This window comes from Triticum aestivum, chromosome 5B (genome assembly GCF_018294505.1).
Source record: "Triticum aestivum cultivar Chinese Spring chromosome 5B, IWGSC CS RefSeq v2.1, whole genome shotgun sequence".
NCBI lineage: Eukaryota > Viridiplantae > Streptophyta > Magnoliopsida > Poales > Poaceae > Triticum > Triticum aestivum.
The window spans coordinates 585495785-585634042 of NC_057807.1; the positions used below are offsets into that span (position 1 = coordinate 585495785).

General features: G+C 46.9%; 1 protein-coding gene, 1 long non-coding RNA gene and 1 pseudogene across 2 annotated transcripts; 1 reads left to right on the plus strand and 2 right to left on the minus strand.

Moving 5' to 3' along the window:
• Positions 1–41481: 41481 nt before the first annotated feature.
• On the minus strand, positions 41482–108607 carry LOC123115061 (uncharacterized; annotated as a pseudogene).
• Positions 87154–88079, plus strand: LOC123113418 (uncharacterized). The gene is made up of 2 exons (XR_006456016.1): positions 87154–87371; positions 87467–88079. It is a non-coding gene; the product is annotated as an uncharacterized lncRNA (long non-coding RNA).
• Positions 91595–101782, minus strand: LOC123113417 (mitogen-activated protein kinase kinase kinase 5). The gene is made up of 11 exons (XM_044534645.1): positions 101173–101782; positions 99660–100307; positions 99499–99586; positions 99129–99191; positions 98885–99048; positions 98486–98561; positions 97972–98031; positions 93194–93313; positions 92412–92621; positions 92253–92332; positions 91595–92137 (listed from the first exon to the last, which is right to left on the minus strand). Exons 1-11 carry the CDS (start codon positions 101700–101702, stop codon positions 91909–91911), a joined length of 2268 nt encoding a protein of 755 aa, XP_044390580.1. The 5' UTR covers positions 101703–101782; the 3' UTR covers positions 91595–91908.
• Positions 108608–138258: the final 29651 nt, after the last annotated feature.

Here is a 138258-nt window from a genome sequence, read left to right on the forward strand (position 1 = left end):
AACCCCGTTCTCGGCAACCGCCTCGGGGCGGCTATATATAGCACCTCGAGCCTGCTCTCGCCCGCGGCACACCTCCTCTACCCCACTAGACCTCGCCCAGCCACTGGGAGAGCCCCGAGGGGCCCTTCTTCCCCGACTCCGGCCACCCCGTTCCGCCTCGGCCTCCACCTCGATTCACTCCGGTGAGGCCGTCTCCGGCGCTCTAACTCCGTCAGCAACCCTCTCGAGCAACTAGGAGACTAACCCCCACTCCTATTTGATCCCCGCAGCTCCCTCTGGCAAGATCCACGACCGGCCGAACCGCCGTCCGCCGGAGCTAGGGCCGCCGTCGACACAGTGCTCACCGGCGACCACCATCACCACCCACAGACACAGAACGGTGCACTGACCACGGAGGTAAACCCTGATCACCTTGCCTCGCCGTGGATCGCCGCCGGCGACCACCGCACCTCTCGGGCGCCGTCGCGCTCTGTTTCTCTGTTTGAACTTTCAAACCCGACAGGTGGGGCCTGCCTGTCAGCCTCACAGTCGTTTCTTTTAAACAAAACATTATCTGTACTTTTCCGCAGGACCCCCTGGAAGTTTTCTGTTTCATTACAGATGAGTCCTTGGGTTAAAACACTTATAACTTTTTAACAGAAGGGAATTTTTGAGTGATTCTTTTTCTGTTCTCTTTAGATTTTTGTCTAGTTTTTTATCATATTTATTTGAAAAATATTTGGAACACCTTTCTGTACACTCACGGTATTTACGTTGCGTACGTATTTTTCTTATACCGTAGATACCGGAGGAGGTGACGGAGCTGCAAACTTCGCACAGTTAGACTCCGACTACTCCGAACCAGGCAAGCATGTTTGAATTCTTGATATGATGAGTGTTGTTGCATGTTTGCATTTTAGTATAGTCATGGCATGTTTATGAACATCACTTTGCATGATATATCTCATGCTCATAATCGGAAAGTAAGTTTCGGAAAGCATTATGTTGTTGGATACATATTTGCAAAGCCATGTGTTGGTATGAGGATGGGTAAGATGGCAGTGTGGTGACATGCCAGTCTTATGCCAGATCATTTGACTTCCGTGTCGTCATGACACAATTCATATTCCCATTCATTCCATCCTATACTGTCACATGTTTTCTGAAAGGAATATGGCATAGTAAGTTGCAAACCGTTTTCCTGGTACACACCAAGTGGAGAGGCCGGGATGAGGGTTCCATGGCCCTGGATTAAAGCCCGTCATCCGGTCAGGGGGCATGGGTGTTTCCGGTTGGGACCAAGAGGGGGCACCCCTTAGAGCGTGCCTATAGAAATTTGATCCCATGCTATTCGAGGTTGTGGCCTCCCCGTCTCAAAGTTTTTCTTGGACGTTGGCCAGGGTGATTCCTGGCAACGTGAGGTGAAATGGGTGTGTACTAGTTAAATGTGTTTCTACTGAAATACGGTAAACGGAACTTGTCTTTCGTGACTACGGAAATCCATTGGCTGTGTTCAGTTCTTCCAAACTCTGCAGAGCCTCAATCTTTCAATTATCTTGTACTTTGTTCAAGTACTATAATTATCTTATCTTGTCAGGTATCAGCCTTAGTGACAAAACTCCGGTGGGATTTATGTATGATAAATCTGGTTTAAAGATTATTCTTGTGGATAGACTAAATTGTTGTTTACATTTATTACAAGCCCTGTTTGCGATGTCGCTCAGACGTCCGACGGTGGCGGACCTGTTATTTACTCTTATTATAAGCCCTGTCTGTGATGTCGCCCAGACGTCCGACTGCGGTATTTCTTTTAAAGCCCTGTCTGTGATGTCGCCCAGACGTCCGACTGCGGTATTTCTTTTAAAGCCCTGTCTGTGATGTTGCCCAGACATCCGACTGCGGTATTTCTTTTAAAGCCATGTCTGTGATGTCGCCTAGACGTCCGACTGTGGTATTTATTTTTAAGCCCTTTATGTGATGTCGCCCAGACATCCGACTGTGGCATTTCTTTTAAAGCCCTTTATGTGATGTCGCCCAGACGTTCGACTGTGGCATTTCTTTTAAAGCCCTGTCTGTGATGTCGCCCAGACGTCCGACTGTGGTATTTCTTTTTAAGCCCTTTATGTGATGTCGCCCAGACGTCCGACTGTGGCATTTCTTTTAAAGCCCTTTATGTGATGTCGCCCAGACATCCGACTGTGGCATTTATTTTAAAGCCCTGTCTGTGATGTCGCCCAGACGTCCGACTGTGGTATTTCTTTTTAAGCCCTTTATGTGATGTCGCCCAGACGTCCGACTGTGGCATTTCTTTTAAAGCCCTTTATGTGATGTCGCCCAGACGTCCGACTGTGGCATTTCTTTTAAAGCCCTTTATGCGATGTCGCCTAGACATCCGACTGTGGCATTTATTTTAAGCCCTTTATGTGGTGTCGCTTAGACGCCCGACTGCGGCATGCATTTTATTTATTTACCTTTCGAGGTGTCGCTCCAGACACCCGATCGGTTTTTCAGCTATTTATTTTATTTATCAAGTTCTGCAAATCTTACCATTGTTATGAGTATCATCCTTTATTCATGACGCATTCAGGCATTCATTGATTATATCTTTTGTCCGAACTGTCTTGCGAGTACTCTCAAGTACTCACCTAGCTTGTTGATTTGGCCAGATGCTGATGAAGGCGATCTCTTGGATGAAGAGTTTGATAGCGAGTCCGACGCCTAGAGGAGTCCCAGTCAGTCCCGTGCGATCTTTCTTGATCATTGTATTATCCGCTTCCGCAACCCCGAATAAATTCATCGAGCCTCACCTCGACGCTCGATGTACTGCCAGTAGAAGTCAAGTTATCCACCACCACTTTTCCCTCGAGCTAGTAGCATGCCACCCCACCCCTGTGTCATATCCGCCCATATGTAAAATATTGGCGAGTCTGTAATAAATTGTTGAGCAACCTCAGCTCAACCCTGTAATATATTTGATGCTACTGGTTCTCTGTTTATCAAGCTTTTGTCTACCAGAAAGGATGACTTTTCCTATACTGGGATTTAAAGATTGGTTTTCTCAATAAATATTTTTATTGAAAAACCGGTCGTGACAGACTTGGTATCAGAGCCAGGCTGACTGTAGGAAGCCACTAGGTGCGATCGCTAATTGGTTATTAGCAGGATAGAGTTATTCATGTTTTTACAAATGTAGTCATTTTCTGACAGTCAGCATAAAATTTATGATCTGACCACTCAGAATTTTTGCCTACTTTTGTAGATGGCCGGCAACGACTGCGAGTCTCAGATGTTCGCCAACGTGCCTGAGGGGTTCGTCAAACTCCTCTCCTTCATCGTTCAGGTCGCGATGGGGCCATCCGTGCGCCCAGTCTTCACGCTTTATCCACACAAGATCAACGACAGTCTGATTATGCACCAGGCCGCGGTGCAATTCAGGGGAGGCCATGCTGAAGTACGCCGCCTCCGATTCGTGGGGAGAGCCATGCCTACAGAAAGGCATGCTATGCAGATGGCTGCCCGCGAGACGATAGCCCGTCTTCGGGATGTTCTTCCGGCAATGAAGACCCGTCGCTACCGCTACCTTCCATGCCATGTGCCTTACACCTGTCACTACTCCTTCTCTTGCCCCAGAGGAGAGCGAGACGAAGCCTTTGAGATGCTTGTCGAGTACCTCCGAGCCTTGAAGGCAGCATTCGACTGCATGCTGGATGACCTCGTAGCTGCACGCATGGACTCAGTTCATGGCTGTGCTGCTAACAGGAGGGAACTCCTGCACACCGCTCCACCACTGACTTTTGTGTCATCCACAGCCTCTCACTCACCTACCATACTCGCCACTGCTCGTCGTCTGCCTACCACAGAGGAATTTAACCAGGCTATTGCACCCACTCCCGTCCGCTCTGCACCACTTGTTGCACCCACTCCCATACGTGCTACCCCACCTATTCCACCCACTCGTATTCGTGTTATTCCGCCTAAGGCACCTGCTCCATCAGCTCAGCACAACATTTCTCGTCTGGAACCTATTAGCGAGGAGGAGGTTGATTCCCCAGCGTCTCTACGTCTCACCCTCGGCAGGCCAAGGGAGATCCTCACCGTCTCCGACTAAGTACGCATAGACGCCATGCGATGTATCACTTGTGTAATATGTTTTTATGTACATAGGTTGTGAGAAGTAGCCTGTTTGCGCATCATGTAGGATCTGGAGGAGTGCACTAGTTTAAATAACATGTCAGGATTATGTACGCATATCCTGAGTGATGTAATGTATAATTATGCTCGCGTGTAAGATATGCACTAGTCCTTCTCCGCGCGCAATCGTGTGTTTCCAAAAAAACTACCCTGGAGTTTAAAAATGTTCTTTGTGTGTGATTTTTTTGACTTTTGCGACTCTCTTTCTTGTCTTACGAGTTCACAAAATATATCCCCAGAGTGAAAGATGTCTCGTCCTTGGACGCGCTCCATGCCAACTCAGCCAGAAGAAAATTATGGCACACCGCAGAACCAGAATTTCACTCAGGGTCAGACAAGTCAACAGGACAGTGAAACAGCTTTTACACAAGTTTTTCGTTTGTATGAACAAAGTCAGCAGCAACACCAGGAAATGATGAACCAATTTATCAATATGGGAAGTAAGCATGGTCAGTATCAACCGCAATCCAAATTATCTGAGTTACAAAAGACGCGTCCTCCAACATTTTCTCATACTGACAAGCCTCTTGAGGCCGAAGACTGGCTTCGAGACATGGAGAGAAAATTAATTATCGCACAGTGTTCCGACCGTGAAAAAGTACTGTATGCACCACATTATCTCACAGGTGCAGCTGCATCGTGGTGGGAAAACTTTCTGCACATGCACCCCAACGAAAATGAAATCACCTGGGAAAATTTCAAAGAAGGTTTTCGTGGGGCACATATTCCTAAGAGCGTCATGAAAATCAAGAAGAAGGAATTTGATGAACTCAAGCAAAGAGCCATGACAGTGTCAGAATACAACAGCCAATTCACACTGCTGTCTCGCTACGCCAATGAAGAACGCATGACCGAGAGCAAGAAGATGGAAAAATTCTTGGAAGGCCTGGCACCCGCCCTTAAGTGCCAGCTAGTTGTGCACACCTTTCCAGATTTTAAAACACTGGTGGATAAGGCCATTACCCTGGAAAATGAGCGACGTAGCCTGGAAGATATCCGCAAACGGAAAAGGGACCAGACTAATTTTTCTCGCAATCACAGAAGTAAGAAGGAATTTCAGAAGGGGGATTCACACAAAACCCCGGTGAATAATTCACGTCCAACCAAGAATTTCCATGCAAGAGACAAAGAGTTCACCTATCGCCCAGGCGTTACCTGTTATGCTTGTGGAGAAGAAGGGCACTATGCCAAGCAGTGTCCCAAGCCAAGGAACTCAAACCCGAAGCTCAATAATGGTGGAAATAATTCAGCACCAAAGCGAAGCAATTTCAACCCCAACAACAACCACCGGAAAGGTCACTTGAACCACGTGACCCGAGAGGAAGCACAGAACGCCCCAGATATCGTACTCGGTACGTACCCCGTCAACACAATACCTGCCATGGTTTTGTTTGATTCTGGAGCTTCTCACTCATTCGTTTCGAAAAGTTTTGCTTTGCAAAATAATTTTTCGATGCTTCCCTTGGAAAAATCAATGATCGTCAAGTCCCCTGGGATTAAGCAAGTGACCCAGAATTACTGTCAAGGTGTGGTTATTGAATTTGAAGGATTGAAATTTTACGCCAACCTTATTGTACTGGAAAGCAAAGGACTGGATGTCATCCTAGGAATGGATTGGTTGACCACCAACAAAGGTTTTATTGACTGCTTCAACCGTACCGTGATTCTCACCCACCATCAAGGGAAGAAAATAAAAGTTTCAGCCAAAGAGAGACAAATACCTCGGCAACCTAGATTAAACAAGGTGGACGTTTCTGAGCTGAACAAGGTTCCAGTGGTATGTGAATTTCCAGATGTATTTCCAGAAGAACTACCAGGCATGCCACCAGACCGAGAGATAGAATTCAGCATTGAGCTAGCACCCGGGACCACTCCTATTTACAAGAAACCTTACAGAATGGCACCATCCGAATTGGTAGAGTTGAAGAAGCAAATAAAAGAATTATTGGAGAAAGGATACATACGAGCCAGCTCCTCACCTTGGGGTTCTCCAATTTTATTTGCCAAGAAGAAGGATGGAACAATGAGGTTGTGTATTGATTATCGAGCTCTCAACATGGTCACAATCAAGAACAAATACCCAATGCCCCGAATAAATGATTTATTCGATCAGCTCGCACAGGCCAAAGTCTTCTCAAAAATTGATTTGAGATCAGGATACCACCAGTTAAAAGTACGAACAGAAGATATTCCCAAGACCGCATTTACCTCCAGATATGGGCTGTATGAGTTCACCGTAATGCCATTTGGGCTAACCAACGCCCCCGCATATTTTGTTCACCTCATGAACAAAGTGTTTATGAAGTATATGGACAAGTTTGTTGTGGTGTTCATCGATGATATTCTGATATATTCCAAAACACCAGAAGAGCACGCCGAACATCTCAGGATTGTACTCGGAGAACTCAGGAAACATCAACTGTACGCCAAGTTCAGCAAATGTGAATTTTGGCTAAGGCAGGTGGGTTTTCTGGGCCACGTGCTAACCCAAGAAGGTATTGCAGTAGATCCGGAAAAAGTCAAGGCCGTACTTGGCTGGAAACCGCCAGCTAACGTAACGGACATACGGAGTTTCTTGGGAATGGCAGGCTATTATCGGAGATTTATTGAAGGATTCTCCACTATAGCAAAGCCCATGACACAATTGCTCAAGAAAGGCAAGAAATTTGAATGGACAGAAGCATGTGAGAAAAGCTTCCAAGAGCTAAAAAGAAAATTAACAACGGCACCAGTACTAATTGTGCCAGATATACACAAGAACTTTGAGGTATATTGTGACGCATCCCGGAAAGGCCTCGGATGCGTATTGATGCAAGAAGGCAAGGTAGTTGCGTATGTCTCCAGACAACTACGCAAGCATGAGGAAAATTATCCCACTCATGACTTGGAATTGGCAGCAGTCATCCATGCACTCAAGGAATGGAGACACTTCCTACTTGGGAATCGTTGCGAGATATACACAGACCATAAGAGTCTTAAGTATATTTTCACACAGCCAGAGTTAAATTTACGGCAACGACGCTGGTTAGAGTTGGTGAAGGATTATGATGTTGGAATCCACTATCATCCCGGAAAAGCAAATGTTGTGGCAGATGCACTTAGTCGAAATCCCAGCACAGACAATGACAATATCCCAAAGTTGAGGCCAGAATTTCAACAAGAATTTGCCCGACTCAATCTAATAATGGTTACCGAAGGCAGTGTGTCGAATATAGAACTACAGCCTACACTAATGGAAAGTATCAAGGAAGCCCAGCACGGACACCCCAGCATTGAGGGCATAAAAAGAAAAGTGAGTTTGGGAAGAGCCTCAGAATTCAACATAGATGAGCAAGGAATATTGTGGTACGGAGAAAGGCTATGCGTACCAAATGTCAAGGACCTCAAACAGCAGATATTAACTGAAAGTCACACAGCTCCGTATTCAATCCATCCTGGAGGGACAAAAATGTACAAAGACCTTCAGGAAAATTTTGGTGGCACGGTATGAAGAGAGATATAGCCACGTTCATTGCATGCTGTGACTCTTGTCAACGTATCAAGGCCGAGCACCAGAAACCAGCCGGACTGTTACAGCCAAATAAGATACCCGAGTGGAAATGGGACGAGATTGGAATGGACTTTATCGTTGGACTGCCTCAGTCACAACACGGAAACAATGCCATATGGGTCATAGCCGACAGATTAACCAAGGTGGCACATTTTATTCCGGTAAAAACAACTTACACCACTCAGAGACTAGCCAGACTTTATCTTGCCCGTATCGTCTGCCTACATGGAGTCCCTAAGACTATTATCTCCGATAGAGGCACACAGTTCGTCTCTGCATTCTGGGATCACCTACAACAGGCACTGGGAACCCAACTAGCCTTCAGTACCGCATACCATCCCTAGACTGATGGACAAACGGAACGTGTAAACCAAATCTTAGAAGACATGCTAAGAGCCTGTGTCCTCACCTACGGGAACAGTTGGGAAGAAAGTTTGCCATATGCAGAATTCGCATACAACAACAGCTATCAAGCCAGCTTGCAAATGGCACCCTTTGAAGCTCTATATGGGAGAAGATGTCGTACCCCGCTAAATTGGTCAGAGACAGGAGACAGCCATATCTTTGGCCCAGATATGCTCAAGGAGGCCGAGGAGAAAGTTAAGACAATTAGAGAACGACTCAAAACAGCTCAAAGTCGGCAAAAGAGTTATTACGACCGAAAGCATCGGGAAATCAGTTTTGAACCCGGAGAATTGGTATACCTGAGAGTTTCTCCTATGAAGGGTCTGCAATGATTCAAGATTAAGGGGAAACTAGCACCAAGATTCATCGGACCATTTCATATAGTGGCCTGACAAGGCAAGGTAGCCTACCAGCTGGACCTGCCCGGAGACTTATCCGGTATCCACAACGTGTTTCACATCTCGCAGTTGAGAAAATACATAAGCAACCCAGAGAAGCAAGTTTCACATGAGTATATTGACGTGCAACCAGACCTCACTTACCGAGAGCACCCGATAAAAATATTGGAAGAATCTGAGAGGAGGACCCAACAGAAAACCATTAAGTTTTTCAGAGTTCAATGGAGCAATCACACCAAGAATGAAGCAACTTGGCAGAGCGAGGATTTTCTTCGGACAGAGCACCCACACCTGTTTAAGGATCAGCTGAAATCTCGGGGACGAGATTTTTCCTAAGGGGATAGGTGCTGTGACACTCCAAAATTTTTGTGATTTTGTTTTCAGAAAGAACCCTTGCTTGGTTTGAAAGAAGGTCATTTAAACCCTTCCTAAAAACCATCTTCTAAGTTTTCCCTCTCAAAAATCCTTTTCTTGGATTTGGTTTCTTTTAAAATGAAAAACCCTTCTAGTTTTGGGCTTTTATTTGGTTTTGATCCCTTCAAAAAAATTCACCATGCTTCCTATGGTGAAATTTTCCCAAAACATTTCCTCCCACTATAGTTCAACCCTAACATTCTGTCCAAACTAATAAAATCCATTTTTGGATTTTATTCCAACTATTTCTCCTCCCAAAATAATTCTGTCTTTTCTTTTGAACCTAGGTGGATTACAAAGCAAGTGCCCTAATGCTTTTGATTTTTGACCTCAACTCAACACCCCTGGATAGTCCTTTGAACCCACAACCCAGAACCATCTTGATCCACTCTTCTCCTGTTCAAATATTTCAAATTGCACTCACTGCAAGTTTGGACCAGATTTGCCAAATTTGGTGAAATTCATATCTATACCTCTCCAAAAATTCCACAAATATTCAGGCAGCCTCTAGATGCAATGAGAGGCCCCTCCACCAAAAACCAGCTCAAGGAAAAATCCCTACATGCCTGGATCATTCTGTCGAACACCTTGCATGCACTGTTCTAGTCATATTCAGTTAAATTCAAACATTCAGTGTCGATCTTCGTCAGTGACTTCAGTCACGAGCTCACAGTGCGCTTGGCACGTAGCTCACGGCCAGGCTTGCTTGTCCGGAGCCTCACACGCGCGCTTGGTGCCTTCCTGGCGCCGGTGGCGCCCTGGCCCGCCTGCGCCGGTGTGTCTTGCAGCGGCCGTAGCACCATAGCGGTCGACAGGAAGCAGAACAGCAGCACAACGCCGTTCGGCGCCGCCCAAGCGTCCTAGTGGCTCCGCGTGGCCACCTCCTTGCCAGCGCACGCATGCAGCACCGTCACCGTGGCGCGGCACGCGCAGAGCACGCTCCCTGCCGCCGACGGGCCCGCGCCGCCCCGTTCCGTCGAGCTCCCCCGAAACCCCCAAATCCCGATGCGGTTAGCACCAAAATGGAACCATAGAGCACCCACGACGATGTTCAGCCTCTGAAACCTCCCGTACAAGCGCAGCGCCGCCGTAATCACCTCGCCGGAGAACCCCGTTCTCGGGAACCGCCTCGGGGCGGCTATATATAGCACCCCGAGCCTGCTCTCGCCCGCGGCACACCTCCTCTACCCCACTAGACCTCGCCCAGCCACTGGGAGAGCCCCGAGGGGCCCTTCTTCCCCGACTCCGGCCACCCTGTTCCGCCTCGGCCTCCACCTCGATTCGCTCTGGTGAGGCCGTCTCCGACGCTCTAACTCCGTCAGCAACCCTCTCGAGCAACTAGGAGACTAACCACCACTCCTATTTGATCCCCGCAGCTCCCTCCGGCGAGATCCACGACTGGCTGAACCGCCATCCGCCGGAGCTAGGGCCGCCGTCGACACAGTGCTCGCCGGCGACCACCACCACCACCCACAGACGCGGAATGGTGCACTGATCACGGAGGTAAACCCCGATCACCTTGCCTCGCCGTGGATCGCCGTCGGCGACCACCGCACCTCTCGGGCGCCGTCGCGCTCTGTTTCTCTGTTTGAACTTTCAAACCCGACAGGTGGGGCCCGCCTGTCAGCCTCACAGCTATTTCTTTTAAACGAAACGTTATCTGTACTTTTCCGCAGGACCCCTGGAAGTTTTCTGTTTCGTTACAGATGAGTCCTTGGGTTAAAACACTTATAACTTTTTAACAGAAGGGAATTTTTGAGTGATTCTTTTTCTGTTCTCTTTAGATTTTTGTCTAGTTTTTTATCGTATTTATTTGAAAAATATTTGGAACACTTTTCTATACACTCACGGTATTTACGTTGCGTACGTATTTTTCTTATACCGTAGATACCGGAGGAGGTGACGGAGCTGCAGACTTCGCACAGTTAGACTCCGACTACTCCGAACTAGGCAAGCATGTTTGAACTCTTGATATGATGAGTGTTGTTGCATGTTTGCATTTTAGTATAGTCATGGCATGTTTATGAACATCACTTTGCATGATATATCTCATGCTCATAATCGGAAAGTAAGTTTCGGAAAGCATTATGTTGTTGGATACATATTTGCAAAGCCATGTGTTGGTATGAGGACGGGTAAGATGGCAGTGTGGTGACATGCCAGTCTTATGCCAGATCATTTGACTTCCATGTCGTCATGACACAATTCATATTCCCATTCATTCCATCCTATACTGTCACATGTTTTCCGAAAGGAATATGGCATAGTAAGTTGCAAACCGTTTTCCTGGTACACACCAAGTGTAGAGGCCGGGATGAGGGTTCCATGGCCCTGGATTAAAGCCGGTCATCTGGTCAGGGGGTATGGGTGTTTCCGATTGGGACCGAGAGGGGGGCACCCCTTAGAGCGCGCGTATAGAAATTTGATCCCATGCTATTCGAGGTTGTGGCCTTCCCGTCTCAAAGTTTTTCTTGGACGTTGGCCAGGGTGATTCCTGGCAACGTGAGGTGAAATGGGTGTGTACTAGTTAAATGTGTTTCTACTGAAATACCGTAAACGGAACTAGTCTTTCGTGACTACGGAAATCCGTTGGCTATGTTCAATTCTTCCAAACTCTGCAGAGCCTCAATCTTTCAATTATCATTATCTTATCTTGTCAGGTATCAGCCTTAGTGACAAAACTCCGGTGGGATTTATGTATGATAAATCCGGTTTAAAGATTATTCTTGTGGATAGACTAAATTGTTGTTTACATTTATTACAAGCCCTGTCTGCGATGTCGCTCAGACGTCCGACGGTGGCGGACCTGTTATTTACTCTTATTATAAGCCCTGTCTGTGATGTCGCCCAGACGTCCGACTGTGGTATTTCTTTTAAAGCCCTGTCTGTGATGTCGCCCAGACGTCCGACTGCGGTATTTCTTTTAAAGCCCTGTCTGTGATGTCGCCCAGACATCCGACTGCGGTATTTCTTTTAAAGCCCTGTCTGTGATGTCGCCCAGACGTCCGACTGTGGTATTTATTTTTAAGCCCTTTATGTGATGTCGCCCAGACGTCCGACTGTGGCATTTCTTTTAAAGCCCTTTATGTGATGTCGCCCAGACGTTCGACTGTGGCATTTTTTTTAAAGCCCTGTCTGTGATGTCGCCCAGACGTCCGACTGTGGTATTTCTTTTTAAGCCCTTTATGTGATGTCGCCCAGATGTCCGACTGTGGCATTTCTTTTAAAGCCCTTTATGTGATGTCGCCCAGACGTCCGACTGTGGCATTTCTTTTAAAGCCCTGTCTGTGATGTCGCCCAGATGTCCGACTGTGGTATTTCTTTTTAAGCCCTTTATGTGATGTCGCCCAGACGTCCGACTATGGCATTTCTTTTAAAGCCCTTTATGTGATGTCGCCTAGACGTCCGACTGTGGCATTTCTATTAAAGCCCTTTATGCGATGTCGCCCAGACGTCCGACTGTGGCATTTATTTTAAGCCCTTTATGTGGTGTCGCTTAGACGCCCAACTGCGGCATGCATTTTATTTATTTACCTTTCGAGGCGTCGCTCCGGACACCCGATCGGTTTTTCAGCTATTTATTTTATTTATCAAGTTCTGCAAATCTTACCATTGTTATGAGTATCATCCTTTATTCATGACGCATTCAGGCATTCATTGATTATATCTTTTGTCCGAACTGTCTTGCGAGTACTCTCAAGTACTCACCTAGCTTGTTGATTTGGCCAGATGCTGATGAAGGCGATCTCTTGGATGAAGAGTTTGATAGCGAGTCCGACGCCTAGAGGAGTCCCAGTCAGTCCCGTGCGATCCTGTCTTGATCATTGTATTATCCGCTTCCGCAACACCGAATAAATTCATCGAGCCTCACCTCGACGCTCGATGTACTGCCAGTAGAAGTCAAGTTATCCACCACCACTTTTCCCTCAAGCTAGTAGCATGCCACCCAACCCCTGTGTCATATCCGCCCATATGTACAATATTGGCGAGTCTGTAATAATATTGTTGAGCAACCTCAGCTCAACCCTGTAATATATTTGATGCTACTGGTTCTCGGTTTATCAAGCTTTGTCTACCAGAAAGGATAACCTTTCCTATACTGGGATTTAAAGATTGGTTTTCTCAATAAATATTTTTATTGAAAGACCGGTCGTGACAAAAACGGAGGAAATGGACCTCTTACAGTTGAAACAAGGGTCCTGTTGATCGAGAGGGGCGTGGCATACTGCAAAACGGATGAAACGGACTTATGTTCGAACGCTATGATCGAAACGGGGGTCCTGTTCATCGGGAGGGGTGTGGCGTACCACAAAACGGGACTGCACGGGATACTGTTCATCTCCACCGTCGACCTCCTCCAGCCTCCATGAGCTACTGTTCATCCACCGTTTACCTCCTCCAGCCTCCACGTGCGACTGTTCATCCACGGGCTCCTGTTCATCCAGCCTCCATCGCGCGTTACTCCACCGGCTACTGTTCAACCACCCCTCTCCACGGGCTCCTGTTCAACCACCCCTCAACGGGCTACTGTTCATCCACCCCTCCACTGTCTACTGTTCATCCAGCCCTCCATGGAGTCGTCATGTTCATCCAGCCCTCCACGGGGTCCTATTCATCCAGCCCCAACCGGCTCGATCGATCGGGTCCTGTTCATCCAGAGGCAACGCCACGGGGTCCTGTTCATCCACCCCCACCGCTCACTGTTCATCCACCCCCCCCCCCCCCCCGCAACACTCACTGTTCATCCAAACCCCCCTGCAACACTCATTGTTCATCTAGAGGCAGCATCGATCGGCTTCGGTTAGCAGCAGTAGCGAAGGAATCGCTCGATCGCTCGGGTTCAGTAACGCGTAGCCTATAGCGCAATTGCTCGAGTTCAGTTAGAGCCCAACGCCTCGCTCGGGTTCAGTTAGAGCCAACGCCTCGCACACACGCACGTACGTGTTCGAGAGAAACGTGCATCGCTTGGCCCCCGACCACCCATAGTAACCGGGAACTCGCCGAAATTTTCCTCGCCCTCGCTTCTACCATGGTTTTTTTTGTCATGGACGGCCCAAAGAATGTCATGCAGCTGCATCTCTGGCCCGCCCAGGATGAAAAGCCCATTTTCTGTCATGATTTTTTGTCATATAAGTAGGATCTCACCACATCTATGATGATATCGGGTATTGTCACAATTATCGTCCTAGAAGTGTCATAAGTATGACGGGAAAAAAATCGTTCGGCCCAAAATGTCACGGATGTGTCTTTTTTTTGTAGTGCTAGCTTTTGGTCTCTTGTCTCTTGCCCTGAACCGCCACCGGGTCATCCCTTTATATACACAGTTTGATGCCCAGCGGCTCACAGAGTCCCAGCCGGCTCATAAACAACGTGTCCGGCTCGGTGACTAACTATACTTGCCTTACAATATAAGTCATATATACATGGCAGTTTACCCCTATGGGCCTTCAGTCGCCTTTGGGCCTTGGGCCCTTGCTTCATGAACCGCCATCTTCAATATCCTCATGAGCTTCACATCATGAATCGCCATAGGTAGGACCCAGCCTCTCCTGGGCAGGTCATAACTAAAAGTTATATCCCCAACATTAGGCCCCAGATTGATTTGAATTCATTCATGTCAATCTTCAACACTTAGAAAAAATCCTTCCTTCTTCATTTGTGCGAGATCTCATAACCCGCCATGACGTCATCTTCCACGATCATGATAACCCGCCATGACGTCACCTGTCAATAATTTTACACAATATCCAACATATCTTAACGGATCTTTGTCTTCAATGACCTTTCCGAAAATCGAAGTGTCCGAACCGCTGGATAATCATGTTTTCGCCTCCTCATTTTTCGCGCCTACCTGTTCACCCTTCTCCTTATAAATAGGGTCAGACAACCACTTTTCATTCTCCCCCCTTTCCTTCTTGTCTTCCTCCTCCTCTCGCGACTCGTCTGCCGCTTCAAGCTCCACCGCCGCCGCGAGCTCACCGTCTTCCTCGTCCTTGGCCACTGCATCGACCTGAACAGGACCAGAGAAACTGCAGTGCCTCCTCATTGCTCCTCGGATCCAGTAAGACCCTTATCCTCTCCATCGTAGATCTCCATTAGGGTTTCTGTAGTTCTTCGAGTTCTTCGTTGTTCTTCACTGTACTTCTAGTTAGCTCTTATTTTAGATCCAAATATATCCCTTAGGACGCGCGGAACCTATTTCCACCCCTTCTGTTATCTCAAAACTTGCTTTGCAGATGCAAACATCTCGCCCTTGTGCTAGTTCTCCTGCTGCTGTGATATTTAGGTTTAGAATTTACTGCATTTCCTGAACTGCCACAGATCCAAAATTATAGCTTCAGTCTGCGAAATCTGTTTGTCCCTCACTTAGCGAAATTTTTCCTTCTTAAGAGATCTTAACTACCAATATTGTCATGGCGGCTTCCCTCACTAGTTATAACTAGTCATATGTCATTAGGCCCCTTTTAAGCCGCCATGCCGAATATGTACTATAGTGTTTTACCTCCGGCTTAATGAATCAACTTAAACCGGCAAAATTATTCTTTCTTTTAGGCTTCTTTCTTCACAATGCTGCCGAAGACATCCACTTCATGTAACTGGGTTCCCTCCATTGTCACTGAGGACACACTTAAGGACTTTATTAAAACCGGGTATTTACCAGAAAAGACTGTCATGCATTATCGTGCCCCTGATCCAGAAGAAGAAAAACCTCAGCCAAAGGATGGTGAAGTCATTGTTTTTACTGATCACATGAACCGGGGCTTCTCACCGCCCGGTTCTAAATTTTTCCAAGATGTTCTGCACTTCTTTGAACTTCATCCTCAAGACGTCGGACCCAATTCCATGTCAAATATCTGCAATTTCCAAGTTTTCTATGAAGTATACCTTCAAGAAGAGCCCAGTGTTGGATTGTATAGGGAATATTTTTATTTGAACCACCAAAATGAGTTTACGAATGGACCCAGCTTGGAACTTGGTGGGATCTCAATTCAACGGAGAAGAGATGCCATCTTTCCTTATGCTTGTTTGACAAGTCACCCTAAAGATTGGAACCAGACATGGTTTTATTGCCAAGATACTTCTCCGGCTGACGAGAATCCACATTCAGGTTACCGTGCCCAGCGTCTTGACTAAAAACATAATCTTCCTAAGAAGCTTATGGCTGCTGAACGTAAAAAGCTCGCCCCCACCATTGCTAAGGTCAAGGCTCTGCTGGGAAACGTTTTAACTGGCATTGACTTGGTTTGATGCTGGGTTGCATGGCGGATCATACAATTGAGTCGCTGATCTGGCTTAATGTGTACTTACACGGGTGGTAAGAAGGATACACTCTGCCACAGCTCCGTGCGCTTAACTGATGCTGCCATCAATGAAATGACAAAGAGTCTTCTGAATGAAGACCTAGAAGACTGCAGCAAAGTGGGTCGGAACCCTTTCTGCACACTTAACCCGGCACCAAAGGTGAGTCTTTAAATTACTTACTTTACCTTCATCATTCAAATCTTCTATTAACTCAACTTTGATGACTTTCACAGACTAACAATGATTTTTGGAAAAAGAAGTATGACCATGAAGCTGATAAAGGGCCAGGGCTGCCAAGAAAGCCGCCAAGAAAATTGCCAAGAAGAATAGGAAGAATACCAGTACTTCTGAGCTATTTGAGCTGAACGACAGCTCTGAGTCAGAGGTAGCCCTTGATTTCCTTGGCTCATTTTTCAACCATCTTATTGACATTGATTATCATTAGGATGACATGGGGGGCAGTCAAGCTGACGATGAAGAGGTAACTATCATTTCCTCCGACTCCGAGCCTTTGCCAAGACAAAAAATTCGAAGAGTAACCCGAAAAGTAAGGTTTTCACACCGTTTAGCTCATCTTGATCCTCACTTTCTTTTGAAGCAACAGCAGCACGAGAGCCGGCGACAGACCTGGACCAGTGGTGGTGAAGAATTATCTTCCGGCTTACCGAACACTCCCCGGAATCATCGAACCGAAGTCATCCCTGATTTAAACTCTTCTTATCCTCTGGCGGATTTCATTCGCCAACCACTTAATTCTTCATATGCAAATTATCAGGAGACCTCTCGCTCCTCTTCCGGCAACTCATCACAGTCTCATCTATCAGCTTTTAAAACTACTCCTGGGTAATAACCATTACTTATTATTTGCTCCTTATGCTCCTTTATATTTATATTGACTTCTCATGACCCATTTAGTGGAAAGGCCAAGCCTAGAAATAAGGCAAGGGTGACCAAGCCGGCTGAAGATCCCAAAGTCAATGAACCAGAGCAACAAATTCCAGTGCCTGAGACCTTTGTTCCTCAACCATCAGAACCGGTTCTTGACGTCGCACCAGTGACTCCTGGCCCTTCTATTGATCAGACAAACAACGATCCTTTGAACATTGAAGCATCAAGCCCGGTTAAAATGGCTGAGCCACATGATGATGATGTGGTGATTACCAGCACCGGCTTTACAGAGCCGGGAAGACCTACTGTCTTGGCCAAGCATCTGCCAAGGAAGAACACATTAAACGGTGAAAAGTGAGATTTGATGTTGCCAACTACTCTCAATTGAGCATTGGTGAAGTATATTCTGGCTATCTCAATCAAGTGCACACCAGCCGCGATCTTGAAGTTGACATGGTGAAGAAGATGATTCAAAATTTTGAGGTATGAACTCCTTCTTTAATGAGTTATGCATATCCTCTCAGACCCCAAGTCTATTGTTTATGATGGAATTCAATATGCTATAGACTTAGAATAACAAGGAGCATAAATAATACCCTCTGATAGAACCCTTCAAAATCCGGCTTACACCATCTGAGTTAAAACAGATCTTTAATGATTAATACTGTATCCGCAGCCCCCAAGAGCCGGTTTAATTAGCATGAATGAGCCGGTCCTTTGTACCCTTGTATATAAATCAAATTTTACTTGTGTAGCCCCCATGAGCCGGTTGTGGCCGTTTGCGGCACAAACAGGTCATCATAAAGTAGTAAAAAGATAAGCGATATGCATTAGCCCCCAAGTGTCAAGTACTCTTGCTTGTAAAGTGCTTGGGACTTAATCACATGAACCGTTGTATGAATAATTTTTTGGCAGGCATTTGCCCCCAAATGCCAAGTGTTGTTGCTTGCAAAGTGCTTGGGACTTCCTTTCCATGACTCAAATATGAACATAATGTTGAACCGGTGTATGTACAGGACACCACTGCTCAACTTCAATCTTAATTAACTGACGTGAAAGCCCAACTGGAGGTGCAAGAATCCAAGACCCAGAAGGCGGACTCAAAATTCCAATTTAGCGTGGCTGAAATGGAAAAACTGAAGACCAGTTTTGAGGTTGAAAGGACCGCCTGGGCTAAAGAAAAAATTGCCTTGATACAGTGGGTTGAAAAGGCTGAGGCGGCTCTTCAGGAGGTGACCACTGAGCTTACCGGCTTAAAACGCCATGTGTCTCAGATGGTTTCTGCTATCTTTGGTAAGTCGCCTTGCTAGTATCAATTTTGAATCTCTTCCTTAATGATATAAACCGCCTCTAACCAATCCATGATTATTATTCACGTCCCAGGAGCACCAATCTTAGCCAAGAGATGTTGGTGAAGCTGAAGGTTGTTTATACACTTGTTGAGCAGCTCTATACTAGGAATGAGCATGCACTAGCCACAATTTCTCCAGCTAATCAAACACCTACTCTCTTGATTGATGTCTTGAAGAAGCTTTTTGTTCTTCTTGAGAGGTTTAATGAGATGAAGCGATCATCTGCAAGAGCTGGTGCTGTGATAGCCTTGAGCCGGGCCAAAGCATGGCTACCAGAGCTAGACCCAGCCGATATATCAATCGGGTATCCAAGCTTGAAAGAAGATGGCACTCCTTTTGATAAGAAAGACTTTGCCGCCTGCGTGAAGGATATACGTCCCTTTGCCAGCCTGATTGCCAATGAAACAGATCTTTCAGGATATCAACCGGCTTATGACATGGAAAACCAGAAGCTGCCTATGCCGGCTTATAAAGTGATCGATCTAATTCCCCCAATCCGTAAGCACACTTTTGCTCCTGAAGTTGACCCGTCTGAGCTTATTGATGATGAAGCTGAATTCCAAGCCTTGAATGGCATTGACTGGTCACCCCCAAACTTCCAGGCAGCAAAGGAGGATGAAGAAGCGGAGAAGGATGATCTAGAAGCTTCTAGCCGTCAGAGCCAAGAATATTGATCTGTTGGGCGGTTCATATATTTGATCTTCTGAAAAACACTTAATCATTTTGGCTCCTTGAGTCATGTAATAGACTAGCAAAAACTTTGCTTGTCGTGCCATCATGCACGTTTATGTTTTGCCCAACGATGTTTGAGCCGCCACTTGATAATTATCCTTTTACACTTATCATGACGTTTATTTGTGCAGATGAAACTTAGGATTATCCTGCACACAAGTAAATCACAAGAGCCCTGGCGGTTTAGCGCAGGGCAGGTCATAACATCCCATATATAACCACTGAACAGTTTACAGATGGGGCCGGTTTAGTCATAATTATATATAACCATAACAAAAATATCATACCTGTGATATTGAATCGTACTGTCGGTTTATGATACATGTGCAGTAAGGGTGATAACCCATACTTAGAAGCCAATGCTTCCAAGTATTTAATATCATCATATACTGGCAACTTATCGTCCAAAGCCAGGCCGGGTTAATAGAAACCACGGGTATGCTTCAAATATGAGCTGTGAGAATTGAGGCTACATAGCCCGAATCACTTTAAACCATATGTCAAGATGGTATCAAGATGAACCAAAAAATATTCAAAAAACCAAGCAAAACGAGAAAACGAGGCTATGCTTCGAATACGAGCAGGAAGCCGGACCAAAAGGGTTCTTTCATAGTTATGCTTCGAATACGAGCAGGAAGCACCCAAGTGGTTTGTGGCCTTGAGCCGATCAAGAGGGTATTTATAGCTATGATTCGAATACAATCAGGAAGCCCCCAAGTGACCATAAGGTTTGGCAATGCGTCGATCAAGAGGGTATTTATAGCTATGATTCGAATACAATCAGGAAGGCCCCAAGTGACCATAAGGTTTGGCATTGCGTTGATCAAGAGGATATTTTATAGCTATGATTCGAATACGATCAGGAAGCCCCCAAGTGACCATAAGGTTTGGCATTGCGCTGATCAAGAGGGTATTTATAGCTATGATTCAAATACGATCAGGAAGCCCCCAAGTGACCTTTAAAATTATGATGAAAAAGACTCATTATTCTTGGAAATGAAACGATAGAGGCCCTGCTTTATTAGGGATGCCGACTTTATTATATTCATCATAATATATACATTATCAAAAATATGTACACCATAAGAGCCGGTGGCTCAAGTGTAGTAAGGTCGAAGATGAGAAATATTCCATGGCCGGCGGGTCTCCTCCTTCGACTAACGTGAGTCCTTGTGGTCTCGAATATCGATAAGGTAGTATGACCCATTGTTCAGATTCTTGCTGACCACAAAGGGTCCTTCCCAAGGTGGTGATAGCTTGTGCATATCAGTTTGATCATGGATGAGCCGGAGCACCAAGTCACCTTCTTGAAAGGTTCTGGTCTTAACCCGACGGCTGTGCTAATGGCATAGATCTTGTTGATAAATCACCGAGCGAGCCGCCGCAAGGTCATGCTCCTAATCTAATAGGTCGAGTGCATCCTGACGTGCTCTTTCATTCTCAGCTTCAACATAAGCTGCCACGCGGGGCGAGTCGTGACGGATGTCACTAGGACAACCGCCTCTGCTCCGTAAACCATGAAAAAAGGCGTGTAACTCATAGATTTGTTGGCGGTAGTATTGATACTCCATAGCTCTTGAAGGTAACTCCTCCACCCAACAACCCGTCATCCTCTGCAAAGGAACCATAAGTCGGGGCTTGATGCCTCTCAAAATTTCTTGATTGGTTCTTTCCGCTTGACCATTGGATTGGGGGTGAGATACTGACGACACATCAAGCTGAATATGCTCACATTAACAAAACTCTTTCATAGCACCCTTGGACAGATTAGTGCCATTATCAGTTATAATCTTGTGGGGAAAACCAAAGTGAAAAATCACCTTTTTGATGAATTGAACTGCCATTCCCGCGTCACACTTACTGACCGGCTCTGCCTCGACCCACTTTGTGAATTTGTCAACCGCCACCAAAAGGTGGGTCTTTTTATCCTTGGACTTTTTAAAAGGGCCAACCATATCAAGCCCCCAGACTGCAAATGACAAAGTAATTGGAATCATCCTCAATTCTTGAGCCGACACGTGAGCTCGCCGTGAATTTTTTGACAACTGTTACATTTACTGACCAAATCCTCTACATCAGCATGAGCTGTGAGCTAATAAAATCCATGATGAAAGGCATTAGCCACGAGAGATTTAGAGCCGGCATAATGACCACAATCTCCTTCATGAATCTCACGAATAATTTCACGACCCTCTTTAGGAGACACACAATGTTGAAACGCCTAAGTGACACTGCGACGGTGTAACTCTCCGTTAGCAATTGTCATTGACTTAGACCGTCGGGTTACCTATCTGGCCAAAGTTTCATCCTCGGGTAATTCTCCCCAGGTCATATAAGCCAAATATGGAACTTTCCAATCAGGGATAGCATGAAGAGCAGCCACCAATTGTGCTTCCGGGTCAGGAATAGCCAGATCTTCCTCTGTAGGAAAATTGACAGAAGGGTTATGCAAAATATCCAAGAAATTGTTAGGTGGCACCGGCTTATGCTGGGACCCTAACCGGCTTAAGGCATCAACCGCCTCATTTTTCCTGCGGTCAATGTGGTCCACTTGATAACTCTTGAAGTGCCCAGCAATAGCGTCAACTTCACGAGGATAAGCCGCCATGAGTGGATCCTTAGAATCCCATTTGCCCAAAACTTGCTAAGCCACCAAGTCTGAGTCGCCGAAACATCTCACTCGGCTTAAGTTCATCTCCTTATCCATCCGAAGACCATGGAGAAAGGCTTCATACTCAGCTGCATTGTTAGTACAGGGAAACATCAACCTTAAAACATAAAAAAAACTTGTCACCTCGAGGGGAAGCTAAGACAACTCCAGCCCCGAGCCCTCCAATTGCCTGGACCCATCAAAGTGAATAGTCCAATATGTGTTATCTGGCTTCTCTTTAGGCATCTGCAGTTCTGTCCAGTCATTGATGAAGTCTGCAAGTGCTTGAGATTTGATGGTCGTGCGAGGCATATACTTTAAACCATGGGGTCCAAGCTCAATGGCCCAGTTGGCTACTCGACCTGTAGCTTCTCTGTTTTGGATAATATCCCCTAAGGCAGCAGAACTGACCATAGTGATGGGATGACCCAAAAAATATTGCTTAAGCTTCCGACTGGCCATGAACACCCCATATACAAGCTTATGCCAATGCGGATACCTCTGCTTTGACTCAATGACTACTTCACTGATAATAGTAAACCAGTCATTGAACCGGATATTCCTTGTCTGCTTCCTTCCGCTCCACCACAACAGCTACAATGACAGCCGGACGTTAGCAGCCACGTATAATAACAACGGCTCCTTATCAATAGGAGCAGTAAGGACTGGCGGCTCAGCTAGCTGTTTCTTCAAAGCTTCAAACGCGTCATTAGCAGCATCACTCCAGACAAAGTTATCTGTTTTCTTCATCATCTGGTACAGTGGTAAGGCCTTCTCACCCAACCGGATTATGAACCGACTTAAGGCAGCAATACGACCCGCCACACATTGAACATCATTGATACACGCCGGCTTCGCCAGGGAGGTAATGGCCTTGATCTTCTTTGGGTTAGCCTCAATGCCTTTGTTAGAAACCAGAAAACCCAAAAGCTTGCATGCTGGCACACCAAAAGTGCACTTGGCCGGGTTAAGCATCATCTTGTAGACCCGGAGATTGTTGAAGGTCTCCTTCAAATCATCTATCAAAGTTTCCTTCTCTCTGGATTTCACCACAATATCATCCACATAAGCATGAACATTGCACCCAATCTAACTGTGAAGACAATTCTGCACACATCGCTGGTAAGTCGCCTGGGCACTTTTGAGCCCAAAAGGCATAGACACATAGCAGAAGGCTCCAAAGGGAGTGATAAAAGTTGTCTTCTCCTGGTCTTAAACTGCCATCTTGATCTGATGATAACCAGAATAAGCATCCAAAAAACTCAAACGCTCACAACCCGTCGTAGCATCAATGATTTGATCAATACGAGGGAGAGCAAAAGGATCAGCCAGACAAGCCTTGTTTAAGTCCGTGTAGTCCACACACATACGCCAAGTGCCATTCTTCTTAAGCACCAGTACCGGATTGGCCAACCACTCAGGATGAAAGACTTCAATAATAAACGCAGACGCCAAGAGCCGGGCCACTTCTTCACCAATGGCCTTACGCCTCTCCTCATGGAAGCAATGAAGGAATTGCTTGACCGTCTTAAACTTCGAATCAATATTAAGAGTGTGCTCAGCAAGTTCCCTCGGTACACCTGGCATGTCAGAAGGTTTCCATGCAAATATGTCCTGGTTCTCACAGATGAACTCGTTGAGCGTGTTTTCGTATTTAGGATTCAGGTTAGCACTGGTACTAAACTTCTTGGATGAATCGCCAGGAACAAATTCAACTAGCTTAGTGTCATCGGCCGACTTAAACTTCAACACTGGATCATGCTCTGTGGTTGTCTTTTTCAAAGATGTCATATCTGCCAGATCAACATTGTATTTGTAAAACTTCAATTCCTTTGTTGCACAGATAGACTCAGCATAAGCAGCATCACCTTCTTCACACTCCAAAGCTATTTTCCGACTTCCATGCACTGTGATGGTCCCCTTGTAACCCGGCATCTTAAGCTGCAGATAAACATAACAAGGCCATGCCATGAACTTGGCATAAGCCGGCCGTCCAAACAGAGCGTGGTACGGGCTTCTAATCTTGAACACCTCAAATATTAACTTCTCAGCCCTGGAATCATGCTCATCCCCAAAGGCTACTTCGAGATCAATCTTGCCCACCGGATACGCCGACTTACCAGACACCACTCCGTGGAAAACAGTATTGGACGGCTTGAGATTTTTATCAGTCAACCCCATGCGACGGAAAGTATCATAATAAAGGATATTAATGCTGCTACCCCCATCCATGAGTACCTTAGTGAATTTGTATCCACCAACTTGAGGTGCCACCACCAAAGCCAAGTGACCCGGATTATTAACCCGGGGCGGGTGATCCTCTCGACTCCACATAATAGGTTGCTCAGACCATCGCAAGCAATGGGGAATCACCGGCTCAACGGTGTTCACAGATCTCTTGTGGACCTTCTGGTCCCGCTTGCACAGACTTGTGGTGAAGACGTGATACTGCCCACTATTCAGCTGCTTCGGATGACTTTGATATCCAGACTACTGTTGCTGCTGACTCCCCTGACCGGATTGTTGATTGTAACCACCCTGATTACCTTGATGGTTTTGGTGACCCTGGAAGCCAGAACAAGAACCGCCACCACCGTAACCTAGGCCATGAGAACCGCCACCACCTGAGCCGCCACCCGGCCCATGATTGTTCTGGAAGAAGTCAGAATTTTTGAATTCCCTCATAATTTGACAATCTTTCCAAAGGTGAGTCGACGGCCTTTCCTTCGTGCCATGCTTTGGGCAGGGCTGATTCAGCAACTGCTCGAGATTGATACCTGGTCCACCTATCCAAGGAGGTGGCCTCCACTTACGACACTGACCATTGTTTTGCGTATTGGTATTAGTCACAAAATCTGAATTATTATCAGCCTTGCATTTACCGTTTCCCCCCTGACTCGCTGGGTTATGCTGCGGACCCTTGGTGTTGCCACTCTTCTTTCCCTTTCCAGGCTTTTCATCATCAGACTCGGGGTCCCTGGTACTATCAGAGTCGGCATATTTAACTTGAGTTGCCATCAGCTGCCCCATATCATTGCAATCATGCTTGAGCCGCCCTAGCTTCTGTTTGAGAGGCAAAAAACAACAATTCTTCTCTAACATTAAAACTGCTAAGCTAGCATTGATGTTATCTGATGAGTGCAGGATGGCCTTGACCCGGCGCACCCAATGGGTCGTTGACTCGCCCTCTTCTTGGGCGCAAGCATCCAAATCCATAATCGACGTGGGTTGTTTGCATGTATCTTCTAAGTTCTGAATAAACCGGGTTTTAGCTCATCCCATAACCCGATGGAATTGGCAGGCAGCCCTTTCAACCAAGTACGGGTCGTCCCATCCAGCATCATGGTGAAGTATTTGGTACATGCAGCATCCCTGACCCCCAATAGTTCCATGGCCATCTCATAACTCTCAATCCATGCCTCAGTGGGTAAGTCGGCTGTGTAGTTAGGCACCTTACGAGGTCCTTTGAAATCCTTGGGCAGCCGCTCACTACGCAGAGCCGACACTAAACAAGGTACACCTGCAGTTCTAGAGGTCACTCCTACCTCCATCGAAACCGTCGGATAAACCGGAAGGTGTTGATGAGCCGCCTGCTCAGCTTCGCGACGTGCCCTATCCTGGTCGGCCAAACCATGCGCACCATCACACGTCGGGTCATGCCCATGTGGCTGGTTACGGCGCTGGTCATTGCTTGAATAGGCTGGTGAGTCCATGTGTCTACTATAACTCCGGCTTGGGCGAGGGGTCGAATGAATCCTCTCTTGACTGTAAGAATATGCTTCCTGTTGCACTAATGATGTTTGGAGAAGCTCTCTAGCCCTCCGTGTTTCAACCACTGCTGGGGAATTGCCTTCGACTGGGAGAGCCGCCAATCGTGTCGCTGCAGCAATCATATTATCCAAAGGGTTGGAATAATGACCTGGTGGTGTTGGCACATGCTATGACGGAATATTATTCAGACGGGGTGGCTCCGTCATGCGTGGTTGAGCCGATGCTCCAGCCCCAGGCGCTTCGACGCGGTTCATCTCTGGTTGGTTACTGGTCCCTGCTCCAGGCGTACCAAAGAGATTCCTCGCCTCGTAAACCGACGGCAGACGACTCTGGTGCCTTCTTCTCATGATTTCATTTGAAGTGTTTTGATCCAACAAGAGCAAGAAGGAACTGTCGGCATTCTGGGAATGGGGGTCCCCAGACTTGCCTGCCTGCGGCCCGTGGCGTGGCCCCACTAGTGGCCCAGTGCGGCCCGTCTTCGTCAACCAAACACTCAAGACCCTCGCGAGGGGCCAAGCCTCGCGGGGCGGACGACACAAGACCTCCTCAGGAGCGGCCTCATCGGGCAGGCTCGCGAGGGAGGCAGAAAGATCAAGGCAAGGGGCACCTCATGAGGTTCCCATGACGCAAGCCATGATGACCAAGGCCAGATGGAGGTCATTGTGGAGCCCAAGACGGCGTCATCAGCAGAGCCTTTGGCAGGCGAAGACCACCTTTAGTCAGAATAGCATGTACTAGTTCTCCCCCTTCAAATTGGTCGTTGTTGGATCCCTTCCCGCTCAATATTTGGGAAGAGGACCAGGGCCTCTATAAATAGGGCTAGCCACCCCCAAGGCAAGGGCATCAACCAATCGAACCTTGAGCGAACCACCCACAAAACACAAGAACGCCTTGCCTCAGGAGGCTGTTCTTCCCCTTGTACTATTCATCATCAGCCCAAGAGGCAATCCACCACCACCAAACTGGAGTAGGGTATTACACCACAATGGTGGCCTGAACTAGTATAAACCTCGTGTCTCTTGTGCTTGATTTCGTTTAGTTAAGCTTAGGGATCGTAGCGAGGCTGAGAGCGAGATTCGGTAGGGGGGAATCTTCATGTGCACCCCAGTGTTCGAACCTTAAGGGTTTTGTCGGAACCCGATATCCGACATTTGGCGCGCCAGGTAGGGGTGCACCGGAGATTTTCCTTCCGTCGACCCGCTCCCTGCCAGCACCGAGCTTCGCCCTCATGGAGAACATCACGCTTCTGGCTCCGGCGGCCGACACCAGCGCTAGGGCCAGGTGGCTCCGAGCCTTGGCCCCCGCCTTGCGACAGGTGCAGTGGCCGTCCAAGTTCAAGCTAGAGATGCCGCAGCGCTACGATGGCATGACGGACCCGGTGGTCTTCCTGCTGGCATACATGGAGGCCATCCTCAAGGTCGAAGGAGACGACAAGATCATGGCCAGCTGGCTTCCCATGGCCCTTAGTGGTGTCCCGCACGCATGGTTTCTCAACCTGTCGGCTTCCTCCATGGCCTCTTGGGAGGAGCTGCGCAACCTCTTCCTCACCCACTACGGGTGCCGGCGTCCCCGGTTGTCGCAGCTCTCCTGGGTGGTTCGCAGGCGCCACCCTCGGATCGCCACACCAAGCCGTTCTTTCGCCAGATCAGCGCCGTCCTCGCGCGGCGAGGAGCTCTCCCGGGTTGGTTGGCTCCCAAGGCCGACCTGACCTTCAACTCGGAAGATCACCCCGTCAACACCGCCTGTTCGGGTGCACTCCCAATGCTCTGCACGCCCACCATCTTCCAAATGGCCGTCACCAAGACCCTCATCCACGGCGGTGCCGGCCTAGACGTGCCCTCGGTGGAGGCCTTCAGCCTCCTCCATGTAACGCTGGAGTGGTTCTGACCCAGCAGGCCCTTCTCGGGCATTGGGGGTGGTTCCTCAAGTCCCCTAGGGCAGATTCGCCTCCCTGTGACCTTCGGCACCCACGACAACTACCGCACGGAGCTGATCGACTTTGATGTTGCTCACATCAGCCTCCCGTAAAATGCCATCCTTGGATACCCTGCCCTGGCTCAGTACATGGCGGTAACCCATCCGGCCTACAACCTCATGAAGATGCCCGGGAGCGGCGGCGTCCTCACCATAGCTGGAGATACCAAGGAGGCTCTGCTGATGCTCAAGCTGGCCCTCAAGGCCGCCGCGATGGCGCAGCCCGCCGACGCGGACGCCTCCAAGGCCAAGGAAGCTGCACCCATCAAAAAGAAGTAGTTGTTCACTCAAGATAAGGCAGGGACCAAACAGGTGCCGGTTGAGGAAAATGGGTCCTCGGGAGCCACCTTCACCATAGGTGCCGACCTCGACCCTAACCAAGAGGAGGCGCTGGTGAAATTCTTGCACGCGAACAAGGAGGTGTTCGAATGGGAGCCCAAGTAGCTAGTGGGGGTTCCAAGGGAGGTGATTGAGCATCACCTGAATGTGTGTCCCAACGTGTGCCCTGTGAAGCAAAAGGCGAGGCAGCAGTCCACGGAGGAGCAGGCCTTCATTGTCCAAGAAACCCGCAAGCTGGAGGCGGCAGGAGTTATTCGCGAGGTTCGCTACCCCGAGTGGCTGGCAAACCCCGTTGTCGTGCTGAAAAAAGGGGGAAAGGAATGCATGTGCTTCGACTTCACCAACCTCAACAAGTCCTACCCACAAGATCCATTCCCACTTCCCCGCATCGACCAAATCGTCGACTCCACCACCGAGTGCGATCTGCTTTGTTTCCTGGATGCATTTTCGGGTTATCACCAGATCAAAATGGTTGTGGAAGATGTAGAGAGGACAGCCTTACTGACCCTGTGTGGGGTATACTGCGACACTTGCATGCCCTTCGAGTTGCACAACACGGGCGCAACCTTCCAACGGTTGATGCACATCACCTTGGGCCGGCAGCTCGGGAAGAACATAGAGGCTTACGTCGACGACATTGTGGTAAAGTCTTGGGAGGCAAGGACCTTAATCCAGGACTTGGAGGAGACCTTCACGAGCCTTTGCCAAGTAGACCTACGACTCAACTCGGAGAAGTGCGTATTCGGTGTCCCCTCAGGCAAGCTGCTGGGTTTCCTCGTGTCCCACAGGGGGATAGAGGCCAACCCGGAGAAGGTCAAGGCAATCGAAGACATGAGTCCACCGCAGACCCTCAGAGAAATGCAGAAGCTCACCGGTCGCATGACTGCGTTAGGGCGCTTCATCTCCAAGATGGGGGAGCATGCCCTACCGTTCTTCAAGCTGATGAAGAAAAAGTGCCCATTTGAGTGGATGCAGGAGGCCGACCAAGCGTTTCAAGACCTCAAGAGGTACTTAACCAGCCCTCCTGTGAGGGTGGCATCGCGCCCCCTCGAGCCTCTAGTAATCTACCTTGCTGCCACTCCCTACTCTGCCAGCACAGCCCTGGTGGCAGTTCAGGAGGAGCGCCAAGCCAAGGCCGCGTCCTGCCCAGCTACAGCCTTAGCCGGGGTGACACAAAGTCAGGAAGGCCTCGCGAGGACCACGACAACGGTAGCAGGGGATCAAGCTCAGCAGGAAGATGCCCCCAGGGCTGAAGAGGCTGCCCCAAGCAACCAGGCGCTGGGGGCTCCATTGTCCCAGGAAGCTCCTCAACCTCCGGGAGACATAAATCACGTCAGCATGCCCACCCTCATCGAGCACCCGGTGTACTTCGTTAGCACAGTGCTACAGGATGCAAGGTCACGGTACCCCATGCCTCAAAAGCTCTTAGTCGCACTCTTGGTGGCCTCGCGTAAGCTGCGACACTACTTTCAAGGTCACCCCATCAAGGTCATTTCGGCCTACCCATTGGAAAGGGTACTCAGGAGCCCCAACTCCGCTGGGAGAGTCGCTGAATGGAACATCAAGCTGCGGGCGTTTCAATTGGAGTTCAGCACAACCAGGGTCATCAAGGGAGCCGCACTTGCTGATTTCATAGCGGAATGGACAGACGCGCCGGAGCTCAAGGCAGGTGAGGATCGGTCTCCCTCCCCAGGAAGTGAGGCACCAGACAGCTAGGTCATGTATTTCGACGGTGCCTTCTCGCGACAAGGCGCGGGGGCTGGTGCAGTGCTGATATCTCCCACTCAGGACAAGCTCTACTACGTCGTACAGCTCTGGTTCCAGCAGGGCGAGAAGGTCTCCAACAACATAGCAGAATACGAGGGCCTCATGTAGGCCTGAGGGTTGTGGCAGCATTGGGAGTGAAACGCCTCGCCATCAAGGGGGATTCACAACTCCTTGTCAACTTCTCCAACAAAGTGCAGGAGCCAAAGGACGAGCATATGGAAGCGTATCTCACGGAAGTGCGCAAGATGGAGAAGCAGTTCTGGGGGCTGGAGTTGTAGCATGTGCCCGCGGCACCAACCAAGAGGCTGATAACATCGCCAAGAGGGCGTCCAGATGGCTGCCTCAAGAGTCTGGTGTTTTTAGGAACGACTCTTCAAGCCGTCGGCGGCACCACCACTTTCAAGGACGGCACAGCCTCGGGAAGAACTCCCTCGGCCACCTGCCTCAGGAGCCCCGGCCTACGTCCCGACCTCAGGAGCCCTCTTACTCTTGGCGCTGGAGCCTCAGGAGGGATGTTGGACCAAGGAATTCAAGGAATACCTGATGCCAGGGACACTGCCATATAAGGAAGAGGGCATGGAGCGTGTAGCATGGTAGGCCACCGCCTACTTCATCTAAGACGGTGAGTTATACCGGAAGCGGCCGAATGATGTTTCTCTGTGTTGCATCTCCAAGGAACAGGGAAAAGAGCTGCTGGCTGACATACACGATGGAGATTGCGAACACCACTCGTCGTCACGGACCCTCATTAGCAAGGCATTTCGCAGTAGGTTCTACTGGCCTACGGCACTCAACGATGTGATTGAGATGGTGAAGTCCTGCGAATCCTGCCAGTTCCACGCCAAGCAGATCCACCAACCAGCCAGGGCCTGCAGACCATCCCGCTCTCATGGCCGTTCGTGATCTGGGGGCTGGATATCTTGGGCCCATTTCCTCGAGCGCATGGGGTCTACCGCTACCTCTACGTTGCCATCGACAAGTTCACCAAGTGGGCGGAGGTGGAAGCCGCCCGCACCATCCCAGTCGGTTCCGCAGTCAAGTTCATCAAGGGCCTCGTGAGCCGGTTCGGGGTCCCTAACCGCATCATCACCGACAACGGTTCGCAGTTCACCAGCAATCTTTTCAAAATGTATTGTGCTAACCTTGGAACGCAGATCTGCTACGCCTCGGAGGCACACCCCCGGAGCAACAGCCAAGCCGAACGCACCAATGCAGAGGTCCGGAGGGGCCTCAAAACCAGGACTTTCAAGAAGAAGCTGGAGGCCTGCGGCAGGGGCTGGCGCGATGAACTCCAGACCGTGCTTTGGTCCATCCGCACCACCGCCACCAAGCCAACAGGCAAGACTCCGTTCTTCCTCGTCTACGGAGCGAAAGCAGTTCTCCCTCATGAGGTCAGACTTCGCTCCGCGCGGGTCCTGGCGTTTGATGAGACGCAGCAGGACGCCATGCCGAGGATGGACCTCATGCTGGGGGAGGAACACCGCTGCGAAGCCGCGCTATGGGCGGCATGGTACCAGCAGGCGGCATCCGCCCCAGGATGCTCGAGATAGGTGACCTCGTGCTGAGGCGGGTGCTCTCCAGGGAAGGGCTGCATAAGCTTTCACCCATGTGGGAGGGCCCGTTCAAGGTCGTCCATGTCTCCAGTCCTGGTGCCGCGCGCCTAGAGACTCGGGATGGGGTGCCCATCCCAAACACCTGGAACATCCAGCACCTCAGGAAGTTCTACCCATGAAGCAAGGCCCGGTGCCTGTGAAGAAGGCCGAGTGCGTGTAAAGCTCGCCGCCTGTGACACTCTCACGTAATAATGAGTGGGCATGTACATGCCCCGGAGTCTCAAGAGGCCGCCCTTGGGCCTTTCGGGCTCCCGCCCACGCCTAGTGGCAGCACTTAGCTCCATGCTGGTGAGAAGACTTGAAGACTAGACTAGGTGTCGGACGCGGCTTTTTCATTTGCTTTCCACAGTTGGTTCGCCCCTCTTTGTTTGAATCTCGATTGAAGTTGCTTCTGGTGTTCCTTTGCCTTCTGCCTCCGTTTCTGTCTTCAGCTCTTTGTCCGACTTGCTCTCTCTCGTAAGCCTCATGAGGGGGCTGCACGGGTGCCGTCATGAGCCTTTTCTCTCCTAACTTCTGCGAGACTCTCTCGCTCGAGATCACAGCGGGAACATCCATACCAGTCCGTACCCCTCAGGTACCGTGACATGAAGCGTCGGGCCGCTGTCGGCGGCCCTAGCAACCAGGGTCCTGAAAATAACAAGCTCTCAACGAGTTTTCTTTGCAGCTCTTAAGATGCCCGGAAAAACCTGAAGCGGGCACCTCGTGAAGGGGGGACTACTTCGAGCGTACTAAGCTAAGTCGTTCCTACACGCCAACGTACCACAATGACACCATGACATAGCATAGGAACAATAGATGTAGCAAGTTAACTAGGAAGTCATAGTTTGTTGCTCGCCCCCACGGTGTCCCATACTTGTCTCTCTTAAGTGCAGGAAGGAAGGAAAACAGAACAAAAGCAGCACGCGCCCTGTCGCAGCTCGCGAGGGCTACCCGATGGCTGCCCCCTGAGCTTAGTCGGACTCCGCCTCGCGCTTCACCAGAGCATGGCGGCGGGACGACCCGCTACCGCCCTCGAGGCGGGCGCGACAGCATGGCGGGTGATCGTGGCCGCCGCTGGAGGAGCTTTCACCGGTGGAGGAGCCGCCATAGCTTGACGGGACGCGGTCGCCTTCGGGAGCGGGTCCACCTTCAGCCTCCTCACGACCGTCACCAAGCCCGAGCACCTCGTCGTCATTGTTGTCTTCAGGGCAGCACCCGACGCGGCGGCCATCCTCTCCAAATACCCTCACGTAGAGGGTTGCATCGCCATCATACCTGAAGTGGAGCATGCATGGCCTGCCCAGTCCGCGCGTGGGGGCGAACGTCTGCCAGCCTCGAGCCATGGCTGCGTTGCCAGCGACGGAGACCTCCACCGCGACCCAGGAGGCCCTGCTACAGCAGTCGTCCGCCTGCAACCAGAGCCGCCTAGGCCAGCGGCTGGCAGCTCGCCGACGAAGAAGCGCGGAAGTTGAAGCCAATTGCCGGCCCGATCTTCCAACCACACGACAAACTTCGGCAGCACCTCCGCCGAGTGGAAGCACGGCCGGGGAGGCCGCGCAGCCACGGCACACCTTCCCCCACCACGTGAAGGGCCACCACCATGACCGCGGGAACTGCAGCAGGAGTCACGGAGTGCCTGCGAGGGCAATCGCGTCCGCTCTTGGGTGGAGGAGAGCCAGGCCCCTCCTGGCGAGCCTTCCCCTTCTCTGCGGCCAAAAACCTTTTCCTAGGCGCCATTGGGGACGCTGCAAGCAGCGGATCAGGGAAGGAGAAGTGAGCGGAATGGGAAGAGATGGGAGATGGGGACTTTCACCCCTCCTCATTTATAGCCCAAAGGAGGCCATCCGTCGACCTCCACAATCGCAGGTAATGATAACCCTTTTTTGCATGCAACAGGGACTTGCCAAGTCGTGCAGTTGCCGAGGCAGCATGAGGAAGAGGAGATGCCCATGTCCAATCAATCTCCACGCGTCAACCAAGGCTGCAGTCTTTGGGGGCCCGCGGCGCTCCACACTTGCCCTTTGGCTTCGCCACTAGGCCAAGTCCGAGCGCGCCTTGGGCCCGGGGGCTATTGTCGGTGTTCCGGGAACGGGGGTCCCCAGACTTGCCTGCCTGCAGCCCACGGTGTGGCTCCACCAGCGGCCTAGTGCGGCCTGTCTTCGTCAACCAAACACTCAAGACCCTCGCGAGGGGCTAAGCCTCGCGGGGCGGACGACACGAGACCTCCTCAAGAGAGGCCTCATCAGGCAGGCTCACGAGGGAGGCGGAGAGATCAAGGCAAGGGGCACCTCGCGAGGTTCCGGTGACGCAAGCCATGACGACCAAGGCCAGGCGGGTGCTAGGCGGGCGCCAGCGCGCGCAGTGTACTCGTTTCCCCTTTGCTGCTAAGGGGGCAAGCGCAGGCGTGGAGTACCGAGGCATCAGGCAAATGTTTCCATATCGGTGCAACAAGACCAAGACTAGCAGGACGGCAAGACGGAGGTCATTGTGGAGCCCAAGATGGCGTCATCACCACAGCCTTTGGCAGGCGAAGACCACCTTTAGTCGGGATAGCATGTACTAGTTGTCCCCCTTCAAATTGGCCATTGTTGGATCCCTTCCCGCTCAATATTTGGGAAGAGGACCAGGGCCTCTATAAATAGGGCTAGCCACCTCCAAGGCAAGGGCATCGACCAATCGAACCTTAAGCAGAACCACCCACAAAACACAAGAACACCTCGCCTCAGGAGGGTGTTCTTCCCCTTGTATTGTTCATGATCAGCCCAAGAGGCAATCCACCACCACCACACTGGAGTAGGGTATTACACCACAATGGTGGCCTGAACCAGTATAAACCTCGTGTATCTTGTGTTGTGATTTCGTTTAATTAAGCTTAGGGATCGCAGCGAGGCTGAGAGAGAGATTCGATAGGGGGAAATCTTCCTGCACACCCCAGTGTTCAAACCTTAAGGGTTTTGCTGGAACCCGATATCCGACAGGAACTAGCCTGGATACGTTGTGCCTGAGCATCCAAAACAGCCTGCTCCGCCGTCATCCTAGAGTCCTCTGCCGCTAGGTCTTCCTTGGCAAGTGCTACTTTGTCACGTAGTTTTGCAATTTCTGCGTTATGCTGAGCTTGATTCGCTGGGCTAACCTTTGCTATTAACAAGGTTGTCAGCTTATCCAGCAAATCCATCAAAACTTTGGCCGGCAGGCGCACAGGGCCTCCTGCCCCGGCTGCCGTCGCCGCCGCTGACTTGGAGATCATTGCTGCTGCACTTGAAGAATTCTGCCCAGGCTGTGTACCGGCCATGAAGATTGCGACCCTGTTCGGCGGCTCATAGGGGTCCGAAATACTGTCACCATCAGAACAGCCCCCAAGCCGTCGTCTTGCAGTTGATACAATGAAGTAGTCTCGCCCGGGGACGACTCACCGTCAGAATAGATGGCCGTCTCACCACCAGACATGGATCCTTCATCAAATTCCGCCCCATGGATGAATCCCACGAAGGCACGTTTCATGGTGGGCTGAGCTCGGGCGGGTCATGCATGCTGAGCCGTCTCGATGATGTCGGTGCAGATGTCCAGCTCAGGGCCCGGCTCATCGATCTTGCCGATGAAGACGTGAATTCCGCCGAAGGGGACCTGGTACCCGTACTCAATTGAGCCGGCCTTGGGGCCCCAGTCTGCATCGTCGATGTAGAGCTTGCCGTGATGACTCTTGGTCATCCGGCCCATAGCGTATCCCTTGATCCCTTCAAAGATGCCCTTTAAGAACTCGAAATCACCATGCGCTGGCCCCACAGTGGGCACCAACTGTCGTGGAATAGTCATGGCAAATGTCCTAATGTGAGGACTTAGTCGTGGAGCCATCACAACTAAGTTAGCTTAAAGGGGTTAAACGGGACAAAGGACATAGGAGTTTATACTGGTTCGTCCCCTTGCGATGAAGGTAAAGGCCTAATCCAGTTTGAGGTGGTATTGCTTATGTCTCGATTACCAAGGAGCGAATACACTTGACCTAGCTTTTGATCTCTTGTCTCTTGACCTGAACCACCGACGGGTCATCCCTTTATATAGACAGGTTAACGCCCAACGGCTCTGAGAGTCCCGGCCGGCTCATAAACAACGTGTCTGGCTCGGTGTCTAACTATACTTGCCTTACAATATAAGTCATATATACATGGCGGTTTACCCCTATGGGCCTTAAGTCGCCTTTGGGCCTTTGACCCTTGCTTCATGAACCGCCATCTTCAATATCCTCATGAGCTTCACATCATGAATTGCGATAGGTATAACCCGGCCCCTCTTAGGCGGGTCATACCTAATAGTTATATCCCCAACAGGAGGGGTGACGCCTGCCATGGAAACTGAGCGGCGAGGGTGAAGCACGGTTGATGAAGAGGCCACCCTTCGACACACCCCTACCTGGCGTGCCGAATGTCGGATTCAGGGCTCCGAAGACCCAAGAACAGGTTCGAAGGGGTGTGTGCAAAGAATTCAGCCCCTTTAGCTAACAAGTTCGTCACCCCCATGGCCTAGCTCGATGAACAAGGAAGAAGATGGACACGACAGTTTACCCAGGTTCGGTCCACCTTGTGGTGTAAAACCCTACTCCTACTCTGTGGTGTATTTGCCTCACGGGGGCTGTGGATGAACTAGTACAAGGGAAGAACAATCTCGCGAGGTCTGCTCTGGTGTGGATGTGAGCTCCAAGGATTCGACCCCTTTCCTATGGTGGTGGCTAACCTGTACTTATAGTGGCTTTGGTCCTCTTCCCCCAAAATGTAGGCGGGAAGGGATCCCATAGAGACCAATTCAAACGGGGACAAGCAATACATATTATCCTGACAAAAGGTGGTCTTCTCCTGCAAAGCTCCCGGTCGTGACACTGCGGTGGGCTTGGCAATGACATCCGTCCTGCCGTCCTGGCAGTCCTAATATTGTAGCATGGGAATGGAAACCTTTGGCTGATTCCTCAGGACTCCGCGCCTGCGCTTGCCTCCTTAGCACCAAAGGGGAAACCTGATCCTCTGTGCCCGCTGGCGCCTGCCTGGCCTTGGTCATCATGGTTTGTGTCACCGCAACCTCATGAGGTTGAGCACCTGCATAGAAATCTCCGCTCCTCAGGAGGCAGCCTGGGAAGGCCACTCCCTTCGGAGGTCTTAGCGTTGTCTGCCTTGCGAGGCTTGGCCCCCCACAAGGGTCTTGACTTGTTGGTGTTGTAGATGGGCCATACCAGACTAGCGATGAAGCCACGCCATGGGCCACATGCAGGCAAGTCTGGGTACCCTGGTTCCTAGAACGCCGACAGTCTACAATCCATCGGTAAATTACTTGAGGCTATATTTTTATTGACGACATGTTATGTGTTTTGCTTGGAGCGTCGTGTATTATATGAGTCTTTGCTTTGTTTACTTTCTAGTTTGCCACAATCATCCTTGCTGGACACACCTTTTTGAGAGGGACACACATTAATCATGAATTTATTATAATACTCTTTGAGCTTCACTTATATCTTTTGAGCTAGGCAGTTGCTCTAGTGCTTCACTTATATCTTTTAGAGGACAGTGGTGGTTATATTTTAAATAAATTTATGAACTCTCATACTTGACTTATATTATTTTGAGAGTCTTATAAATAGTATGACAATTTGATTGGGTTATGAATTTAGTCCTAATATGATGGGTATTCAAGAGGGGTATAATAAAAACTTTCATGGAAGATCATTGAATATATGAGAAGTTTTATTCCTTGCAATAGTTTTGAGATATAAAGATGGTGATATTAGAGTCATGCTTGTGGAACAGTAAGACTATTTGTGTTAAGGATTGTGATTCTTGTAGCATGCATGCACGTAGGGTCTTCCTGGTATGTGATGAAGTTGGAGCACAATTTATCTTTGATTGTCTTCCTTTGCCTGAAAGTTGGGGCTGCGTGATGGTTAACTCCTACCAATCTCCTCCCCAGGAGCATGTGTAGTAGTACTTTGCTTCAAGGGCTAATAAACCTTTGCACTAAGTATATGAGTTCTTTATGACTAGTGTTGAGTTCATGGATTATACACACTCTCACCCTTCCACTTTTTCTAGCCACTCTAGTACTGCATAACTTTCGCCAGTGCATAAACCCTCCTTATACATTTCCACAAAATAGCCACCATACCTACTTGTTATGGCATTTCCATAGCCATTCTGAGATATATTGCCATGGAACTTCCATCGTTCCGTTATTTTGAGTTCCAACAATGAGTTGTAATTTTTTGAGTTGTAAGTAAATAAAAGTGTGATGATCATTAATATTAGAACATTGTCCCAACTGACGAATAAAATAAAAAGAGGCCAAATGAGTCCAAGAAAAAGAGGCCAAAGTGCCCAACAAAAAAAGGAGGGAAAAAGAGAAAAATGAGAGAGAGAAAGAGAGAAGGAACAATGCTACTATCCTTTTCCACACTTGTGCTTCAGAGTAGCACCATGTTCTTCATGATAGAGAGTCTCCTATTTTGTCACTTTCATATATTACTAGTGGGAATTTTTCATTATAGAACTTGGCTTGTATATTCCAATGATGGGCTTCCTCAAATGCCCGAGGTCTTCATGAGCAAGCAAGTTGATGCACACCCACTTAGTTTTCTTTTGAGCTTTCATACATTTATAGCTCTATTGCATTGGTTGCATGGAAATCCCTACTCACTCACATTTATATCAATTGATGGGCATCTCCATAGCCCATTAATTTGCCTAGTTGATGTGAGAATTTCTCCCTTGTTTTCTGTCTACTACCACCTTCTATTCAACCTATAGTGCTATATCCATGACTCACGCTCATGTATTGTGGAAAGAGTTGAAAAGGCTGAAGTGCGTTCAAAAGTATGAACCAATTGATTGGCTAACACTGAGGTAGTACATGATTTATACTTTGTGTTGAGAAGAGGGAGCAAAACAATACTATATGATTTTGTAGGGATAACTTTCTTTGGCCATGATATTTTGAAAAGACATGATTGCTTTCTAGTATGCTTGAAGTATTATTGTTTTTATGTCAATATTAAAATTTTGTTTTGAATCTTATGGATCTGAATATTCATGCCACATAAAGAAAGACTACATGATAAACATGTTAGGTAGCATTCCACATCAAAAATTCTGTTTTTATCATTTACCTACTCGAGGACGAGCAGGAATTAAGCATTAGGATGCTTGATATGTCTCCAATGTATCTATAATTTTTTATTGTTCCATGCTATTATATTGTCAATCTAGGATGTTTTATATACATTATTATGCTATTTATATCATTTTTTGGGGCTAACCTATTAACCCAATGCCAAGTGCCAGTTGTTGTTTTTTCCTTGTTTATGTCTTTACAGAAAATCAATATCAAACAGTGTCCAAATGGAACAAAACTTTTTGATGATTTTTCTTGGACCACAAGACATCCAGGAAGCTTTGGGAGGAGGCCAGGGGACCCACAAGGTGGGACAAGCTCACAGGGTGCGCCCCTGGGGGCGCAACCTCCAAGCTTGTGGGCCCCATGTGGCTCCTCCAACCCTAATTCTTCCTCTATAAATTCCCAAATATTCCTGAAGACTAGAGAGCAACCGAAAATACTTTTTCTGTCGCCACAAGTTCTTGTTCCCGAGAGATCCTATTTGGAGACCTTTTCCGGTACTCTGCCATGGGGGGATTCGATCACGGAGGGCTTATACATTAACCTTGCCACCCTTTTGATGATGTGTGAGTAGTTTACCATAGACCTACGGGTCCATAGCTAGTAGCTAGTTGGCTTTTTATCTCTCTTTGATCTTCAATACAATGTTCTCCTCGATGTTCTTGGAGATCTATTTCATGTAATCTTCTTTTGCGGTGTGTTTGTTGAGATTCGATGAATTGTGGGTTTATGATAAGATTATATATGTATATTATTTGAGTCTTCTCTGAACTATTTTATGCATGGTTAATATATCTTAGTATTTCCCTCCAATCTATTGATTTGGTTTGGCCAACTAGATAGATTTTTCTTGCAATGGGAGAGGTGCTTTGTAATGGGTTCAATCTTGCGGTGCTCAATCCCAGTGAAAGAAAGGGACATGACATGTATTTGTATTGTTAACACTAAGGATAAAAATACGCGGTTTGTTCATATTGATTGGATCTATTTATCTACATCATGTCATCTTGCTTAAGGCATTACTCCATTCTTGTTAACTTAATACACTAGATGCATGTTGGATAGCGGTCGATGTGTGGAGTAATAGTAGTAGATGTAGGCAGGAGTCGGTCTACTTGTCTCGGACGTGATGCCTATATACATGATCATTTCCTTGGATATCGTCATAACTATGTGCTTTTCTATCAATTGCTCAATAGTAATTTGTTTACCCACCGTATGCTTTATTTCAAGAGAGAAGCCTCTAGTGAAAACTATGGCCCCCGGGTCTTTATCATATTATTTTCAGATCTATAAAACCAAAAACACAAAAAATACCTTGCTGCAATTTATTTTCTTTTACTTTATTTTGCATTATTTTTTATATCTATCACTACCAGATCTCATCCTTGCAAGTAAACGTGATGGGATTGACACCCCTTTATCGCGTTGGGTGCAAGTATTTGTCTGTTTGTGCAGGTACAACTATTGAAGACTTGTGTGTTCCTCCTACTAGATTGATACCTTGGTTCTCAACTGAGTGAAATACTTATCTCTACTTTGCTGCATCACCCTTTCCTCTTCAAGGTAAAAACCAACGGAAGCTCAAGAAGTAGCACTTGTGTTTTTGCAGAAAGGTCCCTATCTCCCAGGGTGAATTGCAGACATGTTCATGGGAACAGTAGGCATAACTACGAAGGCGGCAACATGAGGTTCCACCCCTACAGAAGAGGTGTTGTCCCTGGCTATGGCATGGGCATGAGCTATGCACTAGCGGCATTTCGAGCTGCACGTGGTGAAGCACTCCGGCACCCGCCCTACTTTCTGTAGAAACTATAGCTAGAAACGTCAAAATACACTTCAGTCGGGCGCCAGCCATCAATTAAAATGTATCCCATAAAATATATATTGAACATACAAGTAGACATGCATCAATGCTAAGAATATATAAATAGAGAGTGGCCACATGCATATTTTGTGCTGCAATCTAGCTAGCTACTTGCATATCTGCATATATCCATCTAGCTAGGAAATATTGTTTTGATACCCTGTCTAATGTATACACTAACAGACCTCCATGTTCTCCCCCTTTTTATCCTTTTACAACATTTGCCATAAAATACATTATTTTTTCTTGAAGAGATTTACAAATTCGATCATTCTGTTGTGCAAATTTAGTAAACCATGAAACATGCATATGGAACTTTGATATGATATATTAATGGATGATTCAAACTACACCATCCTTGTCTTGAGACAAGAAATGTATGGCCTAACTAGTTAGCAACCCAAGGACTATCACTACAGGCATTACAATAATCGCCAATATTTTAATATAGATGATTAACTAAATACAACATTCGGAATATAACAAGAGTATAAGATGCCCGCAAAATCAGAAGAAGGATAAGTCAATGTTGTCAACATGCTGAAACCTCTAGTTACATCCCACAAGTTGATCTATGTTGAACTAAAACGTTCAGGAAGAAAGTACTAGCAACACGGATACACCATTTCTTGTGGTGGGAAGCAGTACAAAATCAAGATGCACCATAGATTATGTCTAGAATCCTAAGCCGATTGAAGACCATAATAGTGCAAATGGGCTAAAGATTCAATTGCGCTAGCATAGATCCGATACATAGAATGTAGGTTTACCAAGCGTAGTGAACCAATTGCGATCTGGATGGATCTTCAGAGTTCAGACGACCTCGCCAAGGGGGCTTTGATTCAAATGAGGGGAGGAGATAAGAGATCCATCCGATTCTAAGGGTTGTTGTGGCAGGAGTGGCTCGAGGGATTTTACCAAATTTCAGGGTTATATAAAGGCAATTCAGCAACGATGAAAACCCTAGGTTATGAAGGGGATTGGGACATGGAGAAGAAAGGAAAGTATGAACTACATGCTTATCTTTTCCTTATAATCCAGTAATTAGTCTCAGCAACAAACACAATATAATTCTGAATGTTATAGTTTAACAACGACGGGATAGAGCGGGTCTTTCTCCATCATCAACAACACTAGACCAAAACATTTTGGGGTGAATTATCACTCGCATGTGCAAGGTTTTGGGGCGATGACGCAGGGGGTGATCTCCAGCACGACCTTGTAGACATGAAGCTTGATGTTGTATTCCTGGTCCAGGAGCTCGAAGATGCACACATCACATTTCTCCAGGTTGTTCTCTATGGCCAGCGCACCCCACCCAGCGCTGAAAGCTGCACAGGGACACACGCCACCGGTGTACTCATACCACACCTTCCACGGCTTTGCCTGTGGGTCCCATAGCGACATCTTCCTACTCTCTTTGGGGAGAAATTTTTTTCACGAACTTTTCCGGGATGATCTGCAGTTGCAGGTCGATTACGACCAGTCAGTGAGCAATGCAGTTTTTGAATATGTGTATCGAAAGGAGAAATCAAATTGATCAATTACCATGAAGTACGAGGCATAGACATTGTTGTGCTTCGTTGCCTTGACGGTGAAGGGCCTCTCGGATTTGAACCTCCGTGCCCTCTCCATGGCATATTCCTTCTCCATTTCAGTTACTGGATGCCTCTGCGATGTTAATCCCGGCCTTCTCATAACCTTGATGAGAACTAGTATAAAAATATGCAGAATATCAGGATAGTTCATTTCAAGTTTGTTCTAATTAGTACTAGCAGTATAATAAAATGGCGCACTTACAGGAAGGAAGGACGGAAGGAAGGTAGGAAGGAAGAAAGAGATTTACCTCTGCCAGGTTGGTTTTCACCATTGCTCTTGTTGAACATCGAGAATTGATTCTGCCTACTAAGCCTTTTACCAAAGGATTCGTGCCATGTGGATAAGTTCATGCACACGGATTATGGTGGGAATACACCTGTATGAACTATATGTGGGTAAAGTTCATTAGCTTGATGAAAAGAGCATATAGATAGGAGCCATTTTACAGTATAAGACCAATGTTATGTAGCTAGCAGAGCATATAGATAGCTCTATGACACAACATCTAAGCCTTCTCAACCAATATATATATATATATATATATATGTGTGTGTGTGTGTGTGTGTGTGTGTGTGTGTGTGTGTGTGTGTGTTTGTGTGTGTGTGTGTGTGTAAAACAAGTACTACTCATTTTTAAATCGATTCATTACCTGCCCAATTGTCACTTGGTGTTGTTTCTTTTGAAGCTTTTTTGAGGGGAACTCTTTTAGATGCTGAAGTAGCAGACCTTCTATAAACAATTAAAGGAGCAGCAGAGCTTTTTCCCTCAACCTTAGAGTCCTTTGATGGACGACTGGCCAACTCTGCATACAATGGATGTGCACACAAGTTAGCTAGATAACAAGAGCTGATGAATCATGTGACAACATTTCGCCATCACAATTATAGTTAATTATCGATCCATCCTATGGTTATTCAGAATTACCTGCCAAATTGTCACTTGATGATGATGCCTTAGAAGCTGAATCACCATATGGAGACCTTATCTCCTCAGCCTTAGACTTCATGGCTGGACGATGCTCTGATTCTACTTACAGTTTGATGTACACATAGACAAGGTTAGCTCGCTAACAAGAGTATACGAATCATTTTACAAAATCAAGCCATCTCATACCAATATATACATAAAAAGTACTACGCATACGAATCATTTTACAAAATCAAGCCATCTCATACCAATATATACATAATCAGTGGGTTCTTCTTAATTACCTGCAAAACTATCGCTTGATGATGTTCCCCCGGAAGCTGGATCACTAGATGGAGCTTCAGAGTTTTTCCCCTCCGTCGGCCTAGACTTCTTGGATCGGTCCACTTCTGCCATGATATCATCAACCTTCCTAAACCTAGACCTCTTCCCGACCACAAAACCGTCGTCGGTTTTGCATTGATCGTCCTGCTGTTGTTGCACTGGTTCTAGAGCATCGTCGCTGCACATGCGATGTTCATAGCCTTCCTCATTCTCCGGAGTTTCTGATAATGCGTCTTCAACTTCCTCCGCTTCTTCATCTTCTAAAGCATCTTCTTCTACTTCTGAAGCTTCATTTTGTGGTGTACTATCTACACTGGGTCTAGTGCAAGCGTCTTCTTCTTGCGGGGCAGTATCATCTCCATTGATGCTGGTCGGTGTTCTGGGAACAGGGATACCCAGACTTGCCTGCCTGCGGCCTGCGGCGTGGCTCAAGGAGTGGCCCAGTACGGCCCACCTTCAGCAACAATACTCAAGACCGTCGCGAGGGGCCAAGCCTCGTGGGGCGGACGACAGGAAGCTTCCTCAGGCGCAGCCTCGTCAGGCTGGCTCACGAGGAGGCGGAAAGATCAAGGCAGGGTACCTCACGAGGTGACCGTGACGCAAGCCATGACGACCGAAGCCAGGCGGGCGCCAGGCGGGCGCCGGCCTGCGCAGAGTCCTTGTTTCCTCTTTGGTGCAAAGGGGGCAAGCACAGGCAAGAGTATCAAGCAAAGGCAACCATTTCGGTGCAACAAGACCAAGACCAGCAGAACGGCAGGATGGAGGTCATCGTGGAGCCCAAGCCGGCGTCATCGACAGAGTCTTTGGTAGGTGAGGACCAACTTTAGTCAGGATAAGTGTACTAGATGTTCCCCTTCAAAATGGCCAATTGTTGGCGCCCTTCCCACTCAATATTTGGGAAGAGGACCAGGGCCTCGCCCTATAAATAGGGCTAGCCACCACAGTAGAAAAGGGATCATCTCATCTAGAGCCAACTGATCCGGATTCAATCCTTCCCAAGAGGCATCACCCCCACAAGAACTCTCCCCTCGTGAGGCAGTTCTTCCCTTCTATTGTTCATCATCAGCCCAGAGGCAATCCACCACACCACAAACTAGAGTAGGGTATTACACCATAATGGTGGCCGAACTAGTATAAACCTCGTGTCCCTTGTGTTGTTCTTCGCGTAGTTTAGATCCTTGCGAGGCGACAAGACGTGAGTAGGTAGGAGGTGTGATCTCCGCGCGCACCCCATAGTTCGAACCTTGAGGGTCTGCCGGAACCCGAAATCCGACATTTGGCGCGCCAGGTAGGGGTGCGCCGGAATCCGCCTTCCGCCGCCCTGTGTTTCGCCATCTGTCGCATCCATGTCAGACGCTCGTCGATCCCGCGTCGAGCGCCGGGCCGCTCTCGCCACTCGCGTCGCCAAGATGGCCCCCATCGGCGGATGCCCCTGCCGTTCCCCGTCGCCTGCCGTCAACGCCGCCACCGGCCCGGCGGGGAATAGGCAGCAGGCGTCGTCCCTGCATCCTTCGGTGCAGCGAGAAGGCCGCACCGCCACCCGTCACTGACTCCAGCCGGTTCCTCGTCCCATGCCCATCGCGCTCCGCCGGACGCGCACGCCACGCTGCTCCTGGCGCGGGAGCTCCTGCACTACCGTCCCGTCGATGACCTCTACGACAAGTGGCTCGCCCGCATCACCGAGCTCGTCAGCACCGCTGAGGGCTCCTCTGCGACATCCCTCTCGCTGCACCGTGCCCCTCCCTGCACGGGCAATGAAGCTTCGGGGGCACCTCAGCCGCCTCCCCCTCAAGAAGGCGCCTTGGCCCCAAGGCGCGTGGCCCCTGGACGGGACCCGCTCCGTCCGGCGCCAGCACAGCAAGAGAAGAGTTGCCAAGAGATCCCTCGTCCCCAAGAAGTTGCCCGTGTGCTCCCCGCACCGGCCCGTCACGACCGCGCTCCTGCTCCAGCGCGTCAAGACTTCAAACTGCTCCTGGCGGCAGTGCACAGAGACTTCCAAGATCAAGCTCTCCGTCACCAAAGGCCTCTCGTGGCCACTACAGGCTGCCGTGCCTTCACCGCCTAGCTGCGCAGCGTGGCCTGGCCAGGCAAGTTCAAGCCAGATCTGCCCCCGCGCTATGATGGCACGGCTGACCCTGCGGAGTTCCTCCAGCTCTATGAGCTGGGCATTGAAGCCACCAACGGGGATGAGAAGGTCATGGCGAACTGGTTTCCCATGGCGCTCAAGGACGGTGCCCGCACCTGGCTCCTGAACCTGGCTCCTGGGACGAGATGCGCACCCGCTTCATCGCCAACTTCCAAGGCACCCGCGACCGCCCCCCGGCCATGAGCGACTTGCGCCGCATCAAGCAGCAGCCAGGAGAAACCCTGCAGAAGTTCATCCAACGTTTCAACAACGCTCGCCTTAAGATCCCCAGGGTGTCCGAGGAGGCCATCATCTCAGCCTTCTCCGACGGCGTGTGTGACATCAAGATGAAAGAGGAGCTGGCAATCCATGAAGACCTGTGCACCTCCCTGGAGCTGTTCAATTTGGCGACCAAGTGTGCCAGAGCTGAGGAAGGACGCCTTTCCCTCCTTGAACTATCGATTGCCGACCCAGAAGAGAAGAAGCCCAAGGTCAAGGACGTGAAGCGCAAGGGGGCTGTCGTGCTTGCAGCAGAGCCGGACACCAAGCGAGGCAGGGATCAGCCTGAGTCATCCAAGGGCAGCCAGTACTGCGTGTACCACGACCTCCACACCCACAACACCAATGAATGCCAAGAGCTCAGGGCCGTGTGGGACGTGCGTGCCGGCCGACGCCCCAAGCGCAGCGACCGGGGCTATGGCCGAGAAGGAGGAAGAGGTGGAGGACGATGGGAAGACCGTGGCCCTCGCCAAGGGTGGCGTGACCGACCTCGCGAGGACCGCTGGCGGGACCAGCCTCGCAAGGGAGGTTGGAGGGATTAGCCTCGCGAGGATCGCCCACAAGGCAACGCGGGCCTCCCTCCTCTGCCACCATAGCCAAGGAGGAATGAAGACCCTCATCAGGACGAGGGGGATGGGGGCTTCCCGGAGCCACGCGCAATCGCTTGCATCTTGGCCAGCGCTCAGGCCCCACCCTCTCAATGCATCTTCAAGCAGTTTGCTCGCGAGGTGAATGCAGTCCTCCCCAAGCTTGAGGCCACGCGCCCTCTCAGGTGGTCAGCGTGCGCCATCACATTCAGCTCAGCAGATCAGCTCAAGTGCACGGCCACAGCCGGAGTCCTCCTGATGCTTTGTTCCCCAAGCATTAGAATGTGCAAGTCACCAGGACCCTCATCGATGGCGGAGCAGGGCTCAATGTCCTGTCCGTCGAGACATTCAAAAATCTCCAAGTGCCATACAATCAGCTTCAGCCAACCAAGCCTTTCTCAGGAGTCACCGACGGTTCCACTGTCCCGATAGGGCAGGTCCGCCTTCCTGTTACCTTCGGGAAGCGCGACAACTACCACACCGAGCTCATTGACTTTGACGTCGCGCACATCCGCCTGTCGTACAATGCCATCCTTGGGTACCCGGCTCTGGCCAAGTTCATGGAAGTGACTCATCACGGCTACAATGTCCTCAAGATGCCAGGAAGTGGTGGAGTCATCACGGTGCCTTGCGAGGAGAGGGATGTTGTGTGTTCTCTGGAGCGTGCTTTTCAGGCCGCGTCAATTGAAGACCCAGATCACAGGAGCGGAAGGCTTCCCGAGGCAGTCCCTAAGAAGAAGAAGACATCTCCTGGTCCGAACCCTCGGGAGGCAGGCCCCTCAGGATCCGCGCCCGTTCAGGGGGCGCCTCCTTCTGTCGCATAGGAAGGCGCGCCCGGCGCCCTCCTCGAGCAAGGCTCGGGGGCTCTCTCCTGGAGGGCCATCGACTTTGCCAAGATCACGAGGGAGGCGCTCGGGCACCACTTGGAGGCGCGTTTCAAAGCATGTTTCCCTCAGGAAGGAGCAAGGCAAGGAGGGCCAAACCCTCAGGAGTTCGTCAGCGATATAATTCAGGAGTTGCAGGAGTCAAGAGTCATGAGTGGCAGCCGCCGCTTACCCGCCATAGCTCCCCATCCGGGCGAGGATGGTGGGCTGCGCGTCTGCATCGACATACCAGGACTCAACCGAGCCGCCTCTCAGGAGCGCCTCTGGCCCTCACGCGTAGGACGCTGCGAAGGTCCAACCCACAGCTATGTTCGCATGCCTTACGGCTTGCCGAACGCGGCTGTTGTGCGTCAGCGCCTCATGAGGATCATCCTGGAGGCTCAAGAGGTCAGGCATTCTGCAGTCCTGGCGGAGATGGAGATGGTCCGCGAGGAACCGCCAGGGCCTCCGGAGCCTCACGAGGCTCCTGAGCCTGGGAGCTCATAAGGATCGGCTTCCTGAGCACACACCGTCCGCTACTTCAGCACCCTTTCATCTCCAACATCAACAGGTGACATCCTTTGAGTTTCATCTTCAGCTTGGAGCGCCCCCAGGGTTGCATCATTCCCAGGCCTCATGGGTCCATCCCGGCGGCATGTACCCCTTTTGTACATGTTTTTAGCTTACTTTGGTGGGGGCGCCCCTCGGGCTGCATTATCCCCAAGTCGCTCGGGCCCGACCCAGTAGTGTTCGCCTTTTCCTACATCTATCTAAATGAATTTGCACCTTCATGCTTAACATGCTTGACTTAATCGCCCGCTCGATTGACACCAACTTATGGAGCTGCTCCCTAATGGCACGATGCTTGCGCATGGGTCCGTCCCTGCAACGTCGATAAACCTGAGTGGCTGAGCTCTGGCCGCGGCAACCCCGCAAGGCGACACCTCACCAGGCCCTCAGTGCCCTCATCACCCCTCCAAGAGCAACCAGTAGCTGGCTGGCAATTGTAATGGCAACGCTCGTTTTCCTTGTGGTGAGCTTGCAGGATATCTTTAAGGAGCAACGTCGGGGGAGGCCTTCGCGGCGTCTCCTTCCCTCTCGACCGCGCGAACTGCTTGCACATTAAAGGGGGGGCGCCTGAGCATCACGACTCACGGGCTCTTACTGGCTCTCCAGCCCTCACCTCCTGGCCTTGTCCACGGCATCGCGAACTGGCATACCAGCGATGACTGAGCTCGCTCGAGGGCCGAGACCCGAGGACGTAGAGTGCGAAGGGGAGTAAGGGAAAGGGGGAAGAGGCTCGCGAGGACCCCGCCCGGCAACTCCTCAACTGCCGACGCGCGGACATGGCACCGCGCCAAGGAGAGGCTTTAGACTCTCGAGATAAGTCATCCCCCGAAACTACTGACTATCGCAACACCGGCCTTGCACCTAATGCAGCTCCGTGTTGGCAACGTTTGCGCTCCTTTCTCACCGAACGATGGCTGCTTGAGCGCTAAAGGGGACCTCCTAAGCGTCACGACTCAGGGGTTCTTACTGGACCTCGGGCCGCTAACCTCCTGGCCTTGACCACGGCATCGCGACCTGGCATACCAGCGACGGCTGAAGCTTGCCTAGGGACCGGGACCTGTCGGCACAAAGCACCGAGCCCTCGCGAGGTTCGAAAGGAGGAACTAAGGTAAGGCGGGACGAGCATCTCACACTGCTTCACAATAAGGATCATATTAACAAAAGGAACTACATGCACCTTACAAGCCCCCACGGGGTGTGTTCTTGGCTCCTCGCAGGAACAAAAGACACGAATCCTAAGGAGTCCTAACTACAGGGACCATGACGGCAGACGCCATCATCAACAGGGGGCCACGCAAGGCCAGCGCCAACCTTGTCCAGATCAGCTGCGTCGACCGCCGGGCGCGCCGGCCCTGCTTCGTGCACGACGCGAGCTCGGAGGCTCGTAGCTGTCGTCGCTCGTCGCCGGGGTCAGGAAGAGTCTAGAAGAGTCGCTGGACCCTTCGGTACGTCCGCTGCCATCAGAGGAGCTGCTGGAAGGGCGGGCGGCAGGCCTGGTCCTCGCCGCTCTAGAGCTTCGGCCGCTGCCTCTGGGGAAGCACTCCAGCCGGTGCCCATCTTCGTCGAAGACCTTGAAGAGCATCAAGGAGGCACCATCATAGTCCAGATGGATCACAAGGTCCCCCTCCGATCGGCAAACCCGGGCGATCTCGCCCCAGCCCCGGGTCATGAAGACCTTGCCCGGAGCGACGACCTCGACATCCGCTTTGGTCGCAGGAGTCCGGCAGTCGGCGTGCTGCAGCCAGAGCTTGAGAGGCCCCCTTGGCAGAATCTCGAAGGCGAAGGAGGGGGGAAGACGAATCCAAGATCGAGGAGGCATGGCGGCGTGAAGCACAAGATCGCGAGAGGAGCCCTCGGCGTGAACTCCGGGAGGAACGAAGTGCACCGCCGTAATCCGCCGCCGACAACGACGCCTCTGGCAGTGCCGCTCGGCGCCTGCGCCTTCAGGACCCTTGATCCGGGCGTACAAGGGCAATGGGAATCTAGGCGGCGGTCACTCAAACCATGGCCTCGACACCTCCTGCCAAGCACCCCCTTCCCCGCGGCAAGAGGCGAGCTGCTTCTTCGGCGGAAGCGGGACAGGACCCTCTCGGGGGGGCCTTCCCCTTCTCTTCGGCAGAAAACTGACGGATTGGTGCCATTGGCGTAAGGTGGAGCGAGGGCAAGGAAGAAGAAGAAGGAGAGTAGCAGGAAAGGATGGACCGGAAGGGCTCGCACCGTTCCGTACATATAGCTGGGGGAGGCTAACTGCCAGCCTCCACGATCACAGGTAATCATGACCCGTTTTTGCATGCAGGGACTTGTTAATTGGTGCATTTGCCGAGGCATCATGGGGAAGCAGGGACGTCCACGTCCAATCAACCGCCACGCGGCACGCAAGGCCGCAGGCTGTTGGGGCCCACGGCGCTTCGCACTTGCCCCTTCGCTTCTCTGCTAAGCCAAATCCAGGCACGCCTTGGGCCCGGCGGCTACTGTCGGCGTTCTGGGAATGGGGGTACCCAGACTTGCCTGCCTGCGGCCTGCGGCATGGCTCAAGGAGTGGCCAGTACGGCCCACCTTCAGCAACAATGCTCAAGACCCTCGCGAGGGGCCAAGCCTCGCGGGGCGGACGACAGGAAGCTTCCTCAGGCGCAGCCTCGTCAGACTGGCTCGCGAGGAGGCGGAGAGATCAAGGCAGGGTACCTCACGAGGTGCCCGTGACGCAAGCCATGACGACCGAAGCCAGGCGGGCGCCGGCCTGCGTAGAGTCCTTGTTTCCTCTTTGGTGCAAAGAGGCCAAGCGCAGGCAAGAGTATCAAGCAAAGGCAACCATTCCGGTGCAACAAGACCAAGACCAGCAGAACGGCAGGATGGAGGTCATCGTGGAGCCCAAGCCGGCGTCATCGACAGAGTCTTTGGCAGGCGAGGACCAACTTTAGTCAGGATAAGTGTACTAGATGTTCCCCTTCAAAATGGCCAATTGTTGGCGCCCTTCCCGCTCAATATTTGGGAAGAGGACCAGGGCCTCGCCCTATAAATAGGGCTAGCCACCACAGTAGAAAAGGGATCATCTCATCTAGAGCCAACTGATCCGGATTCAATCCTTCCCAAGAGGCATCACCCCCATAAGAACTCCTCCCCTCGCGAGGCAGTTCTTTCCTTGTATTATTCATCATCAGCCCCAGAGGCAATCCACCACACCACAAACTAGAGTAGGGTATTACACCACAATGGTGGCCTGAACTAGTATAAACCTCGTGTCCCTTGTGTTGTTCTTCGCGTAGTTTAGATCCTTGCGAGGCGACAAGACATGAGTAGGTAGGAGGTGTGATCTCCGCGCGCACCCTAGAGTTCGAACCTTGAGGGTCTGCCGGAACCCGAAATCCGACACTGCTTGTGTGCCCTTTCTCTTCCTCTTCAGCCACGTAGATGTCCTTGTGTTGTGGCTGTGCTAGAGATGCATATGGAGCCTCACAAGACAATGGCAAGAAAACCATCACTAAGAACTGTGACTGTCCGTCGTAACGGAACACCAGTAGGTAGCCATACCCGACGTGATGGTCGGAGAGGAACTCCTTCCATCCACGCACAAAGCATAGCTCACCAAAGATTTTCGCCAGCTCTACGGGCCATTTATTCCCGCTTGGACCTCTCAGGGAAACCATTCTTGTACAATCATTATTTGTGGAATCCTACTAGAATGGTCTGTGACATGTGTCGTCATACAAATTAGTTAGTAATGGCTGAACACATGTCTAGCACAACCCAAACATGCATATATGGCATGTAATCTTGCCTTCCTATAGTCCAATCCCAGCTATCAGTCACTGCTCAAATGGCATTATATTTTGCGCAAATATTACATATGTCTCTTTTATTCACAACCTACATTTTTTGTAACCACAAAAAATATCAACTTTCATGAAGTATTTTATATTTGGATATGTTATCTCTTTTATCCTTTTCAATGACACAAAACATTGTATAGTCCATGTTTTAAACATTCACATATTGAACAAAGAATCTATTGGGTGAAATATATTATATATGTACAATTTTAACTCTATCAAATTAGAGAGCACCATTACTAAAAGTGAACTACAATGGAAAAGATAACCATCACAACAATCATACAAAAATATGGGAGGTAAAAATTGGAACAACTAAAATGAGTTAGTCCCTTTCTTTGTTGTTATGAATCAAGAAACCCTACCATGTGTTCCATGAATGAATAGGAGATGAGTGCCCTAAAGAAGTGAGGGCAATTTTGTTTGTCATTTTGGTCTTCATCATCCCTTTCCTTCGACTCCTCTTCCTCTTTACCATTCTCCCTCCTTCCCTTTTGCTCATTTATCTCCTTTTGTTCCTCCTCTTTATCTTTCTTAATTTCTCCTTCCTTCCCTTCCTGCCCCTGCTCTTCTTTCTCATTCTCATTCTCCTCCTTTCTTTCCTTATGTGGCATCGCCTTCCACCCATTTTCCTTTCTTTTCTTCTGATCCTCCCTCTCCTTCTCCTCATCATCCTTCTTATCAATAGCTCTCATTTTCTTCTCTTTCTCCTCCTTGTTCTTACTCATCTTCCTCTTTGATGAATTTTGCTTCTCCTCTGTTTTCTTATCACCTTCAACTTTATTTTTGCTTCATTTTCTCTTTTGTGTTAACATCTTCATCTTTGTCTTATTTTACCTTGACATTTTTCTTTTTATCTACCATGCCCATAGTGTTACACTGTTTTTGATGACGTACCATGATTGGACCTAAACTGATGGCATGTACTTCTCTCTCTGCAATACAATAGGAGATATATGGTACATTAGCATAATACGTTTGCAATGGTAACAATGGAATATAATACCACTCAAGTTTCACTCCAGGTTTGGATTTTTGTTCCCACTATTCAATGATTATTCCAAATTTCTTAGTTATTTTCAAGAACACTCCTACATAGTCCTTTTGTTACAGATCTAACAACCAACATAAATATAATTTCCATATAAGCTCTCTAGGGAATAACATAGAACACTATTTATCCCATATTTATATGAAAACATTGGACACACGAGTGCACATCATACATGAATGCATGGAATATATATAGAATGGCCACATGCATCATATTTTGGTGAGGCACACTAGCACATTTGTATATATTCATGTAACCAGGCAATCCGTTTTTGATACCTTATCCAATCAATCCACTAATAGACCTTCATGTGCTCCCCATGTTTATCCTTCTAGAGAATTTGCCAAATGAACATTATTTTGTGTTGGTGAGATTTACAAATTTGATGATTCCATTATGAAAAATTAGTAAACCAAGAAACATGCACATATTGTGTATATTACCATCCTTGTCTTGAGACAAGAAAGGTATGGCGTAACTATCAACCAACGGTTATCACAAGAGAAAAGGAATGTAGCATTATACTAATATGCAATATTTTAATAAACTAAATATAACTTAAAGAATATAAAAAGTTATTTTCCTAGTGGGATTCTTTCTTCCGTATATATAGGGCATTAGATAATTCTTCCAACATGGCCAAATTTCCATTGTGAGGATGAAAACACCAAAAACATTATTGTGTGTTTCACAAGAATCTATAACCCCTCCCCCTCAAAGTGAGAAGACAGATACGCCAATCTTATCAAGAAAACCTCTATTTATATCCCACGTGGATCTATGCTCAAGTAAAACATTTAGATCAAGTACAATTTCAACTTCTAAAGATGCACAAATAATATCATGAAGTATATAGATCTCTTCCACCCCAATAGTTCTGCCAAAAACGTGGGATATAAAGTAATATGCCCTAGAAGTGATGGATTCAAAGATTGAAACCCTAGGAGCAGGAAAAATGAGGCATTACTAGTATCCATGGAAAGAGATCGGGAAGGAGAAGGCCTCCACGGAGCGAATCCGTGAGAGATCCACAGATCCGGAGCATCGGGGGACACCGGGGCGAGGGAGACAGCAACCGGCGGCTAGGGCAGGAGAATAGGTCAGGCACGAAGGGGAAAAAGAGATGCCCCTTCGGCCTGAGTGCATAAATACCTGCCTCGACCGTGGAGCGGTTGTACCGCTCTGAAGAGTGGTTGTGCCGCCCCTGGTACAGTCATGGGGTTACAGGCGGTACTTCCATTGCTAGGGAGGCAGCGGTAGTACCACCTGTAACTGCCCAGTAGTACTGGCCAGCAACATAGGCTAGAGAGAAAGCGGTAGAACCGTTAGAACCTCCCTGGTTGTACTGCTGGGACAATACAGCCAAGAGGCAAAGTGGTTGAACTGCCCCGACAACCGGTTGTACCGCCCAATCATAGTCACCAACGCCAAGATCAATCTTGTGCACAAATTGGAAATATATGGTTTGTGGGAAAGCGAAGGCTTGGGATGGAGACAAGGTACTAAAGTACGGTGAAGTAAACTCCAAGATTCCAAGAAGCAAACAAGAAAGGCCAATACTTGGAGGATACAAACACCTAAGACCAAAGGAAACTAATTAGGCAAGACAAAATAAGGTCAAACGGAAACCAACCCTCTTCTTGAAGAGAGAGAGAGAGAGAAGCGGTGTCCGGAGCCACCTATGTTTGATTTAATTGGTATAGCACCGCGAAGATTTGAACCTTGGGCCCAAGACCAAAACTCATCTTTGAAGCACAAATGCCATCAAGAATGGCTAATATGAAATACTTGATTGATTTATGCATAATGGGGGGAGGGAGAGCTCATTGAGAGAACAACACTCCCCTATGTCCATGCCTACATCTAAAACAAGATAATATGATGAATGCAGTGGGGTGTGCCTAGATTCAAGCCACATTGCTCGAATCAATGATATTTAGCTCATGCCTTAACTCGCAAAATCTTGCTTCATCCAAAGGCTTCATGAAAATATTCGCTAGTTGCTTGATACGTCCATTTTGTATCATGTTTACCTACTGTTATTTATGTTGTTTTTGAATAATAATGATTTTTGGAGTAATTTTAATGCCTTTTCTCTCATAATATGCAAAGTATACACAAAGGGGGAGAATTCTGGCAGCTGGAAATCTGAACCTGAAAAAGCTACGTCACGCTACCTATTCTGCACAACTCCAAATGAGCTGAAACCTCACGAGGAATTTTTGTGGAATATTTGAGTAATATTGGAGCAAATAAGTACCATAGGGGGCCCACCAGGTGGGCACAACCCACCTAGGCGCGCCAGGGAGCCTAGGCACGCCCTGGTGGGTTGTGCTCACCCAGGCCCACCTCCGGTGCCCCTCTTCTGGTATATAAGTCATTTTGACCTTCGAAAAAAATAAGGATAGGACTTTTGGGACAAAGCACCGCCGTCTCGAGGCGGAACCTGGGAAGGAGCACTTTTGCCCTCCGATGGAGCGATTCCGCCGGGGAATCTTACCTCTCAGAGGGGGAAATCATTGTCATCATCATCACCAACAACTCTCCCATCTTGGGGAGGGCTATCTTCATCAACATCTTCAACAACACCAACTCCTCTTAAACGCTAGTTCATCTCTTGTGTTCAATCTCTGTACCAGAACTATAGATTGGTGCTTGTGGGTGACTACTAGTGTTGATTACATCTTGTAGTTGATTACTATATTGTTTATTTGGTGGAAGATTATATGTTCACATCCATTATGCTATTTAATACCCCTCTGATCTTGAGCATGATTATCATTTGTGAGTAGTTACTTTTGTTCTTGAGGTCACGAGAGAAATCATGTTGCAAGTAATCATGTGAACTTGATATGTGTTTGGTATTTTCATGATATGCATGTTGTGATTCCCTTAGTGGTGTCATGTGAACGTCAACTACATGACACTTCACCATATTTGGGCCTAAGGGAATGCATTGTGGAGTAGTTATTAGATGATGGATTGCGAGAGTGACAGAAGCTTAAAACCTAGTTTATGCGCTATTCCATAAGGGGCCGATTGGATCCAAAAGTTTAATGCTATGGTTAGAATTTATTCTTAATACTTTTCTCGTAGTTTCGGATGCTTGCAAGGGGGTTAATCATAAGTAGGAGGTTTGTTCAAGTAAGAACAACACCTAAGCACCGGTCTACCCGCATACCGAATTATCAAAGTAGCAAACCGATATAAGCCAACATGATGAAAGTGACTAGATGAAATTCCCATGTACCCTCAAGGACACTTTGCTTATCATAAGAGGCCGTTTTGGCCTATCCTTTGCCTCAGAAGGATTGGGCTACCTTGCTGCACTTTTTTACTACTATCATTACTTGCTCATTACAAATTATCTTGCTATCAAACTACTCTGCTACTTACAATTTTAGCACTTGCAGACATTACCTTGCTAAAAACCACTTGTCATTTCCTTCTGCTCCTCGTTGGGTTTGACACTCTTACTTATCGAAAAGGATACAATTAACTGAAATTTATTGTCACTTGCTACTATGGGAAACAATCCTTTGAGGGGTTTGTTCGGGGTATCTTCACCTCGACCGGAACCACAATTAGTTGCCCCTCAGCCTACTGCACCTACTGAAAATATTGAATATGAAATTTCTTCCGGTATGGTAGAACAACTGCTAGCTAATCCTTATGCAGGAGATGGAACCGAACATCCTGATATGCACTTGATATATGTGGATGAAATTTGTGGATTGTTTAAGCTTGCAGGTTTACCCAGAGATGAAGCTAAGAATAAGGTTTTCCCTTATCTTTGAAGGGAAAAGCAATGACATGGTATAGGCTATGCGATGATATTGGATCTTGGAACTAGAATCGGTTGAAATTGGAATTCCATCAAAAAAATATCCTATGCATCTAGTTCATCGTGATCAGAATTATATATATAATTTTTGGCCTTGTGAAGGAGAAAGTATCGCTCTAGCTTGGGGGAGGCTTAAGTCAGTGTTATATTCATGCCCCAATCATGAGCTCTCAAGAGAAATTATCATTCAGAATTTTTATGCTCGGCTTTCTCGTAATGATCAATCCATGCTCGATACTTCTTGTACTGGTTCTTTTATGACGAAGACTATTGAATTCTGGTGGGATCTTTTAGAAAGGACTAAACGCAACTCTGAATATTGGGAACTCGATGAAGGTAAAGAGTCAGGTATTGAACCTAAGTTTGATCGTGTTAAATCTTTTATGAATACTAATGCTTTTCAAAAGTTTAGCACTAAATATGGACTTGACTCTGAGATAGTAGCTTCCTTTTGTGAATCTTTTGCTACTCATGTTGATCTCCCTAAAGAGAAGTGGTTTAAATACCCTCCTATTAAAGAAGAAATTAAAGAACCGGTAAAAGCTAAAGAAGAAACTATAATTTACAATGTTGATCCAGTTGTTCCCACTGTTTATATTGAAAAATCACCTTTCCCTGTTAGGATGAAGGAACATACTAAAGATTCAATTGTGGTTAACAATAGTTATGTTAGAACACCCAAACCATCTGAACAAATCAGAGTTGAACCTACTGTTACTATGATTAAAGATCTCTTGGTCGATAATATCGATGGGCATGTCATTTACTGTTGTGATGAAGCTCCTAGAATTGCCAAACCCGGTAAAAAGGATAAACATAGACCAGTTATTGGCATGCCTGTTGTCTCAGTCAAGATAGAAGATCACTGTTATCCTGGGTTATGTGACATAGGTGCTAGTGTGAGTGCTATTCCTTTTTCCTTATATGAAGAAATTAAGAATGAAATAGCACTTGCTGAAATAGAAGACATAGATGTTACTATTAAACTTGCCAATAGAGATACTATATCACCAATTGGGATTCTTAGAAATGTTGAAGTCTTGTGTGGGAAAATAAAATACCATATTGATTTTCTTGTTCTTGGTTCCCCACAAGATGACTTTTATCCCATTATCTTTGGTACACCTTTCTTGAACACCGCCAATGCTAGAATAGATTGTGAGAAACAAACTGTCGGTGTTAGCTTTGGTGAGGAATCTCATGAGTTTAATTTTTCCAAGTTTAGTAGACAACCTCATAAGAAAGATTTGCCTAGTAAGTGTGAAATTATTGATCTTGCTTATATTGATGTACCTCCTACTGATCCTTTAGAACAATATTTGCTAGACCATGAGAATGATTTACATATGCGTGAAAGAAATGAAATAGATAGAATATTTTTCAAACAACAACCTCTGCTTAAACACAATTTTCCTATTGAAACTCTAGGAGGTCCTCCTCCACCTAAAGGTGATCCTGTATTTGAATTAAAACAATTGCCAAACACTTTGAAATATGCTTATCTTGGTGAGAAAAAGATATATCATGTTATTATTAGCGCTAACCTTTCAGAACATGAATAAGAAAGATTATTGAAAGTTCTAAGGAAGCTCCGAGCTGCTATTGGATATACTCTTGATGATCTTAAGGGCATTAGTCCCACTCTATGTCAGCACAAGATTAATATGGAACCTGATGCTAAACCTATTGTTGATCACCAAAATCGGTTAAATCTGAAGATGAAAGAAGTGGTAAGAATGGAAATATTGAAACTTCTGGAAGCAAGTATAATCTATCCTATAGCTGATAGTAGATGGGTAAGTCATGTTCATTGTGTCCCTAAGAAGGGAGGTATTACTATTGTTCCTAATGATAAGAATGCGCTTATTCCACAAAGAATTTTCACAGGCTATACCATGGTAATTGATTATGGAAAAATAAATAAAGCAACTAGAAAAGATCATTACCCTCTTCCTTTATTGATCAAATGTTAGAAAGATTATCCAAGCATACACATTTTTTGCTTCCTTGATGGATATTCTGGTTTTTCACAAACACATGTGTCACAACTTGATCAAGAAAAGACCACTTTTACTTGTCCTTTTGGAACTTATGCTTATAGACGTTTGCCTTTTGGTTTATGCAATGCACCTGCTATCTTTCAAAGATGTATGACTATTATATTCTCCGATTTTGTGAAAAGATTGTTGAGGTTTCCATGGATGACTTTTCTGTTTATGGGAAGTTTTTTGATGATTGTTTAAGCAATCTTGATCGAGTTTTGCAGAGATGTGAACAAACAAATCTTGTCTTGAATTGGGAGAAGTGCCACTTTATGGTTAACGAAGGTATTGTTTTGGGCCATAAAATTTCTGAAAGAGGTATTGGGGTGGAAAAAGCCAAGGTTGATGCAATTAAGAAAATGCCATGTACTAAAGATATCAAAGGTATTCGTAGTTTCCTTAGTCATGATGGTTTCTATAGGAGGTCTATCATAGACTTTTCTAAAATTTCTAGGCCTCTTACGAATCTTTTGCAAAAGGATATTCCCTTTGTGTTTGATGATGATTGCTTGGAAGCCTTTGAAACACTAAAGAAAAGCTTAATTACAGCACTTATTGTTCAACCACCTGATTGGAACTTGCCTTTTGAAATTATGTGTGATGCTAGTGATTATGCTATTGGTGTTGTTCTAGGACAAAGAGTTGATAAGAAATTAAATGTTATGCATTATGCTAGTAAAACTCTGGACAGTGCTCAACGAAATTATGCTACTACTGAAAAAGAATTCTTAGAAGTAGTGTTTGCTTGTGATAAATTCAGATCTTACATTGTTGATTCCAAAGTGATTGTTCACACCGGTCATGCTGCTATAAAATATCTTATGGAAAAGAAAGATGCTAAACCTAGACTCGTTAGGTGGGTTCTTCTGCTACAAGAATTTGATTTGCATATCACTGATAGGAAAGGAGTAGAGAATCCCGTAGCTGATAACTTGTCTAGGCTTAAAAATATTCTTGATGACCCACAACCTATTAATGATAGCTTTCCTGATGAACAACTAGCTGCAATAAATGTTTCTAATAGTACACCTTGGTATGCTGACTATGCTAATTATATTGTTGCTAAATACATACCAGCTAGCTTTACTTACCAACAAAAAAATTCTTTTATGATTTAAGACATTAATTTTGGGATGACCCACATCTTTATAAAGAAGGAGTAGATGGTATTACTAGACGTTGTGTACCTGAGCATGAACAGGAACAAATCCTACGGAAATGTCACTCAGAGGCTTATGCAGGACATTACGCGGGAGACAGAACCGCTCATAAGGTATTGCAATCTGGTTTTTATTGGCCTACTCTCTTCAAGGACGCCCGTAAGTTTGTCTCATCTTGGGATGAATGTCAACGAATAGGTAATATCAGTAAGCGTCAAGAAATGCCTATGAATTATTCACTTGTTGTTGAACCGTTTGATGTTTGGAGATTTGATTTCATGGGACCTTTTCCTTCCTCTAATGGGTATACACATATTTTGGTTGTTGTTGATTATGTTACTAAGTGGGTAGAAGCTATTCCAACCAGTAGTGCCGATCACAACACCTCTATTAAAATGCTTAAGGAAGTTATTTTCCCAAGGTTTGGAGTCCCTAGATATTTAATGACTGATGGTGGTTCACACTTTATTCATGGTGCTTTCCGTAAAATGCTTGCTAAGTATCATGTTAACCATAGAATTGCATCACCTTATCATCCTCATTCTAGTGGTCAAGTTGAACTTAGCAATAGAGAAATAAAGCTAATCTTACAAAAGACTGCCAACAGGTCCCGCAAGAATTGGTCTAAGAAACTAGATGATGCACTTTGGGCTTATAGAACAACATATAAAAACCCTATGGGTATGTCTCCTTATAAAATGGTTTAAGGAAAAGCTTGTCATTTGCCTCTTGAGTTAGAACATAAAGCATATTGGGAAATCAAAGAACTCAACTATGATTTCAAACTTGCTGGTGAAAAGAGGTTATTTGATATTATCTCATTAGATGAATGGAGAACCCAGGCTTATGAAAATGCAAAGTTATCCAAAGAAAAAGTTAAAAGATGGCATGACAAAAGAATCCAAAAGCGTGAGTTCAAAGTTGGAGAGTATGTTCTTTTGTACAACTCTCATTTTAGATTCTTTGCAGGAAAACTCCTCTCTAAATGGGAAGGACCCTATGTTATCGAGGAGGTCTATCGATCCGGAGCTATCAAAATAAATAATGTCGAAGGTACTAACCTGAAGGTTGGTAATGGACAATGAATAAAACATTATACCTTAGGTACGCCCATTAATGTTGAAAGCAATATTATCCAAACTATGACACCGGAAGAACACATAAGAGAAACCTTCCGGAATACTCTAGAATCATGAATAAAGGGAGGTACGTGATAGGTAAGTAAACGGACTCTGGAAAATCCACAAAAATATTTTTTGTCAGTTTTGGAATATTTAAAAAATTAGGAAAATAAGAAACTTCCAGGAAAGTGACCCGGATGGGCACGATACCCTAGGGTGTGCCTAGCTTGCCAGGCGCGCCCCAGTGGGTTGTGCCCACCTCGGGTACTTTCCGGACTCCATTTTTATTCCATTCTGCTTGTTCCCCAAGATAAAAAAATCTTTATATACCCCCCGAACCCGTTGACCTCCATATCACGGAGAAATCTCCTCTTTTCTTTTCTTGCTATTTTTTGTCAGATCCAATCCACCATGGCCGCTTCAAGCTCCTCCAAGGACAAGTTCATCGATAATGTCATCAACCCATATCTGCAGGAAGTGATGCAGCACCCTCAAGCTATCCAGATGTGCGATGGGGTGCTGCACATCCGTGATGTGCAAGGACCCAAGGGGACTAGATCCGTGGAGGCCAGGCTTGAAGCTATGGAGCTGGAAGTCTTCTTTTGCAAGGGGATGGTGGAACATGGACTCAATGCCAACCACCTCATGATCGCGGACTACACCCGTGATCTCAAGGTGGATGGCAAGTCCATGAAGGACATCGTCTTCTCCCCAACGAGCAAATCAACTTCCTCCATACCCAGATCCACGACCTTCAAAGCCAAGTCTTTGAACATGAGGCAAGGTTTAAAGGTATTAGTTCGGCTGCCAGTTGCAGGATATGAGAGACTCACTATTCCTCTTATGATGGTGAGCCTCTACCGTGGAAACCTGAGGACAAGATTGCTTCTACCTCATCACCACCACCTCCTTCTTCATCACCAAAAGAAAATTGACTATCGGGTATGGGCACTCCCCTTGGCTTTCGCCAAGCTTGGGGAAGGTGCCCCGGTATCGTATCATCTCCATTATCTTTTGCCTTTATTTTTATTAGTTTGATCCATGGTTATCTTTTGCTTTAGATGAATAAAAGTTTAATTTGACCTTTTCTTTTCGAAAGTTTGCTTAGTGATCAATCTTTGTAATCGCGTGCGAGATGTAATAAAGTTTAGTTTGAATTTTGCCTTCTTTACTTTCTTGTTTCAATAAAAAGAAAGTAAATAAATGAAAAATATCATATGCTAATATTATGGTAAGTGATGAAATTACACAAGGAAAATTATAAGTAGAAAATTTTATTGTAGATTGTCGGTGCAACAGACCCGGGGCCTGTTGCACTGACTGTGCACAGGCACAAGATCAAGATTAAGGAATCAGAACATGATGAACAAGAGACCAACAGACTCGAAGAACCATCCAGCAGATCGAAAGGATCGAAGGCCAAGACAGAGGAGCCAGATATCATCAAGAGAAAAGCCTCCCTTATCGGGCAGGTGAGCCCAGCAAGGGGCGAGGCCACCACCAGAAGGAGATGACCAAGGCGTCCCGGCAGGGCCTGCCGGGGCTCACGGAGATCAGATTACCTCACCGACTACTCCACCATGACCCACGTCATCGATCTGTGTGGTATCAAGCCGCAGAGTGATTAAGTGGCAACCATTCACCACATGGCGGCCACTTTCTACCAAGGAAACCCACAGATGACACTCGTCCAATGACGTGTCAAGCAAGCAGGCGTGGAGATGGCGAAATAGCTTGGCCAGCCCTGCCGGGCAACCAACAACGTGACACTAAGTGGCGCATTAAATGTGCACTGTCAGCCTACAGATTTAGGTATGATAGCACTATTAGCTATCATATCCGTGTCTAATGACTAATTTTCCACTGTAGTGACCCCTTGATCTATAAAAGGAGGCCCATGGCAACCGTAGAAGGGGTTCGGTTCGCAAGGTTGGAAAGCTAGACCACTCGCACCCCCATAGACGCTTAGTCCCTGCCGCCCCAAAGCAACCCCTGTCGGGCAAGTGTACTATTCACCACCACCACCACCTTTCCACCATCAATCCACCAAAGTAGGAGTAGGGTTTTAAGCCTCATGGCGGCCCGAACCTGGGTAAAACTGCCCATGTGATCTCTACCGTGATGCCCTACGTTGGTCTGATATTTGTGCAACGTGATTCCCCCTGCCGAACCAGCACAGGGCCGTCCTGGTCCCATAGGTAGTCGTGGGCGACATCTTTGGCGCGCCAGGTAGGGGGCGTTGCTACCTCTTGAGCTTGCGTTGGTTTTTCCCTTGAAGAGGAAAGGGTGATGCATCAAAGTAGAGTAAGTATTTCCCTCAGTTTGAGAACCAAGGTATCAATCCAGTAGGAGACAACGCACAAGTCACTGAATACCTGCACAAACAATCAACAACTTGCACCCAACGCAATAAAGGGGTTGTCAATCCCTTCACAGTTACTTGCAAAAGTGAGATCTGATAGAGATAGATAAATGTTAAAGTAAATATTTTTGGTATTTTTGGTTTATAGATCAGAAACTAGTATGATGTAAAATAGAACTTATATGATGGAAAAGAGACCCGGGGGCCATAGGTTTCACTAGTGGCTTCTCTCAAGATAGCAAATATTACGGTGGGTGAACAAATTACTACCGAGCAATTGATAGAAGAGCGCATAATTATGATGATATCTAAGGCAATGATCAACATAGGCATCATGTCCTTGTCAAGTAGACTGAAATGATTCTGCATCTACTACTATCCACACATCGACCGCTATCCAGCATGCATCTAGAGTATTAAGTTCATAAAGAACGAAATAATGCATTAAGTAAGATGACATGTTGTAGAGGAATTAACTCAAGCAATATGATGAAAACCCCATATTTTTATCCTCGATGGCAACAATACAATACGTGCCTTGCTGCCCCTACTGTCACTGGGAAAGGACACCACAAGATTGAACCCAAAGCTAAGCAATTCTCCCATTGCAAGAAAAACCAATCTAGTAGGCCAAACTAAACCAATAATTTTAAGAGACTTGCGAAGATATCAAATCATGCATATAAGAATTCAGACAAGACTCAAATAATATTCATAGATAATCTGATCATAAATCCACAATTCAACGGATCTCGGCAAACACAATGCAAAAGAATATTACATCCAAAACAGATAATATAATAGCATGGCACAATCAAAAATTATAGATACGTTGGAGACGTATCAAGCATCCCCAAGCTTAATTACTGCTAGTCCTCGAGTAGGTAAATGATAAAAACAGAATTTTTGATGTGGAATGCTACCTAACATATTTATCCATGTAATTTTCTTTATTGTGGGTTGTGGCATAAATGTTCAGATCAGAAAAATTCAAAACAAAAGTTTAATATTGACATAAAAATTATAATACTTCAAGCATACTAACAAAGCAATCATGTTTTCTCAAAATAACATGGCCAAAGAAAGCTACCCCTATAAAATCATATAGCCTGGCTATGCTCTATCTTCATCACACAAAATATTTATATCATGCACAACCCTGATGACAAGCCAAGTAATTGTTTCGTACTTTTGATGTTCTCAAAAATTTTCAATCTTCACGCAATACATGAGCGTGAGCCATGGATATAGCACTAAGGTGGAATAGAATATGGTGGTTGTGGAGAAGACAAAAAGGAGAATAGTCTCACATCAACTAGGCGTATAAACGGGCTATGGAGATGCCCATCAATAGATATCAATGTGAGTGAGTAGGGATTGCCATGCAACGGATGCACTAGAGCTATAAGTGTATGAAAGCTCAAAACGAAACTAAGTGGGTGTGCATCCAACTCGCTTGCTCACGAAGACCTAAGGCAATTTGAGGAAGCCCATCATTGGAATATACAAGCCAACTTCTATAATGCAAAGTTCCCACTAGTAAATTAAAGTGACAAAATAGGAGACTCTCTATCATGAAGATCATGGTGCTACTTTGAAGCACAAGTGTAGAAAAAGGATAGTGACATTGCCCCTTCTCTCTTTTTCTCTCATTTTTTATTTGGGCCTTCTCTTCCTTTTTTATGGCCTATTTTTTTCGTCAGGAGTCTCATTCCAACTTGTGGGGGAATCATAGCCTCCATCATCCTTTCCTCACATGGGACAATGCTCCAATAATGAAGATCATCACACTTTTATTTACTTACAACTCAAGAATTACAACTCAATGCTTAGAACAAAATATGACTCTATGTGAATGCCTTCGGCAGTGTACTGGGATGTGCAATGAATCAAGAGTGACATGTATGAAAGAATTATGAACGGTGGCTTTGCCACAAATACAATGTCAACTACATGATCATGCAAAGCAATATGACAATGATGGAGCGTGTCATATTAAACGGGATGGTGGAAAGTTGCATGGCAATATATCTTTGAATGGCTATGGAAATGCCATAATAGGTAGGTATGGTGGCTGTTTTGAGGAAGGTATATGGTGGGTGTATGGTACCGGCAAAAGTTGCGCGGCACTAGAGAGGCTAGCAATGGTGGAAGGGTGAGAGTGTGTATAATCCATGGACTTAACATTAGTCATAAAGAACTCACATACTTATTGCAAAAATCTATTACTTATCAAAACGAAGTACTACGCACATGCTCCTAGGGGTATATATTGGTAGTAAAAGACCATCGCTTGTCCCCGACTGCCACTCATAAGGAAGAAAATCAATAAATAAATCATGCTCCAACTTTATCACATAACGGTTCACCATACGTGCATGATACATGAATCACAAACTTTAACACAAGTATCTCTCAAATTCACAACTATTCAACTAGAATGACTCTAATATCACCATCTTCATATCTCAAAACAATCATAAAGAATCAAACTTCTCATAGTATTAAATGCACTTTATATGAAAGTTTTTATTATATCCCTCATAGTATTAGATGCACTTTATATGAAAGTTTTTTGCTGCACTTTATTTTATTTGCATTTATCAATCTATCTATTTATCAAACCTCAAAACCTTTGAGGGATTAACAACCCCTTTATGCATTGGGTTGCAAGTATTTGTTGTTTGTGTGCATGTGCAGTTTACATAGTGTTGCTTCGTTCTCCTACTGGATTGATAGCCTTGGTTTCATAACTGAGGGAAATACTTACCTCTATTGTGCTGCATCATCCTCTCCTATTCGGGGAAATACCAACGCGGATCACAAGTTGCACCTTCGTGGATATATTAAAACTAACATTAAGGAGACAAATAGGTCGATATTGGTGTATCCTTTCAGCCTCATTAACCTTAGGTAATAAAATAATCTCACTGAAGTTTAAGGAAAACAATTCTAGTTGGCCAACATGAAGGTCGCTAAACAAAAGTAGGAGATCCAGTTTGATGACTTCCCAGAAATTCTGATAGAACTCCGCGGGAAAACCATCCGGACACATGGCTTTGTTATGCTCCCTTAGGAAAATCGCCTTTCTAACTTCCTCCTCGGAGTATGGGGTTGTTAGAAGGGTTTTTTTCCTCATCACGGACCTAGGGAATGACATTTGTCCGGGATTCATCCATCGAGAAGTTTCCTTCCTCTGGTGCTCCGAACAGATTTTTGTAATAGTTAGTGATATAAGATTTAAGTTGCTCGTGCCCCTCAATCATGCCCTCATCCTGTTATAGGGAATGGGTAATTTTCCTCCGGTGCCTGCCCTCAATCATACCTCTCGATGTTGAACGAGACGCTAGATCGGATGTAGATAATGAGTATTACAAATGGTCCGTCCTTGGTTTATGATCAGATCGGATTCGAGGAAAACCATGGGAAATTTTAGGTCCCATCCACAAACCACTTAGTAGCCACTATCGATGATTTAACCGATATGTTGGACTACGCCCCTGAGGAGGCCGAAGACATGGATGAGGACAAGATAGCCTTCTCGGCCACTCCCAGAACGGGAAAGTGGACTGCAACCGCTACCTATGATGTCTACATGGTTGACACCACCAAAGAGGACGGTGAGGACCCCGCAAGGGAGTCATCCAAACGCCGCCGTGAGCGAAAGGGACCTAGGGGATGTGGAAGGACCAGGGAAGACACTAATGGCACCGGGGACGACGCCGCTCCATATGACATGGAGGAGCTTGGAGACAACGCAACACCCGAACAAAACCCAACTGCTCCTGAGGGCCACAAGGACAATGGTGACCCCAAAAACAACAGTGACCCCAAGGACGATGGAGGCCTCAGGAATCCTAAGGACTCCGAGGACAGTAATTACCTCCCTCTTTCCGATGATGAGGAAAGCCTCAGTCCTGAGGATTTCATTATTCCCGAAGACCCTCTGGACCAAGAACGATTCAAGCAACAGCTTATAGCCACCTCTCGAAGCCTGAGGAAGAAGTAGCAACGGCTACTAGCCGAGCAAGATACCCTCAATGACAGATGGACAAAGGTCTTCCGAGCCGACGAAGATCTAGATAATGAACGGCAAGACCAAAGCAAGAGCTACCCAAAGTGAAAACTGCTCCCACAGTTCGATGGCGAGGCTTTTGAGCCCATATCCCCCAGGCGATCCCAGGCAAACCAGCCCGACCGCCCCCCTCGAGGATGGGATAGGGCGGCTAGTGAAGTCGAACACTCACCACCACCAACTCCTCGCCGGAGAGGAAAAGAACCAGCACAGCTGGAGGAGCCATAGGACCTACGATGTGATTTAAATGCCAGAGCAGGACAAACAAGATCAATCTACGGGTCAAGAGGACACACCCCCAATGGATAGGGCAGATACCAGGCCTGACGCCACAGAAACAGTAGAGCCCGGGAGCAGCACCATGCTCGGACGAAAGATGATCTCCGGCACGATGTGGCCCGAGTTAGGGGTGCCGCGCACCCGCTGTTTTACAGACAAGGTGATGCGTGCAACACCACTCCCCAAAGGGTTTAACCCCGTAAACATTAAGCAATACGACGGGACAACTGATCCTGTGGTGTGGATTGAAGCTTTTCTTCTCCACATTCACATGGCTCGGGGAGACGATCTCCATGCCATAAAATACATGTCATTAAAGCTTAAAGGGACAGACGGCACTAGTTAAATAGCCTACCCGAAAATTCCATCGGAAGCTGGGAGGAGCTTGAAGATGCTTTTGAGCTAACTTCCAAGGTACCTATGTCCGGCCTCCGGACACTGATGACCTGAGCCACGTCGTTCAACGGCTCAGAGAGTCAGCCCAGCAATTTTTAATCGGTTCTTGACAAAGAAGAACCAAATCATTGACTGTTCAGATGCAGAGGTAATCACCGCTTTCAGGCACAGCATCCGAGACAAATAGCTAGTGCATCAGCTCGGCCAAGACAAGTCAAAAACTATGTCGGTCCTTACCTCACTTATGACCCGATATTGCGTGGGCGAAGACAGCTGTTTAGCTCGTCGAAGCAACAACCCTGAAGACCCCCGCACCTCAGAAGTCCGGGATGGAAACGGCAAACCACGGCGCAACAAGAACAAGTGTCGGCATAACGGCGGTGAGGTAGAGGACACGGCAGTAAATGCCGGATTCAGCAACTCAAAATCCGAACCACGGAAAAAAGCCCTATAAAGGGATCCAAGACGGCCCCACCGTGCTGGACAAGATCCTGGATAGGCCCTGCCAAATCCATGGCACCTCGGACAAGCCCGCCAACCACACCAACCGCAATGTTGGGTGATCAAATAGGTCGGCAAGCTCACACGCGAGGAACAAGGCAAGGGCCCACATAGCAAGGATGATGATGAACCTCATGGGCCTAACAATGGAGGCCAAAAATAGTTCCCTCTCAAGGTCAATATCATGAACATGATCTATGTCACGCACATACCAAAAAAGGAGAGGAAACACACACTGTAGGGCGTATACGCCGTAGAACCAGTGGCCCCGAAATACAATCCCTGGTCGGCTTCTCCGATCACCTTCGATCGACGGGACCACCCGACCAGTATTTGTCATGGAGGAATGGAGGCCCTAGTTCTCGACCCCATTGTGGATGGATATCACCTCACTAGAGTCTTCATGAACGGAGGTTGGTAGTCTCAACCTCATCTATTCTAACACAGTAAGGGAGATGGGTATTGATCCATCAAGGATCAAACCTAGCAACACAACCTTTAAAGGAATAATCCCAGGCGTCGAGGCACGCTGCACGGGAACCGTCACCCTGGAAGTGGTCTTCGGCTTGCCCGACAACTTCCGCAGCGAAGACTTGATATTCGGTATCGTCCCTTTTCGTAGTGGTTACCACGCACTCCTCGAGCGAATGGTGTTTGCTCGTTTCAACGCAGTTCCTCACTACGCATATCTGAAGCTCAAGATGCCATGACCCAAGGGTGTCATCACCGTCAATGGCAACACCGAGCTCTCCCTCCTAACCAAGGAGCACACAACAACCCTCACAGCTAAAGTTCAAATCGGCAGCGAGGCTCCGAAATCCCAGGCTACCATGAAGGCACGAGAAGCAAACAAACGAGCCCAAGCTCTGTCACAGCTCCCGGAGTCTTCATGCATTCAACGTGCATAGGGGTACGCACCCCACAGTATGACCATCCTAGCAGTGAAGTACGTGCCTCGGGTGCACAATTTTTTGCATAAAATACCATGGACATCTATGGGGCCTAACCGTCCAAGAACCAGGTGCTCGGCTCGACCGAACACTGGCGACGTATGTCTTCGGACCACAAGCAGGTACCATCAAGGACCTGAAGCAGCTTAAAGCTGCGGTGACCCATCAAGACCCTCTTTCAAGGTCCCACCCGCCAAAAATTATAAAAAATCACCTCAAGGAGCAAAGGCGCGGACGTGCAGCAGGGTCTAGTAGGGACGTCAAACCTCTCATAAATTCCCTATGTAAACCTTTCCTCTATAAATTTTATTCTTCAAAAGTATCTGTAACAGTTGCTTCGGCAGTTCAGATTGTACGGATAGACATCACGAGATCACCGGAAATAAAGACCATGTTTTACAGTCCAGTTGTAGTCTTTCATGTTGCATTCCTCTTTCGGCTCTTCGATGCCTAAATATACTTGTTCCATACTCATTTTCTTTAGATGCGTCTAGCTAAAAGATCGGGGGCTCAATTGTCAAACTCGCCCCAAGCATCATTCCGGCACTATCATATGTGCTCGGCGTCTCGGATATTGCATTATATGAATCGGTTCCAAATTATGTCCTGGGTCAATAGTTGGGTTGCCGGGCTCCTGTGTTTACCCTCTTACGTTCTGCCCATTCGGCAAGGAGGGTAAAGGAAGAACCATTGCGATTGTACTTCTAGCTCACCTGGTTAAGTACCTCAGTGGAGAAAGCCAAAAACTGACCGTCATAATACGCGTGAACTGGTCGGCGATCCAATGACAAGTGTCACACTAAAAATCAATGGAGGTTACCCTGTGTTATACGAAGGGTTTGTCTTCACACAAACTATGTGATAATGGCTCCTACCATGGATCGCCCGAACATCACAAAACACAAGGGGCTAGTAACTAGTCACTCAATCAAGCTCCTATTGCTAAGTGAAAGAAATAAAGCTGCATAGTCTGATTCCCTTGTTTCCCTCACACACTACCACCTCTGAGCATAGAGACGTCGGCTAAGGGTCAAAGTGTGGAGGTAGGGACACCCCTTCTAGCATCTACAAGGGGGCTGAAGCCGAAGACTGGTAACTTTTAGACTAAAACGGCCACACAGGAGTCAAAATAATAAAACAAAAGCATGATAAATCATGCAACAAACTTTCCTCTTAAACCACAGAAGTTCCACTGTTATCGGTTACATGATAGCACGTTCATTCATAAATTACATCTTTGGTGCACTGGGCCTCTATTGCCCGAGCTCCATTGTAGGACCTTGAGAATAGGTGTCTAGAGGGGGGTGATTAGACACTAAGTACCAAAGTTGCAGTTTTTAACCTTTTTAAAGTTTAAGTGGAGTTTAGGCACAAGTTTAACATTCACAACACATATCAAGCAAGCATGCAAAGAGTATATGAGCAGCGGAAAGTAAAGCATGCAACTTGCAAGAATGTCAAGGGAAGGGTTTGGAGGATTCAAACGCAATTGGAGACACGGATGTTTTTGGCGTGGTTCCGATAGGTGGTGCTATCGTACATCCACGTTGATGGAGACTTCAACCCACGAAGGGTAACGGTTGCGCGAGTCCATGGAGGGCTCCACCCACGAAGGGTCCACGAAGAAGCAACCTTGTCTATCCCACCATGGTCGTCGCCCACGAAGGACTTGCCTCACTAGCGGTAGATCTTCACGAAGTAGGCGATCTCCTTGCCCTTACAAACTCCTTGGTTCAACTCCACAATCTTGTCGGAGGCTCCCAAGTGACACCTAGCCAATCTAGGAGACACCACTCTCCAAGAAGTAACAAATGGTGCGTTGATGATGAACTCCTTGCTCTTGTGCTTCAAATGATAGTCTCCCCAACACTCAACTCTCTCTCATAGGATTTGGATCTGGTGGGAAGAAGATTTGAGTGGAAAGCAACTTGGGAAGGCTAGAGATCAAGATTCATATGGTAGGAATGGAATATCTTGGCCTCAACACATGAGTAGGTAGTTCTCTCTCAGAAATAGGATGCTGGAAGTGTAGGTTCAGTCTGATGGCTCTCTCCATGAATGAAGAGGAGGTGGAGGGGTATATATAGCCTCCACACAAAATCTAACCGTTACACACAATCTACCAAACTCGGTGGGACCGAATCGTTAAACTCGGTCAGACCGATTTAGCAAATAATGTGACCGTTAGGGTTTTCGGTGGGACCGAAATGCAACTCGGTGGGACCGATTCGGTTAGGGTTAGGGCATAATGTAATCTCGGTAAGACCGATTACACAAACTCGGTGGGACCGATTTTGGTAATAAGCTTTCCAGAGAGTTGGTCAGGCAAACTCGGTTTGACCGATTATCAAATCGGTGGGACTGATTTTGATAATAAGTTAACCAGAGAGTTTGCATTGTAATATCGGTAGTACCGATTGCTCAAACTCGGTGAGACCGATTTTGATAATGGACATACACAGAGAGATTACAATCCCATCTCGGTGAGACCGAGATCCCTATCAGTGAGACCGATTTGCCTAGGGTTTGTGGCAGTGGCTAAGACATCAAAACTCGGTGGCGCCAGATAGGAAGAATCAGTGGGGCCGAGTTTGTCTTTAGGTTTAGGACATATGTGTGGAAGTGGGAAAGTTGTTGAGGGTATTTGGAGCATATCACTAAGCACTTTGAAGCAAGAGGCTCATTAAGCAACACCTCATTCCTCCTTGATAGTATTGGATTTTCCTATAGACTCAATGTGATCTTGGATCACTAAAATGTAAAATGAAGAGTCTTGATCTTGAAGCTTGAGCCAATCCTTTGTCCTTAGCATCTTGAAGGAGTTCCCACATCCTTTAGTCCATGCCACTCCATTGTTGAACTTATCTGAAACATACTAGATAAAAGTGTTAGTCCAACAAGAGATATGTTGTCATTAATTACCAAAACCACCTAGGGAGCACTTGTGCTTTCAATCTCCCCCTTTTTGGTAATTGATGGCAACATACATCAAAGCTTTAGATAAAGATATAAAGAATAGCAAGTAAAGCTCTGGAAAGACATGTAACAAGCATAGGCTCCCCCTACATGTATGCAATCATGTGAATATGAAATATAGAAGCATGTGATAGCATAACCATGATAGAGTAGGCAATGTGTTACATGTATCTTGGCTATATGCATCAGAGCAAAAAGTATTAAAGAGAATACCTTCATGCCCATGAGTCCTTCTTGCAAACAGTATGTACATCAGCAGGAATTCCTCATACACATGATTGTGATGCATATACTTACCTTGTGGTCTTGAGTTGGCTTAGGATGGAATGAACCTGTGAAAACAAGGTTAGATAACAGAGATGCATCTACTAGCCAGAGCAAACAGAAGAAACCACAAGAATACCAAGACTGGGATGACATGTAGAGAGTGAGTACTGAGTACCACATTGGATTAGACATGTCCCCAAGAGTAAAGATATGCAATGAATTTAAATGATCTCTTTCCCTTAGATGTCTTGCTCCCCCTGAATCTAACATGGGATACTGGGAGAAGATAGGGAACAAAAAATCAGAGCTGAAGGAAATAAATAAACAGAGCTAATGCAAACTAAAGCAAATAAGCACATATGAGCATGTCTTTCCCCTCAAGAAGACATGTGGCATCTCTCCTCTTGAACACCAAGCATCTGGGATCCTTGAAAAATACTTTCTACTAGTATTCTCTCCCCCTGGAGATCTCTCTCTCCCCCTGAAGGATATCTCTCTCTCTCTAAGTGATAAGCTTTGATGTTCTTTCTCTCCCCCTTTGACATCAATTTCCAAGAAGGGTCTTCTGGAATCTGTCGAATGGGTTTGGTCCTTGAGACACAGAACAAAGCAATGATAAAAATGTGATGCTTGTAGAGGACAAGATTCATTGAGTGGAGCTGGATCAGAAGAAACACAGAATATGTGGCAAAGAGTTTTTCCTGTTATGAAATCGGTGGCACTGAGTGGTATGCTTCGGTCGTACCGAAAAGATTCGGTTGGACCAAAAATAACAAATCGGTGTAACCGAGTTCATCACAGAGAAAACACTTGTCACCTCAGCTCACTAGACTAGTAAGATCTCACAAAGATTTGCAAGGAATTAACTGAAAGATAAGCAAGGAATTAGATGCAGAAAATGCAGAGAAAACAGAAAGAAAGAAATCTAGATGAAGTTTTTTTTTGAAAGGGGAAACACAAATGCATGAGATAAATGCAAAAACTCATAAAAGAACACAGGAGAACTTCATCTAGAGATGGTCGGCGACAAAGCCACCTATGTTAGAGTATATTGACTTAGGAGTCAAGTGAGATCACTTGATCATAGGCCATACTCATCGTTTAAGCTCAAAATGGGGTTACCACTTTTACATAATGCATTAATGTGTTCACACCATTAGAGTTGCTTTGACTCAATTCTTAGAGTTAAGCTCCCCCTATATGTGAGATCCCCCTTAGAGGGATGAACTAACCTTGGGTTTTGTCGATGATGACTTCATGTAGGTGTTGAAGATGTAGATGCTCAATGTCGATGTAGATCATTTGGAGCAATCCTTTGGAGTGAGTTGCACTTTCAACTTGCCTACATGGGTTAGTCCCACAAGGAACAAACAAGAATATCCATAGACATAGAGTGATGCACACACAAGATGATGTCCATGAAAACATTAGGTTACCTTGTCCCTTGCCTTACCAACACGAGGGTTTGTGACTCCTTGAACTAGTGCAAGATGTGAAAGTTGATTGCACTTGTTCTTGCCAAAATGATATGAGTGAAGAATGTTGGCGGAGTCACCCTCAAGAACTCTCTAGTTCTTTTTCTTCGGGATCCACATCATCTTGATGGGAATCATTGGAGTTGTAGTTGTACTTGATGAAGTAGAACTTGACGTAGTCTTGGGGACCCACTTGAACGAGGCTTTAGGTGCTTCTTCAAATGCATCAATCTCTTCTTGAAGCTTGTCCTTGCCTTTGTTCTTGTGGTCTTGTGGTGGAAGATCATCTTGAGCTTGTGTCCCCTTGAAGGAAGTAGGATCATACTTCTCTTGTTGAGGAAAAAACTTTGTCTTGGGGTATTGATCTTCTTCCCACTCAACTCCATTAGCATTGAACTTCGGTTCAAAACCAACACCTTGATTCTTCCGGTGCCTTCCTTGCTTGCGTACAATTTCCTCGAATTGCTTACTCCTGGCAAGGCTCTTGTAAACACCTTTCTCTATAATTCCCTTCAATAAACTATTTTCTTGCTCAAGTGTAACTTGGCTAAGAGAATCATTAGTGGAATCAAGAGAACTACTAGAAGCAACAACATTGGATTTGACATTATTATTGTTACTACTAGAGGAAGTATCTTTCTTGTACTTGTTACTAGACTTGACTTGAGGCATGTAAGTAGATAAGAGTAAACGCTTGGCAATGTAAGAAGAACTTTTCTTGCGGAGATCATCATTGATTGCCTTTAAGAACTCATGCTCTTGCTCAAGATTGAGCTTTTCAAAGCGTAACTTCTCATGATCCCTTAAAAGTTCTCGATGATCTTCGAAGATAGTTTCATGAGCCAACTTAAGAGTGTTTAGTTCTTTAGTTAGAAGCTCAATTTTCTCCTTATCATTGTCATTCGTTTGATTAGCATGATTAATTGACGTTTCATCATAGTATTCATCACTAGAGTTGTCAACAAGTAAATCATCATCCACAAGCAAGTCATCTTCATCACTATTAAAATCAACATACTCGGGATGTGTTACCTTTGGACCTTTGGCCATGAAGCATCTTCCAACACCTTCATTTGGTGAGTCAAATATGTCGTAGGAGTTGGTTGACACAAGTGCTAGACCGGCAACACCTTCATCTTGAGTATATTCAGAGTCAGAGTGATAGCTTCTCTCGGAGTGATTGTCGGAGTCGGAGCCGGAAACCCGTTCACTAACATGAGCTTGATGTCTTCGTTTTGTGTAGCTCGTTGATGACTTGTCCTTTCTTTCCAAATCCTTACTTCTCCGTGAGGGTCTTCGTTCATAACGATCATCTCTAATCCTCCTCTCTCTTGGTGGTGATTCTTCTCTTTTGCTTCTTCTTTTTGGAGAATCTTCTCTTCTTTTGTAGGGTGTCGTACACTCATTAGAGTAGTGTCCAGGCCTCCCACAATTGTAGCAATTTCGCTCTCGACTGGAAGATCTTTTGTCATGATAAGACCTTGATTTGGAGCTTCTTTCTTTGCTTCTACTCTTGTAGAATTTGTAGAAGTTCTCCACCATTAAGCTCAATTCTTCATTGAAGGTTTGTTTCTCACTTGATGATGTGGAGGCTTCACTTGAGGCTTTGTAAGCACCACTTGACTTGTTGTGAAGTTCCTCCTTATCCTTGAGTGACATCTCATGAGCAACAATCCTTCCAATGACTTCCGTTGGCTTGAGATCTTTGTAGTTTGGCATCATTTGGATCAATGTGCACACGGTATCATACTTTCCATCCAATGCTCTTAGGATTTTCTTGATGATGAATTTGTCGGTCATCTCTTCACTCCCTAAGTCGGCAATCTTATTTGTGATAAGAGCAAGCCTAGAGTACATTTCAGCGACACCTTCACCATCCTTCATTTTGAACTTGTCAAGCTGACTTTGGAGCACATCCAACTTGGAATCCTTGACGGACTCGGTACCTTCATGCATATCAATCAAAGTATCCCAAATTTCCTTTGCATTCTCAAGACGGCTGATTTTGTTGAATTCTTCAGGGCACAATCCGTTGAAGATGATGTCACATGCTTGAGTGTTGTATTACGGCATCTTCAATTCTTCCGCATTAGCTTCACGGTTCGGTTCTCTCCCATCGAAGAATTCACCTTGCAAGCCAATACAAATAATTACCCAAACGGCGGGGTTATGTCCAAGAATATGCATTTTCATCTTATGCTTCCAACTAGCAAAATTAGTACCATCAAAGTAAGGACCTCTATGGTGATAATTTCCTTCGCTAGACGCCATACTCTCCTAGGTTGTGAAACCAAGCCTATGACCACCAAAAACTATGGAAATCAAAGCAAATGGAGACCAATGCTCTGATACCACTTGTAGGACCTTGAGAAGAGGTGTCTAGAGGGGGGTGATTAGACACTAAGTACCAAAGTTGCAGTTTTTAACCTTTTTAAAGTTTAAGTGGAGTTTAGGCACAAGTTTAACATTCACAACACATATCAAGCAAGCATGCAAAGAGTATATGAGCAGCGGAAAGTAAAGCATGCAACTTGCAAGAATGTAAAGGGAAGGGTTTGGAGGATTCAAATGCAATTGGAGACACGGATGTTTTTGGCGTGGTTCCGATAGGTGGTGCTATCATACATCCACGTTGATGGAGACTTCAACCCACGAAGGGTAACGGTTGCGCGAGTCCACGGAGGGCTCCACCCACGAAGGGTCCACGAAGAAGCAACCTTGTCTATCCCACCATGGTCGTCGCCCATGAAGGACTTGCCTCACTAGCGGTAGATCTTCACGAAGTAGGCGATCTCCTTGCCCTTACAAACTCCTTGGTTCAACTCCACAATCTTGTCGGAGGCTCCCAAGTGACACCTAGCCAATCTAGGAGACACCACTCTCCAAGAAGTAACAAATGGTGCGTTGATGATGAACTCCTTGCTCTTGTGCTTCAAATGATAGTATCCCCAACACTCAACGCTCTCTCATAGGATTTGGATCTGGTGGAAAGAAGATTTGAGTGGAAAGCAACTTGGGAAGGCTAGAGATCAAGATTCATATGGTAGGAATGGAATATCTTGGCCTCAACACATGAGTAGGTAGTTCTCTCTAAGAAATAGGATGCTGGAAGTGTAGGTTCAGTCTGATGGCTCTCTCCACGAATGAAGGGGAGGTGGAGGGGTATATATAGCCTCCACACAAAATCTAACCGTTACACACAATCTACCAAACTCGGTGGGACCGAATCGTTAAACTCGGTCAGACCGATTTAGCAAATAATGTGGCTGTTAGGGTTTTCGGTGCGACCGAAATGCAACTTGGTGGGACCGATTCGGTTAGGGTTAGGGCATAACGTAATCTCGGTAAGACCGATTACACAAACTCGGTGGGACCGATTTTGGTAATAAGCTTTCCAGAGAGTTGGTCAGGCAAACTCGGTTTGACCGATTATGAAACTCAGTGGGACTGATTTTGATAATAAGTTAACCTGAGAGTTTGCATTGTAATCTCGGTAGAACCGATTGCTCAAACTCGGTGAGACCGATTTTGATAATGGACATACACAGAGAGATTACAATCCCATCTCGGTGAGACCGAGATCCCTATCGGTGAGACCAATTTGCCTAGGGTTTGTGGCAGTGGCTAAGACATCAAAACTCGGTGGCGCCGGATAGGAAGAATCAGTGGGGCCGAGTTTGACTTTAGGTTTAGGACATATGTGTGGAAGTGGGAAAGTAGTTTAGGGTATTTGGAGCATATCACTAAGCACTTTGAAGCAAGAGGCTCATTAAGCAACACCTCATTCCTCCTTGATAGTATTGGCTTTTCCTATAGACTCAATGTGATCTTGGATCACTAAAATGTAAAATGAAGAGTCTTGATCTTGAAGCTTGAGCCAATCCTTTGTCCTTAGCATCTTGAAGGAGTTCCCACATCATTTAGTCCATGCCACTCCATTGTTGAACTTATCTGAAACATACTAGATAAAAGTGTTAGTCTAACAAGAGATATGTTGTCATTAATTACCAAAACCACCTAGGGAGCACTTGTGCTTTCATCCATCCATTACAACGGGAAAGTGCTGCTCGGGGCACTTATGCTCCTTCCTAGGAGGTGGAGGTCCGGTGACCATCTCGGGTGGCTTGACCTTCGGACAATGCACCATGGTCTTCGCAAAGGCCATCCGAGCTCCCTCGATGCATACGGAGCACTTCACGGCGTCAATCCGGGGCACGGCATCGTGTAGCTTCTACACTAGACCAAAGTAGTTGCTCAATAGTGGCTCTGATGGACATAGCTTGACCCAGAGGTCCTTCATGGTTGGCTCCGCCATCCGATGCAACTCCATCAGATGCTTCATCTGATTGTTAAGGAGGGGAGGGTACTCGGGTGCTTGGAATTACTCCCAAAACAACCTATGCTTGACACCCCCCCCTAGACGCATAGTGCCTTACCGCATCCACCGCACTCCTCGGAAGATCCGCAAAAGCGCATGGGAAACGCCACACTACTGGAATCAGCTTGTTTGCCGTCCGCCATGGCGGACGACAAAGGCACAGATCCTGGACGGCAAACTCCTTTGTCGTCAGCCAGTGGACGGCAAACTGTCCGGCTGAACACGTGCCTGCAAAGGCCTTCTTTGTCGTCCGCTTTGTAGAAACGGACGGCAAAAAAGTGTGTCGTCCGCCATCCGAGGCCAGCGGACGGCAAAGACAACGGACGGTAGTGGTGTGGGGTGAGAGCCGTTAGGGGGTTAACGGCGCTCTTTGTCGTCCACTGACAGACGGCAAAGAGCTTAGCTAGGGCAGCACTAGCAAGCTGCCACGTGGCCAGCTATGCCGTCTGCCAGCACACGGCATAGATGGCCCTGTTTTCCAAGCCTATTTTGTAACTTTGCCATCCTCTTGCAGACGGCAAAATGACCAAATAGGCAGCCAGTATTCGACACCGACGGCCACATATACCTCGCACTGATGATACTTGCTATTTAGGGTACCATCAACACCGAGGAACCCCCTAATTAACCCACTCATTTCCGGGTAAACTAAATAGTAACTACCATCAGTGCAAGTTACATGAGGTGATCGGCTTTGAACACTAGATCCACATCCCAAAAGTGAAGCCGGCGCCTGGCATCCCGCAACAATAGTTCTGGTGACCGATGATGGTCGAACACCTTGGCAAATTCGCAATGGTGTTCGACCGCCATCGATGCCGAGAACAGTTGCTTTGGGACGCCGGACGTCGGCGTCACTTGTGTGACGTGGATGTAGTGTCGGGGTGTGGGTCGGGGTGTCTTTTTCTTCTTGTTCTTCTTCTTCTTTCTCTTTTTTCCTTTTCTTCTTCTTCTTCTTCTTCTTCTTCTTCTTCTTCTTCTTCTTCTTCTTCTTCTTCTTCTTCTTCTTCTTTTTCCTCTTCTTAAACCTAGCACTAACCTAAAACAAAACAAGAAAAAACTACACCTAAACCTAGCACTAACCTAAACCTAAAAACTCAAAACTACACCAAAACCTAGCACTAACCTAAACCTTAAAACTCAAAATTACACCTAATTAAACCTAGCACTAGCCTAAAAGTAATCGAGAAAATAGAGAACAAAAAAAGAAAAAAAACAGAAAAAATTATCTCTTGCTCCGACGAGGTCGGCCAGTGGGGCGGGGCGGCGCAGGGGCCGCGGGGAGGAGGACGGCACCGGGGCAGGGCGGCGCAGGGACCTCGGGGAGGGGTCCGGCACCGGGGCGGCCCAGCGCAAGCCTCTCTGGCGATGGGGCACGGCGGGGCGGCGAGGCGACAGGGTGCGGCCGGGCTCCTGTTCGCAGGGGGCGAGAGCGCTGGACGGCGGCGGGGACTGGGTCCGGCGGGCGGGGATGGCCGGCGGCAGCGATGGCGGTGACAGAGAAGAGAGGCGGGCGCACGAGGCGGAGAGAGAAAGAGAGAGAAGGGGAGACGGCTCGGCCCGTTAAGTGGGCCTTCAAAGAGGGCCACCGTTAGGGCTGGCCCATGTCTCCTCTTTGTCGTCCGCAAGCGGACGACAAAGGACTAACATTGTCGTGTGCTAGCGGACGGCAAAGTAGTCACCTCTTTTGTCGTCCGCTAGCGGACGGTAAAAAATCTAATCTAACCACGCTGTGCCCTGTGAGGCCCACCTGGCTCTTTGTCGTCTGCCTTCTAGCTCTTTGTCGTCAGCTGCCCAACGGCAAAGAAGCAGCCGACGGCAAATAGCATTTTTGCCATCCGCACTTTCTTTGCCGTCCGCTTTGTGGAAGCGGATGGCAAAGAGACACTTTGCCGTCAACTGGCAGACGGCAAAGAGGTGGCGGACAGCAAAATGACAGATTCCAGTAGTGCCATACTCGCGTGAGCAAAGCGAATCGGTTGCCACCAAACACACTTTGCAGTAAGTACTAAGTATGGCTTACCATCGGCGATGAGCCTGACTTGGTTGAGTTCTTCCCGGGCGCCCCGCGCTTCCGCTTTTGCCTCCTAGATCGCCGGCTTCACTATTGATTGCTCGGTGGCTTGATCCTTATTCTTCTGCTCAAGGTCCTCACATTTAGTGACGGCATCCTTGAGCCCCTACTGCACCTCGGCCACTCTGGCCTCGTGCTTTTCACCGACGGCCCTCGTCGTCGCTAGCTCGGTGGACGCTTGTTCGGCTGCCGCTTTCTGCTCCGCGTCTTCTTGCTTAACCTTTTGGAGTTCGCGACCTCCGCAGCGATAGCTACAGTCATAATAAAGTACTTCCTACTTAGGGACAGTCCAGACATAAAGTACATAGCAGTATTGAACAAGTCTTGACCGAACTAACCTTGCGCTTTGTCAAACCGCTTATTGAGAAGGTCAAGCTCCTGACCGGAGCTCTTGAGGCTTCGGTTCACTTCGGCCAGCTCCACGGTAGTAGCCGCCGACGCCGAGGATGAGACCTACGCAATAGCTTATGCACGTAAGACTCCTGAATTATAAATTTTAGATCATCTACCAGGATTCCATAATCCTTACAGAGTCTCGAGGGCTATGATTCACCTTTCTTATGGCGACAGTTATTTACACACTATTCGACCCCCACGTGAGTTTTTCAAACTCACCTAGAGCTCAGGGGCTGCTATATACAAGGATGGCATAACTTATACAAAATAAAAACTCTTGAAAAAGGATATTACATGATTTACCTTGAATCCCATTAAGAGGCCTCCTTCAATCCGTTGTCAACGGATCAGATGCTTTCTTGAACCATTCCCATCAAGGCGTGGTGCTACTCGGCGATGGAGGAGCTATTCAAAGCCTCGTCCATCGTGCCTGGCCACCTAGTCACGACCCGCTCTGCTACGTGATGGTGGGACCTCGGCTCCTCCATCGGTGGTGAGCGGAACTAACGACTCCGGACGCCTGGATGGCTCTGGGACGGTCTTCGAGGAGACCTCAGGCTGACTGAGCTCTCCCTCCTTGCTTTCCAGAAGAGATTCCCTCTCCTCTTCTTTGATGATCGAGGTATTAACCTCAGCCACGATGGCATCCCCCTCCCCCGGTGTTCAGACTGAGAGGCGTTTTCTTGGACAGCACCTCCTCGGTCTCCTCAACGACCAGAGGATGTGTGGTGCATGACGCGGTCCTGCTCTCCGCTAGCTCGGCTGGCGGAGAATCCCCCTCCGAATCTCAGTCGGTGGGGAGGTCGTGTGGCGGGTTGCGGGATCAATAGCAGACATGTGATTATTGCCGGACTTAATTCAGCTAAAAATTACAGGGGTATGTCTTTAGAAATGTACCTTCGGGTAGGAGGCTTGACCTTAGGGTTCCTGCATGGAACCTCTTCCGAAGCCTCGGACTCCTCTGCGGGGTCCGAGCTATCGTCGGACAGGACCACCTTGGCCCTGCGTTGCTTCTTCGGAGCAAGAGGAGGCAGATCCTCCTCTGCGTCATCTGACGCCACCCTCTTTCTTGTTCGGGAGGAGTCGCTCTCCTCCCCATCCTCTTCTTGCTCCCCCTCATGAGCGGAGGGGGTTTGGGTTTCCTCGGACCTGGTGTCTGGAGGTCCCCTTGGGCGAAGGCCTTCCCGGGCCTCCCTTTTCTTGCCTTTCCTTCTCCTTCTTCTCTGGTGCCTTATATGGTGCCACGGTCAACATCTCCTCCAGCATGGCCATCCTGGGGCCCTCGGGCAGTGGGGTCGGGCTGTTAATCTACATGGCTTTCTTTAGCCAGCACTGTGAGTGCGGTGAAGGAAGGAGTCAAGTCCCTTGTTAAAAGCCAAAAATCTGAACATATAAGATAAAATTGTGTTACCTCCCAAGGAGGGTGTGCGGTGTCGAAGTCGATGTCCTCCTCCTTGTCTGGCCAATCCTTTTTGGACTTGAACAGCACCTTCCACAGCTAGTCGTGGGTGGTACCATAGAAGCGGAGCACAGTGGCGGGGTCTTTGGGCTTGTAGGACCACATTGGAGCGGCCCGATGCTAGCAAGGAAAGAGGTGGCGACGAAGCATCACTTGAATCATGTTGGTCAGCTTGACCTTCGCCTTTATCATCCTGGAGATGCGTTTCTGCAGAGACTCCACCTCTGTGGTGGAGCCCCAAGTGAGGCTCTCCTTGGTCCAGGAGGTTAGCCTCGTGGGAGGTCCGAATCTGAATTCGGAAGCCGCTGCCCAACCTGCGCCATGTGGTTCGGTGATATAGAACCACTCCTCTTTCCAGATCTTGATGATATCTATAAAGGTACCTTCCGGCCACTCGACCCGAGGAAGCTTGCAGATCATCGCCCCCCTCCCCCCCGGCAGTCCGCTTGCTAGCCCTCAACTATCTTTGGCTTGACATTAAAGATCTTCAGCCACAAGCCTAAGTGTAGCTGGACCCGTAGAAAGGCCTCACAAATAACTATGAAGGCTGAAATATGCAAGAAGGAGTTTGGGGCGAGATCGTGGAAATCCAGCCCGTAGAAGAACATCAACCCCCTGACAAAGGGATGGAGCGGGAAGCCTAGCCCCTAGATAAAGTGGGGGATGAACATCACCCTCTCGCCTAGCGGGGCGTAGGGATGACCTGGCCCTCTTCCAGAGCTCGGTGGGTGACGTTGGTCGGGAGGTAGCCAGCATGTTGCAGCTCCTCAATGTCGTCGTTGGTGATGTTGGAGGCCTCCCACTTGCCTTTCGAACCAGATCCCGCTATGGCCGTATTGAGGAAATGGCTAGGAGGGATTCTTAGGAAGGGATGGGTCAGGGTGCTGCAGCTTAGTAGATTGGGAAAGCAACGGCGAGGGAGGAAGGGAAAGCATGCAGAGAAGACGGTGATTGTTTTGCTTTTATGGGTTGCTAATACCAACAGTCCCTTTATTGCGCCGTAGACTTCACGCTTCCTAATAAAATTGTGTTGTTATGCACGAGTGGGATAGCCCAAATCATTGATCATATCCCTTAAAAACAGGGCACGATCTCCATATTGATGGAACGTGCCAATGAAATAGCGGCCTTGAACCACGTATTGAGTTTTGTAACTGGTCGGTGGCAGCAACTGGTTGTGACCCTTTGCCAAAAGTTGTCAGATAAAGGCACTTTTATATTGGGAAGGCTGGCCTTCAGGATTAAGGTTACGTAAGCACTCCAGGGTCGATGACGTCGCTTTGTGAGTGTATGGCCGAAGATAATTCAGGCAACCTTTTGACGAAGAGAACTGGTCTACGAAGCTGATGACCCTTTGCATATACTTCGGCTTCGAAGACTAGTTCGGGGGCTAATGAGGGTGTCCTGGATAAGGGGGTCCTCAGCCTGCCGGCCTATCTTTCGTGGGCCGGACTGGTGGACTATTCCAGATTCTATTAAGGAAGGCCGGGCTCCAGATTATCCCGTGTCCTGAGAGGAAAACTCTGAAGACTTGGTGTGCACTTCAAGACAATATCAATGGCGTATGCGTGTCTATACCATGATTAGCAACCGACTATGTGTAACCTAGATATCCCTGGTGCCTATATAAACAAGAGGGTTTAGTCCGTAGAGGCTAGAAGAAGAAGAAGAAGAAGAAGAAGAAGAAGAAGAAGAAGAACCATCCTATTCATCTAGGGTTTAGTTCATCCGATCTCGTGGTAGATCAACCCTGTACACATCATATACCCATCAATATAATCAAGCAAGGCGTAAGGTTTTACCTCTTCGAGAGGGCCCGAACCTAGGTAAACATCGTGTCCTTCGTCTCCTGTTACCCATTGATCCTAGATCCATAGTTCGGGACCCCTACCCGAGATCCGTCGGTTTTGACACCGACACTCGGCCTTGAACTCATCCTGGGCTGCCCCATGCACGGCGACGAGGGTCCATGTGAAGTTGTCGGCCTTGTTGCGAATATGGAGTTTAACGTGAAACTCACCATCCGAACTGGCCAAAACATCCATAGTCCTTCTATTTACGCCAAGTAAAATGCCCCCAGAACGACCTCTAGACGGTCGTGAAACCCAAGTAAATTTTATCCCGAAGACAGTTAAGCAGACTCACTGAGAAATCATGTCTCTCCGTTTCAGAGATAGCCAAAAAATCTAAATTGTATTCCCGATTATATTCCGCAATGAATAAATGTTTAGCCAAGTCATGAAGACCTCTGCTATTAAAAAACATTCCATTCATGAGGAAACAATAGGAGATTTAGAACACTTCGCCCTCTTATGGGATTTACTAACTTTTTTTCAACGTGCGGTCTTTGATTTACGTCCGAATGTTGTAAGCTCAATCAATGAACTAAGCACGGGTTCATCTAGACCCACGTCTGAAACCGCTCCTACTAAAGGAGAGAGTAGCTGACCATCTGATGAGGCATGCAGCTCCTCCTCATCGGTACGGGAGGCATAAGGCTTGCTAGAAACACGTGGAGTAACTTTTAATCGGTATATTCAAAGTATTTCAAAGCGTTAGTTGAAATAGAAATATCCTTCTCACTCTTTCCAAGACTAACACCCACATTATTTAACTTAGAAACGATGACAGTGTTAGAAAAGGCTAGAAAGGATTTGGGTGACGACGTAATACCTTGGTTGTCGAGGTTGTGCGCTGCTTTACGCTGCATAGCCTTAGCCAAGGCGCCATCATCTGAACCGTCGTCGGCAACCGAATGCCGACAACTTCGGCGTGTAGGAGTCACCTCTAGCTGTGGTCGTGGCGTCGGCTCTGCTGCCGGAGGAGGGGATGCTGGTGGAGTAGTAACCCCTCCCCGACAGTCTCAACCGCTGGCTCTAGCAACGAGGCCGCCGTCATAAGCGTTTGTTTTACTGTCATTTCCTTTGAACTCCGTATCCTGTTTCAATCAAGTGATGGAGCAGGCGGGCGTCCGTGGCGGTCTCCCGTGACTCTAAAAAAAAGTGCATACAGCATGTAATCATAGATACTTACACGCCAGTAATGCTGGTGGCTACGGCCAGCCTACGACCAATTAGTCGAAAAGAAAATCAAACCATATACTGTGACAGCTATGCAGTCTCCAGCGCTGCAGCTTGCAAGACTGTCAACATGTGGACGCGCTTTGTTGTTTAACAAGTTTGGACGTGCTTGCAACGCCCAATGGCCACAGCTAGCTACACTGGCACTTAACAATGCTGAATATCATGCATAACGCGCCTTGCTAGCTGCTAAAACTTTCACAAGGAAGAAAAACAAGCGGACGAATTGTGGAGCTCCACGATTGTCTAATTGCACCTCAAAGCTCTCCTTTATACAGTATTTAGCACCCCAAGTCTTGCAAGCTCATTAGCAGATATAACATTCGTTAGCACATTGTTAATTCGGATTATTGATAGTGTATCACTTTAGAGAGGCTCAAGAGGCGATCGAGGGGGCGATCCGCGGCGGCCGGCGAGCTATATGACAGTTGTAACACAAATTAAAACTCGCTTTGAAGATTTCATCGCAACAACGCATTTTTTTTCTTTTTTCTTGGACAGGATAAATCAAAAGGTAGCCATACAGGTCATGTAAATGGTGTTTCAGATCTAAGTGCACGAATTAACTGACGCGCACTCGCACAGGCGCACACGAATTCAGCACAGTTTCAGTCCATGTTTCTATGTTTCTGTGTTGTCAGTTGTCACAAAAATGTTCTCAGTATCTTACCAATCATTTCCCATTTTCCTCTTCGAGATGGTACACAGTATTTGTATACTACTACTAGTGTTCTTTCTTGAGACTTTTGATATTTTGCTGACCCAATCTGCCGTTCCCCAGCTTGCACCCAGCACTAGCAGCCTTAGCTGTGCAAGGAACAATTTTGAGCTGCTCATCCCAACGGCCGTCCATATATAAGCACGTACGTACACATCGTCAGCCACTTGCGTACATGCTCCCTACCTACCTAGTCCCTACTCCCTACACTACGTCGCAGTGCAGCTAGCGTCCGTTGTTCCGTGCTTGCGTCGCGCCATTCGCCTCGATCGCTTGGACAGCAGTACGTACTCGCTGCATAATGTCGCGGGAGCAGGCGGCTGTCGTCAGGTCTCAGGAGGCCGCGCGGTGGTCGCCGTACCACGCGCCGGACGAGGAGGAGTCGGAGATCGTGGCGCAGTTCCTGACGGCGCCGTACCCGTGCTTCGACGGCGGCTGCTGCAGCTACGACTTCCTCGGCGAGCCCGACGTGTCGCTCGGGATCAACACGCTCTCCTACTGCGGCAGCGGGTCCAGCAGCTCCACCATCGACCTCAACCTCTCCGGGGAGGAGGAGGAGAGGATCAGTAAGCGTGCCGTCCCTTCGCCCGCCGGCTACCTCCTCAGCGACCGCAATGGCGACGGTGCCGCCGCAACGCCGAAGCGGAAGGTTTTTCAGGCCGGCCATGATCAGGGAGGGGATCTCGGACGGCACAAGAAGAAGGCTCGTGCTGCGGATCACAAGGCATGTGGCATAATAACGCAGCGTAATCCTGCCATAGTCGCAGGGTTTATTTGCCATAACGTGGCGAGGCTGATTCAGTTTGGCCGTGACCATGCAGGGGATCAAGTCTGTAACATGCAAGACGGTGCAGAAGCAGAGACCTAGCAGCAGCTACTTCTCGGACGAGTCCAATTGCTCCCAGGGGAACCGCGCCGAGGAGGCCAACGTCGCCGGCGGCGGCACCATGAAGGCGCGGGCCGGCCGCGGGTCTGCGGCCGATCCCCAGAGCCTCTATGCGAAGGTGAGCTCAATGCATGTGCAGCCCCGCAGGTCAATTCAATACGACCGTTTCAGTGGGTGGGTGTATACAAGGATTTGTTCAGAGTTTTGTTCTGTCCAATGCAGAGAAGAAGGGAGAGAATCAACGACAGACTCCGAGTCTTGCAGAAGCTGGTGCCCAACGGAACCAAAGTAGTAAATCGATTCTCTTTTGTCCACTTTGTGAAGCAAACTGAACTGCGGATTGTGCTAGTTATTAGCAGTATTTTCTGACTGTTGTGAAATTTCTTCACAGGTGGATCTCAGCACTATGCTGGAGGAGGCAGTCCTCTACGTCAAGTTCTTGCAGCTACAGATCAAGGTCAGCATAATGGTCATGGTTGTATTAGACCTTTCTTTCCTACGAACTTTGTGTGATCGTCACGTCTCTTACCAGAAAGGTTGCTTCATGATCAGGTGCTGAGTTCTGACGAGATGTGGATGTACGCGCCGCTCGCTTACAGCGGCATGAGCTTCGGAATCGATCTGAGGATCACCCCTCAGTGATGAGCCTGTTCTTTTAAAAAGAAAAATCCATGATGAACTTGACTCGCTTGATTTCCATCTCAACGAGGCGAAATCTAACCGTTCTGAAAGAGAATGAACTGTTAAGAACGATCCATGCTTACTAATGTAATACTGACGATGTTACAGAATTTCTGTACCCAAGAGTTTGCAATCTTCCTTTGCAAGAAGCCAAGAAGAAGCAATCTTCCGGTCACTCGACGGCATGTCTTCAGAATCACAAATGCAAACCAGGCTTTGATCTTCACAGGTCCTGCACTTTGTACATCAGCAGAACCTGTGCCGGGAACGGAAGTTTTTTTCAGTAGAGCACATGGCATGTTTTTGTAGGAGCTGCAGAAGACACGCATTATGTGACTGATATAATGTCAGAGTAGACTTCGTATTTTCTCCGGCTGATTATTGTTGGTGGAAGCAGAGGAATAATACTACTGGTGACACAAAATGTAAATTCCGCAATATCTCATAATGATGTATCAAAGATTAACGACCCGTCGGTGATTCTCTTCCTCGCTGACAATGCTACCTCGCCTACCAAAAAAAAAAGACAATGCTACCTCGTAGAAGCTCAGGGGTATATGAACTTAACACAAATTTTTAAAAAAATTATGGTGTACTCCCTCCGTCTGAAAATACTTGTTATCAAAATGAATAAAAGGGGATGTATCTAGATGTATTTTAGTTCTAGATACATCTTTTTTTGTCCATTTTGATGACAAGTATTTTCAAACGGAGGGAGTAACATTTGAGTCAGGTGTCACATGTGTATGACAATTGACAGGTAGACAAGAAATATCTGGATGTGAGTACTTCCTACATTTTTATTTACTCCGTTGACTGAAGTCAAACATTGTAAAGTTTAACCAAGTTTGTAGAAAGCAATATGGACATTTACAATAACAAATCTGTATTGATGTGAAAATATATTTAACGATGAATCTAATGGTATTGATTTGGTATTGTATATGTTAACATTTTTCTCTATAAACTTGGCCCAAGTTTGTAAAGTTTGACTTCGAACAAAGCTAACATGCGGAGTAAATAAAAATGAATGAATTATTAATTAAGCAAGAGTGATTGTATCTCAGTCCACCAAGGATCAAACACTAGGATTGACTATGTGTCACATGGGCAGATTATTCTTCCAGCAGGAGAACATTTTCGTTGATAGTGAGTGTTCTGCGAAAATGTTGGCGTGATAGTACCCATATTTATGTGTGTACATTGTACTCGGTATGTACAAGGTGTCTCTGCAAAAGAGGCCCGCGCATACAGCACGAATTAACTGACGCGCACTGACGAAGATGTGTGTGACGCTTTTGGGCCATCTAGTATGCAAGGCGGAAGGTGATACACGAGGAAGCATTTCAGAGCCCTCCACTGACGTATGCTTTTGTGCATAACTTTCTATCCAAGAAGCTACAATCAGCAGAGCACGTAAAAGGTCTCGGCTGTGGTCCGGCCATCAGCGGCGCCGGCACACCGATGGATACCACCTCCGGGAGGGTTTTGTGAAGCTTTTTTTTCTTTCTTTTTTTGAGGGGGTGTTTTGTTAAGCTGAATGTTGATGCTGCAGTCTGGAAGAATGGACGATGGGTGCGCGCGACGAGCAAGGGCAATACCTAGGAGCCTCGGCCTTGCATTGGTGCTTCAGGTACTCGACGACCCCGAGACGCTGGAGGCAATCGCTTGCCGTGAATCCATGACGTTGGCGAGCGACTTGAACCTGACTATGTTATGCGATGTGACAGACTGCTTGTCTGTACGTAGTACTAGTTCCAAACCTACAGGGAGATGGACTCGGCCGCTATGGTCAGGCGATTCTGGAGACGAAGGCTCGGGCGAGAGCCTCCCCTTCTGTTCAATTTCGCCACGAGACGATGGAATGCAACATGGAAGCACACTGTCTCGTGCGCTTCGCCGTGTCTCGTCTTGTGTCCAGACGGGATACAGACACCTGGAGAACGTTCGTTCTGTAAGATCATATATATCCAAAAAAAAAAAACTATGCTGCGGCATCGTATCATTTTATCATTATCATGTCAACCTCACTGCCAAGGCTATTTCGTGTCAACCTCACTGCCTGGAACTTACACCCGCGTCGCCTCTCCCTGGCGACACGGGGGGAACCGCTCCGGCGCCGCCACCTTCCCTCCTCCCTCCACCCCCCCACCTCGCCGCCGCCTGAGGAGACCGCCGGTGAAGCCCGGTCTGGCTCCAGGGAGGGTGGCGGCGGGGCCTCTCTCTGCGAGGCGCGGGAGCGCATCTGGCGCGCGGACGCGGCGGGCTTGGGCGGGCTCGCGGGCGCGGCTCTGGCTCGGGCTGGTGCAGCTCCGGCGGTCCGAGGGGTGTCGCGGCGCGGCGGCGGGCTCGCTCCGGCGCGGGCGGTCCGAGGGGGCGCGGGATCTGGCACTCCAGCAGGGGCGCCGTCAAGGGGAGGCGCGGATGCGCGCGGGCGTTGTGTGCGGCGCGCGTCGGGCGCGCGGGCGGGAGGTGGTTCGGCTCGGGAGGCACCGGGCAGGGCGGGCGTGACGCGAGGAGGAAGCCGGGGCGGCGGCCCCGGGGCTGGGAGCCATGGCATTTTGGCCGTGGTGTCCTGTGCGCTCGCTTCTCATTGGCAGCTTGAGGTGCTGCTGCTGTGGGTGCTGCGTGGTGAAGCTTGGTGGTCGGCGTTGGAGAGTGCAAGGCGCAACAGGAACGGCTTCAATGATCTCCACGCTTTTGGGTGGATCAGATCTGCAGGCCTCCATAGGGATGTGTGTGTTCCGGGCGAAAGCCTTGACCCGACTTTGCCGGTGCCGTCGACGGTGGCGCTTTCGGGCGCCGTTCCCTCCTTGAAGGCGTCGCTGTGGAACTCATCTTCTTCTACGTGGGGCTCGGGCTCTCCGGGTGAAAACCTAAGCTCCAGATTTCTGGAGCGGGCGACGGCGGCGTCTTCGTCGTTTCCCTCTTGGGGGCGTTGCTTGGGAGAGTTAGCTTGTGCTTGGTGCGTTTGGTTTTCTCCTACGTCGGGTTTGGTGGATGCCGGGGCAGCGGCCCCGGACGGCTGATGTGCGCCGAGGCGGCGGCCTCGGAAAGTGATGCACGGGGCGGCTCCATGGGGCGGGGTGACGGCTCGGCCTTGCTTGGGTGGCAATCTTGGTCCACTTGGGTGGCTGGCTTGTCGGTCCGGTCGACGCGTTCCAGAGAGGGCGGTCTGACCTTGCTTCGGGGCGGCGGCCCCGGATGTGGTGCGACGTTCGTGGTCTGCGAGCGGTTGCCCTGGGCAGCGTGGGCTGCGGGCAGCTGGGTTGTGTGGCGTTGCTGCTCGAGCGGAGCGGTGGTATGTCGGGGCGGCGGCCCCGGAAGGTGGTGTCGGTTGATTGCGTTGGGCGCGACGGAGCGGTGGATGTCGGGGCGGCGGCCCCGAGAGAATCACGGTGGCGTCCAGACTTCTGTGGCAACGATGATGGTGGGAGCGATGTCGGCGACGCGGCAATGGTTGCGATAGTCGGCTCTTCTTCGGCGTGTCCACGGTATTGCCTCGGTTTGTTTGTTGCTATGGAGTCGAAGCTGCGGCGGCGAGGCCCTGTGGTGTATGATGACTGGCTGCATGTGGCCTTTCGGCGATCTTCCGTGACGCCAGCCGTGCCTGGTTTCGTTCTTCTGAGTTTTTCGTCAGAATCGGAGCTGCGTTGTCTGTCCGCAGGTCGACATGTCGTTGATGAGGGTGGGCTTTGCCCTGTGTGTTTCAGTTTATGGGAGTGGGCTTGGCCCTTGTTGTTCCGGTTTTTGCCCGGTTTTCCATAATTAACTGGGCAATTCTCTTTCTGCTTAATTAATAGATGAGGCAATCTTTGCCTCCGTTTCAAAAAAAAAAAACTGCAAGTAGCCCATCGGGTGATGATAAATAAGCTCATCAAGCCAAGGGAGAATAACCAGCATGGACATCGTGACCACAACAAATGAGCAAGCAATTACCACCACTGAAAAATACACCATACATTCCAATTTTGAACCCAGAGAGCGCACACACAAACATTGTCTATCTTGATCTCCTGTTGCCAATTCACGCGTATTATTACTCAAGACCCCGCCAAAAAATCATCAAAAATGATTACATCGAGGCATGATTACAACATGAACACCACACAGGCTACAACTACAACCCTAATGTCCTATGTGCTGGCAACAATCAGGAACATTAGCTATACCTACAGCTAACCCTAAACAATTTGCTACAAAGGGATCACCACATTTCCCCCGAAAATAAGCATACACATATCCCGTTGCAATCATTACCGAGGGGACGTTCTTTACATCGATACTTTACACGACTGTTTGCCCATCCTTCTTCAATACGAAAACATGTTTAATGATTCCTTTCCGTTAGGCCTCGGTAGTGGACTGGGCTGAGGGTATGCGATTGAAAAATGCATGCCGTTCGGTGTATTATGAGCTGAAGAACCAGAACTAGACTTATAACTCGTCGGTGGAGGGGACAAGCTATGGGTATCCAAGGAGGTTGGAGCCGTCAAACGATGATGACCCAATGACCCAGAACATCTAGAGCTGCTTGTTTCACTGGTCGGAGAAGGCAATAAAACAATAACAAGGTCAAGATCTGTAACAGTGCAAACCTTTCATGGACAGATCAAACACCAAATTACAGACAGAGAAGTGTGAAGAAAGTACACACCCATTTGTATTTGCCTGTTTCCCTCTCACACAAGGCTCGGTCTTCCAGGACTTCTTTTCTCTTGAACAGTGTCCAGCATCCTGGCATTAACACTAAAAGTCATGAATGTCCATGCAAATATCGAAACTCAAGTGGATACATTAACTGAGGGAAGCTTACTGGGGATTTATTTCCTGCAGGAGAATGTACAGAAACGTGCTGGCTGAAGTGATTTGAATTTTGGATGAATGGGTGTTCCAGCAGCTTGCTTGCTGTAGGTCTCTCAGACGGGGTTCTCTTGAAGCAGCCTTTCAGAAAATCCTTCCCTTCTGATGATAAATTATCTGGAATTGGTGGGTCTTTATTCAACACCTTAAACATTGCAGCAGGCTGTTGCACCACAGAAAAGCAGATTACATGCTCAGAATCCCAAGACAGGGAAGGGAAATACCCAAATGTTGACATACTCCCCCCGTTTTTATTTAGTCCGCATATTAACTTTGACTGAAGTCAAACTTTATAAAGTTTGACCAAGTTAATAGAAAACAATATGAACATTTACAGCAAAAAATCTATATGATGTGAAAATATATTCAATGGTGAATCTAATGGTATTGATTTGGTATTGTATATGTTAATATTTTTCTTTAGAGTTTGTAAAGTTTGACTTTAGAAAAACCTAATATGCAGAATAAATAAAAAACGGAGTACATTACTTCTCCATTCGCAATTTTATTTAGGCCAATGTGCCAATGTGTGGCAATTATCATCATTCATACACAAAATTACTCCCTCCGTCCCACAATATAAGATGTTTTTGCAAGCTAAAACAGCTTGCAAAAACGTCTTATATTATGGGACGGTGGAGTAACTAATGAGAAGTGAGCTACCCTAATTACGTAAACCCAACTCATACAACACATCCTGATTTTACAAAACGGAGAAAGGTTTGAATTATTTACCCCTTCAAGACCACTCCAAGGAGGCTTGCCGGTGAACATCTCAATAATTGTGCAACCGAGGCTCCAGATATCAACGGCAAGATCGTAGCCTACATCTTTGACAAGTGTAGCCTGGACAACCTGGGATACAAATGCGCAAGTGTGACTGTGCCATATAGCAATGACCAATGAGATGCAGCTTACAGCTCTATGAAACAAACCAAAAGGCAAAACCAAAAATATGTAAATCTAAATGCCAACTTGGCAGTATGCCCAATGATGTGATCTTACAGTAAAATGTCCATTCAAACTAAATGATTTCATATCAAGCAAGATTGCAGACCAAAAATGCTATCAGGTTTAGAAGAAAAAGAAGTCCACGTTGCAATCTTGAACTACTGCACAAGACACAAGTTCACATTTCACTTTGAACTTGTAAACTGCTTATTTCAATCCTAAATTGTGAAATCGGTGTTTTTTTTACCCCTTAACGATAGTTCAGGGTTGAAGACCGGAAATAAACGGTTTACGAATTTAAGGTTCAAACGTGAACTTCTGTAGTTTAAGGATGTTAAGTGGATGTTCTTTCTTAATTTCGAGACATATAAAGTTAGTAAAGGTCGTCACAAAATCTAATCTATGTGGGATGATAAGCATCCCTTGAGCATATTTTCACATGTTTAAGTTATCGGCGTCATTTTATGGAAATTATAATACCTTAGGCAGGCTGAATGTTCGAGAAATCAGCTCTCTTAGGTGCTGTAGCAAACACATTGCATGAAAATAAAGTTCCATTAAATGCATGAATCGCTTTTGAGAATTTGGAACATCTGCTTTTCTTTCCAGAGCGCCATGTCCACAGGAAAACTACATGAAATGGATGTAAGCATGTTTGGTGGGCTACACACAGTTTCTCTGCTTGAGAAGTCATTATTTTACATTGCGCAAATGCAGTTCAACCTTAAATGTTAAAATTATTGGCATGGCTAGACAGGATAGGTATCAACCACTTGGTCAAACCTAATCAGAGAACCGAACTCACACCATCTCGAGTGCTTTACTCCCAAAATCATCCACCTGCACATATTAACGGTTGAGACCTTGTCATGGCTTCAATGCAGGCCCAGGGGAATATGCTGTAAGTACCTTGCTGGCATTGTCAGTGTGACGTCCACCTCTAGCAGCCTAGACTCAAGAGTTATGACCTTATCAAGGTGTTTTCACATGCCATTAGCGCAGCACAGGCTATAACCATGTTGGTCTTCCTCATGCGCAATGAGACGATGACTGCACTAAAGCGTCATTCCTTTAGGAGTCAAGCTTCATGGTTCAGTAACAATTCAGTTTCAGCAGCAAGCTTTCAACAAATTTCATGTATCAACAAACTCAGGTTTCAGGTTTTCACGAGAACTGAGCGCTAGCTCGGTGGTGGGAGTTTACGGTGGTAAACTCACCGACACGCGTTTGAACCCGTGGGGTGCTATCTGCATGAAATCCGCAGAAAGGGAGGGATCCATTCCCCTTTAACCACGTTTTTGGTTTCAGGTTTTGCTACTGTGTTACAAGAATGTTTCAGGCTTCAGAACAAAGTTCTAACACATGGGTTTCAAAACTTACAACAGGGTACCAAGTGTCATGTGGATTTCAGCAAGTTTCAGATCCCTGGAATTGATCTATCATGTAGTTTTCATAAAGTTTTGACAAAGTTTCAGGAGGTTTTGAGCTAGTTTCAGTTAATTACTCACAAGAAAAGACGGTAGGCCCCTGGGTTAAATTTCTCTTAAGAGAGTATTTACAGCCTATTTGCAAGGTTGAAGCTGCATATCGACCGCGGTGACCTCAAGGCTGAGGGAGTGAGAAGAGAAGCAAACAAGCATACGTCATAACAGAAGCTCCATTAATAGTGACTATCTACACAGCCATGGTGGTTCCCAAATCTTTTCATGAACATGCAGGAGAGCTGCACGTGAATATATTAAGCAAGAAAGAGTTTACAGACCCAATATATGAAAACGACCTCCCTTATACAGAACCTAGAGAGAGGAAACTACAGAGACAAAAAAAAACGACCTCCTCACTAAACAGAAGATTTAATCCATCAGACTCTTAGCTGGCTCCGACAGCCAACAACAACCTGTACTTATCCTTGATATTGCCGTATGTGTTGAAGATTGTGGAACTCATGATTGAAGATTCCACCATTGAGTTCCTTCTGAATCCTCCTGGTGGTGCCCAAATCTGACTCAGAAGAGGCAGTAGCGATTGCGATCCAGCATCAAAGGGAAGTGTGAAGGAGACCCAGGTAAAGGTGGATGGAGGAGTGTGATGCCGTCACCATCATCCTTTATTTCTTGGAAACAACATCACGACATCCAACATGAGGAATGGAGTAGGCGTGTCAATCCTACATGGCAGAGGAAAGGCAGCGAGGGTGCCGGAACTGAACCGAGTGCTGCATTGCCATTGACTTCGGAGTTATGGGTACTAGGTAGCCACTAGTTTTGGGACTGGGATGAATGTATATAGGACAAATCCCATTGTTGGGTTATAGATGGATCAAACAAACCTTATTGAAATGCCCAGTTGGGTGGGACTATCAAAGGATCATCTTCCGATAGTTCTTTTCTAAGCAAAATGTGAAATGGATGGAACAATTCAAGGCCCCCTATATGTGTTTTTGGTATGCAAAAAGGTGATTCTAGCTCCAACTGAAGAAGCCTAAGATTGGAGGTAGCCCTATTTGATCTAACAGACCCAGCTACAACCTGGAAGCTTTCGATGAGCATGAGCCTCGCCGAAACAGGCTTAACTGCTTTATATGTGTTCTTGAGTAGTGCAGTGGACTAATGCATTACATTTTTCGAGAAAACGTGAAAGACCTTTGCGTTTCATTTCATTGAAAAGGCAGGAGTTTGGGTTACAATCCTCCTAGGAGGCAATCATACAATGCAAAAGCGCGAAATCAGTGTACATCCCAGGTTTGGGGGGTGAGGCCAAGAAGCCCCAGCGCTCCGGCTCTGGCCCAGAGGGCCACCTCCTCCTTGATCTTGGTCATCAGTGCAGCAATTGAGGGGCTGGCTCTCTCGAAGACACAATCATTCCGGTGTTTCCAAATCATCCAGGGTATGAGCAGGGTCGCGGAGGCGAGGCCCTTGCGCATGGGCTTGGGCGTGAGCTGCCTCGCGGAGAGCCACCAAGAATTGATCGATGGCTCGCTGCCGAGCGGGTTGCAGGGTACCCTCAACCAGCACAGTACCTCGTACCATATCTGCCCTGAGAATGGGCAGGCGAGGAGATGTTGGATGGTTTCCGGCGCCTGGTCGCATAGCGAGCAGCACGCGGGGTGCTGCAGGCCGCGGCGGGCGAGGCGGTCAGCAGTCCAGCACCGATCGAGATGAGCAAGCCAATGGAAGAATCGGACGCGAGGCGGTGCCCGGCACTTCCAAGTAAGCTTCCAGGCATGCGGCCAGGTAGGCAGACTGGGCAGTGTAGGTGCCCTTCAAGCTCCACTTCCAGTTCAGGCGATCCGGCTCGGCAGAAAGCGTCGTGTGCTCGATCAGGTGCCATAGCTGTAGGTATTCGCCGATCTCCTGTATACCGATGGTGCCCTGGATGTCATGCGCCCAACGGTTAGCCCGAAGGCCGTCCGCAACCATCCGCAGTTTTCGGCGGCACTTTGGGATGCAGGAGTATAGCCATGGCGCGATCTTGCGGACCGAGCGGCCTGCGATCCAGCGGTCATCCCAGAACAAGGCCTGCACGCCATTTCCGATTTGCATGGTTGTCGAGGCGAAGAAGAAGGCACGCTCGTCATCGGAGAACTGTAGATCAAGGCCGCTCCAAGCTCTGGTGTTGTCAGTGCGGCTTAGCCACAGCCAACATGTGCGTAGCACGAGGCCGGTCCGCTCGAGGTTGTGGACGCCTAGTCCTCCAAGTGAGATCGGGCGAGCGACGCGCTGCCAGTTAACGTGGCAATTGCGGCTTCCGCGCGTCCAGCCCAGAGGAATCCCCTCTGGATTTTCTCGAGCGCCTTGATGATCCTCTTCGGAGGTGCTAGCACCAGCAGCTGATGGATAGGGATTGCGCTGAGCACGGCCTTGACAAACGCGAGGCGGCTGGCCTTGTTCATGAGCCGCGGCTTCCACATAGGGAGCATGCCGGCGGTTTTGTCGACCACGGGCTGAAGTTGAGCTGCGGAGGGGCCGCCTGATCGTCGATGGGATGCCAACGTAGGTGATCGGCAAGTCCACGATGGGGCAGCCAAGCAACCCGATGACGGGCGCCACCTCGTCGTCATCGCAGCCAATAAGGGTGGACGAACTCTTTAGGAAGTTCAACCGGAGGCCCGAGGCACATCCAAAGAGCTACAGGATTGCTTGAACCGCCAGGATGTCGCACATAGCGATACGGCGGGGATTGGTCGCCGGGGGTGAAGCTGTTGCAGGATGCCCAGCTCGGTAGCGCGGCGTAGGAGGCGGCCAAGCGTGTCGACCGCTAGGACGAATAGCTGGGGAGGGAGGGGATCGCCCTGTCGAAACCCGCATCAGTGCCAAATGGCCGGGCCGGGCTTGCCGTTCAGGAGCACCTTGGTGCTGGCCGAGGAAAGAAGAATGGCCAGCCAGTCCAGGAAACAGAAACTGTGATGCAATTTACTTTGGCTGGTGTCAACAAATTAGAATGCACAAGTATTTTCTGCACGTCAGTAAAAAAACAATGCCTACTACGCTTGAAGAAATTAACCTTGGCACGATGACGAAAAAGAAAAACAATGATTAATATAAAGACTAACTAGTTCGCACCTCAGGGGCCATCCAGTATGGTGTTCCTTTCAGTGAAAGATTTGGAGCTGCAGTGCTCAACTGAAAAGAAGAAGAAACAGTCAAGGAAATTAATTAGAAAAGTAGCACCATGGCAAATAAGGAAAACCTGAAATCACAAGTCCAATAGAAAAATAAACTGTGTAATAGTAAATTCATTGCCTCTCAGAGTATGCACTAAAAATATAACTATAGAAGTAAGGAATACCAAAGTTAATGTCATATCAAAGTATCAAACTAGTTCGAAATAATAACCAATAGTCCAATCCAACTAAGAAATATTGAAATGTTTTACCAAGTACTCATATCAAATGTCAAATTTACGCTTAACAGCTTATGGCATACATAATGCTCAGGTAGTCATAATGTGACGTAAAATTAAAGATAGGCAAATGTTCATCTGTGTCTAATCCTTCTCAAAGTGACTACTGAGTACTTATGTGCAAAGTGCTGATGCTGTCAGAAATTATAAGCCAAGACGCAAAGTGGAACTCACATGCTTAGCCATTCCAAAGTCTGCCAATTTAACCACGCCATTGACATCAACAAGCAAATTTGCTCCTTTAATGTCCCTGCAAAAGTATAATAATTTTATCTACATCCATCATCCATGTGTCATTTTAGCCAACCAATACTTGCTAACAGACAATAGTGGGATCAGAATCAGCCCTTAAGATGTGGATAGAGCTGTACAAGAAGCTCAAGAAAACAAAATGAACTGAATGCAGAATAAAGTTGGAAGGGCAAAATAGGACCAAGCAGTCTGACAATTTGTATAAGGGGAAAACAAGAGGTAATGTAAACAATTGAACAAAGGTAAGGTTCAGAAAGTTAGGAAACGGCCAGTGGCAAACAATTATCAAATAAAAAACAAATAATGAAAAAGAAAAATTACCTATGCATAATTTTTTGGCTATGTAGGAAAGCAAGACCGTTAAGGATATGGCGAGTGAAGTTGCGGACAACTGATTCTGTCATTGCACCACAATGTTGACTAATGTACTTATTAATTGAACCCGGATGAACATATTCCAGGTATATGTAGAATCTATCTTCAGTCTGCAATATGTCCACATCACCATCAATAGCAAAAGTATATAGCACTGTTAATTCCCTCACTGTGGGCAAGTAGAACTTACAGTTTCACTGCCGTAGTACTGCACTATGTTTTCATGCTTAAATTGGCTAAGGAATTTAATTTCCTGAAACAAAGGTGATGGACAATCAGAGAACGTGCAAAATTGCATGATCCTTGGATAGCATAAGAAAATAGTGGTGTACAGTTATTGCCCAACCAAGTTCCAGAAAAATGGAACAAGTACGGTCAGAGTTTTACATATACTTAAGTATTGTATAGTAGTAAATGCAAGGCAAACCAAATGTGAGCATAAGCAAAGATATGCTTCTTAATCCTCGACAAGAAAAGAGAACATTAAACAATCACATTGAACAAGACCAATGATCTCCATACTGCAGAAATAAGAAACATCAACACAAGTATGGCCGAACCTGTTCCAATTGCTTCAGAGACTCAACTGATTTTGCGTCATCAGGAATTATGTTAACCTCTTTCATGGCACAAAGAGCTCCGGTGTGCCTGTATGTTGGTGTGACGGTATGTTCAAAATTTAGAGAAGCGGTTACTACAATAAAAATGGAATATAGCATACCTATTGGTAGCTTCATATACACAGCCATATGTGCCACTGCCGATGAGCTTCCTTTTTTGCCACTGACCAGCCATTGAGGGCGTTTCAACTTTTGGAACTGATGGGTGGCTAAAATTTGTTTGCTTTGGGCTCATTGAAACAGGAGGAAGAGGTAATGGGTGAAGATTGGCATTCGGAATGCTCTCAGAACGAGAAGTGTGGTTCTCTGGGAAGAAGTTTGCATGCATTGGTGATGGAGGTGCACTTGGGTATCTTGATCTAAGAGCAGGACTTCTCAAAGGACTAGACCGAGGAGATCGCTCCTGGCCACCCACAAATTTTTCAGGTGAGGTGGAAGGGGGTGAAGATCCTGATTGATCTGAAGACCATGGTGATGGTGCTGACAATATATTGCTACCTTGGATGGATATTGCAGCAGATGAGAAGTCTACATTACTCAACCTTCGAGGACTCTGTACAGGACTTGAAAACCCGCTGCTCGGGGCACTTTTAGCAGGAATATTCAACCTAAAGTTCAAAGTTTCAGTTGGGCCATCCTGGAACTTCTCTTTATATGTCTTTCTCCGTTGGCCACAGGTGGCCCCATGTGTGCCAGCTGACCGTAAGTCATTGTGCTCATGAATCTTTTGAACACTTTGGGGCATAAATCTATCACCAGAGACATTAACATCAGAAACATGGTCAGATATGGTCGAGTTAATCTGATCAGTGTGGCATGACAACAGATTTGTTTTTTAATAATCATGTTCATGTTGAATCTTCTTTACTAGCAGCTTCATGGAAGTTAATCAAAGCAAATTACACTTCACTGACTTCAGTACTGAAACAATCTCAGTCACTCATCAGTAAAATCACAATCTGAGCCAGCTTTTCCTTTCATGTCAAGATCTAATAAATTGGCAAGTAGCTTAACCAAGCATCATCAAGTATAAATGTTATGGGGTATCATAGCACCAAACAGCAAATTGTCTCAACTCGTTCTGGGGGTCCAAAACCACAATAACTCTTCGTGACATATCATCCAAATTTCGCTAAGGTGCTATGATCTCCTAGTCATAAGCTAATAAGTTCACAGAAAGCACAAAACCCTCTTGGTAGAATGCAACTATGCAGCAATGTATGTCTGAAGCCCTAATCCATTTCAGATCGTCAACATGGTTAGACTATATCAAAGGCCATCTTCCCTGGTCTCTCAATCCCTGGTCATCTTATTGTTCACCTAAACTGTTCTCACCAACCTCACAACATTCTGCCCTACAAAGTGGTCAAAATGCTACTAGTGTGGCAGTTTTAGTATATAGTGTCATGTGTCATGCCTTCTTATATGCCCATATTGTTGGTAACCCCAACCTCATTCAGAAATCACTGCTAGTGGCATCGTTGCTAACACCCTAATCGATTCATCGGTACTAAAACAGAACTAACAAGGTTACGCCGTTTATACAAACTTGAACAGCAAAGGAAGGAAGCTTGAAGCATCTACTAGTACAAAACACAAAAAATGCATCCCCACCTTGGAAACGTGGACGGCCTCTCGCCTCCAGTCTCTGCAGCCACTAGGAACTCGGCCGATCCGTTGCAATCCCCGTCGAACATCCTCGGGGAGGGGAGCGGCCTCCCAGGCCCTCGGCACGGCGAGTCGTCCTGGTGGGGCAGCGGCAGGGGGTGAGGCAGCAGCATGGGCGTGGAGGACGACCTGGCCGGCGCCGCCTCCATCATGTTACTCGGCGACCTCGAGATCGGCGTGGAGCTGGCGGTGGCGAGGCCGGACCAGACCGCGTCCCTCCTGGCGGGGTAGGAGGAGGAGGAGGGCGGGGCGGCGTGCGAGTCGTCGAGGCGGAGCGCGGAGACCCCGACCTCGATGTCGTCGACATGGCGCAGGCGGTGCTGCCTGGTGAGGCGGGGCTGGTGGTCGGGCCCGGCGCCGAGGTCGCCGGCGCCGCCGTGGCGGGGGATGCGGGAGGTGGAGGCGCGGGCGGGGGACGCGGGCGTGGAGGCGGAGGAGGAGGAGGGGCGGTGGGCGGAGCGCTTCCACCAGGGCATCGGGAAGGGGGGAGGGGCTTATGGGGGGGCCGCGGACGAAACCCTAGTTAGGGGCCACAGTGGTAATGGCGGGGTGGGGTGGGGGAAGGAGGGGGGCAGGGGATCGGTGGCTGGAGACGACGACCCCCGCCATTTGGGCTTTGTTTTCTCCTTTCTCGCGAGGGGGGGAGGGACCGGGCGGGGAGTTGGTTTGCTCTCCCTCTCTCTGCTGGTATTCTTTTTTCCTCCACTCAGGTTTGGTCCGGGGCCACGCGGCTTGGGGAAGAAGTCCAGCGAGTCAATGTCTCCGGTTACACGTCGCACACTGCACACAGCCTGCCTTCCTTGCTCCTTCCCCGTTTCTTCCGTCTCTCTACTCGCTTCCGTTTGGCCTGACGGTCTTTTCTTAGAGTAAAATCGCACACATCTTTTTCTTCTCATGGTGATGATGTGAAGGACGCAAGCGTTTCATCACCTTGTTGACACGGCCAAATCGAGAAGATTGTCAATCTAACGGAGAAGTCTTCGGACGCTGATTGGATGACTTTGAGTGTTGACTTAGTCCTCTCATGGATGCACGATAGTACTACTACAATACTATATGCCCCATTTTCATACCACGTGGCGCAGGCACCGTTGGCGTTGATAAGCGAATTGCATGAGGTAAATAAATATATCGATTCCATATGTAAGGGTAGTGGTACCACCTCAGTTTTTGTTGGGATATCCTTCTTATGTGTGGTGGCTGCGTGGTGTGCAAGATCTGATGGTCGCGTGCGTCGTCGGTTTCGGGTCTTCGATGTCGGCGGCCAGCGCAGGATGGTGACGTCCGTCGTTGGCTTTAGGTCGGATCCTCCTGGATCTGGTGCCTGGATGTTGGCAACCCGGTTTGGGTGCTCCAGCGGCATGGCTGGGTTGTTGCTCTGCTCCGGTTGTTCTTCTCGATCTTCCTTAACAATTGACTTGGAGGGTTGAGCCCACATGGCACTTTCTTCTCAGTAGGTTTCGGTTGACGGCTCGCTGTCGGGTCCGGAGCAGACGGAGGTTGGTGGTATAGTAGGGGATCGGAGGAAACTTTGATCGGATGGTTCGGCCCGGCAGCGGCGGCGTCTCTCGATAGTGTTATCCTCCTTGGTGGCGAAGTCGAGGTGCTTCCTATCCACCCCCGACCCTCTCCCGGACGAAATTCCAAAATCCATCTGGGATTGGGCGGCAGTGGCACCTTGTGCGTCGTACCCTCCATGGAGTCGCCGTTTTGGGAGGCTTGGGTGTTCGGAGGAGGGTTACTGTAGAAGGTGAGCTCCGCGTGGCAAGGGCTCCAGCGGCAGCGACTGTGTGGAGATTGGCAAGTGGAGCGACGTCGCATCTACCGCATCGACGACAGCGGATCTTGGTAGCATGGTGCGGCTGAGTCTCGGCGACAGATGCTGAAAGGATCGATATGGTTGACTAGAGGGGGTGAATAGGCAACTAACAATTTTTAGACTTTTCTTTAACAATTTAAACCTTGCAATTAAATAGGTTGTCTAGATGTGCAACTACGTGGACAACCTATATGATGCAAAGACAATAAGCACACAAGCAAGCAATGGATATAACTCAAGTAAGCTTGCAAAAGTAAAGGGACAAGATAACCAAGAGTGGAGCCGGTGGAGACGAGGATGTGTTACCGAAGTTCCTTCCTTTTAAGGGGAAGTACGTCTCCTTAGAGCGGTGTGGAGGCACAATGCTCCCCAAGAAGCCACTAGGGCCACCGTAATCTCCTCACGCCCTCACACGATGCGAGATGTCGTGATTCCACTATTGGAGCCCTTGAAGGCGGCAACCGGACCTTTACAAACAAGATTGGGGCTATCTCCACAACACTTGGAGGCTCCCAACAACACCACGAAGCTTCACCACAATGGAGTATGGCTTCGAGGTGACCTCAACCGTCTAGGGTGCTCAACACCCAAGAGTAACAAGATCCGCTAGGGATAAGTGGGGGGAATCAAATTTCTCTTGGTGGAAGTGTAGATCTGGGCCTTCTCAACCAATCCCGAGCAAATCAACAAGTTTGATTGGCTAGGGAGAGAGATCGGGCGAAAATGGAGCTTGGAGCAACAATGGAGCTTTGGGGAAAGAGGTAAGTCAACTTTGGGGAAGAGGACCCCTTTATATAGTGGGGGAAACAATCCAACTGTTATCCCACTCACCAGCCCCGCACAGAGCGGTACTACCGCTAGGGAAGGGCGGTACTACCGCTCCGGGCGTACTACCGCTCAACCCAGCGGTACTGCCGCGCTGCCAGGGCCCTGACCCCAGGGCGGTACTACCGCTAGGGAAGGCTGGTACTACCACTTAGGGCGGTACTACCGCTCCTACTACCGCCCTTAGTGCCGCAAAACCCGACACAAAAAACTTCGTTCGAGAATCGAGGCGGAAGTAGCCCAGACGCACAGCGGTACTACGGCCGAAAACCCCAAGCGGTACTACCGTTCGGAGAGCGGTACTACCGCTTGGAGCGGTACTACCGCTCTGAGAGCGGTACTACCGCTGGGGAGCTTCGGCGGTACTACCGCTGTGGGTCGCGGTACTACCGCTGGGGCAGAGCAAAGCATAGCAAGGGGAAAACGGCAGCTCCAGAGATGCGGAAGGAAAGACGACGGGTGTGATAAGGATGTGTACGTGTGATTCCACCCAAGTCTTACCAAAGCGGATCCCCTCTTGATAGTACGGTGACTCCTACGAAACTAGTCCACCAACAACGAAACGAAGGAGCTACACCGTCTTGAATACAACACCGAGGGGAGGAAATCGTCTCGTGCCAATGGATGAATCTCTGAAAGAACTAAACGCACACGATTAGTCCGCACAAGCATTGTCATCAATCACCAAAACATCTTGGGGATAAATATGCCCTTACAATCTCCCCCTTTTTGGTGGATTGATGACAATACGGGATTTGCACAATATGATAGATATAGGATAAGCGCAAAAACACAACCGTCCTAAAATGTAGAAGGGCTCCCCCTGGATGTGTGCTACCTAGATAAGTGCTTTGGACTGCATGGCACAGATGCCAGGATCAATGCTCCCCCTACATTTTAGAGACCAACTACCTAAGCAAGATATATGAGAGCAACATATAGATAACAGGATAAGCATGCAACTCATAAGCTAGATAGACATAGATAATGATACTGGAAAGGTAAGGTAGCATATGTCTCACACCATATGACTCGAGCTTAGGTCTCACTGACAGAACCAGAACTTAGGTCTCACTGACACAAACTAAATAAAGCAACAAGCGAAAACACAAACACAGAAGATGGAAGACACAAAGCACAAATCCCTAAACTCTCTCCCCCTTTGGCATCGAGACACCAAAAAGGAGAGGGAGTGCTGCTACGGCTCCAGGTGAAGGCAAACGAGGGACACCCATCAGATCTCAGAGGGATCATCTGCGCCACCATCGTCAGCCGGGAAGTGCTCAGCATCAGAATCAGTCCAAGGGCAGTGCTGCTGAATCCACTCCTCCTCCTCGGTAAGCTGATCCTCAGAACCACTAATCACAATAGCACCCATCTGACGCATGAGCTCCTTGTGGCGACCTCGGGCCTTCTTCTCAGCCACATGAGTCATGTACTGACCGTGAGACTCCATGCAAAACAGCTTCTTCACCTTGATCTTGAGCTTCTTGGCCCAAGAGGGCTCTGCCTCAGAAGGCACGTAGTCATCATCTTCATCCTCAGCCTCAGCCCCAATCTCCTCCTCAGTCTCCATGGCAGCAGCAGATGAAGGAACTCCAGTCCTAGGGGCCTGAGTGCCCCAGTTATCCTTCTTCCTCAGACGCTTGACATCGTGAGAAACCAACTCTCCAATCTCCAGCACCACCTTGGGATAGACACGATCCCTGGCTTTCTCAATGAGTAGCATAATGAACGGACCATAAATCGGGCACTTGCGCTCGGAGATAGCAGAAACCAGCTCAGACCACATAACATGAGAGATATCCAAGGACTCTCCGGTGTTCTGCCCCTTCTCCCGCTGACAGAAGAGAAGCATGTCCACGAGATAAGAGTGAACCTGGTCCAGATTCCCGATGCGAGGGAAAAGAGTCTCTCTGAAGATACGGTGAAGAATATCCAGATAGGCAGGCAGCTCATAGGTTTCCTTCTTCGTCTCAGGATTGATCCTCAGAGTGTAGTAGGGCCACAGAGCTTGCTTGTGAGTGGCATTGGCGCGACGGTGGGGGCGAAAGCCGACAGGAGACTCAAGACCTAGATCTTCCACCCCAATCAACTGCATGAAAGCTTTCCACTTGACTGAAAGCAACTTGCCATTTGTCATCCAAGTCAGTGTCCTGTCCTCATCAGTCCTAAGGTGAACCATGGCATAGAATTGGGCCACAATATCAGCATCATAGTCCTTGTTGAATTGCATGATCCCGAGAATGTTCAGTTGAGTGCACATCTAAAGAGCTTCACCAAAGTAGTCAGGATTGTTCTCCATATGCTCGGTGTCGATGGAGTGCACGTTGACATAGAGATTCTTCTTGGCTTTGAGAACATCAAAGTAGATGACAAACTGGAACCTATTCCAGAACGGATGGTTGACCAAAGTGGAATCTTGGTCATCCTCATACGGGTTGCGGCGGCGCCTTGCCTAGAACTCTTTGGGCGGCATTTCTGGCACGGTTTTGCCTGGCTTTGGCTTGACCCCAGGCTTCTTCTGCAGATGAGGATGAGGTGGAGCACTAGAAGATCCTCCGGCAGGCTCAGTGGTACGGTAGCGCTTGGACGAGGCACAACCGGGGTTGACACGACGAGCCTAATGCTCAGGAACCTCATGACCTGGAACCACACACACAAACACGCAAGCAACCAGAAAGAACGAGCATAAGCCACAAACACGAACAAAAAGGATCACTGAGAGGTAGGAGTATGACGGAAACTGGTAGGAGGGGCGGTAGTACCGTGACCCTTGAGCGGTAGTACCGCTCCAAGCGGTAGTACCGCTCTGGAGAGAGTAGTAGTACCGCTCCAAGCGGTAGTACCGCGCTGGAGAGGGCGGTAGTACCGCTCGAGGCAGGGAAACAGCAGTTTCCTACTGCCATGGTCAAATCCGGTACTACCGTCCTACCAAATTCAAAAATACTCTAACCAAACACTAATCCAAACTGTCTAGAAGCATTCTCCATCCTACTCAAGCCTAGATCTGGACAAAAATCTAGAGATGCAACTGCTATTGCCCCTAAAAAGCTAGATTGGAAATCTAGACAAAAGGAAACAGGGAACGGGGGCAATACCGGCATCCATGGCAAGAGGACAAGGTGGGGATCGATTCCACCAAAGGAAACGGAGAGGAGCGCCCTGGAGAGGGAGATCCGCCGGAGCCCTCCCGCGGCGCCGGTTGCTGAAGAGAGAGACGAACAGGGCGAAGGGGGCGAGCGAATGGGTATGGGGGAGAAGAAACTCCCCCTGCCCCCGATATAACCCCCTGCCCGCGCCTCACAGCGTTAGTACCGTGCTGGAGGGCGGTAGTACCGCTAGGAGCGGTAGTACCGCGCTGGAGGGCGGTAGTACCGCTAGGAGCGGTAGTACCGCTCGCCACCAGCGGTAGTACCGCTTCAGCAACCACAAGGCTTCTAGACCAACGGCTAACGCTCCAAAAAAACGAAAAGCAAGGCCAAAGGAACGAGAGGACCGACACGGCAACACACACACACACACACACACAACAGAACAGAAACCACTCAACCACAAACAACCACACGAAATAGAGCGAGCTCTGGCCTCTCTCAGGAGAGGGCGGTGGCCGGAGCCACCTATGTTTGAGTCAATTGGTATGGCACCGCGAAGAATTATCCTTGGGCCCATGACCAAAACTCGTCTTTGAAGCACAAGTACCATCAAAAATGGCTAATGTGAAAGAGTTGATCGTTTTATGCATAATGGGGGGAGGGAAGTTCATTGAGAGAACAACACTCCCCCTATGTCCATGCCTACATCTAAGCTAGACACCAAGTTGAGTGGGGTGGGGTGTGCAAGGGTTCAAGTCACATTGCTCGAATCAATGATATTTAGCTCATGCCTTAACTCGCGAAATCTTGCTTCATCCAAGGGCTTCGTGAAAATATCTGCAAGGTTATCATGAGTGTTGACATACTTGAGCTCGATCTCTCCTCGCCTAATGTGATCCCGGATGAAGTGATACTGAATCTCAATGTGCTTCGTCTTGAAGTGTTGCACCGGGTTGAGAGAAATCTTGATGGCACTTTCGTTGTCACACCAAAGAGGCACTTTGTCACAAATGACACTGTATTCCTTTAAAGTTTGCCTCATCCATAGGAGTTGTGCACAACAACTACCGGCCGCCACATATTCAGCTTCGGTGGACGAGAGAGATACACAACTTTGCTTTTTGGAAGACCAACTCACCAAAGAGCACCCAAGAAACTGGCACCCTCCGGAAGTGGACTTCCTATCCACTTTGTCTCCCGCCCAATCGGAATCCGTAAATCCTTCAAGCTTGAAGTTTGCCCCTCTTGGGTACCATAAGCCAAAGTTTGGGGTATGAGCCAAATATCGAAAGATTCGCTTGACCGCCACATAGTGACTTTCCTTCGGTGCAGCTTGAAACCGTGCACACATCCCCACACTCAACATGATATCCGGTCTAGATGCACAAAGGTAAAGCAAGGAGCCAATCATGGAGCGATATACCTTTTGATCCACCACTTTACCATTGGGATCAATGTCAAGTTGGCACTTGGTGGGCATTGGAGTAGAGGCCGGCTTGACATCACTTAACTTGAATCTCTTGAGCATGTCTTGAGTGTATTTGGCTTGGTTGATGAAGGTACCTTCTCTTCTTTGTTTGATATCAAAACCAAGGAAGAACTTCAACTCTCCCATCGAAGACATCTTGAACTTAGAGGTCATGAGAGCGGCAAATTCTTCATTGAAAGCTTTGTTAGGGGAACCAAAGATAATGTCATCAACATATAGTTGGCATACAAACAACTCCCCTTTGACCTTCTTAGTAAAAAGAGTGGGATCGATTAGCCCCACTTCAAATCCACGATCTTGTAACAACTCGGTAAGGTGGTCATACCACGCACGTGGGGCTTGTTTAAGGCCATAGAGCGCCTTATCGAGTTGATACACATGATCCGGGAAGAAGGGATCCTCGAACCCGGGGGGTTGCTTGACATAGACCAACTCATTAATAGGACCATTAAGAAAAGCACTTTTAACATCCATTTGTTGCAACTTAAAGTTGTGATGGGAAGCATAAGCAATCAACAAACGAATGGATTCAAGGCGAGCAACGGGAGCAAAGGTTTCACCGTAGTCGATACCCTCGACTTGGGAGTAGCCTTGTGCTACCAATCTTGCCTTGTTGCGAATGATGTTCCCATGAGCATCTTGCTTGTTCTTGAAGATCCACTTGGTTCCAATGATGTTATGGTTCCCGGAAGGCCTTGGCACCAACCTCCACACCTTGTTGTACTCGAAGTTGTTGAGTTCTTCATGCATGGCATTGAGCCAATCCGAGTCTTCGAGCGCCTCATAGACCTTATGGGGTTCAACACAAGAGACAAACGCGTGATGTTCACAATAGTTTGCTAATTGTCTATGAGTGCTTACCCCCTTTCTTAGGCTTCCAACCACATTCTCCATGAGATGACCTTTGGTGGTGAGTTTGGAAGCAATCTTCGCGGCACGACGCTCCAATTCCTCCTCGGATGTCGAAGGTGGAGGGTTCACTTGATCATCTTGAGCGTCGTCATGAGCTTGTTCTTGATCTTGAGCTTGCTCATGATCTTGAACTTGCTCGAGGGGAAGAACTTGACCTTGGGCATCATGTGGAGGTTCACCACCATCTTGTGATTGATCTTGCCCTTGGTCTTGTTCCCGAGGTTGAGGGCCTTCACTTTGTTCTTCGGAAGCGTGTGGGTCTTGAGTAGGTGAAGGCTCCACCGAGGTGGAGCATTGTCCTTCTCCTTCGGCCACAAGGGGTTCCTCAATGGGTAGGATATGACCAATACCCATTCTTCTTATGGCTTGGGGAGGAATTTCATCACCTACATCACAAGTACCACTTTGCTCCACTTGGGAGCCGTTATTTTCATCAAACTCTACGTTACACGTCTCCTCAATGAGTCCGTTGGACTTGTTGAGAACACGGTAAGCATGAGAGTTTGTAGCATAACCAACAAATATGCCCTCATGAGCTCTAGCCTCGAATTTAGACAAACGAACACCTTTCTTGAGAATGAAACACTTACACCCGAACACCCGGAAGTACTTGAGATTGGGCTTGTTCCCGGTGAGTATCTCATACGGAGTCTTGTTCAAGCCTTTGCGGAGATAGAGCCGATTGGATGCATGACAAGCTGTGTTGATGGCTTCGGCCCAAAAGTTGTATGGAGACTTGAACTCCGCCATCATGGTCCTTGCCGCATCCATCAACGTCCGGTTCTTCCTCTCCGCAACACCATTTTGTTGAGGGGTATATGGTGCAGAATATTGATGCTTGATCCCTTCATCACTAAGAAACTCATCCAAGGTGTAGTTCTTGAACTCGGTGCCGTTGTCACTTCTTATTGTCAGAATCTTTGCATTATGTTGACGTTGAGCTTCATTTGCAAAGTCGATGACGGTTTGTTGAGTCTCACTCTTCCTCTTGAAGAAGTATACCCAAGTGTATCTTGAATAATCATCCACAATCACCAAGCAATACTTTCTACCCCCAAGACTGTCAAAGGATGGAGGCCCGAAGAGGTCCATGTGCAGGAGCTCCAAGGGTCTCTTCGAGTAGATGATAGTCGTGGGAGGGTGAGCCGTCTCATGAAGCTTTCCTTCGATACAAGCACTGCAAACATGATCTTTGGCAAAACTAACATTCGTTAGTCCATGAACATGGTCCCCCTTGAGAAGACTTTGCAAAGATCTCATATTGACGTGGGCTAAACGGCGATGCCAAAGCCATCCCACATCAACTTTAGCCATTAGGCATGTCGCGGTCTTAGTGGGTTGCTCCGAAAAGTTAATCACATAGAGACCGTTCTCGACATGCCCAACAAAGGCTATTTTAAGAGTCTTGCTCCAGAAGAGGGCCACAGTATCAATATCAAAGAAGGTGGCAAAGCCCATGCGTGCGAGTTGACGAACGGAAAGTAAATTGAACGCAAGGGACTCAACAAGCATGACTTTCTCGATCGTTAGATCATGAGAAATGACAACCTTGCCAAGACCCAATACCTTAGAATGTGAGGCATCACCCCATTCGACATTGGTGGGCATAGATGGGATCTTGTGCACGTCTACCACCAAGTCCTTGCTCCCGGTCATATGATTTGTTGCTCCACTATTGAGCAACCATGACCCCCCACTGGAAGCAAACACCTACAAGAGATCAATGCTTGGTTTTAGGTACCCATTGAGTAATGGGTCCTTTGATGTTAGTAACAAGGGTCTTAGGAACCCAAATAGACCATTCAATGTACTCATAAGAAGAACCAACAAATTTAGCATAAACATGCCCATCACTAGCACGGCATAACACATAAGAGGGGTTAAAGTCGCCGGCTTTGTTGGGAGAGATGGCTTTGCGCTCTTTGGCATCACCACTCTTCCCATTGTTCTTCTTCTCCTTAGGAGCACCTTCTCCCTCCTTCACAAAGGTTTGCTTGAGCGGAGGAGGTCGATTGGTCTTGCTCTTCTTCTCCTTGTTCTTCTTCTTGTTCTTGGATTTGGGTGAGAACCCAACTCCCTCCTTGCCCACAACTTCCTTTTGATTGCTCAAAAGGTCATTTAGGTTCTTCACGCCTTGTATGCATGACACAAGACCTTTCTCGAGTTGTTCCTTCAACTTGGCATTCTCCTCCACAAGATGCACATGCTCACAACATGGGTTAGTAGCATTTGCATTATCAATTAAGACCATGTGAGGAAATGTGGCCTTTTCCTTGGTTAGCTTAACTTGGAGTTGAGCATGAGACTCCTTGAGGGTGGCATGAGCACCTTTCAAGACCTTGTGGGCCTTGTCAAGTACATCAAACTCCTCCGTGAGTCTAACATGATCAACCCCAAGTTTAGCCTTCTCGGAAGCTAGAACACGAGACACAACAAGAGCATGATCAAGATCTTTCTTTAGTTTAGCATGACCATCATTGTGTGACTCCTCAAGAGCCAAACGATGCCCACGCTCTTCCTCAAGAGCATTAGAGAGATCAGATATCTCATCGGCATAGTCACGACTATGACTTTCCATCTTAGATATGGTTTCTTCGTGAGCCTCGATCATGTCATTGGCTTCACCAAGTTGTTCCAAGAGAGCAACAAAGTGCTTCTTGGATTTGCCCCTGAGCTTACTCATGAAGGACTCAAATTCATTGATCTCCTCATTAGACCCCTTACCATTATCAAAGTCATCCGTTGAAGGAGGGTTAGGAATAATGGTGGTTTTGATGTTGGGGGTTACCTTGTTGGTGGCCTTAGCCATGAGGCACTTCCTCGATAGAGAGACTCAACACATTTCCATGCTTCTTTAGCCATGACATGAGGTCGAAGATGAGGGAGATCTTCGGGAAGGATTGCATCTTGGATGATGAAGAGAGCACTCTCATTGAATTGATTGTCCACTTCTTCTCGAGGGGTGAAGTTGCTTGGATCATGAGGATAGAAACCTTCTTCAATAATTATCCAAAGGTTAGTGTTCACATGTTTTAAGTGACGCTTGAAGCGATAAACCCAAGAGTCAAAATCTTCATTTTTCACATATTTAGGAGGAGGACCGGCATGATTCAAATGAGTAGAGGGGATCGGTCCTCTATACACTGGGGGTTCCACATTGGCAAAGATGCTGGTGCCATTTCTATCACTAGTAGACGGACTCTTTTCACTGTTAGCTTCCCCCTTGTCGGAGGTAGCATCCGTCACCTTGTTAGTGGGATCACCCACTTTCATCGGTGAGGTTGATAGTTTAAGTCCGTCTAAGAAATCAGAAAACATGCTTTTAACCTCGGCCGTCATGGAGGTTTTCAATGTGTCTAAAGCCACATTGAATTCCTCACGAGAGACCGAGGCTCCCCCTTCGGCCGTGGACGAGATGGGATTCACACCGGAGTGCTCCTCCGCACTGTCGTGGGTGTCAACCATACTCTTCGGACGACAAAGTCCTTAATAAAGAGACGTGGCTCTGATACCAATTGAAAGGATCGATATGGTTGACTAGAGGGGGGGTGAATAGGCAACTAACAATTTTTAGACTTTTCTTTAACAATTTAAACCTTGCAATGAAATAGGTTGTCTAGATGTGCAACTACGTGGACAACCTATATGATGCAAAGACAATAAGCACACAAGCAAGCAATGGATATAACTCAAGTAAGCTTGCAAAAGTAAAGGGACAAGATAACCAAGAGTGGAGCCGGTGGAGACGAGGATGTGTTACCGAAGTTCCTTCCTTTTAAGGGGAAGTACGTCTCCGTTAGAGCGGTGTGGAGGCACAATGCTCCCCAAGAAGCCACTAGGGCCACCGTAATCTCCTCACGCCCTCACACAATGCGAGATGTCGTGATTCCACTATTGGAGCCCTTGAAGGCGGCAACTGGACCTTTACAAACAAGATTGAGGCTATCTCCACAACACTTGGAGGCTCCCAACAACACCATGAAGCTTCACCACAATGGAGTATGGCTTCGAGGCGGCCTCAACCGTCTAGGGTGCTCAACACCCAAGAGTAACAAGATCCGCTAGGGATAAGTGGGGGAATCAAATTTCTCTTGGTGGAAGTGTAGATCTGGGCCTTCTCAACCAATCCCGAGCAAATCAACAAGTTTGATTGGCTAGGGAGAGAGATCGGGCGAAAATGGAGCTTGGAGCAACAATGGAGCTTTGGGGGAAAGAGGTAGGTCAACTTTGGGGAAGAAGACCCCTTTATATAGTGGGGGGAACAATCCAACCGTTATCCCACTGACCAGCCCCGCACAGAGCGGTACTACCGCTAGGGAATGGCGGTACTACCGCTCCGGGCGGTACTACCGCTCAACCCAGCGGTACTGCCGCGCTGCCAGGGCCGTGACCCCAGGGCGGTACTACCGCTTAGGGCGGTACTACCGCTCCTACTACCGCCCTTAGTGCCGCAAAACCCGACACGAAAAACTTTGTTCGAGAATCGAGGCGGTAGTAGCCCAGACGCACAGCGGTACTACGGCCGAAAACCCTAAGCGGTACTACCGTTCGGAGAGTGGTACTACCGCTGGGGAGCTTCGGTGGTACTACCGCTGTGGGTCGTGGTACTACCGCTGGGGCAGAGCAAAGCATAGCAAGGGGAAAACGGCAGCTCCAGTGAAGCGGGAAGAAAACGACGGGTGTGATATGGATGTGTACGTGTTGATTCCACCCTAGTCTTACCAAAGCGGATCCCCTCTTGATAGTACGGTGACTCCTACGGGACTAGTCCACCAACAACGAAACGAAGGAGCTACACCGTCTTGAATAAACCACCGAGGGGAGAAAATCGTCTCGTGCCAAAGGATGAATCTCTGAAAGAACTTAACGCACGCGATTAGTCCGCACAAGCATTGTCATCAATCACCAAAACATCTTGGGGATAAATATGCCCTTACAGATGCGCTGGATGGACGAGAGCAGGGTGAGGGCGTTGTTTGACGTCGTGGCAGCGTCGATGGATGGCCGGCCTGGTAAGGATGATGCGGATTTGCTTCCTGGATATGGGCCATCGGTTCGATGGTGATGGCGGCTTCTAAAACATGTGCATGCGGTGTACTCTTTCGGTTTGTTGCACCAGGTGTAGGCTCCTGATACGTCATGCGAGCTAATCAGTGGTGACTTCGGTTCTTGATAGTGGGGTGTGAGGGCACTCCACATTATTGAGTTTGTAGGTGTGAGTGATGGCTTCAGATGATTTGATGTATGTTCTTGTCGGATATTTGTTGAATAATTAATAAAGATGGTTGTATGCATCGATTGATGGAGAGGCAGGGGGTTTCAACCTCCTTTTCGGAAAAGGAAAAATGTGATAAACACACTCTTAACGGTGATCTGAAACAATGTAGCGAAATAAAAGTGATTTCAGAACCACCTTTATGCACTAACTCATAGATCGTTCTCAATACTTCTAGTAACTTTTCTCCAGCGCAATGCTGCACTTCGGACATCCAACTCAAAGGTGTCTGGCGCCAACATTGTCTATTTCACCATGGCTTACGTCCACGAAGGACTAGTCTCACTCGGGTAGATCTTCACGAAGTAGGCGATCTCCTTTCCCTTACAAACTCCTTGGTTCAACTTCACATCTTGGAGGCTCCCAAGTGACACCTAAGCAATCTAGGAGACACCACTCTCCAAAAGGTAATAGATGTTGTGTTAGCGATGAACTCCTTACTCTTGTGCTTCAAATGATAGTCTCCTCAACACTCAATCTCTCTCCCGCGGATTTGGCTTGGGTAGGAGAAGGATTGGAGTGGAAAGCAACTTGAGGAGGCTAGAAATCAAGGTTCAAATGGTTAGATTGGAATCTCTTGATCTCAACACATGAGTAGGTGGTTCTCTCTCAAAAAACGAATGGTGGAAGTGTAGATCGTTCTGATGGCTCTCTTATAGAGTAAGTGAAGGAAATTTGCCCTAGAGGCAATAATAAAGTTATTATTTATTTTCTTAATTCATGATAAATGTTTATTATTCATGCTATAATTGTATTAACCGGAAATTTAGTACATGTGTGAATACATAGACAAAACATATAGTCCCTGGTATGCCTCTACTTGACTAGGTCGTTAATCTAAGATGGTTATGTTTCCTAATCATAGACATGCGTTGTCATTTGATGAATAGGTTCACATCATTAGGAGAATGATGTGATGGACATGACCCATCCGTTAGCTTAGCATTATGATCGTGTTAGTTTCACTACTGCTTTCTTCATGACTTATACAAGTTCCTCAGACTATGAGATTATGCAACTCCTGAATACCGGAGGAACACTTTGTGTGCTACCAAACGTCACAACGTAAATGGGTGATTATAAAGGTGCTCCACAGGTGTCTCCGAAGGTGTTTGTTGGGTTGGCATAGATCGATATTAAGATTTGTCACTCCGTGTTTCGGAGAGGTATCTCTGGGCCCTCTCGGTAATACTCATCACTATAAGCCTTGCAAGCATTGTGACTAATGAGTTAGTTACGGGATGAAGTATTATGTAACGAGTAAATAGACTTGCCGGTAATGAGATTGAACTAGCTATTGAGATACCGACGATCGAACCTCGGGCAAGTAACATACCGATGACAAAGGGAACAACATATGTTGTTATGCAGTTTGACCGATAAAGATCTTCGTAGAATATGTGGGAACTAATATGAGCATCCAGGTTCCGCTGTTGGCTATTGACCAGAGACGTGTCTCGGTCATGTCTACATAGTTCTCAAACCCATAGGGTCCGCACGCTTAACGTTCGATGACGATTGGTATTATGAGTTTATGTGATATGTTGTACCGAAGGTTGTTCGGAGCCCCGGATGTGATCACGGACATGACAAGGAGTCTTTAAATGGTCGAGACATAAAGATTGATATATTGTAAGGCTATGTTTGGACACCAGAAAGGTTCCGAGAGGTTCGGGCATTTTTCCGGAGTACCGGGAGGTTACCGAAACCCCCCGGGGAGTCAATGGGCCTTAATGGGCCATAGTGGAAGAGAGGAGGAGGCGACCAAGGTGGGGGCGCCCCCCCCCCCCCCCCCTAGCCCAATCCGAATTGGGAAGGGGGCCGACCCCCCCCCTTTCCTTCTCTCCCTCTCCCTCTTTCTTCTTCTCCTACTCCAACTAGGGAAGGGGGAAAACCTACTCCTACTGGGAGTAGGACTCCCCCCTTGGGCACACCATAGAGGGCCGGCCCTCCCCCTCCTCCACTCCTTTATATACGGGGGAGGGGGCACCCTATAGACACACAAGTTGATCAAGTTGATCTTTTAGCCGTGTGCAGTGCCCCCTCCACAGATTTCCACCCCGGTCATACCGTCGTAGTGCTTAGGCGAAGCCTTGCGCCGGTAACTTCATCATCACCATCACCACGCCGTCGTGCTAATGAAACTCTCCCTTGACCTTAACTAGATCTAGAGTTCATGGGACGTCACCGAGCTGAACGTGTGCAGATCGCGGAGGTGGCATACCTTCGGTGCTAGGATCGGTCGGATCGTGAAGACGTATGACTACATCAACCACATTGTCATAAAGCCTCCGCTTTCGGTCTACGAGAGTACGTAGACAACACTCTCCCCTCTCGTTGCTATGCATCACCTAGAGATAGATCTTGCATGATCATAGGAAAAAATTTGAAATTACTGTGTTCCCCAACAGTGGCATCCGAGCCAGGTCTATGCGTAGATGTTATATGCACGAGTAGAACACAAAGAGTTGTGGGCGATAATAGTCATACTGCTTACCAGCATGCATACTTTGATTCGGCGGTATTGTTGGATGAAGCGGCTCAGACCGACATTACGCGTACACTTACGCGAGACTGGTTCTACCGACGTGCTTCACACATAGGTGGCTGGTGAGTGTCTATTTCTCCAACTTTAGTTGAATCGAGTGTGGCTATGCCCGACCCTTGTTGAAGGTTAAAATAGCACACTTGACGAAAAATCGTTGTGGCTTTGATGTGTAGGTAAGAACCGTTCTTGCTAGAAGCTCGTAGCAACCACGTAAAACTTGCAATAACAAAGTGGAGGACGTCTAACTTGTTTTTGCAGGGCTTGCTGTGATGTGATATGGTCAAGGCATGATGTGATATAAATTGTTGTATGAGATGATCATGTTTTGTAACAAAGTTATCGGCAACTGGCAGGAGCCATATGGTTGTCGCTTTATTGTATGCAATGCAATCGCCATGTAATTGTTTTACTTTATCACTAAGCGGTAGCGATAGTCGTAGTAACAATAGTTGGCGAGATGACAACGATGCTACGATGGAGATCAAGGTGTCGCGCCGGTGACGATGGAGATCATGACGATGCTTCGGTGATGGAGATCATGAGCACAAGATGATGATGGCCATATCATGTCACATATTTTGATGGCATGTGATGTTTATCCTTTATGCATCTTATTTTGCTTAGAACGTCGGTAGCATTATAAGATGATCCCTTACTAAATTTCAAGCTACAAGTGTTCTTCCTGAGTATGCGCCATTGCTATAGTTCGTCATGCCGAGACACCATGTGATGATCGGGTGTGATAAGCTCTACGTTCACATACAACGGGTGCAAGACAGTTTTGCACACGCAGAATACTCGGGTTAAACTTGACGAGCCTAGCATATGCAGATATGGCCTCAGAACACTAAGACCGAAAGGTCGAGCGTGAACCATATAGTAGATATGATCAACATAGTGATGTTCACCATTGAAAACTACTCCATCTCACGTGATGACCGGACTTTGTTTAGTTGATTTGGATCACGTGATCACTTAGATGATTAGAGGGATGTCTATCTAAGTGGGAGTTCTTAAGTAATATGATTAATTTAACTTTAATTTATCATGAACTTAGTACCTGATAGTATTTTGCATGTCTATGTTGTTGTAGATCAATGGCCCGTGCTACCGTTCCTTTGAGTTTTAATGCATTCCTAGAGAAAGCTAAGTTGAAAGATGATGGCAGCAACTAAACGGACTAGGTCCGTAACTTGAGGATTATCCTCATTGCTGCACAGAAGAATTACGTCCTGGAAGCACCACTGGGTGTCGGGCCTGCTGCAGATGCTACTGATGATGTTAAGAACGTCTGGCAGAGCAAAGCTGATGACTACTCGATAGTTCAGTGTGCCATGCTTTACGGCTTAGAATTAGAACTTCAAAGACGTTTTGAACGTCATGGAGCATATGAGATGTTCCAGGAGTTGAAGTTAATATTTCAAGCAAATGCCCGAGTTGAGAGATATGAAGTCTCCAACCAGTTCTACAACTGCAAAATGGAGGAGAATAGTTCTGTCAGTGAACACATACTCAGAATGTCTGGGTACCATAACCACTTGAATCAGCTGGGAGTTGATCTTCCAGTTGATTGTGTCATTGACAGAGTTTTTCAATCACTGCCACCAAGCTATAAAGGCTTCGTGATGAAATATAATATGCAAGGGATGAACAAGACTATTCTCGAACTCTTCGCGATGCTAAAGGTCGCGGAGGTAGAAATCAAAAAGGAGCATCAAGTGTTGATGGTCAATAAGACCACTAGTTTCAAGAAAAAGGGCAAATGGAAGAAGGGAAACTTCAAGAAGAATGGCAAAAAGGTTGCTGCTCAAGAGAAGAAACCAAGTCTGGACCTAAACCTGAAACTGAGTGCTTCTACGCAAATGGACTGGTCACTGGAAGCGGAACTTCCCCAAGTATTTGGCGGATAAGAAGGACGGCAAAGTGAAAGGTATATTTGATATACATGTTATTGATGTGTACTTAACTAATGCTTGTAGTAGCGCCTGGGTATTTGATATTGGTTCTGTTGCTCATATTTGCAACTCGAAACATGGGCTACAGATTAAGCGAAGATTGGCTAAGGGCATGTACATTGGTTCAGACAACCGGTTGTCTGCAGCGACACTCCACGTCAACTTTAGACAGAGGGAAAAAACCTCGTACAATAGACCGTCTGTTTAACTATCTGTAGCACTCTAAAATCAGGAAATTATTGTTACTAGTCCAGCGCTAAATCAGCTGAAAGTCTCATCCACCTCCGGCCATTAGAGCCACCATCTGTGCAGCTTCTGTGCGATGTGAAGGGCTCACGACCCTGTCGTTTTAGTCCAGCTCTATGTTCATCCCACAGATGAAGACTGAAGACTGGACGAGGCCGGTGATGGGGGGGAGTCCGGTGGCAGCCGATCTGTAGGACAGGTCTGTGGCAGCAGCAATGTCAGAGGTGTTGGAGAAGAGGGAGTTATGGCAGAAGGTCAACGAGGGCATCGCTGCGGCCTTCATCATCATCACGCCGGTCTACATCTAGCTGAGGTACGGAGGATTGGGAGATTAATCCACGGACAAACAGGCAGTTACAGGCAGCTTTGCAGACGGCACTCCATACAACGGTAGAAGGCCGTCTGTAGCGACCGGATTTTCAGCGTTGCAGATCGTTGGTAATTCTACCGACGGACGTTTTCTTTCTCTTCGTTCTCTCTCCTCCACATCATCTGAAATCCTAGTTGTCATCCCTTACAGATAGCTGACTAGACACCGTTGTACTTGCCCTAAGGACGAGGTGACGATGTGCGCAGGAAATGGTTCCAAAGTCGATGTGATCGTGGTCGGCACGCTACCTCTACATCTACCTTCGGGATTAGTTTTCGACCTGAATAATTGTTATTTGGTGCCACCGTTGAGCATGAACATTATATCTAGATCTTGTTTAATGCGAGATGGTTATTCATTTAAATCAGAGAATAATGGTTGTTCTATTTATATGAGTAATATCTTTTATGGTCATGCACCCCTGCTGAGTGGTTTATTTTTGTTGAATCTCGATAGTAGTGATACACATATTCATAGTTGATACGTCTCCAACGTATCTATAATTTTTTCTTGTTCTATGCTATTATATTACCCGTTTTGGATGTTTATGGGCTTTACTTTACACATTTATATAATTTTTGGGACTAACCTACTAACCAGAGGCCCAGCCCGTATTGCTGTTTTTTTCCCATTTCAGTGTTTCGAAGAAAAGGAATATCAAACGGAGTCCAAACGGAATGAAACCTTCGGGAGCGATTTTTTTGGAACAAACGTGATCCAGAGGACTTGGAGTGGAAGTCAAGAAACAACCGAGGCAACCACGAGGGTGCCCGGCGTGCCCCCCACCCTCGTGGGCCCCTCGGGCGTCCACCGACCTACTTCTTCCTCCTATATATACCCATGTACCCCAAAAACATCAGAAGCGACCACGAAAAACTATTTCCACCGCCATAACCTTCTGTATCCGCGAGATCCCATCTTGGAACCTTCGTCGGCGCTCCACCGGAGGGGGAATCAATCACAGAGGGCTTCTACATCAACACCATAGCCTCTTCGATGAGTTGTGAGTAGTTTACCACAGACCTTCGGGTCGATAGTTATTAGCTAGATGGCTTCTTCTCTCTCTTTGAATCTCAATACCATGTTCTCCTCGATCTTCTTGGAGATCTATTCGATGTAACTCTTTTTGCGGTGTGTTTGTCGAGATGCGATGAATTGTGGGTTTATGATCAAGTTTATCTATGAGAAATATTTGAATCTCCTCTGAATTCTTTTATGTGTGATTAAGTTATCTTTGCAAGTCTCTTCGAATTATCAGTTTGATTTGCCTCTCGTTTTCCTCTCCCCCACTTCACCTTTGCCGTTTTATTCGCCCTCTCTTTCCCAACCTTCTCTCTCTTTCGTTTGTCTTTTGTTTGCTCATCGTTATGGCTAGTCCTCCTATCCTCGTTATTACTCCCGAACATGAAATTCTTAATTTTAAGCAAAGGGAGGGAGAAAATCTAAAAGATGCTTGGCATAGAATTTGCAATGCTCAAAATAGATCTACTAGGAAGTTTTCTACTTCCGTTCTTCTTCGCAATTTTTATGTAGGCATTACTCCTTGGAATAGATGCATTCTTGATACCATTATCGGAGGGAATTTTTTGGGTAGCCACACCTTTCATGCTTATAATGCTATGTTAGATTTGTTTGGTCCTCCTCCTCTTTTGGTAAATGGGACTATTTTAACTCTAGATCATGTGATTCAAAGGCTTGAGATTATTGAAAATAAAATTGCCACTATTGAGTTAATTGAAAATTTAGATAAAAAGATTCATAACCAAATTACCCAATATGGATCTAGGGTTGGAGTTACTTTGAATTTTTTTAAAGTGAAAGAACCTATAGTTAATGAAAGAATAGGTCTAAATTCTACGAGAACCGATAAACTTGAAGATATTATTACCAACTTAGGGTCGGCCTTTTCTTACGTGAAAAACTCCAAATCCACCTACCAAAACTGCCAAATTGATTTATGTTCCTAAAAATAAGGATGGATCTTCTAATAAGGGAAATGCGGATCTCAAATCAATAAGTGTTCATCCCAATTGTCTCTCTATCATTAAGGAACCTTTTGCTACAAATGAATTTCTTGAATTCTTGCCTAAGGGTTTAATCATTTCTAAAAAGGGAGAATCCCCTAAAGACTATAAGTGTTCTATTGAGGAATTAAGTGCCAAATATGGCACCACTAAGATCTATCCTCGCTTTTATGCCTAGATAGGGGCATTAAAACGATAGCACTAGCTGGGAGGCAACCCAATTTTATCTTTGTTTTTGTTTTTGATTCTGTTTAGTAATAAATTTATCATCTAACTTCTATTTAGATGTGTTTTCATGTTTTAATTAGCGTTTGTGCCAAGTAGAACCTATAAGATAACCTACGGTGATAGTTAATTTGATTCTGCTGAAAAACAGAAACTTTGCGTGCACGAAAATAATTTTAGTAATTCACAGAAACGTGATTTTGTGTTGATTCTTTTTGCTGTATATCAATAGACAAATTTAACAGGACTTCCTATTTTTTTAGGATTTTTAGAGTTCCATAAGTATTCGAGAGTTACAGATTGCTACAGACTGTTCTGTTTTTGACAGATTCTGCTTTTCATGTGTTGTTTGCTTATTTTGATGCATCTATGGATAGTATGTAGGGGTATGAACCATAGAGAACTTGGAATACAGTAGGTTTAACACCAATATAAATAAAGAATGAGTTCATTATAGTACATTATGTGGTGGTTTTTCTTTCTTGCACTAACGAAGCTTATGAGATTTCCTGTTGAGTTTTCTGTTGTGAAGTTTTCAAGTTTTGGGTAAAGATTTGATGGATTATGGAATAAGGAGTGGCAAGATCCTAAGCTTGGGGATGCCCATGGAACCCCAAGATATTCAATAATAGCCAAAAGCCTAAGCTTGGGGATGCCCCGGGAAGGCATCCCCTCTTTCGTCTTCGTCTATCGGTAACTTTACTTGGAGCTATATTTTTATTCGCCACATGTTATGTGTTTTGCTTGGAGCGTCTTGTATGATATTAGTCTTTGATTTTTAGTCTACCACAATCATCCTTGCTGTACACACCTTTTGGGAGAAACCCACATGATTGAAATTTATTAGAATACTCTATGTGTTTCACTTATATCTTTTGAGCTAGATAGTTTTTGCTCTAGTGCTTCACTTATATCTTTTAGAGCACGGCGGTGGCTTAATTTTGTAGAAATTGTTAGTCTCTCATGCTTCACTTATATTATTTTGAGAGTCTCTTAGAACAGCATGGTATTTGCTATGGTTATAAAATTGGTCCTAGAATGATGGACATCCAAGTTGGGTATAATAAAAACTATCATTGGAAGTGAATTGGATGCTATGATCAATTTGATACTTGATAATTGTTTTGAGATATGGAGGTAGTGATATTAGAGTCATGCTAGTTGGGTGATTATGAATTTAAAGAATGCTTGTGTTGAAGTTAGCAAGTCCCGTAGCATGCACGTATGGTAAAAGTTGTGTAACAAATTTGAAACATGAGGTGTTCTTAGATTGTGCATCCTTATGAGTGGCGGTCGGGGACGAGCGATGGTCTTTTCCTACCAATCTATCCCCCTAGGAGCATGCATGTAGTGCTTGGTTTTTTATGACTTGTTGATTTTTGCAATAAGTATATGAGTTCTTTTGACTAATGTTGAGTCCATGGATTATACACACTCTCACCCTTCCATCATTGCTAGCCTCTTCGGTATCGTGCATTGCCCTTTCTCACCTTACGAGTGTGTGCAAACTTCACCGGTGCATCCAAACCACATGGTATGATACGCTCTATCACACATAAACCTCCTTATATCTTCCTCAAAACAGCCACCATACCTACCTATTATGGCATTTCCATAGCCATTCCGAGATATATTGCCATGCAACTTTCCACCGTTCTGTTTCATTTTTTATGACACACATTATCATTGGAATATTGCCTTGCATGATCATGTACTTGGCATCGTATTTGTGGCAAAGACACCATGCATAATTTTTCATGCATGTCACTCTTGATTCATTGCCCATCCCGGTACACCATCGGAGGCATTCATATAGAGTCATATCTTTTTCTAGTTTTGAGTTGTAACTCTTGAGTTGTAAATAAATAGAAGTGTGATGATCATCATTATTAGAGCATTATCCCCAAATAAAAAAAGAAAGGCCAAAGAAAAAAAAAGAAAAAAAAGAAAGGCCAAAAAAGGCCCAAAAAAGAAAGAAGAAGAAAATAAAAAAGGGGGGCAATGTTACTATCTTTTTCCACACTTGTGCTTCAAAGTAGCACCATGTTCTTCATATAGAGAGTCTCATATGTTGTCACTTTCATATACTAGTGGGATTTTTCATTATAGAACTTGGCTTGTATATTCCTACAATGGGCTTCCTCAAAATGCACTAGGTCTTTGTGAGCAAGCAAGTTGGATGCACACCCACTAGTTTCTTTTGTTGAGCTTTCATACATTTATAGCTCTAGTGCATCCGTTGCATGAAAATCCCTACTCCTCATGTTGACATCAATTGATGGGAATCTCCATAGCCCGTTGATTATCCTCGTCAATGTGAGACTTTCTCCTTTTTTGTCTTCTCCACACAACCCCCATCATCATATTCTATTCCATCCATAGTGCTATATCCATGGCTCACGCTCATGTATTGCGTGAAAGTTGAAAAAGTTTGAGATTATTTAAGTACGAAACAATTGCTTGGCTTGTCATCGGGGGTGTGCAAGATGGGAGCATTTTTGTGTGACGAAAATGAAGCATAGCCTAACTATATGATTTTTGTAGGGATGAACTTTCTTTAGCCATGTTATTTTGAGAAGACATGATTGCTTTGATTAGTATGCTTGAAGTATTACTATTTCTTATGTCAATATGAACTTTTATTTTGAATCATTTGGATCTGAACATTCATGCCACAATAAAGAGAATTACATTGAGAATTATGCTAGGTAGCATTCCACATAAAAAGTTCTATTTTCATCATTTACCTACTCGAGGACGAGCAGGAATTAAGCTTGGGGATGCTTGATACGTCTCCAACGTATCTATAATTTTTGATTGTTCCATGCTATTATATTACCCATTTTGGATGTTTATGGGCTTTACTTTACACATTTATATCATTTTTGGGACTAACCTACTAACCGGAGGCCCAGCCTGTATTGCTGTTTTTTTGCCCATTTTAGTGTTTCGGAGAAAAGGAATATCAAACGGAGTCCAAACAGAATGAAACCTTCCGGAGCGATTTTTTTGGAACAAACGTGATCCAGAGGACTTGGAGTGGAAGTCAAGAAACAACCGAGGCAGCCACGAGGGCTGGGCGCGCCCCCCACCCTCGTGGGCCCCTCCAGCGTCCACCGACCTACTTCTTCCTCCTATATATACCCATGTACCCCGAAAACATCAGAAGCGACCATGAAAAACTATTTCCACCATCGTAACCTTCTGTATACGTGAGATCCCATCTTGGAGCCTTCACCGGCACTCCGCCGGAGGGGGAATCAACCATGGAGGGCTTCTACATCAACACCATAGCCTCTTCGATGAGTTGTGAGTAGTTTACCACAGACCTTCGGGTCCATAGTTATTATCTAGATGGCTTCTTCTCTCTCTTTGAATCTCAATACCATGTTCTCCTCGATCTTCTTGGAGATCTATTCGATGTAACTCTTTTTGCGGTGTGTTTGTCGAGATCCGATGAATTGTGGGTTTATGATCAAGTTTATCTATGAGAAATATTTGAATCTCCTCTGAATTATTTTATGTGTGATTAAGTTATCTTTGAAAGTCTCTTCGAATTATCAGTTTGGTTTGGCCTACTAGATTGATCTTTCTTGCAATGGGAGAAGTGCTTAGCTTTGGGTTCAATCGTGCGGTGTCCTTTCCCAGTGACAGCAGGGGCAGCAAGGCACATATTGTATTGTTTCCATCGAGGATAACAAGATGGGGTTTATATCATATTGCATGAGTTTATCCCTCTACATCATGTCATCTTTCTTAATGCGTTACTCTGTTCTTTACGAACTTAATACTCTAGATGCATGCTGGATAGCGGTCGATGTGTGGAGTAATAGTAGTAGATGCAGGCAGGAGTCAGTCTACTTGTCACGGACGTGATGCCTATATACATGATCATGCCTAGATAATCTCATAATTATTCGCTTTTCTATCAATTGCTCGACAGTAATTTGTTCACCCACCGTAATACTTATGCTATCTTCAGAGAAGCCACTAGTGAAACCTATGGCCCCCGGGTCTATCTCTTATCATATAAGCTTTTAGTCTACTTTTATTTGCATCTTTACTTTTCCAATCTGTATCATAAAATACCAAAAATATATTTATCTTATCATATTATCTCTATAAGATCTCACTTTCGCAAGTGGCCTTGAAGGGATGACAACCCCTTTATTGCGTTGGTTGCGAGTTCTTGTTTGTTTGTGTAGGTGCGTGGGACTTTTGAGGAGCCTCCTACTGGATTGATATCTTGGTTCTCAAAAACTGAGGGAAATACTTACGCTACTATTGCTACATCACCCTTTCCTCTTCAAGGAAAACCAACGCAAGCTCAAGACGTAGCAATAGTATTGAAGCGAAAAGATATAAGTTCAATAATGATAGTGCAACTTATTTGTGGCACTGCCGTTTGGGTCATATCGGTGTAAAGCGCATGAAGAAACTCCATACTGATGGACTTTTGGAATCACTTGATTATGAATCACTTGGTGCTTGCAAACCGTGCCTCATGGGCAAAATGACTAAAACTCTGTTCTCCGGAACAATGGAACGAGCTACTGACTTACTGGAAATTATACATACTGATGTATGTGGTCCAATGAGTGTTGAGGCTCGTGGCGGGTATCGTTATTTTCTTACCTTTATAGATTATTTGAGTAGATATGGTTATATCTACTTGATGAAACATAAGTCTGAAACATTTGAAAAGTGAAAAGAATTTCAGAGTGAAGTGGAAAATCATCGTAACAAGAAAATAAAGTTTCTACGATCTGATTGTGGAGGAGAATATTTGAGTTATGAGTTTGGTCTTCATTTGAAACAACATGAGATAGTTTCACAATTAACGCCACCTGGAAGACCACAGCGAAATGGTGTGTCCGAACATCATAATCGAACTTTATTAGATATGGTGCGATTTATGATGTCTCTTACTAATTTACCGCTATCATTTTGGGGTTATGCTTTAGAGACGACTGCATTCACTTTAAATAGGGCACCATCAAAATCCGTTGAGACGACGCCTTATGAACTGTGGTTTGGCAAGAAACCAAAGTTGTCGTTTCTTAAAGTTTGGGGCTGTGATGCTTATGTGAAAAATCTTCAACCTGATAAGCTCGAACCCAAATTGGAGAAGTGCGTCTTCATAGGATACCCAATGGAAACTGTTGGGTACACCTTCTATCACAGATCCGAAGGCAAAATCTTTGTTGCTAAGAATGGATCCTTTCTAGAGAAGGAGTTTCTCTCGAAAGGAGCGAGTGGGAGGAAAGTAGAACTTGATGAGGTAGTTGTACCTTCTCCCTTATTGGAAAGTAGTTCATCACAAAAATCAGTTCCCGTGATTCCTACACCAATTAGTGAGGAATCTAATGATGATGATCATGAAGCTTAAGATCAAGTTACTACCGAACCTCATAGGTCTTCCAGAGTAAGATCCGCACCAGAGTGGTACGTTAATCCTATTCTGGAAGTCATGTTACTAGACCATGGTGAACCTACGAACTATGAGGAAGCGATGATGAGCCCAGATTCTGCGAAATGGCTTGAGGCCATGAAATCTGAGATGGGATCCATGTATGAGAACAAAGTGTGGACTTTGGTGGACTTGCCTGATGATCGGCAAGCCATAGAAAATAAATGGATCTTCAAGAAGAAGATCGACGCTGACGGTAATGTTACTATCTACAAAGCTCGATTTGATGCGAAAGGTTTTCGACAAGTTCAAGGAGTTGACTACAATGAGACTTTCTCACCCATAGCGATGCTTAAGTCTGTCTGAATCATGTTAGCAATTACTACATTTTATGATTATGAAATTTGGCAAATGGATGTCAAAACTGCATTCCTAAATGGATTTCTGGAAGAAGAGTTGTATATGATGCAACCAAAAGGTTTTGTCGATCCAAAGGGTGCTAACAAAGTGTTCACGCTCCAGCGATCCATTTATGGACCGGTGCAAGCCTCTCGGAGTTGGAATAAACGCTTTGATAGTGTGATCAAAGCATATGGTTTTATACAGACTTTTGGAGAAGCCTGTATTTACAAGAAAGTGAGTGGGAGCTCTGTAGCATTTCTGATATTATATGTGGATGACATTATTGTTGATTGGAAATGATATAGAATTTCTGGATAGCATAAAGGGATACCTGAATAAGAGTTTTTCCATGAAAGACCTCGGTGAAGCTGCTTACATATTGGGCATCAAGATCTATGGAGATAGATCAAGACGTTTAATTGGACTTTCACAAAGCACATACCTTGATAAAGTTTTGAAGAAGTTCAAAATGGATCAGTCAAAGAAAGGGTTCTTGCCTGTGTTACAAGGTGTGAAGTTGAGTCAGACTCAATGCCCGACCACTACAGAAGATAGAGAGAAAATGAAAGTCATTCCCTATGCTTCAGCCACAGGTTCTATCATGTATGTAATGTTGTGTCCAGACCTGATGTATGTCTTGATATAAGCATAGCAGGGAGGTACCAAAGTAATCCCAGAGTGGAGCACTAGACAACGGTCAAGAACATCCTGAAATACCTGAAAAGGACTAAGGATATGTTTCTTGTTTATGGAGGTGAAAAAGAGCTCATCGTAAATGGTTACGTCGATGCAAGCTTTGACACTGATCCGGATGACTCTAAGTCACAAACCGGATACATTTTTTTATTGAATGGAGGAGTTGTAAGTTGGTGCAGCTCCAAGCAGAGCGTCATGGCGGGATCTACGTTTTAGCGGAGTACATTACTGCTTTGGAAGCAGCGAATGAAGGAGTTTGGATGAATGAGTTCATATCAGATCTAGGTGTCACACCAAGTGCATCGGGTCCAATGAAAATCTTTTGTGACAATACTGGTGCAATTTCCTTGGCAAAGAAATCCAGATTTCACAAGAGAACCAAGCACATCAAGAGACGCTTCAATTCCATCCTGAAAGTGCAACTATCCCTAGGTGGTTTTGGTAATTCCTAACAACATATAGCTCATTGAGCTAATGCTATTTCAAGATAAATATTTCAGGAAAGCTCAATGATTGGCATGGCATGGATGAGAAAAGTGGACACCTCAAAATGCTAAGGACAAAAGGATTGGCTCAAGCTCAAAGCTCAAGACTTTACATTTCTATTTTAGTGATCCAAGATCACATTGAGTCTATAGGAAAAGCCAATACTATCAAGGAGGGATGATGTGTTGCTTAATGAGGTTCTTGCTTAAAATGCTTAGTGATATGTTCCAAAGCCCTCAACTACTTTCTCACATCCACATATGACCTAAACCAAAAGTCAAACTCGGCCCCACCAATTCTTTCCATCCGGCGCCACCAAGTTCAGATGTCATAGCCACTACCAAAAACCCTAGGCAAATCGGTCTCACTGATAGGGATCTCGGTCTCACCGAGATGGGATTGTAATATCTCTATTTCCCTTCATAATGTTTTGGCACCACCGAGATGAGCGATCGGTCCCACCAAGATTGCAATGTAAACTCTCTGTTTTCCTTTCGTAACATTTCGGTCTCACCAAAATGAGCGAATTGGTCCCACCGAGTTTACCTGACCAACTCTCTGGTTAGCTTATTACCAAAATCGGTCCCACCGAGTTTGTGTAATCGGTCTCACCGAGATTACGTTATGCCCTAACCCTAACCATATCGGTCCTACCGAGTTGCATGTCGGTCCCATCGAAAATGCTAACAGTCACTAGATTTGCTGAATCGGTCTGATCGAGTTTCTCAATTCGGTCCCACCGAGATTGGCAAGTTGTGTGTAACGGTCAGATTTTGTGTGGAGGCTATATATACCCATCCACCTCCTCTTCATTCATGGAGAGAGCCATCAGAATGAACCTACACTTCCAAATTACATTTTCTGAGAGAGAACCACCTACACTTGTGTTGTGGCCAAGATATTCCATTCCTACCATATGAATCTTGATCTCTAGCCTTCCCCAAGTTGCTTTCCACTCAAATCTTCTTTCCACCAAATCCAAATCCTGTGAGAGAGAGTTGAGTGTTGGGGAGACTATCATTTTAAGCACAAGAGCAAGGAGTTCATCATCAACACACCATTTGTTACTTCTTGGAGAGTGGTGTCTCCTAGATTGGCTAGGTGTCACTTGGGAGCCTCCGACAAGATTGTGGAGTTGAACCAAGGAGTTTGTACAGGCAAGGAGATCGCCTACTTTGTGAAGATCCACCGCTAGTGAGGCAAGTCCTTCGTGGGCGACGACCATGGTTGGATAGACAAGGTTGCTTCTTCGTGGACCCTTCATGGGTGGAGCCCTCCGTGGACTCGCGCAGCCATTACCCTTCGTGGGTTGAAGTCTCCATCAACGTGGATGTATGATAGCACCACCTATAGGAACCATGACAAAAACATCCGTGTCTCCTATTGCGTTTGCACTCTCCAAACCCTTCCCTTTACATTCTTGCAAGTTGCATGCTTTACTTTTCGCTGCTCATATACTCTTTGCATGCTTGCTTGAATTGTGTTAAGATTGCTTGACTTGTGCTAAGTTTGCTAAAATCTGCCAAAGACTAAAACTGGGAAAAGGCTAAGTTTTTATTTGGTTAAGTAGTCTAATCACCCCCTCTAGACATACTTTCGATCCTACAAGTGGTATCAGAGCTTTGGTCTCCATTTGCTTTGATTTCCATAGCTTTTGGTAATCATATCCTTGGTTTCACAACCTAGGAGAGTATGGCGTCTAGCAAGGGAAACTATCACCATAGAGGTCCTTACTTTGATGGTACTAATTTTGCTAGTTGGAAGCATAAGATGAAAATGCATATTCTTGGACATAACCCCGTCGTTTGGGCTATTGTGTGTATTGGCTTGCAAGGTGAATTCTTTGATGGGAGAGAACCGAACCGTGAAGCTAGCGCGGAAGAGTTGAAGATGCTGCAATACAATGCTCAAGCTTGTGATATCCTCTTTCAATGGATTGTGCCCCAAAGAATTCAACAAAATCAGCCGTCTTGAGAATGCAAAGGAAGATTGGGACACTTTGATTGATATGCACGAATGTACCGACTCCGTCAAGGAATCCAAGTTGGATGTGCTTCAAAGTCAACTTGACAATTTCAAGATGAAGGATGGTGAAGGCGTCGCTGAAATGTACTGTAGGCTTGCTCTCATTACAAATGAGATCGCCAGCTTAGGAAGTGAAGAGATGACCGACAAATTCATCATCAAGAAGATCCTAAGAGCCTTGGATGGAAAATATGATACCGTGTGCACATTGATCCAAATGATGCCCAATTACAAGAATCTCAAGCCAACAAAGGTCATTGGAAGAATTGTTGCTCATGAGATGTCACTCAAGGATAAGGAGGAGTTCCACAACAAGTCAAGTGGTGCTTACAAAGCCTCATGTGAAGCTCCCACATCATCAAGTGAGAAACAAACCTTCAATGAGGAATTGAGCCTAATGGTGAAGAACTTTAACAAGTTCTACAAGAGTAAAAGCAAGGAAAGAAGCTCCAAGTCAAGGTCCTACAATGACAAAAGATCTTCTAGTCGAGAGCGTAATTGCTACAATTGTGGAAGACCCGGACACTATTCCAATGAGTGTACGACTCCCTACAAGAGAAGAGAAGAATCACCTAAGAGAAGAAGTAGAAGAGAAGAATCACCACCAAGAGAGAGAAGGAGTAGAGATGATCGTTATGAACGAAGAACATCCCGGAGAAGCAAGGATTCGGAAAGGAAGGACAAGTCATCAAAGAGCTACACAAAACGAAGACATCAAGCTCATGTTAGTGAATGGGTATCCGGCTCCGACTCCGACAATCACTCCGAGAGAAGTTATCACTCTGACTCCGAACATACTCAAGATGAAGGTGTTGCCGCTCTAGCACTTGTGTCAACCAACTCCTACGACATATTTGATTCACCAAATGAAGGACTTGGAAGATGCTTCATGGCTAAAGGCCCAAATGTATCACACCCCGAGTATGTTGATTTCAATAGTGATGAAGATGACTTGTTAGGTGATGATGATTTACTGGTTGACAACTCTAGTGATGAATACTATGATGAAACATCAATTAATCATGTTAATTAAGATAAAACGAATGACAATGATAAGGAGAAGATTGAGCTTCTAACGAAAGAACTAAACACTCTTAAGTTAGCTCATGAAACTATCTTAGGAGATCATCGGGAACTTTTAAGGACTCATGAGAAGTTACGCTTTGAAAAGCTCAACCTTGAGCAAGAGCATGAGTTCTTAAAGGCAACCAATGATGATCTTCGCAAGAAAAGTTCTTCTTACATTGCCAAGCGTTTACTCTTATCTACTTACATGCCTCAAGTCAAGTCTGGTAACAAGAACAAGAAGGATTCTTCCTCTAGTAGTAACAATGCAGACTAAGGCATAGCCTAGTGGTGGGAAGGGGTTGATGCCTTCCCACCCACCCAGGTTCAAGGCATGGTACTTGCAATTTGGGTTTGTTGCACCAATTATACTGTAGGGGGTTCCTTTACAGTCTTTCTATCAAAAAAATAATAATCATGCTAAATCCAATGTTGTTGCTTCTAGTAGTTCTCTTGATTCCACTAATGATTCTCTTAGCCAAGTTACACTTGAGCAAGAAAATAGCTTATTGAAGGGAATTATAGAGAAAGGTGTTTACAAGAGCCTTGCCGGGAGTAAGCAATTCGAGGAAATTGTACGCAAGAAAGGAAGGCACCGGAAGAACCAAGGTGTTGGTTTTGAACGAAAGTTCAATGCCAATGGAGTTGAGTGAGAAGAAGATCAATACCCCAAGACGAAGTTTGTTCCTCAACAAGAGAAGTATGATCCTACTTCTTTCAAAGGGACACAAGCTCAAGATGATCTTCCACCACAAGACCACAAGCACAAAAGGCAAGGATAAGCTTCAAGAGGAGATTGATGCATTTGAAGAAGCTCCCAAGGCCTTGGTCAAGTGGGTTCCCAAGAATACATCAAGTTCTACTTCATCAAGCACGACTACAACTCCAAGGATTCCCATCAAGATGGTGTGGATCCCGAAGAATAAGAACTAGAGAGTTCTTGAGGGTGACTCCGCCAACATACTTCACTCTTATCATTTTGGCAAGGACAAGTGCAATCAACTTCCACATCTTGCACTTGTTCAAGGAGTCACAAACCCTCTTGTTGCTAAGACAAGGGACAAGGTAACCCAATGCTTTCATAGACATCATCTTGTGTGTGCATCACTGTATGTCTATGGATATCCTTGTTTGTTCCTTGTGGGACTAACCCGTGTAGGTATTGAAAATGCAACTCACTCCAAAGGATTGCTCCAAATGATCAACATCAACATTGAGCATCCACATCTTCAACACCTACATGAAGTCATCATTGACAAAACCCAAGGTTAGTTCATCCCTCTTAGGGGAATCTCACATCTAGGGGGAGCTTTACTCTAAGAATTGAGCTAAAGCAACTCTAATGGTGTGAACACAACAATGCATTATGTAAAAGTGGCAACCCCACTTGAGCTTAAACGATGAGTATGACCTATGATCAAATGTTCTCATTTGACTCCTAAGTCAATATACTCATATATAGATGACCTAGTCATCGCCAATTGCTTGATAGATGCTAGAATGGTTGTGCATGCTTTGCCATATATTTCATTTGTAGTTTTATTGTGTGAGCATGTCATTTGCACATTTTACTCATTCAAGGACATCCACTTGTTGTTTTGATTGTTTGGTTTCTTTTCTTTTGCCAAGTGGATGGACAAGAATGCCTAAGAATCCTCCCTAGCTATCTATGCTTTTCTTGTCTCAAACTCTATTCATGCTACATCACAAAGTTTGATCAAGTCAGATTCAAACCACTCTGTGTGAGGAGCACTCGGAGTCCCCGATTCGTCATGGACTTAAACTTCCAAAACTTCTTTGTGCATTTCGGTCTGACCGATTCATCCATTTCGGTCATACTGAGATCACTAAGTCGATCTAGGTTTTCAATCTCAGTGCAACCGATTTGAACTTTTCGGTCACACCGAGTTGCAGTAACTGCTTGCAGTTATGCATCCTGGTGCCAACGAGTTATTCCACTCGGTCACACCGACAGGGTCAGGCTATATCCCCGGGTCAAAATTTGGAAATTTCTCCGAACCCCTTTGCCCGCGCTCAGCCTGCTCTGCCTCCCTGGGTCTCCGGATTGTCCTCCTTGTCGCCAGCTGCCTCTCGCCGCTGGTCTCCACCGCCGTCAACGGGAATCGACTCCGCCATTGCCGCCGTAGTAGGTCCATATCACGCCCAATATGCGACCCTATCCAAAAGGAACTCGAAGGTCCCACCAAGGATAGACCCGCATATTGAAACGCTTTTGCAAGGTGGATATCATTACATCAACATTTCATAATAGATGGGGATACATACATAAGGCATACAATGCCACACGAATACAACATCACAATACATAAGAGCAACATCCGACTACGGATGAAACATAAATAGAAACTCAAACGACATCCACCCTGCTAGCCCAGGCTGCCGACCTGGAACCTATCCCCTGATCGAAGAAGCAGAAGAAGAAACTCAACGCAAGCAAGCATCGCTCTCGCGTCATGATCATCACATAAACCTATACCTGCAACTGTTGTTGTAGTAATCTGTGAGCCACGAGGACTCAGCAATCCCATTACCATGAGTATCAAGACTAGCAAAGCTTAAAGGGAAAGGAAGGGGTAAAGTGGTGAGGTTGCAACAACGGCTAAGCATATATGGTGGCTAACATACGCAAATAAGAGCGAGAAGAGAGCAAGCGGAACGGTCGTGAAACTAGCAATGATCAAGAAGTGATCCTAACTCCTACTTACATCAAGCATAACCCAAAGACCGTGTTCACTTCCCGGACTCCGCCGAAAAGAGACCATCATGGCTACACACATGGTTGATGCGTTTTAATTCGTATCTGGTGTCAAGTTATCTACAACCGGACATTAACAAATTCCCATCTGCCTATAACCACAGGCACGGCTTTCGAAAGATTATACCCTGCAGGGGTGTCCCAACTTAGACCATGATAAGCTCTCGCGATCAACGAAGGATATACCTTCTCCCAGGAAGACCCGATCAGACTCGGAATCCCGGTTTACAAGACATTTCGACAATGGTAAAACAAGACCAGCAAGACCGCCCGATGCACCGACAATCCCGATAGGAGCTGCACATATCTCGTTCTCAGGGCAACACCGGATGAGACACGCTACGAGTAAAACCAGACTTCGAGTTTCCCCGAGGTGGCCCCGCAGGTGGCTCGGTTCGGACCAACACTTAGACAAGCACTGGCCCGGGGGGGCTGAAATAAAGATGACCCTCGAGAGCGCGACTCCCAAGGGAAAAATAGGTGTTGGTGAGGCAAATGGTAAAACCAAGGTTGGGCCTTGCTGGAGGAGTTTTATTCAAAGCGAACTGTCAAGGGGGTCCCATAAATCACCCAACCGCGTAAGGAACGCAAAATCCGGGAACATAACACCAGTATGACGGAAACTAGGGTGGCAAGAGTGGAACAAAACACCAGGCAAAAGGCCGAGTCTTCCACCCTTTACCAAGTATATAGATGCATTAATTAAATAAGAGATATTGTGATATCCCAACATAATCCTGTCCACCATGGAGCAATCTTCAACTTCACCTGCAACTAGCAACACTATAAGAGGGCTGAGCAAACCGGTAACATAGCCAAGCAATGGTTTGCTAGGAAGGGTGTCAAAAGTTAGAGGTTCATGGCAATTTGGGAGGCTTGATAAACAGGTGATAGGTAGCGCAGCATAGCGATAGAACGAAGCAACTAGCATAGCAAAGATAGTAGTGAGATCCAGGGTAGCGGTCATCTTGCCTGAAATCCCGCTAGGAAGAAGAACGAGTCCATGAAGAAGATGAAGCCACGAAGACGAACCAAGCAAAGATGAACCAAGCGTAGACGAACGAATCCTCACGATCGCAACGAAACGGGAACTATCGAGAAGAAGCACACAACATGGTAAACACACCACACATAAACATGACATGATGCACACCAAGCATGATGCAAGACAAGACTATATGAAGCTACTCATGGCAAGAGATGATGCAAACAAGAACAACACATCAAGGCAAGTTTATATGAGGCCGGGAACAACATATAACAATTCCGGTAAGTCCTCATATGCAAATTTCGAAGTTGGTCCAGATCTGAATAAACCTTATGTTCAAGTTGTTAAACAACAAGTTAAGATGCACCAAGATGATCTACACGAGATTCTAGTCAAGTTACATATAAAGTTCACTTAGTTCGGGGCTACGGCCTAGAAGATATGAGCAAAACAAGATCAACATGGCATTGATGCAAAATGCACCCAAACATCAAGCAAACACCTCAAAACATGGATGCAACATGATAATATGAAACTACATGCAATTCTAAGCAAGTTTCATATAGAGCACACTCAAAACGGAGCAACGGAACAACACACACACATGAAACAAGTTATAGCAACAATCTGTCCAAAACAGCAACTAGGCATATTGCAAGCATCAAAACAACATGCTACAGCAGCTCAACATGATAACAAAAGGCATGAGCATGATGTACAGGTAAAGCATAACAAAACATGAACACTGAGCTATCTCCAGAAATCACTAGAACAAGCTCAAACACACATGGCAAGATTGCAAACGATAATAGTTTCAGACTTTGCAGAAAATAACATCAGGTTGCAATGTTCAGAGCTATCAACCAACATGTTACAGGAACTTATCATGGCAAACAAAGGCATGGCATGATACTACTAAATGCATAGAACAAAAGTCCCTTACTGACCATAAGCCAAAAAGGATCAGAAAATATGATGGCACCCATGTAAACATGGCAAGTTATAATACAGATTCATACATGGCAGGAACAACGATAAGTAGGCATGTTAGTGAGCTTGTACCACTCACCACAGAGCAATAAATGGCATGGCAAGGCAACCAACAGTAATAAGACATGTTTAAGAAGCTAGGCATGGCAATATCAAGTTCATAGGGTGCATGGATCACTAGCAAAACACATGACAACAACTGAACTTAATGTTAACAGGCTGACGGCAACATTATTTAGCAACTTTGGAGCAAGATTACAACAAGCTACAACAGGCTATAATTGCAACCAGGGGCATGGATGGATAGGGCATAACATGTAGAACAAAACACCCTTAGTGAGCATCTCCATATTATGCATAGAATGACTTGTAGCAGCAGGTTTACATAGCATCACGAAATAACAGATTCAGCCTAGCAAAACAGTAACAGCAAGTACACTACTTAACAAGCTCGATTCACTCACCACAAGTCATTGCATGACAAGATAAGCATAGCATCAACAAGAAGACATGTTTATGAAGCTAACCAAAGCAAGAACCAGTTCATAGCATGCAAGGATCAACTACAACAACCTTGGCAAAATTGAATAACATGTAAACAATCTGCCAGGAAACATTTTGTAGCAAAAGTAGAGCACGAAAATGACATGCTAGACTACTCCATAATTGCAAACAGGGGCATGAATGGATAGAGCATAACCATATGTTCAAAACATCCTTACTGAAGTATCTCAAAATATGCATGGATCCCTCTCTAGCATCATGTTTACATGGCATCAAAATAACAGTAGAACAGGGACTAAAATCAGCAACATTACGAAGCCTAGTTTGCATGCTTGTGCTAGTCACCACATTGATCACAAAAATACATGGCATACACCACTGTAAAGATGGAATGGCATAGTTCAACACACATGTATACATCAACCTCATAGGATGCATACATCAATCATGGCAAAAATGACAAATGAGCATGTTATAACAGTTTCAGCAGATTAACATCACATAGCACTTTTGCAACGAAGATTCAGGCATCAAGATGGACTCAAATAAACATAATGCAATGGAATGAAATGAAGTACTCGTCGAGACTAACAATTTAACATATTACACGCACAAAATGGAGCTATGGATGCAGAGATATGATGCGATGAACATGGCATGATAATGTCAAAATATTTCGGGACAGGCAAAAAATCACCTCGGGAAAGCTGGACGGGATCGTGCGGGATGGAGGGAACCGGGATGGGGCACAGGGTGTTTGGTTCCGGGACGGGTGGATCTCATCCCACCCGTCCGGATCCGGCGACGGGCCGGCCGGCGACGGGGGAGCGCACCGGCGCGGCGACGGCGAAGCTCGCCGGCGGGGTCGGGCAAGGAGAGGCACAGCGAGGCGCAGTCGACGAGCTCC

Bases quoted from the DNA above. Each gene is read 5' to 3' on its own strand.
- LOC123113417 (XM_044534645.1), bottom strand. From the start codon at position 101,702: ATGCCCTGGTGGAAGCGCTCCGCCCACCGCCCCTCCTCCTCCTCCGCC. The intron at 99,587-99,659 runs GTATGCTATATT...ACCAACATACAG, and splicing joins GTATATGAAGCTACCAATAG to GCACACCGGAGCTCTTTGTG. The intron at 98,562-98,884 runs GTAATTTTTCTT...ATACTTTTGCAG, and splicing joins AGCCAAAAAATTATGCATAG to GGACATTAAAGGAGCAAATT.